Raw genomic sequence first — 138,813 nt, 5'->3', positions numbered from 1 at the left:
CTTTGCATATTCACATTCAATAAGTAGTATAAACAGATTTGTCAATCATGGGAGCACAGCCGTGAAAAGACATGGAGGAAACTTAGCATATTATTAAGTGAAATGAAGCCAATCTGAAACGGCTACATACTGTATGACTTCAACCATAAGACATTGTGGAAAAGATGAAACTGGAGACAGTAAAAAGATGAGTGGTTGGCAGGAGGTAGAGGGGAGGGAGGAATCGTGGAGCACAGGGGATTTTTAGGGCAGTGAAACCATTCTATATGCTACTCTACTGGTGGATACATGTAACATCTGTCAAAACTCATAGAATGTACAACACCAAGAGAAACTTAACATAAACTGTGGACTTGGGTGATAATGATGTGTCACTGCAGGTTCATCAGTTGTAACAAATGTACCACACTGGTGCAGGATGTTATCGTCTGGAGACTGCATATGTGGGGACAGGGGTGTTTATGGGAACTCTCTGTATCTTCTGCTGAATTTTGCTCTGAACCTAAAACTGCTCTAAAAAATAAAGTTTACTAAAAAAAAAAAGAAGGGGGGGAGGGTGTAAAAATTGACCTTCTCTAGGTGTCAAACATGCTGCATACACCACTGTATCTAACTTGGAACAGTGACTGGCACAGAGCAAACACTGTATAAATGGTTACTATTATACTTTTTTCTACATTTACAATATTTCATAATTAATATCACATCTAATAATAGCCAAAAAGTGAAAACAATTCAAATATTCACTAACTGATGACTATATAAACTAAATGTGGTATATCCATACAGTGTAATCCTACTCAGCAAAACGTTTAAAAAAAAAAAAAGAACAAACTACTGATAACAACATGGATGAATTTCAAAATTATTATGCTAAAAATAACACTAGGTAAAAAAAAAAACAAAAAAAATCACATCATCTCTGACTCCATTTATATGAAACATCCAGGAAAAACAAACTGATAGCAACAGAAAGATAAGTGGTTGCTTGATGGTGAGGGTGGGAATGTGGAGTGACTACAAATGAACAAGAGGGATCTTTTTAGGGTTAATGGAAGTGCTCTAAAACTGGATTGTGGTGATTGCTGCATAACTGTAATTTACTAAGAAATCATTGAATTGTACACTTAAAATGGGTGAATTTTATTTTATGTAAATTATACCTCAATGAAACTATTAAAAAACACATCCATAAGCCACATGACAGTGAGTCACCAATTTACCTTCTCCACACTACACTATAAATGCAAAATATAGTTAGGTTTATATCTGGATTGACATCTTATTGTAAAGTCACATATTCACTGATCCTGGAATAAACCAACATGCATAGACTCAAGAAACATTTTTAGGGGTCGGCATGCTGGCACAGTGGTTAAGTGCACACATTCCACTTTGGTGGCCCAGGGTTCGCTGGTTCGGATCCCGGGTGCGGACATGGCACTGCTTGGCATGCCATGCTGTGGTAGGCGTCCCACATAGAAAGTAGAGGAAGATGAGCACGGATGTTAGCTCAGGGCCAGGCTTCCTCAAAAAAAGAGGAGGATTGGCAGCAGATGTTAGCTCAGGGCTGATCTTCCTCAAAAAAAAAAAAAAAAAATAGAGAAATATTGAGTCCACATGAACCCATCAACCAGCTTCAACAATTGTCTACTCATGACCAATCCTATTTCATCAGACTCCCCACCTTCCCCCGACCCTCCAAAATATTTTGAAGCAAATTCCAGACATCAGGTAACTTTATTCATGAATATTTCAGTATTCTCTGAGAGGAAGACTCCTACTTAAACAAAATGACAGTACCATGATCACACTTAAAACAACAGTAATTCCTTAGTATGAGCAAGTATCTAGCCATATCTAGTCTTCATTCACATTATTTCATATATGTATGAAATGTATATGTATAATTTTTCTTTTACCGTTGGTTTGTTTGAATCTGGATCCAAAAAATGTCCATTCTTACAACTGGTTGATATGTCTTTTAAAATATATAGGTTCTCCTCTCTTTCCTTTTTTCCCTTGCAATATTTCTTAAAGAATGAGATGGTATTTAAAGCCATGAGACTGGATAAGATTACCAAGAAGGTGAGTATAGGTAGAAGAGAGGTTTCAGGACTGGGCAGTTGATAAACAGGTAAATGTTTAACAACTGGTGAGGGGGAAGGCATGATTTGTAGCATTTGCCAATTTCCATGGTGGTGTAAATACTCTTACCATGGCAAACTGCCAGTGGGGTAACAGACTAGCAAAATTCCTTACAATGTATCAACTGGCTCTCTAGGTGTTGAGGGCCTCTGCACCCCCTTAGCTCTAGGGCATCCCACCATTAAGAGGTCAGAGAAAAGAAGAGAAACCAAAGGAGACTGAGAAGGAACTGCCAATGAGGTGGGAATAAAGGAAGAGAGTGGTGTTCTGAAAGCCAAATGAAGAATACAGTTCCAAGACGGTGGGAGTAATCAACTGTATATATAGAAACTGCTGGCGAGCGGTCAAGATGCGAAAGGGCCACCAGATTAACAACATGGAGGTCACTGGTGATCTTGACAAGAGCATTTTCAGTGGGGTGGTGATCAAGAGAAGATGGGAGGAGACAAATGTGACAGATAGATCATTCTTTTGAGGAGTTTTGCTGCAGAGCAATGACTCTCAACTGGGGGTGATTTTGACCTTCGGGGGTATTTGGCAATGTCTGGAGACTGAGGGTAGAGGTTGCTACTGGCATCTAGGGGGAGAAACCAGAGATGCTGCTAAACATCCTGTAATGCACAGGACAGACCCCCCGCAACAAAGTGGAGCAGAAATTTAAATGTATAAATTTTGATGTCAAGTCCAAAACATCAAAATGTCAAGATTGAGAAGTCCTGTTGTAAAGGAAAGGAGGAAACGGGTAGTAGCAAGTGAGGGAAGTAGATAAAGAGAGGACTTGTTTTCTAAGATGAGAGAAATAACATTATGTGCTGATAGGAATGAAGGAGAGCATCACTGGCTAAATGGCAGGAAAGAAGTTATAATTTCTATCAAGAAATAGTGCTAAAACACACCTGTGGGGTTGATAAGCCCACACAAAGAATGTATGAAGCAAAATATTAATAAAGAAAAAATAAAGAGGCAAAGGAGAATCCACCTCCTCTGGATTTTTTTTTTTTTTTTTTTACAATTCTCTTTAAAATCAATTAACTCAAATTGGGGTAAATTGCTTGGTTAGGATCCATTAACCTAACGTAAGTCAGATCATACTGATTTTAATATTATTCAAAGGACATGTATAGCATTAAACTAACATGGGGCACACAAATATATCCAGGGGGACAATGGCTTCTCTTTCTCGTGGAATCATCTTTTAAAATGATAATTTTGGAACTGGAGGGGACTTTAGAGTTTACCTCACTTTCATTTGTCATTTTATGCGTGAGGAAACTGAGGCCTAAGGATGGTAACTGACATGAACAGACGCACAGCTGTCTGCGAACCTTAGGGTGAGCCATAAATGCAGAGTGCTATGGCTATCATGGAGTGTTGAATTGGATACATCAGAGGAACAATTCATAAATGTAAATATTCTGCTCCACTTAAGTTAATTTCTAAACGTCCGGCAGTCTCCTAAGAATGAAAATCTTTCCCAGCTACGTTAGACATATTTTCTTAGATCTGTCTTTTGTACAAGGGGAAGAACACAACACTTGTAAATTGCTCTAACGGAAACTTTACTTAACATCCCTTAAGTGTCTCCTGGCAGTGATAGCCTTCTTTTCAGTGGGAAAGTAACTTCAGGACAAAGAATTTGCTTGGACAACTGGAGGGAATAAATAGATACAACCATCTTTCCAAATGATTTTCTCTCTTCTTGGTAAAAGTGGCTAGCAAGGTAACATATTCTAAGGTTCTAAGATGTCCAGATTGGCATTTTGTTTATGAGATGGTCAGACAAGCAAGGCTAGAGCGATTAGCTCATTCACACAAATGCAAAAACCAAGAGGGCTTGCCCAGTCAGAGTTCAACTGCCATAAAATAAAGTTTTCTGGAGATCTTAATACTGTGAACAACTCCCCCCAAGAAATTCCTCTCCTGGCTCTCATGCTTCATTGCTCAACGTCTTCCTCTGCTTCACCTCTTAGACGATTCTTTGCTGGTTCCTAACTATGGGTTTGTCTCAGGGATCAGAGGCTATCTCCTAACTCCACTAGAACCTGCTGTCTCCCAGGTCTTTATTAGTATTCCTGATCTTTCATGTGTATTTCCATTTGCTCCGGGCTGTCACCCAGGCCCTCACACTCACTGTGCTCAGAATTAAACTCATTTCCCACTCCCCTTCCAAAGGACTCCAAGCCCAATTACCTATTTCTAGAAGTTTGCTGGGGACAATCCCAGCTTATGCCTACTGTCCCAGAAGAATTAATCATAGCATGCTCTTCCAAGCTCAAGAGTTTGGATGACAAGTATATTGTCACCAAACCTATTTCCATCAAAGGCACCGCTTCCTGTTTTCCAAGTCAACTGGACTCAAACCCTCAACCTAACCTTCAGCTGCTGAATCCAATGCAGTGAATTCTTCTTTTAGAATGTCTCTCAGATCTCACCTTATTTTTACATTCCTGTTGACACCCGCTAAGCTCTTACATCAGGACCACTAATCAAGCTCCTTCCTCTCTCGTATTCTCTCCCTCCCATCCATCTGGTGCTCTGTAACTAACTCAGTCTTACAAAAATCCTGACTTTATCCTGGCCCTCTACTTGAAAATTTAAGCATAATAACTCAACAAACATTTACTAGGTATTTACTATGTGAGAAGCACTCTGTCTTGGCCCTCAAAAATCTTCACTCATTCAATATATATTTGAGTGCCTACTGTGTGCACTTCACCATCCCAGGCACTGGGGGCTACAATGATGATAGGCATGGCCTATGGCCATGTAAAAAAACTTAAATAGCCATATAAGACAGCCAGATAATGGTTCCAGGAGAAGTCTTCAGGAGACACACGATGAAATGGCAAATAAGTGAATTTTTTTTAAAGCACTGTGAGAAGCAAGAACTCAAACACGAACTTGTACACTGATGTTCATTATAGCATTATTCACAATGGCCAAAAGGTAGAAACAACCTATCAAAAGACAAATAAACAAAATGTGGTCTATCCACACAATAGAATATTATTCAGCCATGAAAAGGAACCAAGTTCTGATACATGCTGCAACATGGATGAACCCCAAAAACGTGATGCTAAATGAAAGGAGCCAGTTGCAAAAGGACAAGTATCAAATGATTCCCCTTATCTGAATTATCTAGAATAGGCAAATCCAGAGACAGAAAGTAGATTAGAGCTCACCAGGAGCTGGGGGAAGGAGAATGGAGACAGAGTTTCTGTACTCATTTGGGATGATGAAAAGTTTTGGAAACAGGTAGTAGTGATGGTTGCACAATATTATGAATGTAATTAATGCCACTGAATTATGCACTTAAAATGGTTAAAATGAAAAATTTTGTTATATAGAAAAATTAATCATGTAATATGCTAAAAACCATTGAATTGTATACTTTAAATGGGTGAATTATGTCTCATTAAAACTGTTTAAAAAAAACTGTTGAGTCAAGCACAGAAACTGTGGAATGACTTGGAAAGAAAAAAGGGACAGGAAAAGTGATGTTGCTCGGGCAAATGGTTCTCATAGTGGTGGGTAAAAGCAGAATGGTGCCCTAGTGTGGAGAGTCTGTCATGTCCTCTGTCCTGCTGATAGAATACAGTTTAAAGTTCTAAGCCTGATCCTGGCTCTCAAAAACGTGGAGCATTACCTCCTGCTAGGGCAACTTTGTCCCCATCATATTCTTTGCCCTAAGGTTTCCTTCATGCCAGGCTTGATCATATCATGTAGCTGGCTCAGTATATCCTTTTCTCATCAAGCCTGCCCAATTTGGCTCACTTGTTCTCAGCTCAGTTGTTCTGAGTGCCATCTTTACTAAATCTTCTCCAACCGACCTCACCAATAACAGCCTGCCCTTTCTCTGGGCTTCTACAGCACTGGGCAGTGATGTCCATCTTCCAGTGTTTCTTGGTTTCTGTCTTGATATCCACATTTCTCATCAGATAGTTAAAGTCCCAGAGAACAGAGTTCACATTTACATTTCCTGTACATCGTTTCAATAGCTGGTATAGCGCAATGGACAAAGCAATCTCCTGATCTTGTTGCCCTAACGTGTTACTAAAAATTGCAATGGAGCAAAGTGACCATCTCATAATGGCTGAGAGGGCCAGCCCTGGATTCAGAAAGACTTAGGTTTAATTGCCATTTCTGGCAACTTCCAAGTGTGTGAGTTTCAGCAATTCATTTAATTTCTGTAGACCTCAGCTTCTTCATCTGGAAAAGGGGATAGTACTTGTATCTGCCACAAAGGTTCTTGCAAAGGTTAAATAAGATTTAAAAATGTAAAGTGTTTAGCACACTGCCAGGTCACCTGTAAACTGGAGCTGCAGTGTTAAAGCAAAGTGGAAAATCACGATTGATGGTTTATCTCAAAATCAACACAGAACAGATGTGGCCCTAAAATTACGCTCTCCTAACGGAATGGTCTTCCAAACGTCTATAAACAAAATGAAGGGGGAGACAAACCAAATGGCCTTTGGTGTAATAGGATTACATTTCTTTCTGGAAACAGCTCCAAACTTTTTATTAAGGTCTTCAGAATGAATAATTTTGGAGAGAAGGAAAATGCAGAATACAACAACTCTCATACATCTTGTTCAAGTATTTCCACGTACTGTAATCGTCCTACACATATGAGAGTAATTAGTGGCATTATTAAAATGATAAATGTAAACAGGATGCTTAAGAAAAAGAACAAGGTGACTGTTGTCCTCAGCCTGTTTTTGACTAACGTAACATTTTCTAATATTTGATTTTCTATCTATCTTTTTTAAAAAGTTCTTTTTTCACTGGGTTATTAAGGTAACACATCTTACTGAATTATAGTACGTATGACTTAGAACATACAAGTCTTTGCAATTGCTCCTGCCTGAAGATAGTCACTGTTAACAGTTGGTGTATGTGCTGCCATCGTTTCTTCTGGAGTACATACAATTAAATAAATAAGGATGGAATCATACTATAATACTGCCCCCAACTTTGTTTTACCCAATGATGCATCCTAAGGCATCTTTCCATAACAGAACAGATAGAGCCCTTTTTTTTTTTAAAGATTTTATTTTTCCTTTTTCTCCCAACGCCCCTTGGTACATGGTTGTGTATTTTAGTTGTGGGCCCTTCTAGTTGTGGCATGTGGGATGCTGCCTCAGCATGGCCTGACAAGCAGTGCCATGTCCACGCCCAGGATTCAAACTGGCGACACCCTGGGCCACTGAAGAGGAACACATGAACTTAACCACTCGGCCATGGGACTGGTCCCCCTTTATTATTTTTAACAGCTGCATGTTTCATTTTATGGATGTACCATAACTTATTTATCCAATTCTCTATTAAAAGATGACTGGAGGGGCCAGCCCAGTGGCACAGTGGTTAAGTTCACATGTTCTGCTTCAGTGGCCTGGGGTTCCCCAGTTCGGATCCCGGGTGTGGACATGGCACCGTTTGGAATGCCATGCTGTGGCAGGCGAACCGCATATAAAGTGGAGGAGGATGGGCACAGATGTTAGCTCAGGGCCAGTCTTCCTCAGCAAAAAGAGAAGGATTGGCAGCAGCTGTTAGCTCAGGGCTAATCTTCCTCCAAAAAAAAAAAAAAAATCTAATACAATTAAAAAAAGACCAAAAAAATCTGATAATTATTACTAAATTACCTTCCCTAAAAAGTCCTACCTTGTAACATTCTTCTTTTAATGTCGACATTACATTTTGATTAAAGCTGTATTTTTAAATCCATTATGCTATACTTCATGTATAATTTATTCTAAATCCTTCGGAAACTGTTCTCTCAGGTACATTAAAAAACAAAACGAACACCCACCATTGTACGGCACCAAAGGGGAAATCATTTAGAAGCCAAGTTTTTAGCTCTTATTGTCTGTGCTCCCCCTGCTGGCACTAAGGGAACAGGCACCAGAGTGAGTTGGTTTCTATCACAAAGGTTCCACAATTAAAAAAGATACATTTGTTAGAAATAAACCTTTACTCTTTTAAAAAAATGTTTTGTGTTTATCTATGTATGAATTAATTGACAGGCCTAATGTAGAGCAGTTTTAGGTCCACAGCCAACTTGTGCAGCAAGTGCAGAGAGCTCCCTGCCAGCCCTTGGCTGCCCCGCACACCCACACCTCCCCTGCTATCAACATCCCACCCCAGATTGGGACGTTTGTTACAACTGATGAGAAACCTTTAATCGTGATAAGGATCACTGTGGCTTTCTTTCTTCCTTTCTGACATGTCTCTGAGTCTGTAACTGAAGTTTCAACCCAAACACCCAGAATCTGATTTTAGATGAGAATTTTAATTATAAAACAAAAACACAACCCAACAACAACACTCTTTAAAGACTGCCCTTTCGTGTATCTGTGGAGCGTGTTTTTACATACTCATAGCCTTGGGTTTGTGAAATGTTGTACTCAATCCATAATTCAGACCTTGAGTGAACACATGCTCAAGAGCATCTAACTCATGCATTAAAATTACATATTAACCCATAAAACCAAAATGGAATGCTCTAGTTGATCAAGTATCACCATAAAGCTCCAGTTTGAATACGATTTTAAACTTAGGTCTGCTTCTGTATAGCCTTCCCCTTGTCCTCAGTAGCACAATACAAATAATCAGGGTAGCAACAGGCTCGGTTAAAATTTTCCTCTTTCCAGACTCCCTTGTAGCTAAAGGCCAAGGAGACACAAGTGCAAGTCTCTGGGACGGGTTTCTGAGAAGGGTACTTACAGTGATACTCACTGGCATGCCCCTTCATCCCTCTTGCTCTCCCCTCTTCTTCCTGCCAAGCCCAGAGCTGCAGGAGCATGTAGAGACTATGGGGATGAGTGCCACGTGCAAAGGAGAGTGGAGCAAGAAAATAGGAGGAGGCTGGGTCCCCAGTGACACCCTAAATGGCTGCCCCATTCAGGTGCTACTTCCGGACTCCAAGAAACACAGAACCCCCAAGGCCTTCTAAATTGGGTTTTCTGAGCTAAATACAATCCCAGCACAGATATTGAAAAAACTGCCTCTTAAAAGCCAAATGCATAAAGGTGCAATAGAGAAGGCAGTGCAGTAACTTTATGTCCAAAGGACTCAAGGCACTTCCTGAAAGATCTAATTTATAACCTTAACATACCAGGAAATGTGTGGTCTCATATGTTTCTGGAAGAACTCACATAATAGCTACTTCTGTCAGCCAAATAATGAAAACTTCTTACATGCTAAAAACTGGCCAAATGTAAAGTGAATGTCACATAAAGATAGACAATATAGAGTCCAGAAATAAACCCGTACATTTATGGTCAACTGACTTTTGACAAAGGGGCCAAGACAATTTAAAAGGGAAAGAATGGGGGCCGGCCCGGTGGCCGAGAGGTTGGGTTCATGTGTTCCAGTTCTGTGGCCCAGGGCTTCGCCGGTTCGGATCCTGGACGCGGACACGGCACCGTTCATCAAGCCATGCTGAGGCGGCGTCCCACATGCCACAACTAGAAGGACCCACAACTAAAAATATACAACTATGTACCAGGGGGCTTTGGGGAGAAAAAGGAATAATAAAATCTTTAAAAGGGAAAGAATAATCTTTTCAATAATTGGTACCACAACAAATGGATAGCCACATGCAAAAGAATAAAGCTGGACTCCTACCTCACTTCATATATAAAAATTAACTCAAAATGGATCAAAGACCTAAATGTAAGAACTACAAGTATAAAATGCTTAGAAACAGGAATAAATCAACACTTTGGATTAAGCAATGGTTTCTTGGATATGACACCAAAAGCACAAGTTACCAAAGAAAAAATAGACAAATGAAACTTCACCAAAATTAAAAACCTCTGTGCTTCAAAGGACACAATCAAGAAAATGAAAAAACTACCAACAGAATGGGAGAAAATTTTTGCAAATCACATTATCTGCTAAGTCTAGTATTATGAATATATATAAAGAACTCCAACTCAACATCAAAAAGACAAATAATTCAAGTAAAAAATGGGGGGCTGGCCCAGTGGTGCAGCCGTTAAGTTCGCACGTTCTGCTTTGGTGGCCTGGTGTTTGCCAGTTCAGATCCCAGGCGCAGACATGGCACCGCTTGCCAAGCCATGCTGTGACAGGCGTCCCACATATAAAGTAGAGGAAGATGGGCACGGATGTTAGCTCAGGGCCAATCTTCCTCAGCAAAAACAGGAGGTTTGGTGGCAGATGTTAGCTCAGGGCTAATCTTCCTCACCAAAAAAACCCAAAAAACGAGAAAAGGGCAAAGGATTTGAATAAATGTTTCCTCAAAGAAGATATACAGTCAATACTGCATGACAAGATGCTCAGCATCATTCTTCATTAGGGAAAAACAAATAAAAACTACAATGAGATGCTGCCTCACACCCACTAGGATGGCTCTAAACAACTAAGTGTTGGTGAGGATGTGGAGAAACTAGAACCCTCACAGGTTGTTGGTGGGAATGTAAAATAGTACAGCCACTGTGGAAAAACCTGGCTGGCAGTTCTCCAGAAAGTTAAACATAGTTACCATACAGCTCAGCAATTGCACTTGCTGGTATTTAACCAAGAGAAATGGAAACATACGTCCACACAAAAATTTGTATACTAATGTTCTTGGCAACATTGTTCCTAACAGCCAAAACATGGAACAACCCAGACGTCCATAAACTGATGAACGGATAAACAAAATGGGGTCTATCCATACAATGGAATATGACTCAGACATAAAACAGAATGAAGTTCTGACATGCCACAACACGGACAGACCTTGAGGACGTTATGCTAAGTAAAAGGAGCCAGACACAAAAGAACAAATATTGTCTGATTCCATTTCTATGAGGTGCCAGGGACAGGCAAATTCAGAGACTGAAAGTAGATTACTGTTAAAAGGAGTTGGAAGTTACAATTACGAGGGCTTTAATGGTTAGTGTTTCCATTTGGGTAATGAAAAACTTTGTAAATAGCTAATGGTGACGGTTGCACAAGATTGTGAATGTAATTAATGCCAGTGAATTGTACACTTAAAAATGGTTAAAATGGGAAATTTGTGTGTATTTTATAATAAAAAAAGAAAAATGAATGAAGTACGGATACATGCTATAACATGGATGAACCTTGAAAAGATGACACTAGGTGAAAGAAACCAGACACAGGAGCTGGCCTGGTGGCGCAGTGGTTAAATTCGCACTTTACGCTATGGTGGCCTGGGGTTTGCCGGTTCAGATCCCAGGTGCAGACATGGCACCACTTGGCAAGCCATGCTGTGGTAGGCGTCCCACATATAAAGTAGAGGAAGATGGGCACGGATGTTAGCTCAGGGCCAGTCTTCCTCAGCAAAAAGAGGAGGACTGGCAGCAGATGTGAGCTCAAGGCTAATCTTCCTCAAAAAAAAAAAAAAAGAAAAAAGAAACCAGACACAAATGGCCACGATATATGATCCTATTTATGTGAAATGTCCAGAATAGGCAAATCCATAGAGACAGAAAGCAGATCAGTGGTTGCCAGGGACTAGGAGGAGGGGGTTGGAGAGGAATACGGGGGTGACTGCTAAAGAGAACAGGTACATCTTTTGGAGATGGTGAAAATGTTCTGGAATTAGTGACAATGGTTGCAAAACTTTGTATATATACGAAAAATCACTGAATTGTACATTTTAAAAGGGTGAATATTATTTCACAAAAAATTTTGAGTGTCAAATACAAGCAATAAAATTTTTCTGACATGGAATGTTAGAAATTTCTTTATTATTATTACTTATTAAGCACCAACTTAATAGTGGAGAAAATTTCAAATCACCCATCAACAGCCCATTTTTCCCTCCCCCACCCAAATTCTTGATAAAGAGCTCTTCAAGTAAAGACATGCTCTCTTCCTTCTTCTGTATAAAACTTTATGAAATAAAGGCAAAGAACCGTGTACATCTTGCTGTGAAATGCTGCCCACGGCTGTGGACGGTGTCTGCCCAGGCTCCCTTTACTGTCCAGGTCCTGAAAGACTCTTGTTCATGAACTGTCTCTTCACAAAGCAAGTCCACCACTAACAAGAGGGGACAAAACAGAACGAACGATGGTGGTCAAATCACAATGCAAATTCAAGGTTAAGGTCCGAATATGAATTTACTGACTAACAAGATTTAATATTAGTCTGGCAGCCCTTACATTATAAACTCCTCGAAAGCACATGTAAAATTTTCTTTCTTTTTTTTGAGCAACTCCCAGGTCACTCAAAATTATGACAAAATAGACATAACCCATTCAAGATAGCTCACGCAAAAAACGTGTTGTGTAGATTTACAAAACCCCGACATAAGAACATACAACCAAAATCTTTTACCATATGCAATTCATTATTCAGGGTGATTCAGTGAACACCTTCTATGCACAAGGCACATATTCAAAGTTAAGTAACACTGCAATGTGGAAACTGAAAGTATTCTTGCAATGGGAGACCTGAGTGTGTTTAATGGTGGCTACAGGATAAAAGCATCAACTAAACAGGCAAAGAGGGTCTTACCTTGCTGGGTTTATCATTCTGAGGATCAAACACTTTCTCACAAAGTCTCAGTCCAGTCTCCTGCCTCAGTTGCTGTAAGTAGGCCCTCATGACTTCTAAAATAAGGAGCAGGGAGAACAACAAAAAAAACCGTATTTGAGAATGCATCCCAAATGTGCTAGTTGCTGATCTAGACATTGACCTTGGCAATACATTCCTATATAGTCGAAAACGATAAGAAATAGAAATGGCAGGCCAAACGGTTTTATAACTATATTCATTTTGGTCCAAAACATTTTCTACATGTTATACGTGTTGCCAAGAGTCTTTTTTGAGAGTGACTAGTAAGATGATGTACATGCTAGTGATTCCACTCTCAATCTGTATACCAATCAGGGCAAGAAAAGGAGGGGGGAAAAGGTCAAATGGAGAAAATCTTGTGCCATAGAGAGAGGTGGAGACCCTGCTCTTACCATCTTCCTGTTTGTTTGCAGGTTTGGCATAAATTGCGTTAAGTGGAAAACCAGGCTCTCCAGGAATGGGAAAATTAGTGATTCCCAGTGTATACATTTCTTTCTCGCCTTGGCTTTTGGAATTGCACTGAAAAAAAAAAAATATGTGCACACACACAAGTATTTTACAGGGAAAAGATTACTAATAACTAATTTGCAGTTCTTTAGTCTAAGTAGCTACGGCTTACGTTATTAATGTTTTTGGTGCCCTTTTGCAATCTGGTGAAGCCTGTAAGCCCCTTCTCAGAATAATGTTTTAAATGAATAAGATAGAATACATAGAATCACAAAAGAAACCAATTATAGTGAAATACAATAATTATAATAAAAAACAAATTTATGACATAGTCATAAATATGCTGCTTTATTCATGAATTAAATAACAAGATCCAGCAAGGGGTTAATAACTAAATTTTGAAGTAGTAATGAGTGTAAACAAAATTTCAAAATATCTTCAACTCTAAATGTAAGAGAAAAATGCTGTGATTTCTAGTGGAGAAAAAGGCAGAGGTGTTGCTAACACTACTGTGGGCTACTGCCTACATTAATAATGAAGTGAATGCTAAATTTCAGTTAGAGGTTAATGAAAAGAAAGATGTAATCTCTTCCTACTCAAGTTCATGGACCCTTGAATTCTATCCTTGGACCCCAGGTTAAGAACCCCTGAGCCAAGGGCTTAAAAGGAGTTTTTTGGTCAAGATTTCTGTCTTGGAGGGCTGGCCTGGTGGCATAGTGGTTAAGTTTGCACACTCTACTTCAGTGGCCTGGGGTTTGCGGGTTCGGATCACGGGTGTGGACTTACAAATCACTCATCAAGCCATGCTGTGGCAGCATCCTACATACAAAATAGAGGAAGACTGGCATGGATGTTAGCTCAGGGCAAATCTTCCTCAAGAAAAAGGAAGACAAGCAATGGATGTTAGCACAGGGCCAATCTTCCTCACCAAAAAAAAAAGAAAAAGAAAAAAGACTTTTGTCTTGGGAAAACACATGCAAAAGCCTTAAACCACCACTACCCTTATCTTCTGATTTGTCAACTATTACTGTTACGTCCATGCTCTAGGTTAGAGGAAATATTTTCTACTTGTCTCAACAAGTCCAAATACCTATTATAATTTGGTTTCCTGATAGATGATCATCCAAGTTATATTACCTTTTGGAGTTTCTTCAGACACTCAGAAATGTAGAGAGTTATATATATCAAGGTCCTATCAGCTTCATTCTACAGGGGGGAAAACAAAGTTTAAAAATAGTGCTGATTAAAACATAACAATTATGTGCAATAAACGAATTCAATCTTTGCCTTTTGATTATCAACTGAACACTGTGAAAATATAGTTACTACAGCATCACAAATTCCCATGCTCCAAATGCAGTCTTTTCAAGGCCCTTTTCTGTCCGCTCCTGGGGAGGGAGCCACCAGCTTCCACCATGAGCTGTGTGGCTGATCCTGTTTGCCTCAGCTCCCCCAGCCCTGGGTTCCCGGGGAGCTGTGCAACCAGGCCCTCACTCTGTATAGGAAGGAGAGTTAACAAGGCTGCCTGGAAAACCGGAGGTGTACCAGATGGTTGGCTAATTTTTAAAAACACTTTCACTTCAGGATCTCTGCTGAGAACAGAAACATTCATGACTCTTAAAGAGGAAGCAATTAATTCACATGTGACTTGTTCTTGAAGAGCTCCATAAGCCCAATTCTTGACCCACCCAAAAGGAAAATGTGCAGAAGACAAATGGATGTTGATCAAATGTGGTATGTACTTCAGGTCAAATGTTACACAGATTTATAGTTTAAAAAAAAACAAACTACACATTTTCCTATTTTTAAGATCAGATGATATTTGAGAGAATGAAATGTGGTAGAATTATAATATTTATTTATACCTATTACAACCACAACACTTAGACCATGCATTAGACACAGAAATCACTCCGTTAATACCACAGAATGTTTACACTACAATTTGTAGACCAAGAGTCTGCAAATAAAGATTTCACACCGTTTGATTCCAAAAGGTCAAAGTTCGGCAGCAGAGGCTAAAGTTCCAAATTGTTGAATATTATCAAGAAAATGTGTGACATTCCTGGTAACTTGCTCACAGCAGGAGCTCAGAAAACCTTTTTTTCCATTTCCCCCTCTCCTTTCCTGCCATCCTCCTCCTACCTTCTCCTTGACCTCATTCCTCACAGGAACTAGGAGCAGAAGAGAAGGGGGCTGAGGCAAGGGACAGGGTCAGTGAAGTTTATTTCTCCATCTCAGATCCAAGACCCAGGAAGCATAGAAAAAATAACATAGCACATAGGATTTTCAGTCTTGGACTGGCACCTAGTAGGTGCTTAATTAATGTTGAATAAACGAAGACGTGTCCAGACCATGAGATGGCGACTTTTCGGTAAAGGACCAGACAGTAACTATTTTAGGCTTTGCGGGCTGTACAGTCCTTACCACAATTAACTCAGCTGTTGTGGCATGAAAGCAGCCACTGACAATATACAAACTAAAGCGGGTGGCTGTGTTCCCACAGAACTTTATTTACAAAAAAGAGGCAGTGGGCTAGACTGGCCCTCAGGCTGTAGTTTGCCAACCCCTGGTGTAGACTTTGGAGGAAAAATGAGAAACTAATATTGATATGGAGTCTAACATAAGGCACTGTTCTGGATTTTTAAAATCACACAACCTCATTTTCTTTTATTTACTCCTCAGAGCACCCCTGACTGCCAGGTAGATATTATCCCTATCAGAAAACTAAATTAAATATTAAAAGCTCTGTATTTTACCTTAATTTCATAGTTTTTGAAGAAGACATTGGCCTTGAAGTAATAGATGGCTTCATCCACAATATCTGTATCTTTTGCTAAGCAGGATACGAGGGCAAGAAGAGAGAGAACATTAGCCAAATACAAAACATAAAACCGAACAAAGCTACAAAAACTATATATAGCTAAGCTCAACAGTCAAGGGTTTTAGAGCTGAACAAAATAAAATGAGGCTGCTGAAATATAAAGTCTTTACAAACGATTTCTAGAAAACTAAGTACATGGTTTATTCTTATGGATATATTGTCTTTATAAAAATTATACATGCTCATTAGAAAAATAAATTAATCAATACAGGAAAAAAATTTTTAATTGTCACCCAAACCTCACTACCCAGAAATAACTACTATTAACATCTGGTGAACATCATTCCAGACATCTCTCAATGCATTTATAAAAGAGACTGAGACAGCACAGACTAACTTTAACAGAATACATTTTAAAAATGAAAAGTATTCAGGGGCTGGATGGGTGGCATAGTGGTTAGGTTCACACGCTCCACTTCAGCGGCCCAGGGTTTGCCAGTTGGGATCCTGGGCACCGACCTACACACTGCTCATCAAGCCATGCTGTGGCAGCATCCCACAGAGAAGAACTAGAAGGACATACAACTAGGATATATGACTATGTACTGGGGCTTTGGGGACATAAAAAAAAGAGGATGATTGGCAACAGATGTGAGCTCAGAGCCAATCTCCCTCATTAAAAAAAAAAAAATAAGGAAAAAAAAGAAGCCAGGCAGTTTAACATGAGAGAGGACTATGTGTCTACCATGGAGACTCCTCCATTAAAAAAAAAAAAGTATTCAATATAATTTTATTTGGATTTACATACAATAGTTTCAGGGGAAAAAACTCTCAATTGTCATGTGGGAACACACTGGGGTTACATATCCATCTTTCTTTTTATAAAAACTATGCCTTAAAATATATTTGTACAAGCTGTTCTACATGGTCAGAGACTGACGAAAGCCAGAAATACTGTTGTGACAAAGACAGATCTCATGACACAATTTCTTTGGTAATTTTTGTTTTCCTTTTTTCATTTTAAAAAGGTCAAAATCCCAGGGTCTTGATACCCGGCAGCTGGTTTCAGCAACGCAGACGGTTATTTATACTTCTCGTCTGTGACTGCCATCCCTCTCACACAGCAGAAATGCAAAGGGACCCTGCAGTTTCACTACTCTATAATTCAGCTGTCTTTATTCCTGCTCATTCTCCTGCTACGGAATTTCCACAGAATTCTATTTTCTCGTAATCTATTTTCTCATCTACAAAAAGGAAACTTCCTCAGAAGATTCAATAGTGTCTACAGAACCAGCTAATTCTTCTAAATGTAATGACGTGGGGGGTGAGGGGGAGGCCACAGGATTCAGAAGAGTGTTTGTCACATAAAAGATGTTCAAAAGGTTATCTGTTGGATATAAATAAATTAATTTGATTAATGCTAACAGTTTTTTAGCTCACAGCACAGGCTTATACGCTTCCATAATTCCAAATTAGTTCTATTCCAGTCCCCCGGGTAAGAGTAACAGGTCATTCCTCGACTACAGCAATCAGGAAAATCTGGTTTCTTGGGGTCCCATTCTCCCTCAAGGGCCCAAGAATTGCAAAGGTGGTAATTAGATTTCCTCCACCCCTAGTTAATGGAATCTTCTGACATACTATATAGTACTTTGCAATGATCTTAAAAGTGTTCTTCTCAAGGAATCTGGGCCAACATTGATTCTTATTTTTCCTTTGCTGTAATTCCTTTATATTATTTTACTTCTTTTTGGTCTGTTTTTTTTCCATCTCTTCCTTTTTCTTCATCTCAGAATCAAGTAAAGACTGCGGTGACTCACCAAGTTTATGACATTTACCGAGCTTTCGATTGGTGTTGAAAACAAAATTAAATTAAAAGAGATCAAGTCAAACACTCTGGCAGAGGAATGGAGATAGGGTCAGTACAAAATTGGTAATTAAAACCATGGTCTTAGGGGCTGGCCCCGTGGCCGAGGGTTAAGTTCACATGCTCCACTTTGGTGGCCCAGGGTTTCGCTGGTTCAGATCCTGGGCACAGACATGGCACCACTCATTAGGCCATGCTGAGGCAGCGTCCTACATGCCACAACTGGAAGGACCCACAACTAAAATATACAACTATGTACTGGGGGGATTTGGGGAGGAAAAAAAAACGCAGGGGAGAAAAAAAAAACATGGTCTTGGAGACCATGAATGGAACTCACTGCAGACCCTTTCTGGGGCAGGGCAACCATGTCTAATGTCAGACAAATTACACGGTTGGCAGAACATCTCAGGATGTGTCAGAAGAGTCTCACATAGTGTATGAAAAGGATGGAGCTTTCTCAACAGTAAAAAATGGTTAAAGAAAAGAAAGTGAATGCCAAGAAAGAAAGCAAAGATATAAAATTCAGAAAGCAAAAGAAGAAATGAGTAATATTAGATAGGACACTTAAGATTTAAGATCAAGGTATTGCTAAAAATGAAGATCCTGAAGAATGGAGAAAGGAAGCAGATTTAGATGGGGAAGAGGTTAAAATATGTTTTTTTTTCCATCGTGATGACAGAGAAAGGATGAGGACATGGCATTTTACAGAAGTAGCAGCATTAGCTCAGTTTCAAAGAACTGACTGATAGGGATGATAGGAACAGTGTCAAGAATTAAGAACATTTTTTCTTTCCCTTCAACAAAATATCCTGGAGAAATGAGCAGCAATAATAATACAGTTCCCCATTAGATGCAACATATACCCATGATCTTGAAAGGTCTAGAAAACAGTATCTGCCAAGCAAATAGAAAATACAAAAGCAATCTGAAGCAGAAGACTGAGCTCAGAATTTCCCCAATTTGATGTCAGAGGGTCGCGGGATGTTTCATACCCAAATCTGAAAATAATGGAAAGGGGTTTCAACTTACTCTCTCTAGGGGCAGGTCCTTTGAATTGACTTCTGATGGGCAACAGTGCCATGTTTCCAATGAGTTTAGTGTCAGGGTCCATGAGAGAAGAGTGGTAAGCCTGTAGTGGCAAGCCAGGTAAGAATATAGAAGCAAAAAGAGAGCAACGTCAGCAGGGGAGACAAGAACATTTCCTCAAAGGGAAAAAGACAGCAACCACTCCAAGATTAACTAGGGGATGAGGCAGAGGGATGGTGGCAGCCACGTGCTGTGGCTGGCTCTCACTGGCTCATGAAAACTGTTAAATTTTGAGCCAAGTTGGTTGTTGAACACAGCCATTATTACAAATTAAAATTATACAAATTTACAGTTAAATAAACAGTATTAAAAACAAAGGTAGGGCCAGCCCAGTGGTGTAGTGGTTAAGTTCGCATGCTCCGCTTCAGTGGCCTGGGGTTCGTGGGTTTGGATGCCGGGAGCAGACCTACACACCACTCATCAAGCCACACTGTGGCAGCATCCCACAGACAAAATAGAGGAAGATTGGCACAGATGTTAGCTCAGGGACAATCAGCAAAAAAATTTAAAAACCACATCCACCAAAGGTAATAAATAGTCAAAATTCACAACTTCCTATTTTTAAAAGTTGTTTTACTACTGTTTACCATCTTAAGGTTATTTATGTCTTGGTATCTTTATGGTGGAAATACTATACAATGGGGTGCTACTGTGCATCTCTTCCAGTTCCATGTTCACATTGCTAAGTGGTAGGAGTATCCACACTACAGAAATAGGCAAACACGATATTAATTAGGGGTACCCCTCCCCCAGCTGTTGTTAAGCCAGAACCTAAGCACTGCTTTTCAGCTCTGCCACTTCCTGGCTTGGTGTTTGACCACGACATCACTTTTCTTCTCTTAGCCAGTCTCCAAGTTTGTAAAATGAAGAGATATATACTGCCTTCAGTGAGTAGGTGTGAGTTAAAGGAGGGGAAAAAAATCAAATTAATGAGAGCAATTTGTATGCTGATTCCCAGTTCTGCTTTTTACAAGATGTCTGGCTTTTTGTAAGACAACACGGGCACCATTCACGAATTCATTCATTCACAAAACGATTACTAAGCACCATCTATGGGCAAGGCACAGTGACATAACAGGATGCAAGCCCAGTATGGTTTCCACCCTTGAAGAACGTTCAGGCTCACGGAGAAGACAAATATTAAATAAGGGATCACAGGGGAAGTCCAAGGTACTCTGCGCAACTGGAATGAGCACAGGGCTTTAGGGTCCTGGCTTAAAATCTGGTTTGTGCGCAACCTTGGGCAAGTTACTTATCTTCTCTGAGCCTCATTTCCTCCTCTGCAAAAGGAGAGAACAATAACATATCTACTTCACAGGGTCACCGTGAGGATTAAATGGGATAATTTATATAAAGCAGGCAGCTCAGGCCTGCTGGCACACGTCAGGAGTCAAATGGTAGCTATGCGACTCATAAGATATACATCTCTAAGTATGGCTTGCTCCTTTTTGTCACAGGTATGCTTCATTTAAAGCAACCTCCACCCTCCCCTTCATGTTTTGTTACCCATCTAGCATTTCCTTGATGGCATTTTTCACTGTCTGAAACGATCTCCTTTATTTTATTTACATTTACGTGTTAATTGTTTGTCTCCCCATTAGAGGTAAACTCCTTCAGAGGAGGGATTTGCTGGGCTCATTCAGTGCCGTAACAGTGCTCGGCATGCAGCAGGTGCTCAGTAATGTTTGTCGTCTGAATAAGCCCATGTTACTGAACCTCCTTTTTCCTAATCTGTAAAATGTAGACCATGATGGCAATAAATCTACCCCCCAGACTGGCTGTCAGAAATTAAGAGCAACCAGACCACCGTCAATTTCGCTCCTACTCCGAAGCACAAGAAGACAGAAACATCTGGGAACCAGGCGCGGACCTGAGTCTGCTCTGGGGCCCTAAGCCCAGCGGCTCAGGGGTGGCCGTCACCGCCGGGGGACGGGGGCGGAGTCCGGGAAGCGGGGTTCGACAGGCACGAGCTGCGGGAGGGACCCGCCCCCTGGGGCGAAGGAGGAAGTGGGCCCCCAGGAAAAAAGGAGAAGCCGGACCCCGGACTTGAAAAATGAAAAACAAAACGCGCAGCCCTTGGCTCCTGGCTCTGGGGAAGCTCGGGGGACCCTGCCGGAGCCGGGGGTGCAGAACGGGCGAGAGAAGGCGTCGGGACTGGAGAGAAGGGGGCGGGAAGGGCCGGGCAGCCTCCTCCGCACGGCCCTGGTCTCCGGGCGCTCGGCCGCGCCCCCGCCCCCACGGCCGACACCCCGGGCCGCCCCAATCCTGCAGGCACCGGCCCCCTCCCCTCGGCCTCCCCTTCTCGGCCCCTGCTTCCTCTCTGCCCTCCTCGGCCCGCTTCTCTCGGCGCATGCACGACTTCTTGCTGCTCTCCCCAATGCTCGCCGTCTCCCCGCATCCCCAACTCGGCCGCCTTACCGGCATCTTGACGGCGCCGCGGTTCCAACCCAGATGAGGAAGACGGGGTTAGAGCGCGGCGCTTCCGGTCTGGCGGCCCAGGCGGGGCAGGCGGAAGTGAGCCGGAAGGGGAGGCCTCCACGCTTCCGGCCTTGCGGTCCCGCCTCTGGGTGCTGCGGCTGCGTGGAGCCGAAGGCGCGCCAGGGGGCGCCCGAGCAGCAGGCAGGGGCTGAGTGTCGCGCATGCGTGAGGCCTGTGCGACAGGGAGCTGGGTCTTGGTGTTAGAGAATCTCAGTGATTAGTCGCCTCCTTTGTTTTTCTTCAGAGATCACCTTCTCAGTGAAGCATTCCCTGCGTCACACTATTTTAGATTCAGCCCCACTCCAACTCCCTTGCCTCACGCTTCTTTCCCTTAGTTCTTATGATTCTTTTATGGTTTACTTTTGGTGTTTGTCTCCCTGTCTCCCCATTCATGTGAACGTCAAAAACGCAGGGATTTTGTCCGTTTTGTTCACTGCTGTATCTCCCGTGCCTATTAACAGGCATGGTACTTAGTAAGCACCAATAAATACTTACTGAATAAGCGAACCCAACCCACTGGTTTTAACAATGGGGAAAGGAGAGCACAGGGAAGAAGGGGTTCGCAGTTCTTTGTAATGCTGCAATACTGCAATGGTTGAGCAAGTGGACTCTGGGTTTGAAGCCCAGCTCTGACACTTACTAGCTGTGTAATTTTGTGCAAGTTATTTAACCTCTCCGCACCTCAAGTTTCCTCACCTGAAAATGGAGATAACTACTTCAGTTTTGTGGGGTTGAAATGAATTGCATATCAAGTACTTAGAACTTAGATGCCTGGAACATACTAAAAGCTCAGGAGTTTTTACTGTTACTAGAAATCACGGGCTGTTTCATTGCTGTTCGTTGCTGCTTTGGGCCCTTTCTTCTGCCAGACCCTCAGACTGGAATACTTTGCCCCATGTTCCCACAACTGATTTCTCGTTTAGGTCTCTGGCCAAATAGCACCTATTAGGAGGCTTCTTTGCCAACGAGCCCAAAGTAGCCCCTTAGCCTCTCTCCATTTTTTTTTTTTTTTTTTTTTTTGGTGAGGAAGATTAGCCCTGAGCTAACACCTGTGCCAATCCTCCTCTATTTTGTATGTGGGATGCCTCCACAGCATGGCCAACAGGTGGAGTAGATCTGCACCTGGGATCTGAATGTGTGAACCTGGGCCACCAAAGTGGAGCATGCAGAACTTTAACCACTCGGCCATGGGGCTGGCCCCTCATTACTGTTTTATTTTCCCATTTCTTATCAGAGAAATATCTTAAAATTTCTTATCAGAGTTTATGGTTAGTTTCAAGGGCCCCGCACATCAGCTCCATGAGAGGCCTTGCTGCCTTAGGGCTCCCTTTTCATCCCCAGTGCCTGGCTCCCACCAGGAAATTTGTCCAAAGAATCACACTGGGTTCTCCTACAAGACAGTGAAATCCTTGATGACTGGAACTGTCATATTCATCCGAAACCCCAGTGTTCAGAGGGGAAGGAAGTGGAATCTGGCCCTTCACTTCTTGCCCAAAGGGACAAACCAGACTCTCCAGATACAGCTCAAGGAGCAATAAGGAAGGCTAGTGAAAAGCTACCTTTTCTTTCTTCCCTCCCATGTGACAAAAAAATTTCTAAAAATTAGCAACACAGGGAGCTCAGGGTATTTTCACACTTCCTGTACTCTAAGGGCCACCAAAAAAGTCCCCAGGCAGGGCAGCACATGCCCATGTTGCCTACTCATCAAGTTCTCCGACTGCCCCTGGGAGACAAGCTCACACCAACCGGCCACGGAGCAATGCCTGACTCCTGCCCCTAGCCTGGGCACCCAGGCACAAGTTACCTCTGATAGATGTGGCTCCTCACGTTTTTCATCTTAAATAAAATGGACCATATCTGACCCTGCAGGTGTACTTCTGCTACTTAGGTCCAAGAATGATTAAAAATTTAACCTGAGTTGCAGGTTTTCTATAAGGGATTACATTGTATCAGTTGGAAAATTCAATGCCAAGTGACCGATGGAGCCTGGGCCTGCGTATGAGCATTAAATGAACCAGATTATTGAAAATGCTTCTTAGCACAATGCCTGGCAGAACTTGATAATTGAGATTCCATTTTGCTTTAGCAGGGTCTGGCCTATAGTGGGTGCTAGAGAAACATCTGTTGACTGACCAGCCATTCCCCATGCTTTCCACTCAACCTAAATGCACTTAGAAATACTGAAAATAATTCAATCAATGTGACAAGAAGAAACAATGACATCCTTTGCATTTCTGTGTACATCTGCCATTATTCAAGGAAAGCATACATTTTTAAACTCTCAGAGACCATACACTGCATTTTTAAAGAAATCGCTGCCTACATTTTGACACTTTGGGAAATTTACTCATTCAAAAATTTGGTGAGTACTTCAAATTCTGACTAGAAAATACCAGTGTAATGAAAAGTTGGTGCTATCTTTCTGTTTCTTTTATTTATATACACATATCTTAAAACATACTTTTCATCTTTTAATTATACAAATAATACATTTTCAATGTAGGAAAACTGGAAGATTCAGATAAGCAACGATCATATCTATATTCTTCCAGATTTTTCCCTTTGGACAGACATATGTATATTTGTTACAATTAATTACTGCCCCTCCAAAAAAACCTTCAAAAATAACAAAAATCAAACAGTAAAAATAAAGGTAGACTGGTCTTAATTATACCACAGGTGCTAATTTATATTATATACAAATCTATGTGCATTCTTTTCAATTTTGCCTTTTAAAATCTAAATTGATGCAGTCAAAATAATACTAAAAGATTCCACTTTCAACAGCAGTAGGTTCAGAATAACTTAGAACGTGATTCAGGCATGCTGCTGATAAAAAGCCCATTAAAATAAGTAGCTTTCTGGTATTGCATCCTCTGAAGAGAAGAATATTCTGTTGGTTCAGCCACAAGCTCTTCACATATATAGTTACTTTTTAATAAATTCCTCATTCATTCTGGCATTCTTGAAAATATTCATCAAACATAGAAGTAGACTCATCTTCATGTTCCTGACAAAAGGAAATACAAAATAGAAAATACATTCATTTCCTCTCAGTTAGACCCAGTATGTGCTACCTATTTTCCAGGCAATGCTCTAGAAAGAGCCGATGCTCAGCAGCAGCTCCACGTGTTGTTTATAGTGACAAAAGGCACGACTGATAGAATTTTCCCAGCTATGCGGTAAACTAAAGTGCTATATTTCATGAGAAGCATTTCTTACTTGAGTTTACGCTCACACCAATTCTCAGCTAATCTGCTGTGACAGTGCCCTATTGACAACTATCATCGGTCCTTCCACTGACATACAAGAGGGCAGCCCAGGTTCAACTGGATTTCACCTCCTCTTTGCACATATCCCCAAGCTCTGAGGACAGAGAAACTTAGCTCAATAATATTGCCTCAGTAACGGGTAGAGTACAACTGACACTGCCTGTTGACCACAGGTATCAATTTCAGAGATCACCCAGAAAGCCCAGGTTACTGCTGCCACTGAGACAAAAATTAATTTAAGGAGCTGCTGAGGTTATGCAGGATGGCCAGTGAGCACTGGCAAATATTTTTACCGAAAGCCAATAATCAAAAATTACCTTTGGTTCTTTGAATTCTAAGTCTTCTCCATACTGAATGGCAAAATCAATATGCTGTAATACAATGTTCATGCTTTCTTCATCTGATTGATCGTAAGGCAAAAATCGAACCATGCTGTAGTCGTCAATCTACAAGGGTAGGATTTCAGAAAGGGTCATTCTCAAGTTGTACAAAATACTTAATTTTCAACTCCTGGTTGACCTTATAACCATTTATACTTCTGATTAAAAACATTTGTGCGGCAGGGAGTGGGGTGGAGGGATAGAGGCAGAACAGCAGCAAATCATCGATTTTCCTAACCTACTAGAATACTCAACTTACTGCCTAAGTAGACACTTACTGTTTCATAACTATTTATCTATGAAAATGTAATATATATATAATACCTATGAAATAATTTCTAGGTATTCAACAACCACTGGAAATTTTAAAGATTTTATTTTTCCTTTTTTCTCCCCAAAGCCCCCCAGTACATAGTTGTGCATTTTCAGTTGCGGGTCCTTCTAGTTGTGCTATGTGGGATGCCACCTCAGCGTGGCCTGATAGGCGGTGCCATGTCCGTGCCCAGGATCTGAAGCGGTGAAACCCCGGGCCGCTGAAGCGCAGTGTGTGAACTTAACCACTCGGCCACGGGGCCGGCCCCACCACTGGAAATTTTAAACAAGCAAAGATAGTTTGGAACTCTCAAAATTGCTTGGAATAATAGACATGTCAGTTAATTTATTAGCTACCACCGACTACTTCTAAATTAAATTACTGACCAGCCAGCCCACAGGCTCCCACAACCCTCCTCTCCTTTGCAAGAAAACAGGGTGGGACTGTGCTTTTCCAACCTGACGAAGTCATTTAAAAAAAGAAAAACTTAAAAAGCTTACCAGTCCACAGATAGCTTTAGTCAATTTTTTAAATTTTTTGCTCCTTAAGTCACTTGTAGAATCATCCAATAAAGAATACATGTCTGGATCTAGAAACCTTTAAAAGTGAGATGAATAAAAGGAAGGATAATCAGCAAACTAGATTTATAGACTGACGGAACCTCACATCTCTACCTGAGATCTGATGATAACAAAAGACGTGAACTCACTTCTCAATTTCCTTTTTTGCTTTCTTACTCAGCAGATCCATTTTTGTCATGATGTTAACTTGTGGAACTTCTAGAGAGATCATAGCACTCAGGGCTGCCAAGATGCCAGAAATAAACTGAAGGAGGAAACAGAAAAGAGAAGATGTTGCCATTGAAGTTCCTTGGTCCCCACATAAAAGACAGGCTTCTGCTCCTCACTGGCAGAGAACTGGCTCATGTGAAAAAAATGCTAATCTTAAAGACAGTGCACTGCTCATCTTCCAAAGATGAGGACCAGGGGGGAAGAGGTAGATTTCATCTACAGAGCTCACAAATCTCAATTTAGATGGTATCTTTAAGCCCACTTCCCATCGAATATTCCTTAAGAGCTATTCATGAGAAATAAAGTTTTAGATAGTTCATAAACTAGACAAGAGGTCCTCAGAAAATTAAAAATAGACATAAAATATGCATCTGTCTCATTTTTCTCGGTAAATACTTTCCCCAAATCTATAAGATATCATAATGTACCATTTTGGAGTTAAAAATAATTTAATAATAAGGGATACTAAATAACTCTGGAGTATAATTTCTGAAATGTCCAGAATCACACAATTAAAGGAGATTGTCATCTGTTTGTACTCATGACTGAAAAATCAACAAGAGATTTATCCTCAAACCTTGAATGACTCCACCATGAACTGAGAATCAACAAGAAAAACTCCACAGACTCGGAACTCCCACTGTTCTAGCTGCTGGACCAGCTGTTTCATCACGGGCAGGTGGGTGTACAACTCAATCTGACCTACATAAAGAACATTACAAGACTATTACAGTCAGGAAATACGTTAAATCATCAAATTACAGGAAGAAATTTTTCTCATAATATGGTTAAAAAAGGAAGTTAAGGGACTGGCCCTGTGGCTGAGAGGTCAAGTTCACGCACTCCACTTCCAGAGTTTCACTGGTTCGGATCCTGGATGCGGACATGGCACCGCTCATCAAACCATGCTGAGGTGGTATCCCACATAGCACAACCAGAAGGACCTATGACTAGAATATACAACTATGTACTGGGGGTCTTTGGGGAGAAGAAGAAGAAGAAAAAAGACTGGCAAGAGACATCAGCTCAGGTGCCAATCTTAACAAAAAAAAAGGAAGTTAAGGGGCCAGCATGGTGGCATAGTGGTTAAGGTCACACACTTTGCTTCAGCAGCCTCGGGTTTGTGGGTTCGGATCCTGGGCACAGACCTACACACCACTCATTAAGCCATGCTGTGGTGGCACCCCACATAAAAAACTGGCACAGACATTAGCTCTGGGACAATCTTCCTCAAGCCAAAAAGAGGAAGGGGCCAGCCCCATGGCCAAGTGTTTGGGTTCCCGCGCTCTGCTTTGGCGGCCCGGGGTTTTACCAGTTCAGATCCTGTGCATGGCACCCCTTGTCAGGCCATGCTGAGGTGGTGTCCCACAGAGCACAGCCAGAGGCATTCACAGCTAGAATATACAAGTATGTACTGGGGGGCTTTGGGGAGAAGAAAAAAAAAAGAAGATTGGCAACACTTGTTAGCTCAGGTGCCAATCTTTAAAAAAAGAAGTTAACCCCTGGTAGTAGTATATTCATTTTTAAGGGATCTAACAGTGTCTTGAAGCAATCATAAAATCTAAGGTACTGCCACCAGGGGAATCCCAAAGAAACTCTTCAGTTTTCTGTAGAAAATGAGGCTTTTGCTGATCAAAAGTGAGTGCTACAAAGGTGTATGCAGTTTGGGAATACTCATCAAGCGTACACTTAGGACATCTGCACTTTTCTGTGGGTGTTATGTATGTCCAACTAAAAGGAAGGGGGAAAAAAGTGAGAGCCACAAATGATCACAGCTAGGTTAGGCTCAAGTCTAAAATTCACAACCTGGCTTAAGAAGTCATGTGTCTGTGCCCTACCAGCCTCACCTCACGACACTTCCCTTCGTTTACTGTGCTCCAGCCACACCAGCCCTTTTGGTGCTTCAAACTCGCCTCGCTCCTTCCTGCCCCAAGGCCTACAGCATGCTGTGCCCTCTGCCTGGAGCACAGTGTCCCTCACCTTCAGCCTGTGGCCCAGCTTTCAGGCCGCCGGATCAGAATCCTCCTGAACCTCCCTGTTACGGTATGGTCTGTGCTACGCCTGTGGGGCAGCTATCACAAATGAATATGAAATAATCATTCGGGTGGTTTTTGTTTATGCTGTCTAGCACTCCCACCTGACTCTGAGCTCCACGAGGGCAGAGACCAAGGCTACTTGGCTCTCTATGGTATTCCCAGTGTCCAAAGTGAAGCACCCAGTAAACTCAATGAATGATTTAGAGCCAACGAATAAGAGCTTCTGTACCTTACCAGAGTATAGTTTAGAGATACGAGTGCTCACTCTGCTTTCTCCCACTGAGGACAGAACTGGCGTGACCTCAAGGAACATAACACATTGAAACTGATGACTTACCTGGACAGTCAAAAAGGATGTAGTCGTCCTCCACATGGCCAAGACAGTTCTCTAGCCAGTCAAAATTATTGGCAAAGTACTCCATGCAAAATACCAATCCTCCATTAGGACCGAACCGCAGAGAACCGTCCTCCATCACATCGTCCACCTCGATCAGTTCCCGGATGTCTGCAAAGGAGAGACAGGGCCCAGAATATAAGACTGTCTGTTTGAAAATTGTTATCCTTGCTAGTGATAATTAGCAATTATATAAAAACTCACATGTATGAGAATTTCTGTACATAGTTATTCACTGCAGCAGTGTCCGCTGGAACTAATTAAATAAATTATTGTTTAGCCTGACAATGGAATCTATGCAGCCATAAAAAGGAAAAGCTCTTTAAGCATGGATATGATATGATCTCCCAGGTATACTGTTAAGTGAAAAGTGCAAGATGCAGAACTCTGTAAGAAAGCCATCATTTGTGTGAAAAAGAAAAAGAGACAAAGATTCACCATACATATACACTAATATACATATTTGATTTTATATGCATAGCCTCTCTAAAGACACATCAGAAACTGGCAAAACTGGCTGTCTCCAGGGAGGGGAGCCGATGACCTGGACACGGAGCTGGGAGGGAGACATTTTCCTGCATACTTATTCTTTTGTAACTTTTGCATTTTGAACCATGTGAACACACACTACCTACTCTAAAACAAGTAAAACAAAACCAAACCAAGAAAACCAATTACCATCTCTTTAACACAACTCCAGGGAAGCTACTTAACCTCCCTGTGCCTCACTTTCCTTATTTATAAGATGGAGGGCAAATCATATATCCTGGGGTAGAAGGGTGAGGACTATAGGAGATAACATGGCTAAATCACCTACAGCAGGGACTTAAAAAATTCTGGTATATGTATGGGTCTCTTTTATTACTAATTTTTGGAAATCAGTATTTATAACTTTCTGTCGTAGGTGTTTATTTTTGTGCTTAAATCTACAATCTCCACTTAGAACTGTGCCTCACTCATAGCCATGTTTATATGGATCACATCTACCCATGTACTTTCCCAGGGATAAACATCTAACCCAAGCTGGGACAATAAGAGTGGTCACCTAGGGGCTGGCCCCGTGGCCGAGACCTTAAGTTTGTGTGCCCCACTTTGGAGGCCCAGGGTTTTGCTGGTTCAGATCCTGGCCGCGGACACAGCACCACTCGTTAGGCCACACTGAGGAGGCGTCCCACATGCCACAACTAGAAGGATCCACGACTAAAATATACAACTATGTACTAGGAGGATTTGGGGAGAAAAAGCAGGAAAAAACCAAAAAGAAGATTGGCAACAGTAGTTAGCTCAGGTGCCAATCTTTAAAAAAAAAAAAATTGGTCTCCTAAAAGGATGACTCAAGGACACTAGTCAGTCAGTAAGACACCTGGATCAGAAAGCAATGTGAACCTGGGGTTCGAGGGACTTTGTCGGGCCACGTGAATCCTAAAGCTGAGAAGGGTGGTCCGTAAGGGAGAGAAAAAGACAGAGACAGACAGAAAGCTGGCCTTGGTTCCTGTTATTTTTCGTGTTTTGGGTTATAGTCTCTCATAAAGCTTTGATCTTGGGTTTTGTAAGAGGTCCCCGATTCCTTCTAATAAATCTTCCTTTTATGTGAGCTAGCTTTAGTACTTTCTGTTGGGGGCAACCAAACGATCCCTCAGCAGTGCCATGCCTCGTTCCTCAAGGAAGATGACTATCTCACCCCTCCTCTCTCTTCAACTTGCCTCCCCCACCCCACCCCACCGCACCCACTTCCAGCCACTCTCAGCTGATGACCACACATGGCACTAACAGAAATCAGAAACCAACAAAAGAGAATTCCCCACATTCCCACCACCAATATTACACGATGCCTTCTGCCCTGTCTTCCCTCCTGTTACAGCAGAAGAAGTACCCCTTCCCTAGCGAAGGTCCCGTGTTGGGGACGCCCTTCCTTTCTCATTCTTGCAGTCACCCCTACAGTTACTGCCACTCTCTGGCATCTTCAGTTTCTTGCTATGGGATCCTTCTCTTTGGCACTCGAGTCCATTCCAGGTGCCATATCCAGTCTTAAAACAAAACCTCCCTTGACTGTCACACCCCCCACTCCAGCTATCATTCTATTTTTCTACTCTTTTTCACAGCAAAACTTCCTCAGTGAGTTGTCTCCTCTCAGCACCTACTCTGTGTCACGTCCAGTGTACTCTTCAGACCACTCCAATCTGGCTTTCATCCCTACCACTCCACTGAAATCTCTCATCAAAGTCACCAACATCTCCACGTCCCCACATCTAACAGCCACTCTGTCCTCATCTTACACAACTTCCCAGCTGTATCTGACATAACCAACCATCAGCTCTTTCCTGAAACAGCCTCTCCTCCTGGCTTCTGTGACGATTCATTTTCCTGACTTTTCTCCTACCTTACTGACTCCACCTCCTCTACCAGACCTCTGAAGGTTAGATGACTACAAGGCTCAGTCTTGGGTCCTTCTCTCTAACCATACTTCCTCCCAACACGTTCTCATCCAGTCCTGTAGCTTTACATTTTATCTCTATGCTGCTGACGTTCAAATTTATATCTCCAGGGCAAACCTCGTCCCTGAATCCCAGACTATTACATCCACTTGCCTCCTTGATTCATTATCTATCAGACATCTCAAACTTAGTAAGTTTGTAAGTAGGCTTGAGAACCGCCCCAAACCTAAACTGACTTGTCTTCCTCCTCAGTAAATGCTGTCATGCACTTAGCAGCTCAAGACAGAAACCTCAGAGTCACCCTTGATTCCTCCTTTTCCTACACACTTCCGGTTCAATCTCCCACAAGATGCTGCTAATTCTACTTGCAAAATATATAACGAATCTGCGTGCTCCTTCACATCTCCCCCATGACCATCCTTGTCCAAGCTGTCTAGACAACTACAATAGCCACACTGCTGGGCCCTGCTTCTACTCTTGACCTTTCAGAGTCCATTTTTCATCTGAGAGTTAGAGTTATTTTTAAAAACATAAATGTCAGGAGCTGGCCCCATGGCTGAGTGGTTAATTTTGCGCACTCCACTTCGGTGGCCCAGGGTTTCACTGGTTCGGGTCCCGGGTGCAGACATGGCACCGCTCATCAAGCCATGCTCAGGCGGCATCCCACATAGCAGAGCCAGAAGGACCTACAACTAGAATATACAACGATGTACTGGGGGGGTTTTGGGGGAGAAGAAGAAGAAGAAGGAAAAAAAAAAAAAGACTGGCAGCAGATGTTAGCTCAGATGTCAATCTTTAAAAAAAAAAGGAAAAACATAAATGTCAATCCTCTGCCCTGCTTAAAACCCTCTAATGGCTTTCCACTGTTGACAGGTGCTACAGATGGAATGTTTGTGTCCCCTCAAAATTCCTATGTTGAAAAACTAATGCCCACAGTGATGGTATTAGGTCGGGGCCTTTGAGAAGTAATTAGGTCATGAGGGTGGAGCCCTCATGAATGGGATTTCTGCTCTCACAAAAGAGACCCCAAAGACATCCCACCCTCCCTTCCATCATGTGAGGACACAGCAAGAAGCTGGCGGTCTGAAACCCAGAAGAGGGCCTTCACCAGAACTTGACCACGCTGGCACCCTGATCTTAGAATTCCAGCCTCTAGAACTAAGGGAAATACATGTCTGTTGTTTCTAAGGCGCCCAGGCTGTGGTTTTCTGTTATAGCAGCCTGAAGGGATGAAGAAAACAGGATAAAATCCAAACTTCTCATGTCCTACCAGCTCCTATACACTTCTTTTCTTCATTCATTAGGTTCCAGCTCAACAAAACCTTTTCTTTTTCTGGAACATACCAAACCCTTTCCCATCTCTAGGCTATTTACTGACTTTAACCTTGGAAAGCATTTCCCCAGCTTGGTGAGTACATTACCATCCTCAGGCCTAAGCCCAAATATCCCCTCCTCAGAGATGTCGTCCCTGACTACCCTACCTAAATCAACCTCCCCCAGTTACTCCTCCTCATCAGACCATTTGCAGTCCTTATCACAATCTCTAACAGGTTTACCGTTTTGCTTATTGCTTCTCTCCCCTGCTAACAGGTCCATGACAGCAGGGGTAGTATCCGTCTTGTTCTCTGCTATAACCCGGGTGCCTGGCATAAAGTAAGTGTTCAACAGACATCTGAATGAATATATTAAAAGAATTTAAAAAAGCAAAACACTTAGGCTGCTCACTCATAGTATGATCAGCAGTATACCACATTCGCCACAGCAGGACTATGCACGAAAGGGAGAGAAGGAAAAGGTGATGAGGGAGGAATCTACTCACTCGTAATTCTTACATCAAAGACCAAGAAAGGATACTGTCACGTACATCACCGTGAGTGGACGTCACCAAATGACATCCAGCCTCATGCTGTTCCCCATGAAACCAGGGGACCAGACTGTAATAATTAATTGTTGGCTTCTGTGCTGAGCAGCCAGTACTCACTGCCTCCCGACCCCCTTATTTTTGCTGAAGGAGGAGGAAGGCTCTCCTCAGGACTCACCAGCCATCACGGGGTAGTTGAAGTGTTCTGCTGCAGGATCTAGGTTCACAACTTGGACAGACCGATTGAGGGCTTCACAGTGCTGGACCATGGTGGCACAGTAGGTGCTCTGCAACGTCACAAGGCATGAGGGGTCAGAGCAACAGGCAGTGTACTGCTACTGCCTGCACCCCTAGAAGGACTCTCTACACCCCTTGGCAAGTGTCTACTACGGCTAAAATTATGCCTTCATTGAGTAAGAAGCTGACTCAAAATGGAAAAGGCGCTGGGCTGGGAGTCAGGACACCAGAGTGCGCTGCAGATGCCTGGCCCGGACTCAAGGATAATTTGGGGGAAGCTGCTTCTCCACACTGCCCCTCAATTTTCTCATCTCTAACTAGAACGACCTCCATGATCACTAAGGCTCCTTACTGCTCTAAGGTGCAACAAATGGAATTTAAAGGAAGTATTTCTGGTTACACAGTCCAGCTGCTAACACACAGTGTCTCCACTAGGACTTGAATGGTCCAAACAAAGCTTTAGGTAGGGTGGTCAGAGACCATTTCTCCGAGGAGGGGATATTTGAGCCGAGGGATGGGGATGTGCTTGCCAAGCCAGGGGACGAGCACACCAAGATGAGAGAACTTTGAGGTCAGTACGTAGCATGGAGCTGGCCTACCAATTTGCAGCTTTTGGTTTACAGAATTCTTTATTCCTCATGTAGTCATTACTACACTATGTTAAAAATCTCTAGGCTACTTGTCTGTCTCTCCCATCCTCTATTTAAAAGCAGGGATGTGTCTTATTCAGTTTTATAAGCCCAGGGACTAACTAGCACAATACCTGATACATACTAAATGCCTGATAATGATTTCTAATTGAGTGCCTTAATATGTTTGAACATAAACTCCACAAGGGCAGATATTTTCTTACATGCGTTTTATTCAGTAACAAAATCCTCAAGGGCCCAGAACAGTGCTTAGCATAAAGAACATGCTCAACAAGTATTTCCTTTCTTTTTTTTTTTGAGGAAGATTAGCCCTGAGCTAACTGCTGTCAATCCTCCTCTTTTTGCTGAGGAAGACTGGCCCTGAGCTAACATCTATGCCCATCTTCCTCTACTTTATATGTGGGACGCCTGCAACATCATGGCTTTTGCCAAGCGGTGCCATGTCCGCACCCGGGATCCGAACTGGCGAACCCCGGGCCGCTGAAGCAGAACGTGCGAACTTAACCGCTGCGCCACCAGGCCGGCCCCTCAACAAGTATTTCTGATAGTAGGCATCAAAAATTTATAGAAAGATACTTATCTAACACAATCAGTACAAAAGTCAGTCTAGAACATAGAAATAACTTCTGGCACGCTTTCCCCTCAATGATTTTACACATACTATTCTCTCTGCCTAGGAAACCCTCTCCATGCATCACACTGTATTTTAATTGACAAGTCACGTATCTGTATTTCCAAACAGATTATAGGCTCTGCGTAGGCAAGGGCCACATCATAGTCACATGTATATCTCCTGCACCCAGAATAGGGCAAACCTCAGAACAATATGTTAAAGGTTTAAGCCACACAAGACCTCCATAGACTCGAGTGTTTCCCACACTCCTGTGAATTGACCAATATCTTCACCATTTCTACCAATCTGAATGACCCTAATTTACTCCCTTAATATTTGTTTACAAGAAAAAGTTGTATCTCTACTGTAAACAGGAAACCAGTTATACTTATCATAACGTGAAGGTAACCATAAAATTAAATACAACTTTAAAGCTCGTTTCACTGTAGCTAAATAAAATTGCCTGTCAAAAGCTCTAAGATCTGCTCTCTGAAAAGACTTTAAAGAAGTGTTGAAGATACACTAGCATCAAACTCACAATTCCACCTCAATGCAAACTGAAAGAAAACTGAAAAGGGAGCACTTTTCTCAATATATGATTCAATGCTCATTAATGTCAGGCCCGTGTACCTTCTAAGATCGCCACAAATACCAAAAATCCGTGTCTCAAGCTCTGAGAAACAGTGATTAACGAGACCCCACTTTATCCTCCTGGGAGGGATACAGGGCTAGATTCCGGAGGCAGAAAAAAACAGATTCAAATTCCAGCTGCCACTTACGAGCTGTGTGATCCTGGGCAAAGAACTTAACTTTTCTGTGTCTCATTTTTCTTATCTGTAAAATAGGAATAATAGGACATCCCACAGAGGGATTGTGGAAAATAAATGAGACGTTTAGCGCAGTATATGAGGCAGAAGCACACAATAAATATTAGCAAGTATCATTACTTTCCTTTCAACACAACAACAAAAAGGATACTGAAGCCCAGACTGTAGAAGCGACCTGCCCAGGGTCTCGGGGTCAGTCCCCTATACACACACCCGCCGGTCCCTCCCTCAGAACCTGAACCTCTCTGCCTCCCACGAACCCCGACTTCTCTCCCCTTCTCCCGCCAAATCCTCACCTTCCCGCTGCCGGCGGGACCCATGACCAGCTGCGCATAGCGAGGCATGCCGGCTCCCCGGTTCCGGCGCCCCCCGCACCACAGGACGAGCAGCCGGACCCCCAAGCTCCCTTCAGCCTTCGCGCGACGCCCTCTGAGTTCCGGGAACACGGCGTGCGAGCTAATCGCAATCCAAATTCCTTTTGTGCCTTCTGTTCTGCCACACCTCTGACTACGGAGCGTCCCGAAGGCCAAATTCCGTGTGAAACGCGCCCTCCGACAACTCCGAGGAGGGAGGGGGGCGTTTGCGCGTGCGCAGCAGTAGTTGGTGGAAATCAGCCGTTGCGATACTGGCGGAGACTGGTTGCCTTGGTGATAACCGATAACCGATAACACTTAGCATCCCTGCACCGGGCGCTCTGGACCTTGGTTTGCGTACTGATGTTTGACCTATATGGTGACACTCAAGACTTGCAAATTTGCTGAGGGTCTGGAATGCTGAGGTGGAAGTCACCTCTCGTTTTGGAGAGCATGTATATTTCCTTCCCGTGACACCTCCCTTCCACAAAAAGATGCAAACGTGCAAACGCACAATCAACTAAAGAACTCCCGCCCCCTCCCCCAATTTAACTCCAAGATCGTGGATCTGTCCTCCCCGCTCTCCCGAAGCTGTTCGGGCAGTGTCCGGACCGCTTCGGAGGGGGCTGGCGTCCGGCGTCCACCTCTTCACCCCCAGTATCGCCTGGCCTGACGCACGCGTGCTGACAGGGGAGGGGAAAGGGGAAAGCTGCTCCCGCACACACCTCGCGGTCCTGGCCCCCGGGAGGAGATGCCCGGCCAGGGTCTGGTGTCCGTCTGGACGGAGTGCAGCTCTTCCGCAGAGCCGCCCGCAGTGGCCAGGACAGTGGGCGGCGGCGGCGGGTGAGACTGCGGGGCCTTGAGGGGTTAGGGAGGAGGCGACCAGCCCAGGGTCGAGATCCCCCTGTAGAGGAGAGGGTGGGAGCTGGCTCCCCAGTGCACTGAGGTGAGAGGAGGAGAGAAGCTTTTTGGTGGCCGGGATGGGAAATATGGAAGCCGACACACTGTTTAGGGGAAGGGCTTCTGAAGGAAGCTTACGAGGAGGGTTTGGTGCAATGACTTAAATGCAGTGACTGCGACAGTCGCTTGCGTGGGTCTTTCTGCCCCGAGGGGGCGCTGCGAAACCTACTGGAAAAATTGCCGGCCGGCCGCAAGATCTCTATATAAAGGCAGGAAGGGGAACAGATTCCTCCGGCTCCACCGAGGGCTTCCGAGTCGATAAATCAGTTCCTTGTACGTGACACTAGGCACCTTCATGTCAAGGGGATTCATAATCGCCAATGAGACAAACGATTATGAATATTAGAGGCACTTGATCTTGACATTTTCTTCCCACAGAATTTCCTTCCATAGTAAATCCATTTCATTTTGAGCAGGTTTTTACTACTTTTTCCTTGATGCTGAAGTCACTGCTGGAGGCAGTAACTCCTCATCCCTATCATCAGTTATTCCCCAAATCTAGAGCTGCCCAGCGTTCCCTCTCTGAATTCAGGCCACAGTCATGGCTCCTTCTGATATACATCTGGTGGACTGAAGACTTTTAAAGATGGGATGGAGTCTTGTGTTTCTTTTCTGTTCATCACAGTGCTTGGTGAAGTGCTGGATCCTAGTATGCTGGGAGATCAATGAACTTTTGCTCACTGAATAAATAGAAAGAAGAGGGATGCAACGGTGTTTTGTCTTAATTTGAGAAAAGAAAAAAAGAACTTGTACAAAATTAGAAACATTCCAGACCAACTTATCAGTTCCAGTATACCTTAAATATATGCAATAAAGAACAAGATAATCTTTTCCATACCCAAATTACTTTATTAAAAATAAAGAGAGCAAGAAAATATCATGGATAGCACCGAAGCCCAATACTTTATTGAGCTTAATGCAGGAATTAGATTACGAGGCTGTAAGAGTAAGACCAAATCTGACTTAAAGTAAATCCTTTCTAGTATGGTAAAAATCTCAGATAACTCATTTTGAAAAAGCCTGGAACCATTGGGATACAACCAGAATTATAGGAGAAAATTTGCAAGACTTGCTGTCTGATGGAAACATGAAAAGTAAAAAGCATATGAAATACTGTCTTTTTTTCATTTAAAATACTTTCTTTACTGCTTATAAATCTGTCAACTATTACATATTATTTAATCTTTTTTTTTAACAGATCAGCTGGACACTGTTATTACCAGAATTCCAAAGGTACCGGTGAGTAGAGCATACAAAGCAGATAATACCTATAAATAACATGGTACAGAGAAGCCAATTTTGCTATAACTACTCACACAATGGAGTTTTAAAAATAGACTTTATCAGCATCCTTGGTGAACTCAGCCTTTAAGATTTACAAAGCATAATCCAGCAGGTTCTTTCTCTCCTGCTAAGATATCTCACATCAAGCATTTTAAAAAGAGTGCTTCAAAATAGCAATGAATCTGAAAAGAACTGTGTTTATAACCGATGTTGATTGAAAAGCACAGAGCACAGCCTGGGGTTTCTATGCAGAGTGAAGGGAAAAAATCCAAATTGAACAACTTTGAGGAACATGAAATATTTCTCGGTGCTGCTATTTTCCTCTCACTTGAAATAAAGGATAGAGCTGCTGGAGTTGAGAGAGTCAGACAGGCCCGCCAAAGGCCTCTCACTAATTTTTCCCAGGTAGAGCAATTTCAGTTCAATACTATATAAAGCTGAATTCACTTTGCTTTTCCTTGGAAAATTTATAGTCCTCACAGTTGCCTGACTGTATGTACATATATATAAAAATACACACATGTACATATATAAATAAATGATATGGTCGTTTAAAAACGGAATTGCTGGATCATATGGCAATTCTGTTTAACTTTTTGAGGAGCTGCCATACTTTTTCCACAGCAGCTGCACCATTTTACATTCCCATCAGCAATGCACAGGGTTCCAATTTCTTCATCTCGTAGCTAACACTGTTTTCTGCTTGTCTAATGGTAGCCATCCTTATAGGTATGAAGTGGTATCTCACTGTGACTTTGATTTGCATTTTTCTGATGACTAGCCATGGTGAGCATCTTTTCATGCACGTATCGGCCATTTGTATATACTCTTTGGAGACATCCCAAGTCTGTTCTGTTCAAGTCCTTTGCCCATTTTTCAACTGGGTTGTTTGTTGTTGAATTTAACCATTATTTTTAAATGTTTCATTTTTCTGTAAAGAAATGCTATCTTTTGAGAAATTAAATTTTAGTCTAGGCTATAATACACATCTCAGAAATACTGATTAGTAGGGACACAAAAACTATATTCTTAATTAACTCACATTTATGATTTGAAAAAGGATTTAAAAAACTTAAAATTTTGAAATGGTATTCATTTTATTATTACAGATTCCAAATTATGTTTTAAGGGTCATAATAACATAATTTCCAGATGATTTTCTATTTGTTGGCAAACTAGTTTGTCCTTCAAGTATGCAAATATAACTCTTACTTATCTGCACTAACCATTCAACTTGCTGAAATCTTGAAGAAATAAGTAAATTTAAAGTTTAATATGTAAAATTATGGCCTTCATTATCAATAGTATTGAAACAAAACTGTGCTTTTGAGTTTACAAATTACAAAATTTTAACTTAAAATCTGTTCTGCCAGTTTTATTTGTAATAGCCTAAAACTGGAAACAACTCAAATGTCCATCCAGAGGTGGATGGATAATCAAATTGTGGTATATACATACATGCAATGGAATACAACCCAACAATAAAAAGGGATGAAATATTGCTACATGTCATATGAATGATTTCAGAATAATTATGTTGAATGAAAGAAGCCAGACAAAAGCAGAATATATACTGTATGTTTCCATTTATATCAAACTCAAGAAAATGTAATCTGGGGCCAGCCCAGTGGCACAGTGGTTGGGTTCCTGCACTCTGCTTTGGTGGCCTGGGGTTCACAGGTTTGGATCCGTGGCATGGACCTACACACTGCTCATCAGGCCATGCTGTGGCAGCGTCCCACATACAAAATGGAGGAAGACTGGCACGGATGTTAGCACAGGGACAATCTTCCTCAAGCAAAAAGAGGAAGATTGCCAGCAGATGTTAGCTCAGGGCCAATCCTCCTCTTACACACACAAAAAGAAAATGCAAACTAATCTCTAGTGATAGAAAGCACATCAGTAGTTGCCTGCAAAGAGTAGGTGTGTGGAGAGGAAGAGAGTGTATAAAGAGTTATTTCCTGATTAAATTTTTCCAGATATTGTTTTTCCCCAAACTGCTAGTGAATTTTATAGCCTATATTAAGGTACTGGTCTCAATACATCTGAAATTGAAAACTAGTTTCCATTCTTCTGGGAATATGTCTCAAGTTTTATTTTTATTAAAAGACTATTCTTTTAATCTACCCACATCAGTATCTAAAATAGTGTACTAACTGAAATTATGTAAAAACTTTAATAAATTTCTGCAAAGTCCTTCATTTTAACACTGCTTCATTAAAGTGGTAAAATTTATGTTATTCCCTCTTGAGTCTAATGCAGAAAAGAATTTTAAAACTATATACTAAAGTCAAATGAATGATAAAATATTGTAAATCTTTAAAGTGCAAATCCTACATGTATATTCCTGTTTAGTATGGTCTGATATACAATAAACTAAAAAAGTAAGTTATTGTCAACAGTTTGCATCTCAGCTGACTTCAAAATAATGTAGTCCATATATAATGATAAATATATATATAGTTAAATATTTGTAAATGTCTTCGCTTTTTGCGTGCTCTAAAACCAAATGGCCTATAGTACAGTCTTCAGATTTAACAGCCTGACTCATACTACTACTCCAGGACAATCACGGACACATGTAAGTACGTAGATCTTAATAATTTGTTGAACTGATCTTTGCTCATGAAATTGACAAAATAATGTCCTTGCCTACAGATAGATTCAAAGGTGGACATAAAGTGAACATAGCCAAGCTGCAAGAGTTATGGAAAACTCCTCAAATTCAAAGAATTCACATCCCTAAATCAATGACAGATGTGCCCTTTCTAAAGGTATGCTAACTAAATACCACTACTTTATTTAAATACCAATACTCTTTGTATTCACAACCGCACTTTTTATTGAAGGTAAGCTGCTTCGACGGTAAGGCACTGTGGAAGACAAAATACACCCAGCATATTGTCTAGGAGTCTGTAAAGATCTGCTGGGTAAAGTTGTGAATGAGTGCAAGGATTTTATCATTATAGATTCCCTGTCAAGAGTTCTTTCAGGGCTTTACGATACTTTAGATCTAATGCACCTTCACTCAGGAAGCTCACTGCCCCAAACACAAAGATGCTTGAGGAAAGTTCCATTCTAGAGATGGAAACCCAACCTTATAAAGTTTTGCTCAAGGACTACAAAATTAGAAGCGAGTAAAGAAAATGGCAATAAGCATTTGCAACTGTTGACCTGTGTTACCCCATTAAAGATCATAGCTGCCAGGAGCATCCTCTCTAGAGCACTGCGAATTAGGGTTACTACAGATTGGTGCAAACTGGTAAATTTTTCTGACCAACATCTTGAATTTCCTCTGGATTTATTACCTATTCAGTTCAGTAAATCCTGTGTGTGTGTGCATACATATGCTTACACAGCAGGGCCTTGCATTTTAGGTGAGCGTCAACTTCTCAAATCAGCAAGCACAGTGAAAATCTTAGTTGAAATTACTTATATCAGAGACCAACAGATCCCTGAGTCTGTCCAACACAACAGTTATTTCTCTGGGGCAAGAAAAGGCTGTTTCTTTAGTTAAAACTAAGTACAGTAATTGGGTTGCTTTTAGGTGTCACATTATACCTCAAAAGTCATAGAGGGCAAGATGCCTATACCCACTGAGAGGCACATGGGAACTAAGACTCACTGACAGCACAGCAGATTCATACTTTCCTATTCTTCTAGGGCAGTGGTTCTCAAACCTCTTTGGGCATCTGAATTGAGTGGAAATGGCAAGCAGTCACTTGTTTAAATGGCCATTTATTTCTCTCTCTTTTTGGCCAAATTAACATAGCTGATTTGCGTAAGTAAAATGTACAGATGGTACAACTGTCCTGAACATGCATCCTTTCGGATCAGGAATATTGCCAACCTCTGTTCTACAATGCAGCCTATAAATCTTGTTCTGTCTTTTAGCATCGAGACCTCACCATAGGCCAGAAGCGTTATCTGTGCAGCATTGCTAAGATCTATAATGCAAACTATCTGAGGACGTTAATGAAGAGGCAGTACATGCATGTGATCCAGCGCAGCTCACACAAGCCAGGCAGGTGCACCCCCAGTTAGTCCCTCACTAGTTCTCACAAGAAATGAGGAAGTCTTCTAATAGAGGTGATTTGTATGTATGACAGGTGCCCTCACTCATCCCAGGAGCCGCCTCAGCTCTCGTTACGCACAGAAGCATTACCCCTGCACTACATGGCGACATCAACTGGAGAGAGAGGACTCAGGGCCTTCTCACATCGCAGCCATATGTGCATCTGAAATGATCATACAGCATTCCCTTTGGCGACCAGTGAGAAACAAAGAAGGGTCTGTTTTTTATTGTTTCCAAGGAGGAAAATGTACTCCAATTTTATGTGAAGGGTAGCTAAATGATATTAAAGCTTGTGTTCCCTAATATGTTCACTTTGATAAATTCAGAAGAGGTTGGACAAAAAGCACAAAAGGATGTTATCTCACAGTCTCTTTTACTGAGCTGACTGGGATATGCCACTTCTTCTGGAACATATTTTGTGGAATTGTAAAAATTTCTTCATCAGATAGAGATATAGAAGACTGCCCCTTTCAATGATTCCCACTCAAACTCAAAATAATACAAACACTTCCAAAAGAAGCATATGGTTGCTTCTGCATGGGGGAATACTATAAACAAAAAAGGAAAGAGGAAAAGAGATTAAGAAGCCTGATTATCCAACCTGAACTACAATAGTTAGCTTTGCATTTCAAGGTTAATAAGCCACAGGAGAATTCAGGGGCTGAAAGGATCTTTTTGGTGATGCTGGCAGCCTAATAAAAAGTATTTGTATGCTCTTGCACATGCATTAGGCAGCTGTTCACTTTGCTGGTTCCAACTGAGATGCTTCTCTTTCTTATAGTTTAAAAACTGGATATGCATCTAAAACAAGATGTAAGTTGCTGAAGATTTTTAGAAAACCAGGGAGACTGTTCATGCAATCAGGTAAATGTGGAATTTTTAAAATATGCATTTTAAAAGATCTTATGCTTAACAAATATTTAAACCCAAGTTTCATTTCTATTACAGAGGACATTAAAAAATTTAGAGTAAAATATAGTTTCTGCTTTCATTTTAAAGAACACACTGCTCAGGGGAGTAAGGTTCAAGGTATTTCTAATTCTAAATAAAGATATTTATAACATCAACATCAAAGATTTAACAGAGAATGAATTTGTCACAACCCAGAGCCACAAACATGACTTTTCCAAGCCACAGCACTCCTTTTATGAGATAGTGACATTTTTGGATGGACAACATATTTTGTACAGCATTGAACAGTTTACAAAGGGCTGCATCACCTATACCATTTTGTTTAATTTTCAACAAAGCAGTGCAAGCAAGCCAACCAGGTGATATTATCAAAATTTTCTGGAGCAACTCACAAATCCAGACTTGGGAAGGATCAGCAGAAAGGATCCTTCTACACAAGTGCAGAATACTGCAAAATGAAAAAGGCAAAAGAGAAAGACTGAACGTTCAGAAATATTCCTCAGAATTGATAAAGTGAAAGTTAAATAATTTCCCCTTACTACTACAGTGGGTAGGGAAGTTAGGCCTTCTGAACCCATATCCCATTTCCGTGTGACAGTGCCACTCAGCTCTGCTGTAAATATCACGCTATGCCTATCCAAGAAATGAGTGAAATGGCAGGGGAGAAGGTAAGTCTGGTTCCAAAAAGATCAGCTAGAGGAAACTCCAGATAGGGGAAAAGTCCCTGTGGTCCCCAAAAGAGAGATGAGAAGGCACTTAAGGAACATGGAGAATATTGAGGCTAGAACTCCCCCTTAAACAAAAGATTTTGAAAAGCAAAGGGAAAACAGGACTTAGTAACAGAGAATTTGCTACATAGTAACTTGGCTAGAATACAGTACTGGGTATCTTATTTTAAAAAGTAAGAGATGTGGGGGAAGGAGGGGAGGTGGTTAAGTTTTGAAACTTGCAGGCAATTTGTTTTTGCTAAAGGCTCATTAGTGACGTAGGTCATTTTGAAGGCGGTTCTTATATACAAGTCTAAATTTTCAGGATGAAATACAACTTATTTCCAAACCAGACATTATAAACTCTTTTTTTTCCCCTTAGTTTCTACAAATGATTCTGAATCATACACGAATGAAGAAAAAAAGGAAGAAGATTTACTAAAGTGTATGCAATCAATGTCAATTGAAGAACAGGGAGAACATCTGATGCTAACTTGACAATCTTGTCTTGTGTATTGATAACGTGCCAAAAGTAGGGGTAAGAGGTTGTGATTTGTGTCCTCTCTCTACATTTAGGATAGTATTGTTATTTACCATTAAGTAATTAAGTAATTTTGGTTTGTTCAGAAACTTTTACAACAATCTAATTGGTTTGATGTAGGTCCATGTACCAAGGATTGTGTAATAAAATTTGCGTATAATATATGCTTATATTTCTAGCTAGATACAATTAAAATTTTTCTTGTCACTTAAAATTGAGTAATTTTTCTTTAAATCTAACAAGTACATTGTGTAATTCTTTCTCTGCTTTACAATAAGTCCTAAAACAGCAACATTAGAATAGACAAGTATTTTCTTGACTGAGCTGAGGAAAACTCTGAAATCTTCCGATTCAGAACAGCATTTGATAGAGATAGCATCCTGGCTTGCAAAGAAGGTATTTAATAAATATTTGCTGCTTGAATACAACTTAAAAATGGAAATATAAATTTGCCCTATTTTATGAAAACTGCCACACAAACACTTGGACTCTCAAACTAGATTAAGTTGGGAATAGTGCTAAGGAGGCGATTCCTTACGTTATATATGCACTCTAGTGTGCTTTCCTTCTAAATATTGTTTTTAAAAAATTTTGTTAAAACTTGAAAAATAGGAACAGGGCAATTTAAAGCAACAGTTTGAAGAATCCCTGCTGATTTCACATGCCAATATGGTATATTATTTAGAAACTAAAATCTGAGTGCACCATTATGACCCAGAACATTGTAAGAAATGAGAGAGCTCTGAAAGGTCATCTCAGCTACCTTATCACTTTAATACTTGTCCACAGTTTGATTCAATCTCTTATTTCTATGATTTGTAAAAATTAAAACGCAAGTTTATCAAGAAAGCATAAATGAAAGGTAACTGTTTATTCCTGGAGAAGAAAAAAATGTATACAAGAAAGACTAGATTCTTTCTTCTCATGCACTTTTGTACTAAAGTTCCAAATACCAACTTTGAAAATATTTACAAGGATAAACTTTCCCTAACACGTGACCATTTACTGTGTGGAGAACACTTTTTCATAGAAATCATATACTTAAACTAAATATATTCTTATAGTTTACAAGAAGCTTAGAACATTGTATTAACAGAAGACGCTATTATATTTTACTGCAAAATATTATAAAAGTGATACAGTTTTGTGGCTCTTAAATGTTTAATTACTTGATTTGAACAGGAAAATGAAAAAAAAAAAAAACCCAACAGAAAAATCAAGACAGGCCTAGCTTTAAGATTTTTTGTATTCGATTCGTTCTACTTTCACGTCATCTCCAATTAGCTGATACACGTAAGTGACAACTGTAGAAGCCTGGATATCCATCAACACAAATGAAGGAATAATGTTTCTGGAAGAAAACATAAATAATGTCAGTGTTTTGTACTAAAAGCAGCAGCACTACAAAGTCATTTTAGGATGACAACTGGTTTCAAGGAGAAATCTTGTTGTTACACATAAAAAAGAATCATCACCAAAAGAAGATTGCCAAGAAGGCTATAAATATTTAAATGGTCACATTTCTCTTTTATGAAATGTCATGTGCAATTATTAACTTTAAAAAAACCCCAATTCCCAAATTGCATACTACTCACGTTTCCAAGGCGTTATATGCTCCAGTGGCAGAACCTGGGTTAATGTAGAATTTATTTTCATGCTCAAATGCTTCAAATTTGTGTGTATGTCCCGAGATAAGAATGTCCACATCAAACTGCCTCTGCAGCAGGGCTAAGCTGGCCATGTCTCCCCATGGAATAACTTGATGTCCATGGATCAAACCAATTTTGAACTGCCCAACAGTCACAACTTTCTGTTCTGGATAATTCAGATTCTAAAATGAGAAACAGACGTAAGAAAAAATATATTTTAGAGATACTGATGTTTAAAAAACAATCTGCTTAAATATTCAATCTCATATGTATGTTTTGATGCAGTGCCTCACAACCAACACATTTATTAAATATTTGATTTCTTCTCAGTCACTAAGGCTGCAACTATGCAAAAAACATAACTTACATCAGGTAAACTGGAATTTATCATGCAACCCCTTTATTGTGTTTATTTTTATAGAATATGGGTTCTTTGGGGCATGCTGTAGAGAATAATTATTGCCCCAAATTTGTGAGTTTTCTCTACCTAAGAATCCTAGGCATATAAGCTGTAAGCTAGGGTGTGTTGAAATCATATTCCAGGCTTTAACAGTTTTATAGATGGCTCAAAATCATAATGATAGTTAACACTTATATAGCACTTAGTATGAACCAGGCACTATTCTAAGGGCTTTATAAATAGTAACCTATTTAATCCTTACGAACAATCCTAAGAGGTAGGTTCTAGTAGGACCTCCATTTTATGGGTGAGGAAACTGAGGCACAGAGAGGTTAAAATAACTTGCCCACGGTCACGTTAGTAAGGGATTGAGCCAACATCCAAACCCTGGTAGAATGGCTCCAGGGTCTATGAATTTAGCAAATTAGAAGCAAGAAATTTTAATTCTTGCTACTGAAACTGTCTTTAGCATCACACAAATGGAACCCCTAACATGTTTTTAACAAACCAGAACTACATTCTAATTACCGACAAGAAATTGGCCCCTTTGCTTCTCATCTCCCTATCTTTTAGCTCCATGCCACCACTAGCTTATCCAAACTATTTCTTTTTGTTTGTTTGTTTGTTTGTTTTTTTTTTTGGAGGAAGATTAGCCCTCAGCTAACTACTGCCAGTCCTCCTCTTTTTGCTGAGGAAGCCTGGCTCTGAGCTAACATCCGTGCCCATCTTCCTCTAGTTTATACATGGGACGCCTACCACAGCATGGCTGCCAAGCAGTGCCATGTCGGCACCCGGGATCCGAACCAGCGAACCCCGGGCCGCCGAGAAGCGGAACGTGCGAACTTAACCGCTGCGCCACCGGGCTGGCCCCCTTATCCAAACTATTTTTTAAATCCACTCAAAAAAAAAAAAAAAAGACACTACGCTCATTGGGTTTGGTATACAGGAACCCCAGTAAAGAGCACCAATGAAGTTAAATAATTAATGAAAAAGCTTATATTCCCAGAAACACAAAATAGATTTTTCACACTAGAATCAGACTTATTATGCTAAATCATACAATGTTAGCACTGGCAGGAGTCTTAAAAATCATCTATTCCAATCACATTTATGTAGGAGGAAATTAAGACCAGAAAGAGGATGTAATTTGCCTAAAATCTCATTACTAACTTTTTTTTTGGCCCATTGTTAATGGGCAAAGTTGGAACTCCAGAATTCCTAACTTATTTTCTTTCTTTAAAGTCAGGTTTATTGAGGTATAATTTACATACTGTAAAACTGACCTTTTTAGTGTACACTTCAAGGGGTTTTGACAAATGCACACGTCTATTCAAGTACAACCACAATCAAGATACAGAACAGGTCAACCACCTCCTCAGAACTCCCTCATGCCCCCTTACAGTTCACCCCTGAGACAGGGAGCCACGGCAGGGTTTTCAGAGACCAGTGATGTGATCTTACTTCACCGAAAAAGGACCACTCTGGTTGCTACTTGGAGAACAAACTATGGAAAGAGGAGGGTAGAATCAGGGAGGGGACCCCAAGAAAGGGGTCCAGTGGCTTGGAACAGGGTAGCAGAGGTGGGGGCGGTGATAAGTTTGCAACAAAAACTTTAGAAACTAAATGACAGTAGTACAAAAAATAATGACAAAACCACTTCTATTTCGTATCAATTTAGTTAGAACGAATACTTAATATGTTTATTGATTAATCTAAAATCAGTGATTTTCAAACAGTAAGAGAGGAGTATGTGTAGTAATTTTATATTTGGAAAATTAAAAGAAAAAAGACCTTAACAGTTGAAAAATTCTGGTCTAAAAGATAAAGCTTATATATGTAACTATCCAGAAAAGGAACTATTTGGGAAGGGAAAGGGAAATACATCACCTCATCGAAGTCTCCTCTCACAATATGAACATCGCCGGCCAGAGTCTTGAGATAGTCATAACTCTCTTTGGTGCAAAGGTTTCCAGTGCAGAGAATGTGCTGAATCTTTCCTGGCACCAGTAGTTTTTTGAATTTAGCTGGCAAACTATTGCACCGGTGCGGGATGTGCAGGTCTCCTAATACCAACACCAACTTTAAAGTGTCAAGGTGAGACAAGGTGTAACGTTAAACATGATGTCCAAACAAGGATTCTCCTCCCAAAACTCCCCTTTTAAATTAAACTAATCAGAGATTCCAGAACCCAAAAGAGCAAAAGTTATTCACACAGTTCCTATCATGATCATTTAAATAAACACACATATGGTAACATACTCTGTTCTAAATCAATCTTATTTTATTTTGGTCATAAACAGGTATGCGTACACAATACAGGTAATCACTCTATTTACTAAGAATAAAATCAAGCTTTCTAGTGTGGTTCACTTAGAGACCTATGAATTACACTGAAAAAAATACTACTGGGCTCTGTGGAATTTGGCATTTTGAAGACTGATATGGTAATTAATATTTCTTTTTTTTTTGAGGAAGATCAGCCCTGAGCTAACATCTGCTGCCAATCCTCCTCTTTTTGCTGAGGAAGACTGGCCCTGAGCTAAGATCCATGTCCAACTTCCTCTACTTTATATGTGGGACGCCTACCACAGCATGGCTTGACAAGTGGTGTGTAGGTCCGTACCCGGGATCCGAACCAGCGAACCCCAGGCTGCCAAAGTGGAATGTGTGCAATTAACTGCTGCGCCACCCGGGCCGGCCCCCATATTTCTGCAGTTGTAAAACCTTATATATTGATTCATAGAATGTTAATGAAGAGAATTACTAAAAATGTAATAACAGAGAACAAAGTTAATTCTATAATTTATGTTTACCAGACTAACAACTATTTGGAGGAACAGTAGCCAAAATTTACAATATTTGCTACTTAAAACTATTAGCTATACATTACAGAAGAATAAAAACAGCCTATGTTTCAAAGAGTTTCAATAGGGCAAATGTGTGCTTCTGAATTATAATCTGTTATCTTCTTTTTTCTTCATTATTAGAAATCCTCACTGTCACGTTATTATCTAGATTAAACTGCTTATGTACCCCCAGTTTAGTTCTCAAACTTAAAATAACATTTTCAATCATGTGCATAAAAGCATTAAAAAAAAAAAGCTTGATGAATTTAGCAGGAGGTAGAGTTGCAACATAGTCTCAGATGACAAAAATAAATTTTGCACTTAAACATAAAAGAATAGAAAACCTCAATCCTGTAAAATTTTAATTTAAAAATTTTAACAGTTGACATATAAACACTATTTAATTCAGTCATTTAATAGAATATTGTCAAAAAGTTCATTTAAAAATAATATCTGCCCTCTAAAGAACAAGAGAATCAATTTCTTCATGTCGATTAGAATAAGCTCCTTTATTCTATGTCAGGATGTCTTCCCACACAGACATCTCATCCATAAATGTACATGCCCTTTAACTGCTTTTAAAGAAGGCATGACTATTCCTTAATATTATCAAAGAAGACATTAAATATCTGAAATAGAGTAAAACAGAAAATAGTGTTTGTTTTGTTTTGAGGAAGATTAGCCCTGAGCTAACATCTGCTGCCAATCCTCCTCTTTTTGCTGAGGAAGATTGGCCCTGAGCTAACATCTTCCTCTACTTTATACGTGGGACGCCTACCACAGCATGGCTTGCCAAGTGGTGCCATGTCCACACCCGGGATCCGAACTGGCAAACCCCGGGCTGCCGAAGCAGAACGTGCGCACTTAACCACTGTGACACCAGGCCGGCCCCCAGAAAATAGTTTTGCCACCACAGACTGTCACCAAATTAAAATCTGTCAATTTTTAATTGAAATTAAAAACAAAATGTGTGAAATTAAAATTATTACTAGAACAAGCTTCCTTCATCTTGCAACAAATACCAAAATGATTACAAGGGAAAGGATGTAGAGCAACTAAAGTAACACAAGGTTACAAAATTAGCACACTTTAAAAGAAATTGTTAAATAAGTTTCTTCTTTATAAAAAGCAGTTTCAGCTGGTATTTGCTCAATGACATATTAATTGTTTCAATCCAGATCTTAGTGGACAAAACATCTGTAAAACTAAAAACCACCGAGAAGTTTCCACCCTCATCAGGAATCCATACAAAAGTACCTGGATATAGAACAATCTTCATCTTTAGAGGGGGATCCCTTCAGATATGGATTGAAGTACATAGTTAATATGGGAAGCTGGCATTTGAGAAAAAGGTAAAAAATAGATTTCTATATTAAAAAAAAGAACTTCAACCTTTTAAAAGGGTACATGTCTATACCAGGCTGAAAATGTTTAGGACTAATAATGAATGCACTTTTCCATTTGAATGTGCTAGAAAGAACATTAGTTAAGACATGATACTTTATAATAACTGATGGCCTATTCTACAATGTACTCTGGACTATGCCCACGTGTACCCAGACTGTTAGCCGTCTAAGGATATAACTGTATGAATGACTACACAGAAATTATTTCAAAGTAGTAAGGATCCTTACTAGGAATCTGGTTTCCTGCACATGACAAAGCTATAGGGAAAATAGTGTCACCTAACAAATGTCATTCTTGAAGGCGTCTCCTTGCCCAAATTCCACACTTGACAATTCAGGTTAGACATAGATTACAGCGTCTTTTAAGACAGCAAAAGATCCTGGCAATGGCAGTCTTGTTAAATTCAAATAAAGAACCAACCCAATCAAAGCATAGGAATTTGGTTACTTCCTATTTGACAGACCATAAAAGGGTGAAAATCCCAGTAATCAGCCACCCGATCACCATTGTTAGTAGGAGCTAAGAGAAGAAACTTACTCTGTGCCCAGCCTTAGTGGAATGAAGAAGTTGATTGCAGACAGGGGAATGAAAAAAAAGGGTGAAACATGACCAATGTTAAAAGAAAGCAACAAAAAGAAACAAACCAAAAAAAGGAACAAAAAACTCGTATCAAATGAATATGCAAACAATTGTTAATGATTTCTGAGTGTTATGAAAGAAAATGTTAAAAATCAGCTTTGCTCAAAACAATACCAAAAGAACCATTTGCTGTATTTTTAAACATTTTACACACATACACACACAGGCTCTCTCTTTAAAAAAATTTGCCTTGTCAATTTTTCCTATTAGTCCTAATCTTGTTCTCCACATCGACTCCCATCTCTTTTGTTTCCGGTTCTGTTAAGAATTTTACAAGACAATTTGGAAAATTCATTAGTAATAGCTTAAATGAAAGCTAACATTTTCTGGATTCTTAAGATCTAATTATTCCTCAAGTACACTGATTTTAATTTTCTTATGTTCAAAATTCTACTAGTTGGGAAAGTATGCTCAGGTAGGTCATTATTTTGTATAGAAGATCTAACACAATGCTATGAATACATTATCAAGTGATGAAGTCACCAACTAAAGATGATAACAGCAAACACATTTCTCCACTAAAAGTGGACCCTCCCCACACTTGAATTTGCTGCCCATAGACTCTGGATACTACTAAGTGTTGAACATTTTTAGTTTAGTCTCCTTTCCCAAATAAAACGCTTTTAATCATAAAAGAATCAGCTAATGCTAAATTTTGCCCAGTTCTTCCTATTTCATGTGAAAAGTCACGTTCCAGTACAACTACTCTAAAAAAGTGTTCACCTCTCAAAAAAACTGCAGAAACATGAATATGGAATCATATGTCAGATAATTTCGTCTTCTCCCAGCGATAAATGTCTCAAAATTACTGTAAGCTGGATTACTCTAAAGTGGAGTCCGTTTAGAAGCAAAAATCAAAAGTAGGATTAAAGCCTTTTACATATATAAAGAAACTAAAGAAGCATACACCATAAATCTTTAGCTGTCACGTCTATAAGCCACCTGAAAGGCTGTTTGTCACATAATCATGACAACCTTCAAAATGCAATGGATGCTCATCTGAGAGAGAAGTCCCTTTACAGTTAACCTCATCAACACAAATACCAAGATAATCAGAGCTCCTCTTGAAACCGTTCTTAACTTTTTAGGGGATCAAGGGCACCTTTGCACATCTGATTACAGCTATGCACCCTCTCCAGCAGATGCTCCCGAGTTTCTATGTAGGAAGGTCTTAGGGGTAGCAACCTTCTGGGGCCGAGGGGGTGACGGGCCGCCTTGAAGCTGGCTGCGGCAGTGTGATCAACGACCGAGGTAAATCACTGACCTTTTACCCAGAAAAACGTACGTATTCACAAAATTTTCCAAACAATTTCAAAGAGTTCATAAACCGCTAAGCAATCCTACTCTACAGGGTCCCAAGAATTCTAAGAGCCACCTCCAGTCCTGGTGGGCATCCTACCACGTTTCAATGGCAGCTGGACGTTATCTCCGGGGAAAGCGGAGGGTTTTTACCCCCTTTCCCTAGACGGCAAACTAAAATGCTTAGGGGATTCTGCTTGCGACTTCCCGTTCTGCAGCTGAGAAGCCAGCTTTTGCCACACTGGGGTGGTAACCGGTGCATCCCAACCAGCGGGAGACGCTTTTTGTGGGAAAGGAGTAGGGAAGCGTCTGGAAACGGAAGGGGCCCGTGCTCCTTTCTCGGGGACGCTCCAGGCGCAGGCCCAAAGGCCTTTCCCGTGCGGGTCTCGTGACCAGCCGAGCAGCTGAGAGGGGCCCTTTCCCCCTCGGCAGTCCTCCGGCCCCCAGGGCGGGGGTGCGAGGCCGCGCCGGCCGCACCCAGAGGTGGCCGCTCCCGCCCCTGCCTGCTCTCCCCCTCGGCCGCCCCCAGGCCCGGGCCCGCCCGCCAAAGCCTCCGGGATCGCCCACGCCCTCGCCCCGAGACTCCAGCGGCTCCCAACGACACAGCACGCCGGCCGAGGGCCAGGCCCCGGGCTCCGCGGCTGCCGTCCTCACCATCCTGTCACTGGGCTCCGCTCAGTCACCACCACCACCGCCGCCACCCTCTTCCTCAGGCTCCTCGGCGACCCGCCCACCCCGCTCGCAGCCAATGAAAAACGAGGTCCGCAGGAGGCTGCTGTACGGCGGCCCGCAAAGGCCCTTTTACGCCGTAAAGCGAAACTCATCTCTGGGAAAGAGGAGGAGGAGGGGAGGGGTGAAATCTCGAAGCTTCGAAAAGCGCGGGCAACATCCGGGCACTCGGGGCCGTCAAGCTGAGGCGCGTCTTGCGACCCGACTGGTTAGGGCCCCAGCCATGCTGAAGTGCGGAATGGGCGGCAGTCAGGTGAAAGGTGGACGGCCTTGCTTGCCTTCTTGTGTAGAAAACGAAAGCCTGAGGTTCATGGGGCCGACTCTGCCGTGGCAGTCTGGATTCCCTTTTGCCTTCGTGCACGGGGGCTGGGGACAGGAGGCCTGGCCACAGCCCGCCTTCGCCCACCGAGGCCCGTTAGCGTCTGAGGCGGGGGGAGGCCCAGCCGCTTTTCTTGGTGTCCTGTTGTCGTTCTGGGGTGTCCGTGCTTTGACGCTGCGCCGTGGGCCGGAGCCCCGAGTGCGGCCTCGCACCGGGCTGAGGAGGAGCGTGCGGGGAAGAGATGGGGGGCAAGAAGGCTCGCACGACCACAGTGTCTTAGTGTCGCGAGAAAAGCGCAAACCCGGCTTCTATTCCGGATTCTGCCATTTTTTTAATGTATGACCCGGGGCAAGCCACCGAATCTCTTCGAGGCTCAGTTTCCTCATGTGTTAAGTGAGAATAGTAACAGCCCCTTTGTTATCGGGTTTGCTGTAGGAATGAAACGGAAATGCATGTGAGGAGCTCAATAATAGGTGGGAATGCACGGAACGATTATCCTAAACCGTACTTTAAACGTGAGAGTCACTCCAGGAAATCCCTCCTTAGAAGAGCAATGGTTTCCTACAGATCGGACCCTGAGGATGAGCGCGGAAGGGCGTCCTGTGCTGTAGCGGGCTCGCCCCGTGGGGGACATGTGGGGGACGGTGTTCGTGGACAGGAGAGGGGCACAGCCCCCTTCGCGTCCTCGGGCGCTAGGCGGTGCTCTGGCAGTGGGCACCTCGCTTCTTAATAAGCACTGGGCGATGGTTCAGTGTCGTCCTCCTGGGTTGTGGGCCCTGCGAGGCAGCGGCTGTGCCCGGCTTGTTCGTTGCTGTTCCCCCATTGCCTTGGGTTGTGCTTGGAACACAGCAGCTGCTCGATACACACCATTGGATGGATGAAAGGTCTGCATTAAGCAGCTCCAGGAAAAAGTGGTGACTGTGAAGGGGTAAAAAGGACAGGTGCCCCCCCCCCCTTTTTTCGCGTGGTCATGCTGTCTTTCTCAGTTTGAAGGCTGCGCGCGTAACTCACACCCTTCTGATTCTTAAGTATTATAATCTGATTTTATGTTCTGGGATTATCTTTCCATTTTTCTACTGGGTTGATAGGGCATCCCTTTTTAACGCAGCATAGTATTCCGCCTCTGTTTGCCACATTTTGTCGTTATTTGTAATCGTGAGAACGTTGGCAGTGTCATAGCAGATGAGACCATCGTTGGTCCCGCCTAAGCCTCTTTCCCAGAGGCCGTATGAGTGTGTTTGGTGGAAAGATTGGCATCTTGCACGCTGCCCTCAAACGTCGGAGATGCATCTTGAATGTCTCTACAGTCTCATGACTTGTTTTGACGTTGCCACCTGTGAAGATGTTAAAACACTTCAAACCATCCTCTCCATGCTGTTTTCACACTTTGGGGGGTGGGGGTGGGTGGAGGGGAATACATTTATTTAAACCAAGTTTAAAAATGCATTAGTGTGGAATTGCCTGGTTGCAGTAGCTCTGTGCAATGCTGCAAACATATAGAAGAATTGTGTTGCATTTGGTCACTTCACACACTCATTCTTTGAATTTATGGAGCTCTGCGTGGCATTTTGCCAAGGGTATTACACTGTATTTCTTAAGCAAAGTAGCCTTAGTCTATAGAACACTGTTCCCTATGGGTTTATCTTGAGTCCTGCTTGAGTGAATGCTGAAGTGGCCCTCTGGTTTGTCTTTGTTGTTTGAAAGAATGTCAGCAGCACCTTTCCTTTTTCTCCACAGTGTTTGGGAAAGCAATCCAAGCTCTATCACGAGTTAGTGACGAGCTGTGGCTGGACCCATCTGAAAAAGGTGTAAGTAAGGACGTTAACTAACAGACCTCCTATTAAGGCAGAAGCAGATGTTTAAAGGTCCCAGTCCAGATTGAATGTTAACCAGGAAATTCAGAAATTGTAATTATCCCTTTGACTGTTCATCCTTCTTTTACATATCTGAATACATTTAGAGCATAGTAAACTTAAACATCATGCAGATAGGGGCCGGCTCCGTGGCCGAGTGGTTAAGTTCGTGAGCTCCACTGCGGTGGCCCAGGGTTCAGATCCTGGGCGAGGACATGGCACCACTCGTCAAGCCACGTTGAGGCGGCGTCCCACATCCCACAACTAGAAGGACGTGCAACTAAGATATACAGCTGTGTACCGGGGAGGGGGCGTTTGGGGAGATAAAGCAGAAAAAAAAAAACCAGATTGGCAATAGTTGTTAGCCCAGGTGTCAATCTTTAAAAAAAAGAAAAAAAAAATCATGCAGATAAGCCCAACTTATTTAAACCAGAAGTCACAGACTGGTGGTCAACAGGCTGGATATGGCTTGCAGCAGTGTTTTGTGGGGGCTGTGCTGTGTTTTTTAAAAAATTGAAATAATTTTCTAATACTTAAATAATTGGGAGAGTCCACGTAAAAATCTGAATCTCTTGAAAACTCAGATCTGACAACTTTGGGCCTCCATTCCCAAGTGGAGGTAGTTGGCTGTTTCTCCTGTAAGATAAGCCAAGAGATCGTCATTTTGCTGCAGTCTTTTTACTCCCTTTTATATTACTGTCTGCCACTTCGTGCATTAAAGTTAAGGCCCCTGTAGGCATTTACAGTTTTACTATTTCAACATGGAAGATTTTAGATTTAAGACATAGGTATTCCATATAGATATGTACACATATATATACGCAAATTCAATACACATTGTATAATGCAGCCTATATCATATATATATAATAATTCATATGTATAATGTAGTCCATATAATGCAGGTAATATCTCATAGCCTTATTTGAACACATTTAATTGCGATGGGAAAGGTAATAGAACTTTTTGAATTAATCGTTTAAGGAAAGTTGATTTTTTTCCTAAATAGCTATTATTTTATTTTTCCAGCTTGCTTTAAGATCTGTGAATTCTTGTCGGTCAGCATATGGATGTGTTCTCTTCTCTCCTGTCTTTTTTCAACAATATCAATGGTCAACTTCAGTGAAAATGAATGATAATGACACAATATCGAATTTAAATTGCAAATTGGGTATGAAGGTAAATATAAGTGGCCCTGGTTTTCTCTTGTATTGTAGAAATATTCATTATATAGGACATAATAGTTATTCTGTACTTCATACTTGGTTTAAATGGCATTCAGGACAAGTCTATTCATTTATGACTATACATGCTCTGCTTTTGTTTGTTTTTTTAACTAATCAAACAACCCTATTTGTGTTGTTCTATAATGTGTTTGTGTTACAGTCAATTCTCCCCATCTTTAAATGTCTGAATTCCCTCGAAAGAAATGTAGAGAGCTGCAAAATATTCACCAGATCAGATAAGTGCAAAGTAGTCATTCAATTCTTCTGCAGACATGGTAGGTATAATTAAAACTAGTTTAAAGTATTGTGTGTTTTTGCTAATATTTTTCATGTTTAGGATATTCAGACTGCACGTCAAGACTTCACATTGCGTTATTGCTTAGAATTTGTGTTGTTTTGTGGTAGGACAGTTGGAAGTACTTGAAAAGTCTCTCTATTGTGAGATGAATGGTATTATCTCCTTTTTTGACTTGTCAGTGGCACAAGTTTTGCCTGCATACAAACCAATTTCTTTTTAATGTCAGTTTGAATTCAACCAAATTCAGTTGGTGGTTCTAAAATTAACTGGCTGCTTGATGATATTCTGTAAGAGAGCTTTGGTAGCAGCATTCCTTGGTGAGAACAGGAAAGAATAATGCCTACCTGTGTTGAAAGTCCGCTAGGAGGCAGATAGTAGTATATCTGGTGCTGAAAAAAGTGTGGTAACTGGCCCAGGGTCACAGAACTAGTAAGTCGCGGAGCCTGGATTTTTATCCAGCCCCACAACAGTAGGAGCCAAACCCTTCATTCACTCTCTGCGCCACCAAGCTGTAAAACCGATTTCCTGCCTCCCAGCCTTGCATGGTAGATATTTAAATGCTGTACTCAGGACCGTTACATGCTTAAATACCTGTAGCATGGTGACTAGGAGCGTGGACTCTGGAGGCCACAAGGTCTGGGGTGGAATTCTGCTCTGCCATTTCCTTGCTAAGACTTTGGGCAAACTATTTTACATCTCTGTGGCTCAGTTTCCCAATATGTAGAATGGGGATAATGTTAGTACCAGCCTCCTAGGGTTTTGTGAGGATTCAGTGAATTATAGGCAGTTACAGTTCTAAAGTGTTTAAAAGAACGCCTGGCACATTGTCTGATTGTTAGCTCTAGTTATATTTATTATGATTGCAGCTATTTTATTTGAAGTTAGCAGGTAGAATTGTATGCTTTAAAAAATCTTGTACTTGTGATAATGGTCTAAATGTTTTTTTCCTAGCAGAATGGTCTTCTGGAAGGTTATCTTAGTGTTACAATTTATATTTCTTAATTTTGTCTTACATTTGTCTTAGTATTTTTATTTCAGCTTATATTTATATTCCTTATTTTTTCACTGCAAAATATCAACGATTTAACGTTATTTTTTGCCTTCTTTGACTTTTAGTTCGTATAATAGCAGAATCCTGTAAAGAGCGTGATTAAAAGCACAGCAAGCCTTGACATCGCACAGATTTGGGCGTGGATTCTTCTATACTTCCTATACTTCTTACTAGCTTTGTGAGAGTACATAAGCTTTCTGAACTTTCACTTTCTTTTCTGTAAAATGGGGGTAATCTTATCTACCCTCGTGTTCCAGGGTTGTTAACATGAGGATGAAGCGAAATCACATGTGAAGCACGTAGCATGGTGCCTGACACAGATGGAGCACTAAGTAGTCAGGGCCTGCTATCATTACAGTTTTCCTCATCCCTTATTTCCAGCTAGATTTTGAAGAACCAGCTTTTTGATTTCTTAAGTGTCTCTCAAGTGGCTTGATTAGTGTCCAGTACATATTTGTGATTGGTTGATACTTAATATCTTTTGTAGGGAAGTTGTATGAGTTAGGTTGCTTTAATTGCAAGTAACAAAAGACAATAACTAGAAAATCGAACGCAAAGTGGCTTAAACAATAAGGAGGAATACTGGCTCACGTAAACGAAAAGTTCACAATTAAGTCATGGGTGTGGTTCTATCCAGCCTGCAGCAACTGCTGCCTCTTTTCCTTCTTTTTAAAATTCTCTCAGCTCTGCTTTCTTCCATGTGATTTATCCCAAGGCCAGCTTCTCTTATAAACTTTTAACCATAAGGTGACTTCTAGCAGCAGCTGGGGCTACATGCCTGCTGTTTTACATCCAGGGGAAGTGAGAGCCTTACCTCATACATCCATTAAACAAAAGTGTTTGACTTTCCTCTGATTGGACCAACCTAAACTAATCCTGGTGGCCAGGGGAATGCCATTCTCTGTCTTGGCTTATTGCCATATCTGGACCAAATTCAACTGCAGGAGGATAAGATTACATCAGCTGGTTTATACCAGTGAGGGCCCACCGGTGATGCTGGAAGTGCAGTCAGTCCCACCCAAACGTCATGGCTGCCACACAATAGGGAAGGGATGGCTCAGGAAGGAAGGGAGAAGCAGGGAATAAATGCTGCTATAGTAATTGGGATAAATAGTTATACTTTCCAAAACTGTATGTCCTCAGCAAATTATGCTTGCGATTTTACATTTATAATCTGTTGGAGAAACATTGTTCAAATTTAGTTAAGAAAAATCACCTGGGCAGAGGTATCCAGTAAGCTGCTAGAAATATGTATTTGGAATTTGGGAAGAAATTAAGGATAGTGGAGTAAATTTGGCTCTCTTCTTGATAGAAAACAATTGCAAAAACACGAGCTACTATGAAGGACTAACTTCTCTGAATCTAACCATAAACAATTTCTAAAACGATGATTTCTTAGCATCTACTAAGATGCTAAGATGATTATTTAGCATCTGCTAATAGGAAAAAAAGGATGATTTATATCATCAAGAACCAAGATTCATCTGAAATATTTATCTGCCTATTGATAATTTCACCAATTCGCCATATTTTTTTTGCGCTGGCCCCAGAGTTGTGAAAAATGAGTCAGTGAGTTGTCCCTGAAGAGCACACTCTGATATAAACCACCTGCTGATAAGTTCAGGGCTCAAGGAGACAGGTCTCCGACAGAGAGGGGCTTCCACTTGAGAAGTGCGTTGGGCTATTGAGTGAAAATAAAACTCTGATTCATACACGTATATTAATGAAATGATATCAGGAGGCAGGATTCCCTCTTCAAGCTTTTAAGTTTTTGCAAAAGGACATTCTACAGATGTGCAAATGACTTTAAACTCACTTAACAGTGAACTTGAAGGTTCTGGGGGAATATTTGGATAACTCATAAGATTTTTGAAGTATCATTGGTCTCTGAAATTCCAAACTCCACAAATGTAACATCTCCAAAATAATGGTTATTCCTTAGCTGTACCTTTTCGAGTTTGAAAGAGTTCTCTGGACCCGCTGAGGGAGGTTGCAAATTGAGCTTATGAAGTGGCAAGCAGAATTCTGCTATAGCATCCATGGCCGGGAGCAGATGGTATAATGCACTGCCATGCAAAGTGTTCCATGGGCTGGCTGCTGGGCCCCAAACTGTTTGTTACTGGTCTGTGAGAAGATAAGGAGCTTACGCCAGAATTTAAGTCAAGCACATTACTAACTGTTCTCTTTACTTCTGCTGTTTTGTTTTTGTTTTCTTTTTTTAATAATAAGACTTTCTCGGTGAAAGAAGTAAATTCTGATGAAAACTCCTTATCTCATTACAGCCCAGTACTTTGTGCAGCACTAGGTAAAGTTAATAAATGACACAGAAAGAAAACAGGACTTCTAAATTATTATCCCATTTGCATCCTATCAAGGAAAATTATTATTAAATGGGAAGACTAGAAAAACCACAGTGAAGAGATACATCAAGCTGAATTGCTTTAAAAAGGGTACAATGGATGTCTTTGGGCAAGAGATTTCAAGGAAAGAAAGGGGAAGAGGAAAGGCTTTTTCTGGGGAGTGGCATCACATCGGGGGAAGTGTCCAGTAGCAGAAATGGGAAGGCATCCAATGATGAGGGAGCAGTGTGATCAAAGGTGTAGGCCGTGTTTAGTGTGTGTTGATAAGGAAGAAGGGGAAGGAAGCCAGTAGCAAGAAAAGGAGCATGGGATGACAAAGAAATCAGATATGTCTCAGCTTGGATGTCCTCGGCAATGCCACTATTCACCTGAGTCAGATACTTGTTATAGAGGTATGATTCTGCTTGTATGTGCGTGGGCTGTTTCTGAAGAATACCTAAGAAACTGGTAACAGTAGTTGCTTCTGTGGAGAGTTCTGGGGTGTCAGGAGTCAGGGGTTTGGGTGGCTTACTTTACATTGTCTATCCTTTGGTATCTTTTGAATTTTATACCATGGGCACCTATTATATGTCACTCCAAAAGTAACTTGAAAATATTTTCTTTCAAATAGGTAAAATATGTCAGTTTTTGAGTTTCGTGTCTTCCCAAAATAGCAGCCACAGTAATCCCTTTAAAATAGGTCATATTATGTCATTCTAGTGCTCAAAACTCTCAAAAAGCTCCCCATTTTATCCAGGGTAAAAGCCAAAGATCTTACAATGGCTCTGTGATTAGGAAGCCCGGCGTGCTTCCTACTTGGGCACTGTGGCCTGCTGCTTCTGCCAGACAGCCTCCTGCTCCAGAGGGCACACGGCTTGCTCTTTCACCTCCTGCAGGCCTTTGCTCATGTGACATCTTCTCCATGAGGTCTTCCTTGACCTTGCTGTTTAAAATTGCTGCCCACCACCACTAGCAGTCCCCCGTCCCCTTGTGGCTTTCCTTTTTTCCTGTGGCACTTATCACTATGTGCCATACCAGTTGTTTTACTTATTTGTTTTCTTATTGTCTGTCTCCTCTCACTAGAATGTAAGCTCTGTGAAGATAGAGAGTTTTGTTTTTTGCTGGTTCACATTTCCTGAAATAGTCCCTGTGTGGTAGATTACAAAAACAAATGCTCATAAATTATTTGCAGCCCCTTCCTTCAGAAGCTGGAGTCTGTTTCCCCACTTTGAATCTGGGCCGGCCTTGCACTTCTGTGATAACAGTAGAGTGCAGTGGAAGTGATACTGTGTGAGTTCCAGGCCGAGGCTCAAGAGGCTTGTCAGCTTCCACTGTTGAACTAAGAAGCTCCCCATCAGCTTGAGCACAAGCGCAGCACAGTGTAGACTCCTGGAAGGTTAGGGAGCATGTGGCAAGAGGTCTCTGCCAGCCCAGCTGGCCCAGTTTGCCCCGCTGAGACCTCAGACTTGAAAGTCAGACCAAGATGATCCAGCCACAGCTAAACCAGCCTAAACCAGCACAACTCAGCTGAATTATGAAAAATAACAAGTGTTTGTTATTTTGAAACACTAAATTTTGGAGTGGTTTGTTATCCAGCAAAAGCTAACTGATACAACCTTGTACATAGTAGGTGCACAGTAAGTATTCATGAAATTAATAAACGTTGCTGTTGTTATTGACTCAGTGAAAAAAAAAATTAGTTGAGAAATGTTGTTTCTAGTGAGCCCTTTTGATTCCTACTACAACATTATTATGCTGTAGAAACTTATTGCCCAGCTGGATTTTATTTCATGAGCTCTATATTCAAACTTAGATTCAAATTCTAGCTATACTTGTTAAAACAGCATAGCCTTGAAAAGTCATTTAGCTTCACCGAGCTATAGTTTCCTTTTCTGAGGTTAAGTACCTGCTCCACAGGACTATTGTGAGGCTCAGAGGCAATGTATGTAAAATGTACACTGCAGTTGCTGGCAAACGGGGCCATAGCCGTTATTGCTACACACTCCTCTCCTCCTCTCAGAGGAAAAGAATTCACAGACCAGATGTCCAGTACTGAGAGAGAATCAGAGATGTATGATCTGTCATGGGTAATCACTATTTTATACACAATTTAAGAAATTACCTGTATTTCAAAACAGTGTGGGAATTCTACTGCCTGATTGGTCAGAGGGTATGACATGTTGCATGGTGTCCACCAGGGAGCGATAAACACATTCATTAAGGAATAGTGCTGCTCTAAGCTGTGTGTACCTGCCAGATATTAAATGTTGCTTTAATTTTATTGTTTTAACTTGGCTGTGAAACTTACAGACTTTCTAATGTGTTAATTTTGTACATAAAATTATTAACAAGTTGCTTTATTCTTTTTAAGGTATTAAAAGGACTCACAATGTGTGTTTTCAAGAAAGTCAGCCTTTGCAAGTTATTTTTGAAAAGAGTACGTGTTCTAATACACTAATGATTCAACCAAGGTAATGAGTTCTCTGTTGTTTATTTTCCTTTTCTGAATATATTATGGTCACAGAGTAAAGAATTAATGCCCTAGAGCTTTTAAATCAGTTACTTTTTTTTAAAAAGCTCCCACTGGACTTGGAGAAATCACCTTACAGGATCTTGAGAAAGATAATAGTAGATAATGACTGTCTAATGGTAGCAATAATAATTTAGTGGCTAGTAAAGTTCTAAAAATGTCCCATCAGTGGCTTTCTATATCAAGTGATATCGAGAGAAAAATATTATCTAATAATACTTTGCATTTATATGGTGCCTTCTGTCTGAGTCTTAAAACACACAGGATGAGGAAATTTTAACATTTTTGATATGAACTGATTTTATCTCTAAGTGTTTGCATTTTTTTCTCTAGAGAATGAGTGAGGCATATTTGTCAGTGTAGGGCACCCAATTTTTCAGTTAAGGTGTAGCGTTAAACATAATTACTTTCTGAGCCTAAAGATATTTTATACTTATTGTTTTTTAAATTACAAAAGTAATACATGCTCCTTACAGTATATTTAAAATTTATAGAAGAGCACAAAGATAAAAAATGAAAGCCTTTCTCCTCTACCTGCCCCTGTATCCCACATGGCGGGGTAACATCTATTAACAACTTGGTGTATATCCTTCTAGATCTTCTACTTATAACCAGTCTCTTTGTAACTCTCCCTCTCCCTATAGCTATGGATATCTCTTCCTTTCCCCCTCTTTCACCCTCTCTCTCAAATTTATATCACATACTGCATACATACTTATACATAGTTTTTTCAAAGAAAATGTCCTAGTATTCTTATTGTTTGGCAAATTGCTTTTTTTAGTTTCTATGTCAGTTCAGTTAAATCAATATTATTATTTTTAATGATTGCATATTTTTTCATTGTATAACTGAGCCATAATTTCCAACTTTTTGCTATCACAAACAATGCTGCTAGTAGTACATAGGATGGTGTATCAGTTACTTATTTCTGTGGAGCAAATTTCTCCAAAACTGAGAGCTTTAAAAATCCAGACATTGTTACTTCATAGTAATAAGTACAGTTTAGCTGGGTACTTCAGGCTCCAGGTCTCTCCTGAGGTTAAAGTCAAGCTGGCGGCCAGGGCTGTAGGCTCATCTGAAGGCTGGACTTGGGAGGGTTCACTCCCAAGCTTGCTGACGCTGTTACAAGGCCTCAGAAGACCAACTTCCAAGCTCACTCCTGTGGCTGCTGGTAGGCCTCAGTTCCTCACCATGCAGCCCTCTCTCTAGGCTGCCTGGATCTCCTCACAACCTGGCAGCTGGTAATCAGAGAGAGAAAGAGACAGAGAGAACTCCCAAGAAGGAAGCCATAGTCTTTTTGTAACGTAATCTCAGAATGACATTTCCTGGTGTCTGCCATTTCTCTTTGTCCAGCCTACACTTGAGGGGAGGGAATTATATAAGGGGGTGAATACTAGGAGGTGGGGATCATTGGGGGCCATCTTATTGTTTGCCTAACACAGATTGAGCCCTAGAAATGAAATTGCTGGGTCAAAGGCTTAGACAAATTTTAAATTTGCATACATACTGGCTACCAAATTGCTATCTGAAAAGTTTGTACCAATTTACATTTCCGCCAAAAGTGTAAGGAGACCCCTTCCAAGTAAAGGATATGATCAATCTTTAAAAATTTTGCCAGTCTGGTGCCGGCTCCGTGGCTGAGTGGTTAAGTTCGCAAGCTCTGCTACGGCGGCCCAGGGTTCGGATCCTGGGCGTGGACAAGGCACCGCTCGTCAGGCCACGTTGAGGCGGCGTCCCACATCCCACAACTAGAAGGACCTGCAACTAAGATATACAACTATGTACAGGGGGAGTTTGGGGAGATAAAGCAGGGAAAAAAAAAAAAAGATTGGCAACAGTTGTTAGCCCAGGTGCCAATCTTAAAAAAAAAAAAAAAAATTTTGCCAATCTGATAGGTAGAAAATGGTATTATTAGATGCTCTTTATTGTCATGTTTATTCAAAGGAGTTTAAGCATCACCATATATTTATTAGCAATTTATATTTTTATTCCTTTTTGAATTGCACATTCATGTTGTCATTTTTTGTATCAGGTTATTTGATATCTTGTACAACACCTCCCCGTTAACACTGGAAATGTTCCCAAATGAATTTGGTAGGTGTTCCTGACATTTTGGCATCAAGAAACAGTGCTGAGCTAATGTCTAGCATCAGGTTAACACCAACATTACATAAATTCTAAGGATCTCACTGTTATCTAACAGCACCTCAATTTTAAAAGTAGCCCATGGGGCCAGCCCGGTGGCCAAGTGGTTCAGTTCATGTGCTCCGCTTTGGCGGCCCAGGGTTTTGCCAGTTCAGATCCTGGGCATGGACATGGCGCCGCTCATCAAGCCCTGCTGAGGTGGCATCCCACATGCCACAACTAGAAGGACCCACAAATAAAAATAGACAACTATGTACCAGGGGGCTTTGGGGAGAAAAAGGAAAAATAAAATCTTTGAAAGTAGCCCAAAACCTACAATGCAATAATAAAAAGATAAATAACCTAGCTAAAAAATGGGCAAAGGATTTGGATAGACATTTTTCCAAAGAAGATATACAAATGGGCAGCAAGCACATGAAAAGGTGTTCAGGGGCTGGCCCTGTGGCTGAGTGGTTAAGTTCTTGCGCTCTGCTTTGGCAGCCCAGGGTTTCACCGGTTTGGATCTTGAGTGCAGACATGGCACTGCTCGTCAAGCCATGCTGAGGCAGCGTCCCACATGCCACAACTGGAATATACAACTGTGTACTGGGGGGCTTTGGGGATAAAAAAAGGAAAAATTAAAAAAAAATCTTAAAAAAAAAGAAAAGATGTTCAACATTATTAAGTCATTAGGGAAATGCAAATCAAACAACTTTAAATCTGATTTGTGCAGTATGTGAATATATTTCAAGAAAGCTCTTTCTAACAAGGGAGCCCAGATGAAAGGGCATTTGAGATATCAAGACAATCTTGAAAGTAATAGGTAATATCTAGGGCAAGTAACAAAGGGAAAGAGAATTTAGGCAGCAGGCTGCTTGTAAAGCTCTGCCCCTCAACTGGGTCTCCAGCATAGTTCACCCCAGTTCTATTTGAACAGCTCTGTTTTCTACTATCTCCCATAGGAGTATGATCTCGGGCTGTTTTTCTTTTGTTTTTTGGCTTTTTTTGAGGAAGATTAGCCCTTAGCTAACATCTGCCACCAATCCTCCTCCTTTTGCTGAGGAAGACTGGCCCTGAGCTAACATCTGTGCCCATCTTCCTCTACTTGATACGTGGGATGCCTGCCACAGCATGGCGTGCCAAGCGGTGCCATGTCTGCGCCTGGGATCTGAACCAATGAACCCCAGGCCACTGAAACAGAGCTTACGAACTTAACCACTATGCCATTGGGTTGGCTGCTCAAATTTTTTAAAAAATATATTGGGTATATAAAAACATAGAATTAGAGACATTTTGTTCTAGTGTTTGGTTTATCCTGCAGTTTTCACATGTTTTACTAAGAATATATTTTACTATTCTCTTGGCTTTCAAATGAAGTGACAATTTTAAAATATACTAAAAATAAAGCAGTTCATATAGAAGAAAGAAGGTAGGTCTTTTGGGTAAATTTTTCTAAATCCAGGCGAACTAACCTATTTATTTCCATATTAGAGATTTGAGTCCTATTTAATAAGATTATTTCTATTCGTTTGCAAATAATGTAATTTTTTTCATTATTTATAGAGTGCTTGCTGAAGCAATTGTTCTTTTTACATCAAGTCAAGAGGAAGTTACTCTTGCCGTTACTCCATTCAATGTTTGCATTAAGAGTTCTAATGAGGAATCAATGGGTAAGGATTCTATCTGTCATGGTGTTTGATGGAATATTACTTCCTGGCTTTCTTGAAGTATACAGTAAATATTAGTGGCATAATATTTATTCTTGTTAAAAAAGCTCTAAGATGTAGAAAGATCATTAAAATTTTCAAGAGATCCAGGAAGGTTAACACAATCAGTAATTAAAAATGCTTGGCTTTGGTGCAGTAGTTAAGTGCTCACGTTCCGCTTTGGCAGCCCGGGATTCACGGTTCAGATCCTGGGTGCGGACATGGCACCGCTTGGCACGCCATGATGCAGTAGGCGTCCCACATATAAAGTAGAGGAAGATGGGCACAGATGTTAGCTCAGGGCCAGTCTTCCTCAGCAAAAAGAGGAGGATTGGCGGCAGATGTTAGCTCAGGGCTAATCTTCCTCAAAAAAAAAAAAAAAAAACAACAAAGAAAAACTTGGCTTTGAGATTCAGGTTGTTTTAAAATTGGGAGAATGGTTACTGAGAAAAATATATTTTCAGTTAAGATTTTAAGGTCTCTTTCTCATCCTGTCATCCTTTGTGTTTAGCGTAAAGAAAAATTAAGAGGGCAGCAATGCAATTGAGATGATCTTTGACCACATAAGGATAAAAAGTTATAAAAAGTAACTTTGAATTAGAAATGTAAGGTATTCCAGGCTTAAGTTGAGTCAGATGACTTTTTTAGTGTTTAGTTTGTGCCAGGTTCTATTCTAAATGGTTTACATTTCTGGATTCATTTGATCTTCATAACAACTCTGTGATGCAAGTACTATTATTATCCCCGTTTTCCATATGAAGAAATTGGAGCACAGAGAAACTGAGTGACTTGTCTGGTGTCACACAGTAAGTGGTGGATTATGATCTGAATACACAGCTGGGCCCCAGGCCTCAGACTCGTTCCCGCTGTGCTATTATTGCTTCTCTCAGGTCTTGTGCAGCATTCTCTTTTGGCACTCAGGAGTGCATGATCTGGAAAATATATGCTTGGCTAGTGAAGGGTCTGTTTTATATTCCATAATGCCATCTCAATAAAGATGCCATTTGGTAACCAGGAGACACTGTCCCTCATGGGCAGTTTTCCAATGAGTACTTATAGTTATGGTTGACTGGGGACCCAATTGTTTAATTTTATTATCGAACTTACTCTATGCTACTACACTGGGAGTGACATGAGCCTTCTTGTTTGAGGTGAATATATGTGTAAGATATTGTTTGGTCCTTTTAAAAAATATATACCATTTATCCTGTGTCCTTACACTTATATAATTCATATTCATTGAAGAAAATTAAAAACAAAAAAAATCACCTGAAATCCCACTATCCAGAGACAAGCACTTTTCATAGTTTGGCAACAGATGTTGGCTCAGGGTGAATCTTCCTCAGCAATAATAATAATAATAATAATAATAATAATGGCTTGGTACATCTTCTTCTATCCTTTAGACCTAACAACAGGAGATTGGTTGAGTGAAGGTAATGAAATACTATGAAGCTCTTAAAAGTAATGTTATATGTGTGTATGTACATTCCTTTCTCCCTGAGTGTGTATATCAGAGATGTTTGTTGAAGCTAATTTTGTAGGGAAAAACATAAAACACTGATACACACAAATAATTAGAAAAATGTACTTGTTGACATTTTATTCGATATATTATTGAATAGATTATAAAGTGGTATGCACAGTATAATCACATTTTCATTTTTAAAAATACACATAAAAATTGAATAAAATATTAGGAAACAAAATTCAGCACTTCATTAAGGAGATCCTATACCATGACCATGTGGGATTTATTCCAGAAATGCAAGGTTGGTTCAATATTAGCAAATCCAAGAAAATAAAACACTATATCAATAGATTTAAGGGGGCTGGCCCCGTGGCCAAGTGGTTAAGTTTGTGCACTCCACTTCAGTGACCCAGGGTTTCACCGGTTCAGATCCTGGGCATGGACATGGCGCCGCTCATCGGGTCACGTTGGGGCGGTGTCCCACATGCCACAACTAAAAGGACCCACAACTAAAATATACAACTATATACTGGGGGGATTTGTGGAGAAAAAGCAATAATAATAATAATAATAATAATAATAATAAAAAGATATGAATGAAAAAGAAAAAAGTATAGGTGAGTCAAAATTATATCTTTATATCATTCCCATTTGAAATTTTATTCTTATGTCAATTTAGATAAGAACTCTGGTATTTAACATAAACAGTTTGATTTACGTGAGGTGAATTTGTAGCAGATCCTAAATTGTTGAGGAGTTCAAGAGGAATGTATACTTTATTATAAATATCACATTGAATTTATTTTTTAAACATAGCTATTTGAAAATAGTATAGAGATATGGGGGGATCATGTGGGGTAGGAGTAAATTTTGATGGGGCATGGGAGACAAAAAATATCTTTTTTTCCTTCAAAATCATTATTCATTTTTAAAAACAGCTTTATTGAAATATAACTCAGATACCATACAATTGATTCACTTAGAGTGTACAAGTCAGTGATTTTTAGTATATTCAGAGTTGTGCAGTCATTATCACAATCAATCTTAGAGCATTTAAGCATACCCATTAGCAGTCATTTCTCATTTCCTCCCAACCTCCAACCCACCCCGAGGCAACCACTAATCTACTTTCTGTCTCTATGAATTGTCTATTCTGGGGCATTTCATATATATGGAATCACGTAACATGTAGCCTTTTGTGTCTGGCTTCTTTCACTGAGGGTCGTATTTTCAAGGTTATTCCATGTAGTAGTATGTATCAGTATTACATTTCTTTTTACTGATGAATAATAATCCATTGTATGAATATGCCACATTTTATTTATCTGTTCATCATTTGATGGGCATTTTGGTTTCACTTTTTAGCTCTTATGAATAATGCTGCTATGAACATTCATGTACAAGTTTTTGTGTGAACATATGTTTTCATTCATCTTGGGTATATACTTAGGAGTGGAATTGCTGAGTCACACAATAACTCTATGTTTAATATTTTGAAAAACTGCCAGACTGTTTTCCAAGGCGGGTATACCATTTTACATTCCCACCAGCAGTATGAGGGTTCTGATTTCTCCACACCCTCACCAATACTCTGTTATTGTTTGTCTTTTGGATTATAGCCATCCTAGTGGGTGTGAAGTGTTGTCTTCTTGTGGTTTTGATTTTCCTTTCCCTAATAACTAATGATATTGAACATCTTTTTATGTGCTTATTGGTTATTTGTATATCTTCTTTGGAGAAATGTCTGATCAAATCCCTTGCTTGTTTTTCACTTGGGTTATTTGTCTTTTTATTGTTCTGAATACTAGCCCCCTATCATAAATATGATTTCAAATCTTTTCTCCCATTCTGTAGGTTGTCTTTTTGCTTTCTTGATGGTGTCCTTTGAAGCACAAAAGTTTTTTATTTTGATGGAGTCCAATTTATTTGTCTTTCTTTTGTCCCTTGTGCTTGTAGTGCATCAATCGTTTTTTAAATCATAAAAGAATATGTAATAAAGGAATAAAGCCCGTAATGTCTGTATCTTTGATTATCTTGGAATGTACATGTAGTGTTCTAAATGTAAGGCTTCATTATGACAATAGTTGTTGAGAAAAATCCAATAATCTCTTCTTGAATAGAAGACATAGAAGATAGGATTTACCTCTGTTTAAGGAAACATGATATGCAAAAGTCTACATTAAAAAATTGGAGAGCGTATTACTTAGGATTATCTCCAACTAGGAGTGACAGAAAACAAAATAAAATAATCGTGGTAGATGTGGTTACTCCACAATCATCAAGGCACCAGGTGTTTGTTTCTTGTTTCTCTGGTATCTTTAATAAGTGGCTTCTATTTCATAGTCCACACAGTCATAGCAGCATTATTCATAATAGCCACAGAGTGTCATCAACTTGTAAATGGATATGTAAAATGTGGCATATCCCTACAGTTTAATATTATTCAGCAATAAAAAGGAATGGAGTACTGATAGATGCCGCAACATGGATGAGCCTTGAAAACATCATACTAGGAAGCCAGGCACAAAAGGCTACATATTGGATGATTCCATTTATACAAAATATCCAGAATAGTTAAATCCATGGAGACAGAAGCTAGATTAGTGGTTTCCAGAGGCTGGGAGGAGGGAGGAATGGGGAGTGATTGGTAATGGATGTGGGTTTTCTTTTTGAGGTGATCAGAATGTTCTGAAATTAGATAGTGTTAATGGTTGTACCACCTTATGAATGTACTAAAACCACTAAATTGTACACTTTAAAATGGTGAAAGTTATGGTATGTGATTATATCTCAATTTAAAATTTTTAAAATTCACTTTTTAAGCCATGTTTTATAATTTAGTGTGATACATCTATGTTGTCTGTTAATCTCTTTTTTAAAAAAATTTAAAAGTTTTTTTTGCTGTGGAAGATTTGCCCTGAGCTAACATCCACTGCCGATCTTCCTCTTTTGTTTTTTGTATGTGACCCACCACCACAGCGTGGCCACTGACAGACGATGGGTGTAAGTCTGTGTTTGGGAACCGAACCTAGGCCGCTGAAGTGGAGCGTGCTAAACTTAACCACTAGGCAACTGGGTTCGTTAATATTTTTGAAACAAGATGGGGTATAATGAAATAAGTAAAGCATAACTTTGTTATTATATGTAAACTATATTTATAAATAGTAGTTCCCTTTAATAGTACTAACAAAAATAAATTAGTTTTTATGGTATCCTGATTATTTAATTGCTTATAATAAGCCACTATGTTTTGGCATGGCTTAAAATAGTTTATTCTTCTCTCTCATGATTCTGTGGGTTGATGTGGCTCAGCTGGGAAGTTCTCACTTGGGGTCTCTCATGCAGTTGCAGGTAGTGGCAATCACTTGCAGGTCTGGAATCACCTGCAGACATCCAAGGTGGCACACTGACATGCCTGGTAGTTGATGCTGGGCTGTTACCCAGAGTGCCTGCACATATGTGGCCTCTCCTTTAACTTGGACTTCATATAGCAGGAACTCAGCTTGGTGTCTGAGTTCCAAGAGTGAGTGTTGCAGGATAGAGGAAGTGGACAGAGGATAGAGGAAATGGAGGCTGCCAGTCTCTTAAGGCCTGGGCCCAGAAACCAGCACGAGGTCACTTCACCATATCCTAATGGGCAGAGCAGTCAGAGAGCCCACCCACTGAGATTCAAGGGGAGAGGATGTAGGCGTAGACCCCATCTCTCAATGAAGGAATATCAAAGAATTTGTGGCTATTTTTAACCTCACACTTAAGGTTATATTTTCATGTTAAAATTTAACAGATACCCCTGGAACTAATTTTGTTGTTTTCCTATAATATTGAACAGATTTGACCAGTTCTGTACACAGTGAGATGTTCGTTGGCCCAGATGAGTTTGACTTCTTTCAAATTGGAGTTGATACTGAAATAACATTTTGCTTCAAAGAATTGAAGGTAAACAAAAATTTGTGTCAAATTAAAATTTTCACTGGTAGTTTTTAATAAAGATTTCATGTTTTTTTCTTCTTTTCCTTTCAGGGAATGCTGATATTTTCAGAAGCTACACATGCTCCTATATCCATTCATTTTGATTTTCCTGGGAAGTAGGTCCTTGGGAACTTTTCTGAGTTTGTTTTTATTTTCCTTTTGTCATATATTAATAATAAAATCCTTTGGATCACTTCAAAATTAATTCACACCTCAGGAATTCCTTAACTTTACTAGCAACACGCATCAAACGGAAATTTTGAAAGATGCCATAACATAGCAATTTTTAATTGGTAATTTGATGGAGAACGATATATTCTACAGAGTGAAAACATTTGTAAATTTGACATGGTGCTGAATAAATTGCCTAATTAGAAAATTATACATGGCTTAAACAAGTTAAATCTCTATGAAACTATGATACTTTATATGATATTTCAGAACTGAAATTTCAAATGAGATTGAGTTAGGATAGACGTGTTTTGTTTTGTTTTGTTTTGTTGAGGAAGATTAGCCCTGAGCTAAATCTGCCGCCAATCCTCCTCTTTTTGCTGAGGAAGGTTGGCCCTGAGCTAACATCCATGCCCATCTTCCTCTACTTTATATGTGGGATGCCTACCACAGCATGGCTTGCCAAGCTGTGCCATGTCTGCACCTGGGATCTGAACCGGCGGACCCCGGGCCACCGAAGTGGAACGTGTGCACTTAACCACTGTGCCACTGGGCCAGCCCCAGGATAGATGTGTTTTATGAAATTGGATCTGATGATTTCTAAGGGCCCTCTGGCTCTTAGAACTGTGTTAATTTGTGAAAAAACATAAAGGACTTCTAGTTTTACTGTTTCTTTTTACTCCTGAATTAATTGTCATTTTCTAATGTTTTCTCAATGCCCATCAGAAAACAAGTGTAATGTTTGCTCTGACTTTGCCTTTTTTAGACCTATGGCTCTAAGTATTGATGATATGTTACTGGAAGCTAACTTTATTTTGGCCACATTAGCTGATGAGCCGAGTAGAGCATCTTCTCCACAATCACTGTGTCTGTCACAGAAACGAAAAAGGTAAGGCCGTGTTTTAATGTCTTTATTGGTTGGGAAAAAGCCATTGCAATCTTATTCTGAAATAATTCAGTGGCATTCATTTAGGAAACAATTGAAGAGAAAAATATTAGAAGATGAGAAATTTTGATTGGATCAGGAAGAGCTATAGTAAGATCTAACTGTAACATAGAAATATCACCAATCTGGCACTAGATATTTGCTTTTTTTCCTTCTGATCAGAATTTAACCAGACTCTCTGGTTTATCTTTGTTGTTACCCAAAGCTCCGTTTTTAGTAGTTGCTTTTTAGGAGTGCTACAGTGTGGAAGTTCACAGGAGAGTCTGTGTTCACTACCTAGAACTCTCTTCTCAAACATGGGGACAGCTATTGTTTGTCTTTTGTCTCTTAAGTAACTTTTTTTTTTCTGGGTGGTGCTTCACTGTAAAAGTAAGATAAAGTTACTCTGGGAAATTTGGAAAATACAGAAAAGTACAAAGACTATAAAAGTAGCATAAAGTTACTATGGGAAATTTGGAAAATACAGAAAAGTACGAAGAAGAGAATCAGAATCACCCACACTTGAACCACGTAGTGATAGCTACTGTTAATGTTTGGCTCACTGTATTTTCTTTCAGACTTTTTATTGTGCATACACTTATATTTTAAAACAAAGTTGGGATCATATAGCATATGTAGTTTTGGATCCTGTTTTTTCCCCACAAAATATGATGTTGTGAACGTGTTTCAGTATCACTGATTATGACTTGGAAACATGATATTTGTGGCTGTATAAAATTTTATCATATAGATGTATAGTAATGTATTTGATTTTTTTTTGATTTGGCCCTGTTATCATAAGATTGTCTCATGCACACTGGGTTGCTTTACTGAAAAATTCAAATCTGTCTAGAGAATTTCTAAATAATTGTATATGTAAATCTTAACTTTCAACAATTAGTCCCATGTTATTGCAATATATTTCCTAAACTAGTGTTATCATTGTCATCCCCTGTTGTTCCATTGGTTATATAAAAATATGTATTTCAAAGTAAACGGTTCATTCATTTAATCCCTATTAATAACTCAGGTCAGATCTGATACGTTCAAATTCAAAGGCTGGTAAAAATGTAACCAGCAAGGCCCTGGAGCATATCTCGAGAAAAGCGGCACCCAAAAGGCTTTGTCCTAATGAGACGCTAACAGACATCTCTGCCTTGGAAAACTGTGGCAGCCCTCCACTGAAAAGAGTGAGCGGAGATGTTGGTGAAGTACCAGCAAGCAGTGTCAGGCGCGCGGAGGAAGTGCTGGCGTCTCCGTGTCTCAGGAAGGTAACAGAAAACATTGAGACGTGACCAGGTCTCGCTCAGGAATTCTCATCCTCTGTTTCCTTTTGCCCCAGCCCACCCTCAATATCTTGAAAATTAATTCTCTTACGTTTTGATAGAGGAGAGGTGAAGCCAGTCTGAGGTAGAGAAAAGACTGATTTATAGAATGTCAACACAAAATAGTTAAACTGCTCATTGAGTAATTTCTAACAAAATATATTCAAGTGAGGTTTGGGTCACTTGTTTTAAAGAATAAATTATGATTGCTTATAGCATACTTTGTTTGAATGTAAATATCATGCTTAAGTCATGTAACTCGTTTTTTAAAGATTGGCACCTGAGCTGACATCTATTGCCAATCTTGTTTTTTTTCTTCTCCTCCCCAAAGCCCCCAGTACATAGTTGTACATTCTAGTTGTAGGTCCTTCCAGTTGTTCTGTGTGGGACGCTGCCTCAGCATGGCTTGATGAGCAGTGCTAGATCCACACCCAGGATCTGAACCTGCGAAACCCCAGGCTGCCGAAGTGGAGTGCGTGAACTTAACCATGGGGCTGGCCCCTAACTCGTTTTTCAAAATAAGTGTCCTTCTAATTCTATTTTTCAAATTTTGTTGGAAATCCTTTATTCATAGTAGTACAAATGTAAATTCCATCCCAACAAACATGACAAATTCCTTCATAGTGGAGTCCCAGTTAATAACATATTATTATTTTACCAGTATTTTACTAGAAGGATGATAAGCTTACAGAATGCTATAGTGTCAAACCTTATGAAATCTATTGAATTGAAGATAAAGATAATTTATTAGAAACTGAGGTATCTCAAATAATGATAATCTCGATTTTGCATCTTTACATTAATATTTTATTCAAGCTTGTTTTGCTGTTGCTACTATTATTGGTTTGGAAATATGAGTTTCTTAGAATTAGAAATTTGAAAGGAGAAATAATATTTCAAAAAGTCACTATCTTTGGCTGTACAAAAGACCTTTAGGACAAATTGGATAGTAAAGTCCACTTATTATTCAGTTTGATGCCATCACTGTTTATTGAATACCTAGTACATGCCTGGCACTTATGGCAGTTTTCTCTTGTGTATTACTAGCTTGGCCATAAAGTGAGAACCAAAGTCTGTCTTTTCATTATGCAGAAGCATTTTCCCTCGCCTGTCTTTTTGGTCACACATATTGTGCTTACTTACTTCTTCATAGGCAGCAAAAGAAAACACTTTCCTGCTGCTTCACCTCTCTGCAGTCCACTTAGATTGCAGATTTCCTTTCTAGGGAGAGTGACCTTTAGAATTGAAAGCTCCATGAGCCCCATTGCAGCACTCTTTTCTTCAAGTGTCCTATCCTGTCGCTTAAATTCTAAAATGGAAGTTCCATTTTTTTTAAAGGAATTATTTGCTTGAATGTGTCAATCTCCTGCAAAACTGAATTTACATTATGGGTAAATTATTTAAGGCCTTATCATCTTCCACCTGAACTACTGTCAGGCTTCTGATTGGCCTCCAGGCCTCCATTCTCCTCCACTCTGGTTCGCCTCCACAGTGTGCAGAAGACTGTCCAAGCCTTCATCCACAACGAGGAATAGGGCTGCAGAGCACGGGCTCTGGAGTTCTGGTTCCTGGATTCAAATCCTGGTCTTGCCGCTTATTAGCTGTGTGACTTGGACAAGTTATTTATCTTTGCCTCGGTTTTCTTATCAGTAAAATCAAGATAATAATAATACTACCCATTACATAGAATTGTTGTGAAAATTAATTGAGCTTATACATGGAGCTGGCACATGGTCAGTGCTCATTAAATGTTAGTTATCTCCTGCCTTTAAAGCTCTTGGGTCATTCCGTTTCTCCCATGGGATCGCACCAAACTCCTTGGATTCAGGGACTTTCATTGAGGGACTTTCCCTCGGGTATTTGAGGTGATCTTCACAAGGCCACCTTCTTTCTTCCCTCCTGCCCGCAAACAAAACACACTCGGTGCCAGGAAGGGCACGTGGGTTTCCTCTCTGGTAACACCACCGAGCATTTGTCTGGGCAAGCAGTGTTGAGAATGACGCATAGCTGTATCTTCACTTGATCAGCAGCATCTGCCAGGCGCACTGGAGGGCTGTCACCTGTGGACCAGACTAAAGCTGTAGCCATTAAGGTGCTGGTGACGTTCTTATAACAATATAGCCCACACTATTTGTTTGCTTGTTTTTAGCTTTTTGCTTTAAAATAATTTTACTTTTAAAAAGTTGCAGAAATAGTACAAAAAATTCCCACATACCCTTCTCCCAGACTCGCCAAGTGTTAACATTTTCTATAATAGTACAATTATCATTTCATTGGAGAAAAATCAGAAAATACAAATCAAAGGTAATCAAAGATAATCACTACACATCCTTTTATTATTACTCTACCTTTGAAGACTTTTTCTATGCACATATATATACACATACTTGCACACATGCATATCAAATTTTAATTTTTAAAATTTTGAAGCAAATTCAGACTCACTTGCAGAAATAGTGTAAAGGATTCCCATATGCCTTCATCCAGATTCCCTAAATATTGACATCATAGGTTAATAGAGTCTCCTTTAGAATATTTTCTAGGTCTTGCTTTATCTTTCTTTACTTGATGCTTTAGTAGAATGTCCTCAAATTTGAATCCTCTCATGATTAAATTTCAGTGGTGCATTTTGGGTAAGAATATAACAGTGATGCTGAGTTCTTTTAGTCTATCATACGTGGAGGCACACGATGGAGTTTTTTTTTTTTTTAAAGATTGGCACCTGAGCTAACAACTGTTGCCAATCTTCTCTCTTTTTTTCTTATTGCTTTTTCTCCCCAAATCCCCCGAGTAGATAGCCGCATATTCTAGTTGTGGGTCCTTCTAGTTGTGGCATGTGGGATGCTGCCTCAACAGGTGATCAGTACTGTGTCTGCGCCCAGGATCTGAACCAGCAAAACCCTGGGCTGCCACAGCGGAGCGCGTGAAGTTAACCACTCGGCTACCGGCCCGGCCCCACGATGGAGATTTGTCTCCTTGATGGTCTTTATCTGATTAAGGTGCTATCTGCCAGATTTCTCCAGTGTAAAGCGACTGCTTTTCTGTTAGTAATTGAAAGAGTCTTGTGGGGAGCTACTCTGAGACTATAAAAGATCCTGTTCCTCATCATACTTTTTGCCTACTAATTTTAGCATTCATTGATTTCTTTTTCTGTTTAAAATAGTTATCACTGTGATGTTTGCCAAATGGTGATTTTTCTTTTTGTCGGATGAAACTTCACTTTAAGTTCTTTCCCTTCTGCCCTATTTATTTGTTATTCAATTATTTATTTATATCATGATATACTCTTGGATATTAGTCTATGAATTTTAATCCATTACTAGCATTATTTATTTTCTTGCTTAAATTGCTCCATATTTGGCCACTGGTAGCCTATGTCCCTTTGACATGTCTCCAACATTTTTTTTCTAAAGATTGGCACCTGACCTAACATCTGTTGCCAGTCTTTTTTTCCTTCTTCTTCTTCTCCCCAAAGCCCCCCAGTACATAGTTGTATATTCTAGTTGTGGGTCCTTCTAGTTGTGCTATGTGGGACGCTGCCTCAGCATGGCCTGATGAGCGATGCTAGGTCTGTGCCCAGGATCCAAACCGGAAAAACCCTGGGCCACTGAAGCAGAGTGCATGAACTCACCCACTCGGCCATGGGGCTAGCCCTTGTCTCCAACATTTTTTGAGCACTTCCTTACTTTTTGGAAGCTTAAAATGTCCTAGGCTTAACTTGTATTTCTCCTGCTCCAGCCCCAGAATCAGCCATTTCTCCCAAGAGCCCTGGTTCTTTTGATTGGAGATGGTATATAGAAACCAAGTTCCGAGTGCTAGGTGTGCCCTTTTGTACTAGGATTTCATTGCTTCTGGGCCCTCTCAGCAGACAGAGCTAGGAAGTATATGCATTTATTGACACATACACATGTATTGATTAATTTTATATCTATTTGTATACGTATATATATTAAAATCCATAAACTCATAGTAATACCTCCAATTCCAGTTCAACACCACTGAGTCCATGCTAGCCTCCTGCTTGCTTTATTTATAACTCCTTTTTCTGACAGAAACTAGGCTTATTATTCACAGTATGTTTACTTATTGTTCAATCCTAGAACACACAGTTTCAGAACTGCTAATCCATACCCAACGAAAAACAAATCTGCTAACTAGAGGTACAGTATCTGTCATCATTATTTTGTCTTTAGTCGTAAAGTATATATTCAAAATACTGTTTTTCAAAGTTCCTTAGGTTAGTTCTTCCCTCTCTCATATTTCGGTGTGGTTGTTCATCCTCTGTAATACAGGTAGCCTTATTTGTTTGCTTGTCTTCCGTTTTGGTTCTCCTCAAATCCTTGTTGATTTTATTTGTTTATTTCGAGTGCTGAGCCATCAGCAGCACTGAAAGTGGGAACTATACAAAGGTATATGCAGGGCGCGTCACTCCCTCCCTCCTCTGCCCGGGCCTGGGCCCCTTGTAGGGAGTAAATCTCGTTAAGTTTCTCACTTATCATTTCTATGTTTCTTTGTGCACAAATGAGCAGATACTTATGTATTTTGTCTCTTCTTTCTTATACTATAAATGCTGTTTTCCACTTTGGTTTTTGCACTTAACAGTATATACTGAAAATCACTCCATATCAGTTTCTCTTTTTTCCCCTCAGCTGCTTAGTATTCCATGTGTGAATGTACCATAGTTAATTCAACGACTCTCCTATCTGCTGACATTTAGATATCCCCTAGTATTTTGCAGTTACAGAGCTGCAGTGAGTTACCTTTTATACATATGTTTTCATATTATCAGAAGTGTAACTTCAAGGCAAATTCCTGACAGTGTGATTGCTCCTTCAAAAGGTAGTGCATATGTAGTCTTGTGAGGTGCTGCCAGCTTCCTCTCCAGAAGGGTTGGACCAGTTTGTGTCCCCTCCTGTGACGGAGGAGAGGGCCAGGGGGAAACCCAGCCTGGCAAACAGCTTATGTTGTCAAACTGATAGTTGAGAAATGATATCTCAGTTGGTATTTCAGTGTAGTCTTTTTTTTTTTAAAGGATTGGCACCTGGGCTAACGACTGTTGCCAATCTTTTTTTTTTTCTGCTTTATCTCCCCAAACCCCCCCTGTACACAGTTGTATATCTTAGTTGCCGGTCCTTCTAGTTGTGAGATGTGGGACGCTGCCTCAATGTGGCCTGATGAGCGGTGCCATGTCCGCGCCCAGGATCCGAACCCTGGGCCGCCGCAGCGGAGCGCGCGAACTTAACCACTCGACCACGCAGCCGGCCCCTCAGTGTAGTTTTGATTTGCATTTCTCTAATTGTGAGGTTAACATCTTTTCATGTGGTTAAACATCTTTTCATGTGGCCATTTTATAATTTTAGGGAATTGTTTATTTTGTCTTCATATTTTTCTATTTTTTTATCCTTTTCCTTTAATTTTTAAGAGTTCTTCATATATATAGGTATATATATATATATAAATGGATATTGGCCATTTATCTGTGATATATAGTGCAAACATTTTCTCCCAGTCAGTTTCATTTTCTAACAGTCAGTTGTCTTTAAATTTTTTTTGTCATAAAAATTTTCATTTTATGTAGTCAGCTTTATCAACCTTTAAAAAAATTACCCCTTGATTTTGAGTCATTAATTACAAAGCCTTGCCCCACTTGGAGGTTAAAGAGGAATTCTCTCCTGTTTCCTTCTAGAACTTGTTTTTCATCTTTTTATAGTTACATCCTGAACCATTTGGAGTTTCTTGTCTTGTGTATGGTGTGAGGTATGGATCTAATTTTATCTTTTTGCTATTCAGCTATCCCAGAACCACTTCTTATAGGGTCTACCTTTGCTCTAGTGAGGTGCTCCCTTTATCATATGCTACATTTCTGTATTTGGGTCTATTTCTAGACTTTCTTTTCAACTCGGCTGAGCTGTTTGTCTCTTCATGTGTCGGTACACATTTTTCATTATGGAGGCTTCGGAGTATATTTAATGTCTGGTAGTGTTAGTATCCTTTTGTAGATTTTATCATTTTTTTCCTGGCTATTTCACTTGGACTTTAATATCAACTTATCTAGCTCCATTAAAAAGTCTTTGGTATTTTTTTATTGGGATTTCCTTAAATTTCTGTTAACTTGGGGAAAACTGATATCTTTATGATGTTGAGTCCTTCTGTCCTAAAACAAGCAGTGTATTTTCCTCTTGTTCAGGTGTACTTTTGTGTCTTTCAGAAGTGTTTTAAAACTATCCTTATATAGGTTTTACTATTCACTATTCACTATTAAGTAACCTTTTATGTTACTATTGTAAATGGAGTTTTCTCTAGCATTATGTTCTCTGACTGCCTATTGTTTGTGTATATGAAGGGTATTGTTTTTTGCATGTTGATTTGATTCCCTGCTGTCTTGCTGAATTATTTGATTCTCTCTCAGGTTTCCAGACGCGCTGTGGGCCTCAGGGAGAGCTGGTGTTCTTTAACGGCTCCGTGGGCCTCCTCCGCTCAGCTGCAGCAGCTCATCGCCTTCAGCAGTGCTGCATGGCAGTGAGGGCAGTAGCCATCCTTGCTTAGCTCCTTAGTGGAAACGTTTGGCATGCACTTTCGTGTTCTACTTTTGCTCATGGTATTATTCCTGCAGCTGAGGTGATATTATTCCTTTCTTCTCCACCTTTTAAACTCCTACCTACCCTTCAAGGCCCAGCTCAAATGCTACTTCTCTTTTTGAAGACGTCTCATTCTACTCAAAGCATTTGTTGATCCTATTCATTATTACCGTCACATGATAATTTAATATAGATGCTTGTCGCTCCACTAGGTATATTGTGAGTTCATCAGGGCAGGCCTGAGTCTTACCCATCTCTGTATTCCTAGTGCATAGCCAGCGGTTGACAAACTTTCAGCCCTGGTTTGGAATAGCTTAAGAAGGTTAAAATCCCTCCAGTCGTATCACAAAATTCCCAAATGAAAGCAATTTAAATTCACCTTATTAAAAAAATAAATCTATGGTAGTATACTACTTTGGGAAAGGGGATTTTCAAACTTAAACTGTGATAGAGGAGTATTAGAATATTCTGAACAGTGACCAGTGATTTCTTCCATTGTGGATTTTCAATAAAATAAGTTTAAACAAGAAGTTATACGCAGCTCTCCAGAGCACCAAAATGGGAAAAATATGTATTTTTAAAAAAGATTTTATAATAATTTATCTTCTTGTTTAAAAAGTAATTTTGTTGGGATTATAATGGTTTATAATAATTTATCATCTTACCCAATTCATATTGGACTTGAGGCTAATTCCCAGCTGCATGGCTGTTCACAAGCTTTCTCCATTAGAAGACTGTCAGATACCAGGGAAGGACTCAATCATCCAGCCACACAGACTTAAAGGCCAAAGAGTAGGTGGGGACAAGAGAGGGTAGCAAGTAACATTTACCCTAAGTCAGTAGCAAATTCAGGGCAGTTTTCAAAGACCAAAGTAAACCTAAGCTTTCTAGTTTAATTAGCACCATAAACATTAATGAAGAGCTATCTGCACATAGTATTGTACATTCAAGAGACACAGATACTGTCTTAAGGTCACTTTTAGCTTTAGGATCTTGACCTTGGCCAAGATTAGACTCTTCAGAGGCAATTCAGACTATGCCTCCAGGTACAATCAAAGGCAGTATATTAGTTTCCTATTGCTGCTATAACAGATTACCACAAATTTAGTGGCTAAAACGACACAAACTTATTATCTTACAGTTCTGGAGATCAGAAGTTCGAAATGGGTCTCCCTGGGCTAAAATCAAGGTGTCAGCAGGGCTGGTTCCTTTCTGGAGACTTTAGGGGACAGTCTGTTTTCTTGCCTTTCCTAGCTTCCTGAGGTCACCTGCATTCTTTGGTTTGTGGTCCCCTTCCATCTTCAAAATTAGCAATGGCCAATCAAGTCATTTTCACATCGCTTCACTCTGACGCTGACTCCTCTTCTTCCTCTTCCATGTTTAAGGATCCTTGAGATTCCGTTGGGGCCACCTGGCTAGTCTAGGTCAGCTGATTAGCCACCTAATTCCATCTGCTACCTTAATTCCCCTTTGCCATGTGACATAACATATTCACAGGTTCCTGGGATTAAGACGTGGGCATCTTTGGGGGGGCCATCATTCCGCCTACCACAGCCAATATCACAGCTAACTGGGGGTGTTCCATCTGGAGTGTGAGTTCAACAGCTGGTATCACACTTGCCACCGTGCAGAGGACATCTTCACCCTCTGGTTCGTGAGGATGAGCCAAGAACAGGGTCATTCATTTATTCATTCATGTTGTCTACTGTGCGACTTCCACAAGTATTTGTTGAGGGCCACATGTCATAGATGTAGGGTTTACAATGGTGAGCAAAATAAACAAGTTCCTAAACTTTATAAGAGACTAGGGGGGAGATAGACATTAAACAGTCATGACTAAATATATGATAATTTTTAAAGACTGTGATAAGTTCAATAACGGAAAAGTTCAGGGTGCTTTGAGAGGATTTAAGTTGTGAACTGACCTAATCCAGGAGGTCAGAAAGTCTTCTCTTTGAAACTGGTGTTTGGGCTAAGCTGGAAGGGATAAGGTAGTAGGTGGGGAGTTGGGTGGATGTGTGGCATGTGCAAAGGCCCTGTGATGGAGGGAGTGTGGTGGTTTTAAGGAACTGAATGATGAAGGCTGGCCAGTGTGGTTAGAGAGCAGATAGGCAGGGAGAAACAATGGCACAGGGTGAAGCTAGAGAAATTGGTGAGTGCCAAATCATGCCAGAAGAGTCTCGTAAGCCATTTAAAGAACGAGATAAAGTACCTTGGCATTTAAAGTATTTGAAGGGTTTTGATAGGGTGGACTGACTGAGCTGAATTTTTAAAAGATAACTTTAGCTGCAGCTATTGTGTGAAGAGTGGGGTGCAGTGAGGCAAGAATGGAAGAAGTTGTAGCACGTGAGAGATGGTGATTCCTTACAGTCCAGATGGAGCGAGGTGGCCACAGGAGACAGCTAATAGAGGAGACAAAAGTAGCAAGACTTGGTGATGGATTGGTTCTGGGGGTTAAGGGCAAAGGAGGTATCAAGGATGACTTAGGTTTGGAGAAACGAGATCAATGCTCACTAAGATCATGAATTCAATTTTGGATATGTGAAGTTGCAGAAACCAAGTAGGTAGTAGAATATACGGATTGAAGTTCAAATTCTAACTTTGAGACTCCCTGGCATATGGATGCTAATTTCAGCCAGGGGTCTGAATGAAATCTCCTAGGCAGAGGGTACAGAGGAGAGGACTGCCATTATTTAAAGCAGTGGTTCTCAAGCAGGGGCAATTATGCCCCCCAGGTGACATTGGGCTATGTCTGGAGACACTTCTAGATTCCACACTTCAGGAAGGGGGTACCGTCACCTAGTGGGTAGAGGCCAGGGATGCTGCTCAGTATCCTCGAATGCATAGGACAGCCCCCACAACAAGGAACCATCAGGCCCCAAGTGTCACTAATGCTGAGGTTGAGAAACTCTGATTCAAAGGCTGGGTAGAAGGTAAGCCAGCTGAAAAGTCACAGAGCAGCCAGGAGAGTGTGGTATGAGGAAGGTACAAGAACAAAGTGTCAGAGTGAATATCAAGTGGGATGAAGAAGGAAAATGGTCATTGGCTTAAGGATGTGGCAATTTGCGGTGACCATAATACGAACAGTGTCTGTGAAGTGGTGGGGTCAGGAATTTCAGCTAGGACTGAAGAACAGGAGAATGAGCAAATGGAGACAGCAAGTGCAGACCACTCTACAGCAGAGGTAAGGCGACAGCTGCAGGGAAGAATGGGATGAGGCTGTTTATGTACAGATGAGAGACGTGATTATTTAAAAATGCTGATATTCCTATCCAGTAGAGAAGCACGGGAAGGGCTGTGAGGCAGTTAGGGGGGCAAGGACTGGCTTTAGCCTGGAGGGGTAGCTCCTGTCGCAGAGGAGAAAAAGGGACGCTGGATCGGAGTCAAGCAGGATTGGCTGCAGAGTGGCCCCACAGCCCCAAGTACGGAGCGGCTTAGGCAGGAGAGTCAGAAGCAGAGCACTGATCCCAAGCTGCATGCCTCTGAAGTCAGGAAGGGTTGCGTTTTAGGATGTGTTGGCCAGTTCTGGGTGTTGCATGAACCATCACCATCAAAGTCAGGGAGACCACACTGGCCAGGTTTCTGAAAAGGGGCTGTCACCTGGAGCATTCACGGAACACTGACTTTAGCTTTGAATAAAGTGCAGTTACCTTTTTCCCTCCAGTTTTCTTGCATGTTCTTTGGAGCAGTTTCTTCTGACCAGCACTTCAGCCACCCTTTCGACAGTCTGGCAACAGCAAGTGACAGTGAAGAGGACGTGAATTATGGCAGTTTTTCCACATTCTAACACTTAATGATGACTGAGTTGGCCCCCAGGCCATTCACTAGCTCACTTGCATCTCAAACATGTTTTCACACTTAGTCTAAAGATATTGTCTTGGGCTTCCTTGAAATGGAGGATGGGCTTCTGCCTTTCTGAACATCATCTTGCACAACAACCATCTCTAGAAATAGCTGCTTGTCAAGTGTATGTAATTTGCTTTAAATCCATTATGCTACTTGGGACGCAGAAGGGTTTTCTGTGCAGGGAAAAAGCTCGTTAGAATTCTTCAATGCACGTTCACACTAGGACTTTAGCATTTTCTTTGCTTCTTTGCCAGTATTATCAAGGTAGTGAAACTTTCTTCGGCAGCCGTGTGGAGTGCGTCAGCATGGCTTGTGGTTTTGTGATGAGTAGTCAGGTCTTTTGTATTTGATTACAAACATTTCATTTTGGTACTTCCAGACATAGTAAAAAGTTATGCAATCTTTACTCATGTAATGCCATGACTTATTTTGTCCATTGCTTTTTCTATTTTAAGATTTTAAGTAAAATAACCCTTGAAAAAAGGTCAAGAATAAAAATACATAGCTACCCCCCTTCACTTTGGAGTTTTTTTATATATTGTAAAATTTTATTTTATAGCTTTAAATGGTTCTGATTTTCAGATGTGATTTTTAAATTTTGCAGTGTGAATCAGAAAAGAATTTAATGTTAAGTGATGCCAAAAGTTTATTTCTGTGTTATCTGATACAGAGCGGCAACCTCCACTGCCAAGAGCGCCTGGGTTTGGAGTGGGGTGAGGTGGAAGATGACTCTCTGTTCTTTCCCCTTTAAGAATTAGCTTCTTACCTGCACAAACAGACTAAAAAATTTGGCACAAAAACATGGTTATGTAATATCTTATGATGCATGCCTCTCCCTCCCTCCCCCAAACCTGTTTATAGTCAATTATAACCTGACAGACTAGACTTCTGTAACATTGTCTCTGTGAAACCATCAAGTCACAAGGAAGTGTTAACTGGCAAGTAGCTGTACTTTAGATTTGTGAGGAATTCATAAACAAAGGTGGCTGAGTGGATTACTAAACTTTAGAACTGTGAACGAGTTCTAACTAAAACCAGAACGAATTTGGCTCTTGTACCTTAGTAATGAGTCAGAACTACCCACAATAACCTAATAAAAACTCAAGTTCATCCCAAAATGTTTCTCAGTGAATGAAAATGGGCCTTCACCAAGCTTTTTGTGGAAATTGGCAATGCCCACATAATTTCAAGAAGTCCATTCACACTGTAGGCTAAAAAGTGATGTATCTTATGCTTACACTGATGGTTAACAATGACTTTCACACATTCCTAACAAACGCAGATGACGACACAGAGAACATCTAGACACAAGCGTAACTGTAGGTCTCCTTGCTGAGGACGAAGTTTCTGGTTCACTCACTGAAACAGGCAGGGGGAGTTAGGTTGTGAAGGCATCATCAGTAATCCTTGGATGCAGCACCGGTCTGTAAAAGATAGTTACATTGTTAAATGGTGTAGAATTTGGATTTTAGAATTTGGATACAGAATACTAAATTTAAATGACATCAGATTTTTTTGTGGCTTCCCTTCATACCATTTGGAAGATGCAAAAAGCCACCTTAGCTGGGAAAACATATATTTTACATTCAATAATCAGTCCATTATGATGAACTTTTGAGGAAGCTGCACTGATGTAGTAAACCAGCTGGTGAAAAAGAGCTAAGGTGGATAAACCAGTGAAAGACAGAAAATGACGGCAAAGAGATACGGGGTCACCGCTCCACTACGAGGCTGAGAAATGAGGACTTGACAGAGACCAACAAACTCAGTGTCAAGGGCTGGTATCTTATTTAGTTATATTCGAATTAAAAGGAGGACACAGATTAGTATAAATACTATATTTATTAAATATCTTTACAGTTTATTTAAATGTATTTACAGAACTATTCCTGCATAAGTTATATTTCAGACATCCAATTCAGGTCATTGCCTCTTGGGTAAGACAAATAATGATAGTCTCAACAGAAAAAAAGCAGCTCATTAGTATACACAATTCAAATTTACTTCAATATTTAGCCATCTTTGCCACAAACGACCTGCTAACAGTTAAAATTTTGACATGGACACTGTCGCTTTTTAGTTGAGAAGTTCAATTTTGCAATGAATTTAATTTTTTTTTAAAACAGAATCCAAATGTTTTCTGCTTCATATTCTCAGCTTTATAAGCAGATTTTGATTTTTTAATATTGTAAAATGTATTAATTGCAAAAATGTGATAGTTTCCAGGGAAACTGGATGTTGTAGCTTCTGCCAAAGGTGACAAGGAACATGAACTTATTCCAAAGTACGAACATTTACAGTTCTAGCCCATCCTGCTTACAATCTCCACAACGCTCCAAACTGACTCCGGAATTCCCCCAATTCCTGCCTTGTTACTTGCTGTGGTAGGTTGGTGGTACTGCAGGTGGTACTGAAGGCTACTGTTCTACCCAGAACAAAGGCAGCCGAGAGGAGAGCATGCCCTCCCATCACGCAGAGCTTGAAATCTAGTCTCTAATCTAGACACAGCCCAACCCCCAGACATGCACACCTGGAATGGATGCTTTTGTGATTTAGTACCCATCAACCATGTCAAGCCAGTACAGTAATTCGGGACAAATTTCCCCCCTCATTTCTTCTTTCAGTTTTTAAGAGCCTATGGCCTCTACTGAATATCTGTTCGATAAATTTTTTTTGTGCGCAGGCAGCTTAAGTTCACAGGAAGAAATAAGGTTCTGATATGTTTAGAGTGCACATTTTAAAACAGAACAAAATAAAAATTTCAAGCATGTGATAAAAATATTGATTTTTATAATACAGTATTGCTTTATAAATATAGATGGAAAAGCTATAAACTTTACTGGTCTTTGGTGCATCCAGAGAGGGATAAATAATTTGCCATTTGTAAATCAGAAACCCAAATTCTCTTTTGTTATAAAAGTCCGTTACATGAGGCAAATGTGTGTGGTTTTTTATACTGCTTGATTTAAAATACAGTTAACACACACATCAAGTTTAAGAATCAGACCCACCAAGTGGTATATCTCAGTCACACCCCACAGAGACTTGGGTCCTGTGATCTAGAAAATTCCAGTATGGGTCCAAACACAGCCTCTGACCACTGAGAGTGGAAGGAGTTACTTGTCAAGTAGCACTCCACATGACCCCCAGCGGTTATAAAATTAAGTGCATAACACAAAAAGGACAAGGAAAAAAGAAAACAGAGAAAATATTTTGTGTCACTTATCTACAGGCCAGGTCCAAAGTCAGTTCCATTGTGAAACTCAATTCTTGTCCCACTATTTTCAATGTCACTGGAACAAACACATTGCTGATTTCTAACAATCATTTCTCAAAAAAGATTAAGTTGATTAAATGAGTTGTGTAAACCACTACCAATCTAGCTTTACAAAGATTGTGTTTGATGGGTTAGATGAGAGCAGAGAAAAGCCAGTGACTTGACCAGCACTGCTCTTACCAGGAATTAAATGTAGGCATTGGAAAATTAATGCAAAATATATCCAGGTCATAAGGATACATATACCTCTGACCAGAAATAATTCAAAACCCAAGCAAAAGAACTAAAGTCGTCAGCCCAAGTATAAATGTATTCCTTCCCACAAAACCCTTCTGGATGCAACTTTCTTTACTTTTTAAATACACAGAGACTGCAAATAGTTTGTGCAAAATAAATACCCCGCCACTTGCCACTCACGCTTCCGTGTTTTCTCGTAGCACAATGGGCTCGCATTATTTAAAGTCTCCCTCCACCTCCCGCCCCGCCCCCGTCTGCTCTACCAAAGAATTCTGTTGTGTCAAGTTAGGGTAATTAAGGCATTCTGACATGTAATTAAAGGTGATTTAAAATAGATATCTAACATTATGCCAATTTAGGAATAGTAGATAAATTACTGAACAGCTTACAAATGAATAACTCATTCTTATTATAAATGAAATGCCTGTTACAAGCATGATGCATTGAAATATAGTAATGACATGTACATGGTACATGTTAAACAATTTTAAATAAAACAAAAGCTTGACAGTTACTCAAATATACAGTACAAATTCACAAAACAAAATCTTTTGAAACAAGTTGAGGTAACCTCAAACATAAGTCTTTATGCAATAAACCAGGAAGTAAGTATCTCCTTTAGAGAAAGAGACTTTCTAGACTCTTCTCAGGTTTAATTGCATTCTCATCTATACAACCAACGTTACCTGACTTAGATATAAAACATGGCTTTAATTTAAAGATTTCTAAGTATATATATTTTTCTACCAACAAGTTAATGAAGGAAAAAAACTGACCCAAAAATATATATCTTTACAGCAGTCGACTTGTACACAAACCTTAAAAATAAGTTTGAGCTTGCAGATAATGGGAAAATTGAATGCGGGGTAGTTTTATAAGGAACTACACACTGCAAGATGGCTATTTGGAAACTGTAAACATTAAGCTTGATTCAGAAACCGCTAAATTTCTGTGGAGGGCAAATGCAAATGTCAGATCATCACCAGGAGTCTTCCTCGTGGACTCTCATGCCACTGCCACTGCCCACGGTGCTCTTTCAATGTGGACGCCCTGAATTTGGTGCATGCTCTACAGCAAGCAAAGCTACTAATAGAAGGTCTGGGAGTAAGACCAGGGGTAGCATGACCATCAAAAGCCGACAAAATTCAAAGTTACAGCTGTCCATTGTCAACCCATTTTAGGCCCAAGGGCCTAGAGCGCCCACGCAGGGGCATCATTGCAGACAGCTGGGAGGAATTTCAGCCACAACATGAAATGTCTAGGCTTTGAGGAGTTTTACAATCTTGAGTAGTATTTCAATTAAAACATTTTGGTGAGGAATCTCCCCTACCCCTCCTGCAGACCAGGCCACCAGCCTGTGATATGGACTAATCAAACCGCTGAAATCACACACAATTGAGCATCCTTTAAAAACCATGAAATGTTTGCCTCCGTAGAAATAAACTGAATTTTTCTTCAAGTGTCTAACAAAAAAGCTCCTGGGATCAAGATTTCATAATCCAGAGCAATGTTTTAGAGCAGAATTATAAGCCCCTGAAAAATAGGAGTTTATAATGAAAACATAAAGCCACACCCAATCATAAAGACTTGTATAATACACGTGTAACATTTCTTTTGATGAATAATGTTTCTAGTAGTTGTACAATAACATACAATTTGTGTTAGACTTTTAAAATCACTTTTACACATTGTGATTTTGATTTCACTTTACCAACATCACTCATTTTCAATACCTCAACCATTTTTGAAAAGTAATTGCCAGTTTTGGCTTTGAAAACCTCCATCCCATCATGAAAAGGACAATGAGAAGCAAAGGCCAATCTCCAAATCTTGATTCTCTTCAAATGTTGCTGGCAGATATGAGCTAGCGAGTGACAGTAGTGGTTCTCAACATAGATCTCAACAGGGTCTCAAAAAGACAGGCAAAGGCTTACATCACTGGCCATTGAGATCAGTGGCAAAGAAACGTGGTCCCGCCAGCAGGATCAGCACACATGGCAGGGGAGAATTTGGGGTGATGAAAGGAAAGGCAGGAGTTGACACCTAGGCGACTCAGTCTGTATACTCAGCCACTATTGAAAGAAGGACGGTGATGTCATCTGGCTTTCCACCTAAAATGAAAATGAAAATGTATTCATGTATCTCAAAAGGAAGAGTCAATCAAAAACACAAGCCTAAGTAAGTGCTAGGAGACAAATGCTTGCAATTCAGACAGGTTAGGTTTGTCAGTATAGTCTAGAAGAAAAAAGAAAAAAAGATTCGATAAGGAGAAATAGTTTAAAAAACACCAAGGAATTACATGTAATTTTAATTGAAGCTTTAAAAAGAAAACTCTTCCCTGCTCCTTTACAACGGACGCTCCATTTAAATGGCCACCATATCCTCTGTTTACAGCAATCACAGTAAAGACGAAATCTGGTTAGGGCAAATTCTGCTGGACGAGAAAGTTACATGCTTCTATCCATAATCCTAATTTGGACAAACATATCCAGTGTTTTGAAACTAGGAATAGCCTTGTATTCTAAATCTGTCAAACAGCTATGGCATGTGCTTTTTTCTATTTTAATATTTCCTGGAGGGCTAAGAAATGCTTTACATGTCATAATATTGTATCAGCAAGAAACTGACCCACTCTCCTAGTTCCGATATGCTAGCACCAACATGTCATCCCGGCCCTAAGACTGAGCTACTGGCCCGCTCCCAAAGTTACACATCGCTCAGGAAACAGAAGGCCTCTTTAGGCAAGGACAATTTAACACTGCTTCCCTCTTCAAGACCTGCTGAGGCAATCTGGCTGGCAAATACTGTCAACAAGTCCCCTGGAGCCAGAGGAAGGGAGAAGTGAAATGTCAGACCCATGAAGGGCAGAATGTTAAACGGTTAGGAATGTCCAGGCCCTCCAGGCAGAACTCGGAGGCCTTTTGGGCTCAGGTCCAAGCAGTGCAGCGGTGGCAATAAAAGGTTCAGGTTCTGCCTGCCTCTGCAGCCAGTGAAGTTCAGTTCTGAAGGTCATCCTCTGTGGGGAAGACATGATGACATGCACTTGCTCTTGTCCTCCAGTGCTGAGGCCTGCTGACCTTGCCGTGGGCTCACAGCTGGGAGAGGACACCCCGGCAGTCTCACCCCAGTGCTCTAGTTCACCTCAGCCCAAGCCCGGAAGGCTCCCATCCTACCATGTGCCCAATTAGTCCCTATGATTTCCCTAAAGAGTGCTTACCTCTCACATTCAGTCCATTATCACATGCAAACTGTGCGAAAGGTGACATATAATTTGGGTCATAGGCCAGCTCATGAGCTTGCTCAGCAATGCTTCTTGCTGTCTGTTGTATGCTCTCATAATTTGAATTCTAAGGGAAAGGACGAGGGAGTTATTCTTACTGCATTGCTTCACAGGACTTCTGCATGCAAGGACATTTGCAAACATCACTTTTTAAGACAGTAACATTGATCTAACCACAGTTTCTTACTTAAGTTTTACTCCAGATAGAGAAGACATTAAAACATTACACTGTGACTAAAATGAACGAGACCACCAGTGCTGCCTGCACAAGATGTCAATCAGAAAGTCCTTTGCCAGAGTGGCCCTGGGCCCTGAAGTCTCGATTTTCAATTTTGCTTTTTTTCCCATTTGAAATTCTTACGGTATTCTTGCTAAAATGGGATGAGACTGAAAAGGCGGATTTTGCTAGCACGTCAGGGATGACCGCAAAAGTTTCCTTCCTTAGGAGCGCACCCCTGGCCAACCCCAGTCTGCTCTCCAAGTAAGAGCTGCCAGTTGCCCTACTGAAAATACCTTTAGAATTTTATATCATGATGAAAGATTCTTGTCTAGCTGTGTATTCTTGAGCCATACCCTTATCCCTGCTGCTTCAACTTCCTCATCTGTAAAACGGGGATGGGAAACAAGGTCCATTTTAGCTCTAACACTCTAAGACATGGAATAGTTTCAGTATAAATAATAACAGGCCTCTGCTTCAATGTCGCCTTAAAGAGGCCTTCTCTGACCAATCGTTCTAAAATAGCAGCCCTCTCCATTCTCTGTTCCCTCACCCTGCTTTTCCTCTTATTTACCACCAAGATTATAGCATCCATTCCTTTCTCTGTATTATCTGTCTTCCTCCACGAGAATGTAAGCTCCATAAGGGCAGGGATACAGCGCGTAGTGCCAGTTCATGTAAGCACCTGACCTTTACTGACCCCACAGACGAGGCACGGTGCTCAAGATTTCACACGCACCATCTTAGTTAATTCTCACCAACAGCTCCATAAAAGAGGGTCTTTTGTACCACCCCCAGCCCCATTTTACAGGTAAGGAAAATATTGCTTAAAAAGTTTAGAACTTATGGGGCTGGCCCTGTGGCCGAGTGGTTAAGTTTGCGCGCTCCACTGCAGGCGGCCCAGTGTTTCGTTGGTTTGAATCCTGGGCGCGGACATGGCACTGCTCATCAAACCACGCTGAGGCAGCGTGCCACATGCCACAACTAGAAGGACCCACAACGGAGAATATACAACTATGTACTAGGGGGCTTTGGGGAGAAAAAGGAAAAAATAAAAAAAATCTTTAAAAAAAAAAGTTTAGAACTTAAAGTCATACTGCTTAGTGGTAAAAACATGAGAAAAGACTAATTTTTCCCAGAGTTAGTACTTTTATAAAGCCAGCAGACTACAGACAGGCTGGTTTTCAGTTCTTGCCACTCTCTGTATGGGCTGAGTGTGAACTGTGTCATTACTGGTGACAGCTCAGATCATGTCAAGGCCCCTAGTGGCCTGCTGCCCTTGGCTGGCTCTGGTATGACGATTTCCCATCTTTCCCAGCCTCAACCCCTGCTGGGCTTGTTACGAGAATAAAAGGAGAAAAAGACAACCAGGAGCCAACATCATGAAAATACAACTAAAAATACAAACAAGAAATTTCCTCATCTGGACTTTTCCTACCTTTACCACCCTACTAAAGGCTTGAGTGAGAAGCCTCTTTTACTCTCGAGTTCACCCACTGTGAATATTTCCATTTATAGTTGCTTGAAAGATTAGAACTATTATTATTTTCCTAAATTCACAAGACAGTCCTTTCCAAAACTACAGAAAGAGGTAATGCAATCAAATCCATAAAGCTGAGCTGCCCGGAGAGGGCCACTGTTTCCAAGGGCCAACCTCTGAGTTCATTACCTTCAACTTTTTTAGCTCCTGAAGGATCATATAATCAGGCATGTTGTCAAAGAGTCCATCTGTCGCCGTCAGGATAATGTCGCCTAACTGGACATCAAAAGACGTGCTATCAGCAGCATCTGGGCTGTGACAAGGACAGGGTAGGGGCAAAGTTAAGAGAGCCCTTTAGAGATACTGTTCAAAGTTTCCAACGGGCACTCTGTTACAACGTAATGAGACTTTAAAGAAAAACTGCTTTATAGAAACAGAGTCAATAATAAAAAAGTCATTCTGAAATTCCTAACCTTGAAAAAAATTAATTGAAAACTCTGATATAAATTTTAGAAAGCTCGACTGAAACTACCAAGTAAAACTGAGTTTGCTGATTAATCACGTGCTTTAAAGGAGGGTGGGTTCTTCTATGAGTCAGATACTAACGTGCCTCTAAAAATCCTAGTGGAAATGAGTCTTTATTTCCTAATTCTTTAGAGCCAAATTCCTTCCTCTCTTAGTCATTCTCCACTCATCAGTTTCCCTGCAGGCTTGAATCTGGCTTTTAGGAGGCTGCGTTATAGTGGAACAACTAGCACCATGCAGGAGAGCATGCAAATCCTGTAAAAATTAATTCATATGAAATACCTAAACAGTGGTATTTCCTACTGTAATACTAGTAATTACAAGTAATACCATATTAGTATTACTAAGTAATACTTACTCTGGCAGAGTAAAGACAGTGTGTCTCCCAGGGCTTACAAAGTGCTCATCATGCACAGGTATTTATTTATTAATGTGCCTGGGACATGGTGGGTCTTCAAGAAATATCTGTTGAATTACTAAAGGAATGAAGAAACAAAGTAACTGACCCTCCAAATTGGGGGAAAAACTTCTTTAACATATTGTTAATGAAAAGAGCAAGGTGCAGACAGCATGCAGGGAAGATCCAGATAGATGCTTCTGTAGGCAGAGAGTAAACTGGAAGGATTCAAAGAAACAGGTCACGGTGGCTGCCCCTGAGGAGAAACGTGCGGCTGGGGGCAGGGGCAAGAGGTAGATTTTTCACTACATGTTTTTGCGTAAAACTTTTAAAAAGATAGGAGATTTTTTTCTCTGACAACACCTGATGAAAACAGACAAGAAGGGAGAATAACTCCAGGTGGGGAGAAGAGGAAAGACCACGTATTCAAAGAGTTATGGCCCCTCAGAGGCTGGCTCCCAGCCACTCCAAGGCCAGCTCCACTGCGTGCAGGCCTCCAAGGAAAGGGGGGAAAGTGAGGGAAAGGTGAGGGGGCTCCTCGTCGCTGCCTTCACCTGTCATCAGGGAATGAGAGCCGGGAGAAAGTTCACACACTGACCCCGGAGGGAGGGACCAGAACCAAACCACCCTAAACTTGACAGAGAAACCTCAAAACCTGCGTAAGCAACATGTTATAAAATTTATGAAGAGAAAATATAAAAACAAACAACGCGGCCGTGCCTGCTGGGGATTCACACCAGGGGCACTGAGAAAATGTCTCATTCATCTTCTCCTGGCTGAAGAAAGCAGCAGCACAGCTAAGCGTTCTGTGATGGGCTCTGGCAAGGCACAAGCGAGCTCTCACACATTATACAATCAATACTTTGTAAAAACAGCTACTAAAGGAAAACCTGTAAGTTATGGGTAAAATAATATTTTATAGATAATAAAGACAACTAACTAAAGAGATAACAAGCAGCAGGGGAAAAGAACACTAAAAAACTGATGGAAACCAGGTCGATTTCTTCTGTGGAGTAAAAGGAAATACAAGACACTTCACATTTGCTCTGTCTTTAGAAAAATCAGATTCTAGAAGTTGGGATCAGTGAGCAGGTTGGCACTGCAGCTCCATTTTATGCTGAGGTTTTCTTCCCCGGGAGCGTCCTCTGCTGTTCCGCCTGTGAGAGCCTCGCTGCCATTGGACAGTCCGTCCTCCTCTCCCCACACGCCCACCCCTGAGCTTGGTGCTCCGCCAGCTGCAGCTCTGCCCATTCTGACTGAACACACTGTGCTGCTGGAAACTTCTGACTGCGCTGAAACACGAGCTGAAATCACATGCTAGCAAGCTGTCCCTGGGCTCCCGGGGAAGCCACCTCCACCTTGCTGGCAGGCCAGGCCAAGTGCTGCCCTAACCAGACCACCCCAAAGACAGCAGGCCGGATCCGGCAGGGCCACTCTAGCGCTCAGAAGCCAAGACTACAAGAGTCAAACACAGGAAAAGTAAAATACTCTTCTCCAAAGGTGTTAGCTGAGCTTGATAGCAACCAAGGCCCCAGGGATTTGAGTCCTCCCCACTCCAATATGGCTGATCTTAACGTGCATCACAGACAACTGAGGAAGCCTACAATCAATCAGTCCCCCAGTTATAGCAGTCTGCCTTAATCTGAAACTGGAAAATGCTTCCCTCTCGCTGGGAGTCCGCAGTAGAGTCAGATAGGCCATACCGAATACCGCCTTATATTTTATGCTCATTCTAGCTGAAAAGATGGCAGTAATAATCATTTTATCTTAGTTTTAAGATCTGGCTTAATAAGAACTATTAAGTAGAGACAACAGGCACTTGCTGGAATGCTTCTCTTTTTTACAAAAGGTTCATTATCTGTTTAACAACATTTATGAATCGCCAACAATGCTCACGCCAGGTCCTGTAAGGCTGCTAAAGGCAGTGAAATCTGAGACTGTCTTAGCCTTACTCTGGACTTGGATCTTAGAAAAGAGAAACTGTAAAAGTTGATTCAAAAAAGTACTGATTATCTTGGAAGGTTCTCGACAATTTAAAAATGAACTGAATGAAGGTGTCAGAAGAAAAAGAGAATACCTCAACAGCATCACCAAAGACCATATCGCAGACCATTTCTGGTTCCTTTTCATGCGAGTTAACTTTGCCCGGACAGCTTCTGCAGGGGCTGCTCTATGGGAGGCATGCAATAGGAGGCCCGGGGAACCAGGAAGTTACTCTGGTAAATCTAGCAGCCGGCTGTTCACGCACTTCCCTGGTAACACATGCAAAGTCTCGTATAGCGATAGCACACGTGAGCAATGACGCATTTCTCCTGCACAAGTTAACAAATACAAGTGTATGTGCCATGTAGCCTTGGATGAAAAACTGATGATCTGTAAGCTTGAAACAGTATTTTCATAGTCTGCTCTTACTGAGAGTTTATCAGAATTCAACTAGGCTGCAATATCAAGTTTAAGCAAAATATCTTTTGAAGTCAAACTAGAAGGTCTTCCTGGAGAGAACGTTCTCAATGTGCCTTCTTTTCCCACATGAGAATGAAAAACGCCCATGCCCACTGTAGTTAAGGGGCACGGGGGGGAAGCTGTGGGTGAGCCATGTGCTGCTCACACCGAGTGGCCGAGAGGGGAGATTACCTGTCACTCAAGATGACTCCCTCGGCTTCGGGGGGTGCGATTGAGAGCTGGAATGGGGTGTTGAAGTAGTGCTGCTGCTCATCCGATCGGTGCACAACTTCGCCGCCCCTCACAACCAGGAAGCCCGAATCGCCCAGGTTTGCTGTGTGTAAGCGGTGGCTACTCCTGTCCAGCACCACGATGCAGGCAGTGCTGCTACCTAGAAACAAAAACCATCTCCACTTAGTTCTTCTTCCTAGTCTACTCTGTACACACATTTTTATCACAACACCTCAAAGAGAAACATGCTACAATTTGAATCTCTTTTGTCTAAACAGGACCTTTCTTAGTTAGGCTCCACATTGCCAATGAACGTCAACAGTAACCTGACACTCAGTGAGCCACTAATGATCTGAATTCTTTCATCTGCAGATGCAAAAAACAATAAAAATGTGTGCTATATAACCACACTATTTCATTTCAACAGTGCTATAATCTATGCCAAAAGCTCAGAAGCGTGTTGTTGAGATATTAAGTTTTAACACTTAAATGCCAGAGTGAGAATGTTACATTTCCCTGGTCCTTCTCCTTAGTCAGTGGCAGGAAGCCTTCTCCACGAAATTCCCTAGCATTTAAGACGGGGCACACAACTACAATTTTTAACCAGATTTCCATCTGTTAAGGTCATGAAGAACTTTACTGGAGACTGACTCACTATGAAGTAACAAGACCTACTTTCCCAGGTAGCTTGTGAAATCAACCTGTTCACTTTACAGAGACTACTGAAGTCCAGAGGAAAAAACCACATTCCAAGCAGACAGCAAAAAGCTCCCACGTACCTTTGCAGCACAGTTGCACGACCCGCCCCAGACTGAAAGGCTGATCGTACAACTAGGAAGGCTGCTTTCAAGTACTAAAATTTAAACCTATATCCACAGAAGAATGGCAAAAGAGAAGAATAAGCAGCTCACCAAGAAATACATGTAAATGGCCTGTACGCATATGAAACGATGATGATCACACTAGTAACCATTTTGCCTGTTCGTTTAACAAAGAGTCAGAAGAAGATAATGCACGGCGTGGGCAAGAGTGTAGGGAGCACAGGTACTCTCATTCCGTGCTGGTGAGAGAGTAAAACTAAACAATCTCCCTAAAGGGCACTAGAACCCTGAAAAATGTACATATCCCTCCATCTAGCAATTCCACTTGTGAGAATTTATTCTAAGAAAATAATTAGAGATGCAAACAAGACTTAAGGACAAAAACTAAAGTTGTTTAAGATCAGAAAGAACTGGAAACAACCTCAACATGTGAAATTAAGGGATTGGTTAAATAAATTACAGTACATTCATACAAGCAAGGCTATGCACTATCTATCATATAATATTCAGGAGTATAGACTCTGGAGTCAGCCTGCCTGCGTCTGAATGCTGGCTCTGCCACTTACTAGCTGTGTGACCTTGGGCAAATTACTCACCCTCTCTGTGCCTCAGTTTCCTTATCTCTAAAAATAGGGATAACAGTAACTATTTCATTGAGTTGTTTGTGAGGATAAAATTAGTTAAATCATGTCAAACATTTATAACACGTAATACGGGTTAGCTATCTGATAGCCACTAAAATCGTGTTATAGAAATATATTTGAAAAGGAAAGGGCACTTAAGTTATCACATAAGCGAAACAAGCAGATGACAAACTAGTATTAAAGTTTCCTTAAAACAAAAAAGAATGTCGCACTTAAAGAGCCGCACATCAAAGAGGGCGACATTTACTGTGCCAAAAAGCAACAGTAGGAAAATCTGAACTGCTGACAGTTAAAAAGGAAAAGGAGCAAAATAAACAGGCTGTAGAAGCAGCTGTGTTAAACCCAGCACGCTGTCCTTTTCTAGCTGGCTGGTTGCTGGCAAGTCGCTGCTTCTCTCTAGGACTCTGTGTCTTCCTAACAAAACGGGGAGTAACAGTAGCTACAGACCTACCTCGTGGGGCTGTCGTGAGCACACAGTACAGTGAATTCCTGTTACCATTGCTCTGTGCACAAACAGCCACAGAAAAATCAGGGTGCACGATCACTAAAACATTCAGAGTTTTCTTAGTGGAATTATTGGTAATTTAACTTTTGTTATTATTTTTTCCTTAATGAAAATGTGTAACTTAATTTAAAAACACCTAAATATAAGCATTTGTCTCACCGTAATGTTCAAAATTCTGTTTCCTTGCTGTCTACAGTACATGCATGGGTACTAACCTGACCTTAGAATGCTAAGCTGTCTACTCCCCACCCATTACACGTCACAGAGAAGAAAAACAGTGATGTAACCGGCAATGCCGTCAGATGACCTGCTCCAAAGGTTACCTTAGAGCTAAGGTCACCAATCACTCTGGCTAACTCAGTGCACAAAAACTCCAATCATTGTCATCAATAGAATCACCACACAGAAGATCTTCTGAAAGCTGCTGGCATTAATCTGAGAATGAAAAATGACAGATGAGTAGCACAGCCTTGAAAATTGTGCAGCAGGAAGGACTCATGTTGACTCATCGTTACTCACTGACAAACCCAAGCTATCATTTTGCTACCCTTATGGCAGTAACTGGCTGAGTTGGAAGCAGAATGGTCCTCGAGAATGACAGAGCTTTACCATGCAAAGCAGCACCACTGCAGGCCAGCGCGGCCTTCCAGGATCCTCTGGGCTTGGAGTGCGCACGCTCCTCCTCCGCCCTTCAGTTACTGACGTGTGCACGTGGCGCAGGCCCCGACAGCCTGACGCGGAGGGAAGCTCATCATTCTTATGTGTTTGGAGAGGAACAAGCAGGCAAAGAAGAGAAGAGAGTGCTGAGAAGGACCCTGCTGGATGTTCAGACGACTGACCAATCCGGACAGGCACAAGCAAATCCCTCACGCGAAAATGGAGATATTTTTATCACCCTGCCCCTCATTTTGTAAACTACGACTAAGCCTTTTGTGCAGCAAAGAGAGAAAGGGATAACCTTATTAGGACTGACCCCTCAAATTCTTAAGATATGTTGGCTCCTTAAGACCTAAATCCACTTAAGGGTTTCTGAGGAAATATATGTCCACAATTAGCTGGTGATGCCAACCCAGATCTAAACGCAGATAGAACTTCTCAAGAAGTAAGTGGTTCCAGCTATGAGCTTGCCCTTTACTATATCTCACAATTGTCTTATAGGCTTTTTAGCAATCGCTGGATTTTAAAAAAAAAGGATTACCTAATCTTGTAAAGTTATCACTATTTGCAATTATATCTGCGTTTCAGTAAAATTCAGCAGCCTGTCTTGGCCAAAATATGCTTGAGTTTAGTTACAAACAACTTAGCGATGTGTGATAGGTGAGAGAGAAGTGTTTAGGTGTCAAACATGGTAAAGAAGGATTATTTCAATGTGTCTTTTAGGAGAAAAAAAGTAATTATAATACTCAGTGTAAGAAACCTCTATGTCCTTACATTTATTTTACTAAGATCTTCCAGTTAGATGAGGGTGAATACAAGGGAAGCAGGGATAAAGAAGAAACACAGCAAAAAATAAAGCTTTCAAAGTGCAAAATCAGGATAGTTGTTTTGTAACTGGTTATTCCAAGTCACAGGAAATGCATGGGGGAGAGTCGGTAGGAGGCTCATGGGAACATGCAAGAGACAGGCCCATGGAATCTGTGCTGACAGGCTCTCTGCTAGGTGTCAGGCTATTCGATAGTATTCTGCAATGTCTACTTTTCCTCTTTCCAACAACATGTTTCTGAGTTAATACATGAAGCTTTAAGTTGTTCCTTTTCACAAAAAAGATCTCTCCAGGGGCCGCCCCGTGGCCGAGTGGTTAAGTTTGTGCACGCCACTTCAGTGGCCCGGGGTTTTGCTGATTTGGATCCTGGGCGCAGACATGGCACCGCTCATTAGGCCATGCTGAGGTGGCATCCCACATAGCAGAACCAGAAGGATCTATGACTAGAATATACAACTATGTTCTGGGGGGCTTTGGGGAGAAGAATAAATAAATAAATAAATAAAAGAAGGGGGGAAAAGATCTCTCAGTTTAAAATATGAAGCAAGGGGGTCAGAGGTTAAGTGGTTTCTCATATGGCAAATTGACGAGAGGTGCTAGAAATAGAAACTAGGATGTTTCACTGTGCCAGGCAAGCTCCAGATTACATGTCCAAAATAGTGGATTAAGACAAAGCGGTATAGTGAAACCTCAAGACAAATTTTCTCTTCACTTAGACGGAAAACAAGATGATTAATCACCGCAGGGAGAAGACAGAAGACAGTGAAGACAGAAGACGGCAGCGTGATGAAAAGAACCCCCCTTCTTACAAAGGATTTAAATTGCAGGCAAGATTCTACAATGCGGGATCTCCATCAACACTAAGCAGAGGCTGATTTTAAATGCGGATGGCAACTGCAAGGAAGGCCTTCTAGTAAGCAGAAAGATGCTGGCAATTAGCAGAAACTTAATAACACCCTTTCCGTGAGTCTGCTTAGAAGGCTGGGTAAGTTGTTGGGCAAGTTCCCAGGAAACCATTTAACAAACAAATGTAGAAGCTTGGCCAAAAGATGCTCCATTAGCATACCAGATAAACCAACACTGGGTATTTGTAAGTTTTCTAAAGCAAGATTAACAGGGATCTGTTTGGTGCCATGCTATTTCATGGACTAATCAGCTAACCACCAGCACCCTGGGGTGCCTGTCTGCATCGTGAACTCCCCACAGGTAATCCAATGAATTTTACCTGCTGGACCCACCCCTATTCTTCCTCCCGCAGAAAGAACTGCTATCCTGAATTATACAACCACTTGCTTTTCTTTCTTTTTTTATCATTTATTTTAGAATCCCAACAATTGGTTTTACTTTCTTATGTTTCTGAACTTGAAATATATGGCATCAGACTGTTAGGTGGTAGCCTGCAATGTCCTCTCTTCCTTCAGCATGTTCCTGAGCACTGCACGCAGCTTTAGGTTGTTCCTTTTCAAAATGTGGTTTTCTGCTATAAATGGACTTTTAGGTTGTTCCCAGTTTTCTGCTATTATAAACAATGCTACTATGCACATTCTTGTACCTATCTCTTGATACAAAGATGTGCAAGAGTTTCTCTAGTCTAGGGTATAGACTCACAAGTGGAACTGCTGGGACATACGATCTGCTCACGTTTAACTCTACTCTGTAATTCCAAACTGTTTCCCAAAGTGGTTGTACCTATTTACATTCTCTCCAGGAAGTATTAAGTATTCTGGTTACTCCATAGCTTCTCTATCAAACTCTGCTTAATAGGAAGAGCCTTGAAGAAAAAAATCTGAGCCAGTAAGTGATTTTCTTGTTAACCATCTCCTGGGCTTTAAAGAGGAAAACACACAGGATATCTACTTACCGAGCAAAGGTACTTTATTTTGCAGCAACTCACAGTAGCTCGTGGTGAGGATTCCAATGGGATTACTCGGGACAAACCGTCCTTCTTTTACTAACCGTTCACACGTCCGCATTAAAGTCCCTGAGAACTGAGACGGATCAACTCCATAGTCTCTCCATCCTCCTACACCATCTGCGACCCCTAAAAAAATAATCACATTTAAAGGATGTTCTTACCAGCTTCTCAGGAACTCACCCCTGGCCCCTCCCAACAGTTAATTTTACTACAAATTAGTACATATATTTACCCTGCAATTCCGAACAAAAAATGCTCAAGTTTACTGTATTTTACACTAACACTCCACTTTCTCTACTTAGAATTTGATCTTTCATATACTGATGAATAAACATGTGAGCTGCCACAGGGTGGCATTGCCTACCAGCCAAGAATTCAACTTCAGCAGAATTATCATCTTTGTATAGAAGTATCTGAGTTATTAATCTTTGTTGTACTTTATAAGAAGGAAAAGTGATTTTCTTAAAAAGTGCTGATGCTTGTGATGATAAAACTGAGCCAGAGCTGGCAATGATTAAGAATACCAAAAGCAGCAAGCATCACATATTGTCCAGTCACTGAAGTGCTTATCCCCTCCCCTTTCCTCCTCCTCAGAGACAAGCACTGTCCCGTACAGGGCTGTGCTGCCCAAGGCGACAGCCCTACCACACGCGCCGCTGAACACCTGAACTGGGGCTGATCCACACTGAGAGGTGCTCTAAGTAAAAACACACACTGGATTTTGAAAACTTAGTATGAAAAAAAGGGTACAATACCTCATTAATTTTTATATTGAATACATATCGAAACAATATTTTGGATATAATGTGCTAAAGAGAATAATACACTATTGAAATTAATTTCACCTGTTTCTTTTTATTTTTAATTAATGTGAATACGAGGAAATGTAAACGCCATGTGTGGCTCACACTGTATTTCTATTGGACAGCGCTGGTACAGAGATTTTTCACGGGTCCAAAGAGCTCTTGGTGAGTTCACAGTCTGCCTGAGACTCCTTTCTCAAGAGGAAACTAGTGTTCAAGAAAGTGAGTAAGACATCAAAGTCAACACCACAGCATCTCCTATTCAACTCCCTGCAAAACACCAAGCTAGTTATTCAACATTAAAATCAACTTCTGTCCAGTAAATTCAAACAAACAGAGGATGAAAATGTCAAATACATATACTAAGGCCTTAAATGACAATATATGAACCTTTCTGGAAGACTCTATAAGAAATGTTAATAGCAACTGTTTTGGAAATAAAGGACTGAAAGTGATCTGTGAGCAAATGGGAGATTTTAGCTTTTTACATTTCACACTGTTCTATATCATTTGAATTTTATTTTCACAATGAGCATGTATTTTATAATAAAAATATTAAATTAGGGATTTTATTTATTCACTTAGTTTTTGGTGAGGAAGATTGGCCCTGAGCTAACATCTGTGCCCATCTTCCTCTATTTTGTATGTGGGACGCCCCCACAGCATGGCCTGATGAGCCATGTGTAGGTCTGTGCCCAGGACCTGATCCTGCAAACTCCAGGCCGCCAAAGCAGAACATGCAAACCCAACCACCATGCCACTGGGGCAGCCCCAGGGATCTTATAATTTTTAAGGTTTTCTGAGCATGAAACATCCTCCCCACATACACATTTACATCTTTTGTACACTCAACTTTCACACACATTTTAAAGAACATATTTGGTACAAAAGTAGGAGAGTGCCTATATATGCGTCCCTGAAAACCTGGCTGAACGTGAAGTGGATGCATGAAACTCTATTTTTCTGGTGATGGCATTTATCAAACAGAAATGGAACACATCCTGAAAAAATAAGAGGAATAGAATTGGAAGACTGTAAAGAGGGTGACAAATGACTTATCACTATTGGGGCAGCAACTTTCCTCACTTTTTGTGATCAACCAATAAGCAAAATTTCACTTTGGGGCAATTCCAAATTAGTTGATTAGAAGATATGACATCTAGGATTTGTTTCAAAATAATAGGGGGCAAGAGTGATGGAGGAGTAGATGAAACAAGATTGGCCAAGAATGGATAACAAGTTGAATGAGAGGTACGCTCATCTCTCTACTTTGATATATATTTGAAATTTTCCAGTATACAAAGTTTAAATAGTAATAATGATAATAAGAAAGGAAAAGGATCCTTCTGCCTGCTGTGTGGAGAGCATGAGTGGAAAAAAGGGATGAGTCAGGAGTCTGTGTCAGTAGCTGAGCTGTGAAATGGTGGCAGTGCAGTCAGAGCACAGGGGTTTCAGATCCAGCGAGACAAAAGGACTCACAGGTGGACTGGACGGGGGACAGCAGCAGCGGGGCGGAGGGGGCGGGGGTGGGGGGGAGGTAGCATCAGGGATCACTGAGCTCCCCCCTGCCAGGAAGAAGGATCACTTCTCTCTGTGCTGTTAAGCAGCTGTGAGGCTATCTGGAAATTAAGAGAATTTAAGATAGTTTGATAGGAACTTCTTTTGAGGAATTCTTATTTCACTAAGGGTAAGATTTTACCACGATTTTAAATGCAGCAATTTGTGTTAAAACCCAGAATGCAATTATAATCCTTGCAACTCCGATGAATCATTCTTTCTTTCCAAACTACTGCCTGCTTGAGAAGAGTTTCTTCTTAACCAGTCTCTGACCTAAGAGCCACAATTAACTTTAAATACCAACTGGTTTCATCTACAAATACCCTTCACAAGAAAACCATTAAAACCTGAGATACGGTGAGAGTCAATCCTGGCACTCACTAAGTTATCTGTCAGCAGGTTATAGAGTCTGACCTGACACCGCCCTTCAACATTTAATCAGATTTCTCCCAGAATGGAGTGCAAGCCTTAAAGCACCTGTTTGCTTTTATCTGGGAAAAGAACCCAGGCAAAATTCCATTGGCCAAATCTCTTTAGGGGAAAAAACAGAGTCAAAAAGCATATAAACTTTTCAATAAGGCTGTAGGAAAAAAAGCCTAAGTATACATATATAATTTACTTACAAAGAACAAGTTATATAATAGGAAGAGTCGTATTTGGGATTAGAATCAGGCTAAAACCAGAATAACCTACCACACGTACATTTAAAACCTAATCTAATTCATATTAGGCAATTATTTCTAGAAGGAAATGAATATTTCCTCTCTTGCATAAGCAAAAGTTTGAATCCACAGAGAGAGAAAGCACCTTTCAAGCAGTGGAATTAACCCGGATATAAAGGGAAATTTCATTCAGGGGTAAAGAAAACAACTGGTAAAGGAGAGACTGCTTAAGATCTCAAAGAGATCAAATAGCAAAGGGTAAGATGATTCCTAAGAGCAAACCGAGGCTACAGTGAACACTAGGAAACTGAGGGCCGAGGAGACCCATCCTGCCTCTGAGCAGCTCACCTTCTGGTGGGTGGCCAGGCTACTCACTCACACAGAACTGGACTAAGAGCTCCCAGAAATGCTACGACAGAGCAAGCAGTTAATGCTTATGGGGCTCTGCGAGAATGGAGCAAGCCTTCCTTCAGGAAGTGGCATTCAAATTAGGCCCTGGAAGGTAAGTCAGATTTCCACAGGCAGAGAAGAGTAATGAAAGGACAAGATGGCAGATGGCTAGGTGCGGCTGGGGCTTGCCTGAGTGGGGAGGAGCTGAAATATGCAGGGCAGCAGCTGAAGTTGTGGAGGGCCCAGAACTGCGGTCCAAAAACTTTAAGCTTTCTGCTACAGACCTGCACTGTCTCATATGGGAGCCACTAGCCACATGTGGCTATGAGTTTGAAATGTGGCTAGTTTGGATTGAGATGTGCTGTTAAACGTAAAGTACACTCTGGATTCCAAAAACCTAGTACCAAAAAAAAAGGTAAACTATCTCAGTAATAGTTTTATATTGAACATGCTGAAATATTTTAGATATACTGGGTTAAATAACTATATTAATTGAAAGTAACTGCATCTGTTTCATTTTACTTTAATGTAGCTACTAAAAAATTTAAGATTACATATGTAGTTTACAGTATATTTCTCCTGAACAGCACTGCTATAGATAATAAAAAGTCAACAAGGTTTCTGGGTACAAGTGATATAATCCAATCTATATTTTAGAAAAATAATCCTGATAGCCGTGGAGAGAATGGTTTGGGAGAGGTTAGAGGTCAGGCATTAACTCCAAGATTTGAGGTTAGAGGTAATGAGAAAAGTAGAATAGACAATCACTAGAAATACAAAGGGATGAATACGGACACCTGGGCTCTCTATCAATAGGTTCCTGGATTTCAGGAATGAGTATTGATTAGATGATTCTCCAGTTGGCAATGCCTTTAGAAGATACGGAATTCTGTCTTGGGTTTGCTGAGTTTCAGGTGCTAGCAGGGCATTTTTGTGGAAATGTTCTGCATGAAATCAGGAACTCTGAGTCTGCAGCTGGGAAGGCAACTGGGGAGAGACCTTTGACAAAGACCCAGAATTGACACCACAGGGGTGGATGAGATGCTGAGGGAGAGTATAGAAAGTAATAAGTTCAAGGAGTTTAGGGGGATCTTATCTTAGGAACGAGAATTCCTGGCCAAATAACTCATTTGTTAATCGCATCTTACTCTAGGCATCAAATTACAATCATAGATATGATAACTGATTAAGTTTAAGGAACAGCCAAGTAATCTAGTTTGTCAGAATGACATAATTTCTTTAGAGGTGAAGCTGAAAAGGTGGGCTCAGTTAATAACGGGAAAGGCTTTGAACGCCAAGATAAAGAGTTTGCACTGAATATAGAAGCTATTTCCTTTAATTCACTGTAATCATCTTATGTCTCCATTAATAACATTCTGTCAGCACAGGTCTAGCTTAAGTGTTTCCTTCGACCCCAAATCCAATTAAAACCATTAACAGATTAAGATAATGGTTGGTTACATATCTGAAATAGCTAAGCAAAAGGCTGAGAGGAGTCTACAGGGCACAGAAAATTCCTTTAGTTGTACCATTTATGTGGAAACGTCAGTTTTATGAAGTGGGAAATCAACTAGAAAATATTTATGATATTTATAATTTTATACAATATTTTGTTATATAAATTTTGTTTGCTATAATATTTTAAGTTTTCAATAGACTTTTTCTAAAGTGAAGGGTTAAGAGAGGAGAAAGAATAATCCTGGTGTGTATCCCATCATTTAAATGTATCTTTTTATAAGAAGAAAATTCTTAAAGTAACACCCAATTTCACATTTCTAATTAACACATTTTAGTCTTTGCCTTAGTTATAACCATATGAAAACAAAATTTTGCTGTACTTTAAGAAATCACTTAGCTTTTTATTAACAGAATTTTACTTAATAGCTTTGTTCTAGGCCAAAAGTTCAAGGAAAAAAGGCTTGGTAAGCTGAAATTGTGGAAGCTTAAAAATCTTATGTTTCCAATTGCATATGGCCACTTAACCGTGGAGTTGCAAAAGGCTCACCTTGAAAGACACTGAACTAAGCTAACACTAGCCTGAGTCTCCCCAGCACTGTCCTCTGTTTATCAGCCATCGGCATGAGGCTGCCATTCCTCCTAAACCCTTCCTGCCACACTCACTTTCAGACTGACATGCAATTAGTGGCAAGGCAAACATTCTCCAGGAGAAAGTAATGCCCAAAAAGCAAATACTAAATTTCAATTTTAATATAAGCATCAGTGAAGAAAAATCTGGCAGATCTCATCCAAACATAGGCTCTGGCAGAATTTCAAACATTAAGCAGCAACCAAAGGTAACAGCTTTATCCCTTGCATCTTTGATGGTCCTGAAGCACTCCACATCGGGCTTCACACTAATGAAGCAAGATGGTTCTACAGGGATTTTTCTCCATCAATGAAACACATCTCCTATCTACTAGCATGGGTACTTGAGAGTGAATTGCAACTCCGGAGGAGAAACTAAGTAAGAATCCAGCTGGACCACAAGGGCTGAGCAAGAAGAGCAGCAGGAGACCCGGTGCACGAGGAGCGATCTGGTTTCACACGCTCCGCAGCGAGCGCCCCCCTAAGGAAGAAGCGATCAGGCGGTATTCAGCTCGGTGCTGCGGCCCACTTCTGTTTAGATGCAGAGGCTCTTCTTCAAAGACTATCATCTAGCGTTTGCACAGCCAGCCTTGCCTGTCTACAACATCACAACATGAAGCATGATAACCAGAGAAAAAGGAGACCGAAGTATAAACTCAATTTCTATCAAATGCAACAGATCACATTTGTATCAACATTTCTGAAACCTCAACTATTTGGGCAATAAGAACACTCCCCTGTGATTCAGGACTGTGAAATGTTGTATCTGCAAATAATTATCCCAAAGGGAACAAAAGGCAGGATTACTGAAAAAATATATTCAATAGTTGAGTTATTCAGAAAAGTACAATTTGCTTTGACTAACAGTCCTTTCAGTTCTCTAGAGGTGAAATTATACAGATTATGATGTTCTTCCTGCCTTAACAAGCAAGTGATAGATTCCCTTTGCAACCACTCTGCATTAATCACAACGAAACTCGCGTCTTCCGATTCTCCAGAGACTTCGTCTACGCCAAGAGCTCAAGGTCTCTAAGCAGAACTGCTAACTCAAAAGCTGAGGCAACGGAGCTCAAAGGATGGAAAGGAAGAAAGATTCAACCCTGTGATAAAATGTGTGAAAATGGACCCAAATGCTAAAGAAATGGAACTGTCCAAGACAGTTAACAAAACTCAAATATGGCCTCAAAGCAGGAATAAATGGTCAATTTTATGTTTTAGAATTCCAAACAAAAGAGTTATTCCCTTTCTAGCTTAATACACATGAAATCTTTTTTTTTTTTTTTAAAGATTGGCACCTGAGCTAACAACTGCTGCCAATCTTTTTTTTCCCTGCTTTTTCTCCCCAAATCCCCCCAGTACATAGTTGTATATATTTTAGTTGTGGGTCCTTCTCTAGTAGTGGCATGTGGGATGCCGCCTCAGCATGGCCTGATGAGCAGTGCCATGTCTGCGCCCAGGATCCGAACCAGCGAAACCCCGGGCTGCTGAAGCGGAGGGCGCAAACTTTACCACTCGGCTACAGGGCCGGCCCCATGAAATCATTTAATAACTAATCAAATTAAAATGCACATGCATACATACACACACCTATTTTCCAGAACACTCCACTAACTAGAGATGGTAATTTCCAGCAGTTGCTTTGTCCCAAAAAGCAGTGAAAAATGCTAAGAGGATTAGGAAATGATAGTGTGAGGGCAAAGAAACTCAAAGTTCACCTTTTTAAAATAAAAATGTTCTTCTTCTAACTTTAGCTCTTCTGTTTAAATACCAAATACCTAATGTGGAATGATGTGTTTTGGCTCAATTGTGGCTTGGGGACCATGGGTATCTTATAGACTTGGGTATGAATCATTGCCTTCCTGCCACACAAACTGTAGAGTTGAAGGTGAAGTCACAGAAAAGTCACTTCACTCCTTTCTGGGCTGCAACAGTATCTTCCTCAAATGCTAAATGCTGGTAGCAAAGCTTTTTGGACAGGAGGAAGCAACAGACAAATCGTCTCGGGGGGGGGGGGGTCACACACTGTAAATTACCAATCGTAGAGGCAGGGCCCATAGTGTGTTACAGAATTAAGGGCTTCTATTAAAGCTAAGGCTTCTATTAGTTTCTAGATATTAGGAAATGTTATATGTAGAACACCTAATAATTTAATGTTTAAATAAGAAAGAACAGCAATTAAAATCCAACTATCTGATGTGTGCCTACTTGTACTGCCTTTGAGGCTAAGAGAAAATTTTTCCTTCTGTTTATAACTTTATAAGATTAGATCTAGAATTCTGGTCTTAAAGGTTAACCTAATATTTGTGACAATTAAACCGTATATCCTTGACCTAACCCCAAAGAGGATACTATTTACCCTCTGCTTTCTTCACCCCTCCATAAAAATGAGAGCTGGCCTTTACTAAAATACCACCCTCTGGGAGAGGTCAGGAGTCACATGTAGCCCTGGCACAAAAGCGCCTTTTTTAAAATGAGAACATAATTCCTTTGAATAAGCCTGCCGGGGGAGAACTGTCCCTTAGTTTCTGAACACTGGTTATATTTTTCCTACATGTTGTTCAATGAAGTAATGATCTCTGAGTAATAGGACAATTTTTTCTTTTTCTTTTCCATGCTTTCCCATGTTACCAAGTACATGTTACCCTTATGGGAGGCACGACAAAAACTATACAAATCCAGTCAGAACTACATTTTACACTTACATTAAATATTAAAGTTATTCAACACATTTTATTAAACATTTTCTATATGCAAGACATGATGACAAAAGGGAGCTAAAGGGATTTACAAATAGCAAAAGATTTCCTGCCCACAGCAACTTCAAATCAAATGGTAGTGACTGTGGTAAGGGAGGAGGCTTGAAGAGGTTTAAGATAAAGGGCTATAATAAAACAAAACAAACACGCACCAGTACGAACAAAAGCAAGGAAGATCAGATTCCATCTAGCTGAAGGAATGAGAAAAGCGTCCATGGAGAGAAGACATGTCTGAGAGCTCTGAAGGATGAAAACACGAGCTGTAGGGGAGAAGGCTGAGGACGGAGGCACTTCGGGCAGGTCCCTATGACTCTGGCTAATAAAGATGAAGCGCAAGTCATAAAGGTGCAGCAGAGAGAGCTCTAAGAGCAGGGAAGCCCGACCTGCAGCTAATGCTGTTACACCTCTGCCAGGCACCGCTAAGCAGCACCAGCCCAACAACCACCGTGGGAGGGAAGGCATTCAGGAGGTCCCGAGAAGAAAAGGGCTGGCCCCAGGCCACCAAACTCCTTGAAGCCCACTGACTAGTGCAACGAGGCTCGCTGAGGCCATTATTTGCTTTAATTAAGGGGCTTTGCTCAACTATTAGCCTAGGAATAGCTAGTAACTAAGTAGTATTCAGACTCAGCAAAGATCACTTCAAGGTTTTCAATGATCATTTCTGACTTAAAAGGCAGTGTACACATGCGGGGCAAGGGCACAGGCTTTGGGGTCAGATCCTGGTTTGAATCCCACCTCCAAGACTAGGATGAGGAGCACTAAGGGTGCCCTCGGGCAGCTCTCTGAGCTTCAGTATCTTCAGCCGTGAATGGGAATAACATCATGGACATCACAGGGCCGGTGTGAGGAACAGAGATAACGTGTTAAAGAGCGCCTGCCATAGTCAGCTCACAGCCGACATGCAGTAAATAAAAGTTATGCCTCTCTTAAGGAAGACCAAATAACAGCACATAGACCAGTCTAGCCTGTAGCAATCAGAAAACAGTCTTTGATCAGTGTTTGCAGGCTACAAAGCTCTACAAACACTGGTGTGTGGTCACAACCAAAAGACAATTGCCACTCACAGATGATGTATGAAAGATGAGTGGTCCATTCAGCTTTTTGAGCCACACATCCACCACCATTCAATATTCCATTAAACATTTAACAGTAACATTTTCAAACACTAAAGAACAAACATACATTTGTTTCCAAAAAATACACAAGGAAAAAAAGATTCACCTATACTTTGAAAATGAATAAGCTTTCTTTTTCCAGACGTAACTCTGAAGTACCCTTATTTGATAAATATTTCTTAGGTGCCTGCTGTCTACTATGTGCCACAGCTCATTAGAAATTTCTCACTTTAAGTGGGAAATCTTATGACACTTAGTAATACATAAATGGGCCTAAGCATGTCCTGAGGTCACTAACCGCAGCACCTCTATCATGACGTTCCTGTCTCTGTTCTCCCTCTTCACATTGGGACCCTTCAGGGATGAGGCCCTTTCACAGTACTAACCATCGTTTCATCCACAGGGGCTGGCCTCGTACCTGGCACAACAGTTCTCAATTCTTACTGCGCATTGAGATTACTCGTGGAACCCAAGCCCCACCTCCTGAGTCAGTATGTCAGGGTGGGCGTGGGCCTTCCAGCAAAGTAGAAAAGCCAAACTGCACAGGTGCTTCTAATGAGACTCATTGCTGGAGCACTCAGAACTCGATAAAGGCCGCTGGATGCAAGCATCCTGCCAGCCAGATGATTCTGCCTCTGAAGTCCCTCTTGCACCACGCAATCCCCGTTTTCTGTTTCTAAACTTGATCTTTCTCTCGCATTTCCTAACCCAACCCACCCACACTGTTAGGCTGGAAACCTTAAGGAAGCTTCCAGATGCAAAACCTCAAAATCAATTTTTCTTTCTTGCTCACCTTCTTGGTCCAATTGTCACTAAGTCCTGTTGATTCTATGTCTGCAATGTGTCTGAAGTCCAACTACTTTCCAGGGCCCTAGTTAAAGTCCTTTCTAGCTCAGACTATTTCAGTAGCTTCCTAACTGGTCTTTTGCCTCTTGCTCTCCCATTATACCCTCTGTATCATTTTTTTTCCCTACAAGATCGCTATGTCCATATTACTCTTCTTGTCAAATACCTTCCACATACATACTTACTTCCTTGTATATGTAAAAACATTCTTTAGAAGGATACACAAGAAACTGGTAACATTGCTTCCTCTTGAGAGACACCTCCCAGGGAGACAAGGGTGAGAGGGAGACTTCACCGTGTGCTCTTTTCAATTTTCTACCATCTGAATGTGCCGCCTCTTCAAAAACAACCAGACCAAACTCAAACAACAAAAGCAAAAACATCTTCTATAGCTTTCCACCAAAAAACAAAACAAACAACACCCAACCCCTTACCATGGCAATTGTGACCTCCAACAATTTGGTCTCAATCTGTTTTCTAACATCGGCTTCTCAACCGCCCTTGCCATCCCCACCCTGCCAGCCCAAACTACTCTCTAGCCACAAAGCAGCTGTGCTTGGGGTGTCTTCTTCCGTGCCTTTGCTGAGCCCTCCCTCTGCGGCCTTACCATTCTTCTCCTCACTTGCCTCGGTTTACCGAGAAACCCATCTCTCACGGCCTGACTCCAGGCTTCCACAACACCTAACGTGTGTGATCCTTTCATATGTGTGCCTTCCCCACCACATGGAAACTTCAGGGCTCAAGTCTGTCTGGTTCATGGTCTTCTCCACAGCACCTGTCAGGGACTAACAGGAGACAACCAGTGAACACTGAGTTCAGTTGACTGTACGGAAAAGTTAAAATACCAACACTCTGGTATACAAACTTTCATCCAAGAACACCAAAAAGAGAAGGAACCCATTATCTCATCGTCGAGTTGCACAAGGTGTCGGGCCCTGGGTCAGAGCTGGCTACAAGACGCTCCTCTCACAGAACATCTTCAGAAGAAGGCTTGAGGGAAGGAGGCTTGAAAAGGAGTCTGGAGAGGGTGCCACTCCCAGCTTTCTTTGCCACTAACTGGCTGTAGGACACTGGCTAATCACTTCTCGAAGCTTTAGTTTTCTCATCCGTGAAATAAGGGGCAGGAGGACAAATTCTCTCGAGAGTTCCTTTTTCTAAGATCTAAGGTTCTGAGATTCTAAGTCACACCGCAAGAAAAGGGAGCCTGTCTTAGGAACTCTTTATGAAATAATGGTTAACGGATGCGGCTGTACTTTACTTTTCACATACAATATTACAGTACTGCATGAACTAGCTTTGAAGCATAGGCCCCATTTCAGGCTTTCCAGTTTATCCTTTCCCCTTAGCACACCACCACATGCATGTTTTCAGAGGAGTTTCAATAACAATTCCGAGAATAAAAACACTAATCCATGTCCTTTTACTTTAGTTTTAACCACCTAAAATGTCAGAGAACTTTTTCTCCTTTGAGCCACTAACAAAAAAGTCAAGCCAACCGTTTTTCAACTTAAATTCTGATAAAAGAATAAAACATGTTACAGATTAGTATTAACAGACTTCACTGAATTCAAATGATCTGTAAATAAATATGCATGTGTACAATGTATTCATAAAACACACTAACCTTGTTATCCAACGACCCTTGACTGTTCAGTGAATTCAGCGTACGTGAACAAGAAAAACAACGAGAAGATCAAAGCTGCCACTCAAGAACCAAGAGAAGCGGATTTTTAAAAACAGTGCATGTACAGGACATTCCTGTTTAGACCTATCTCATTTCATGGAAACACTGATGACTGTATTACCAATTAGTGGTCAACCTGGAGGCCATGGGCAGTTTTCTAGCTCTTATGCAAATAGCTCAAATCCATTTTCTTACCCAGAACTGCTCTCCAAACACTGAAGTGAAAACAGAAGCACTTTTTTGTTTGCTCCACTCAGCACAGCTAACCTTTCGCATCTACCACAAATGACAGCACAGACTAATTCTGGGAAGTCAGAAAACTTGCTGGGTGATGGCATCCTCAAAAGACCAAAATGTACAGTTGCAGTAGTACAAAAAGAAAGAAATTCCCTTTCTTTTCAAAATAGTCTGTTAACGAAAGAAAAATCAGTGCAAAAATGTGTTGGAACTGCCCTGAGTCAAAATAGTCCTGGGCCTTCAACAGAAAGTACTCTTTGTAGGAAGTCACTTTTGTCGTCTGTGGCAAAGGTTCTGCAGTCATTTTGTAGTCTCTGGGATTCGTACCACCAACTCAATCATTCTAGAACTATTCACCAGCTACAAACTTACCTCAAAAACAATGTTTAAGAACCTGGTAAATTTATAAATTGTTAAATGTGACAGAGTCAAGATCAACAATGAGCTTAATGATGAGAGCGATTTCACAGCAACTGCAAAAGTGTAAATTAGTATAACCTTTCTGGAGGGACCTGTGCTAATACTTATATCAGAGGCCTTGTAGATGTTCACAGCCTTGGACTCAGGAGCTCTTCTTCAAGGAATTTATGCTAAGGAAATATTCAGATGTACAGATATTCACTCTAGTGCTACTTGTAACAGAAAATTGGAAATAATTGAAATAACTAAAAATAGAGGACTGGTTAAATAAATTACAGACTGTGCAGGCAGTAAAATATGATGTAGTTATGCTTATCAGTATAGAAATGCTCAATTTACATTACACAAAAATCTCATCACACAGAACACACCTTAATCTAACTTTCTTTAATAATGTATATACATACAATCTATACACAAAGGCTGGAGGAAACCAGGCTGAGTACAGCTGAGTCACGAATTACACGTGTTTTATACTATGCTTTTCTGAACATGCGTTACTTTTATAAGCACACAACAATACCATTTACTTAAAAGCACCAGACATGCAAGCATGAAACTTAGGTCCAAGTCACAGCTCTGATACCAGCTGTATCGACCTTACTGGTGAGTCAACTTTATAGATGGGGAATCAGATGCAGACTAAGTGGAGATAAGAGCAGCTCGTTTATAGCTGAAAGATTAAATCAGGTAAAACAAAAACGCGCTGTAAAATCTAAAGCACTATATAAAGCCCCGGTAAGATGAATCATATTTTGTGTCAGATATTGAATAAATGCTTACGAGGAACAGAGAAGAGTACTTTTAGTCTGTAAAGAAAACTCCTGCCCCAGTCCCCAATCCACTCAAGTTTCTTTTGGGATCTATTTAAAAGCATTGAGCATCTTTTCCTTAACATTTTAAATTAAATTGAAAGAGCTGTGCCACCCGCCAACTCAAGTTTAAACGTGTAAGTGTGTGCTATCAGCCCAGGCCCTCTGCCGTGGGTCAGCTTTTGCAAAAACTCTTGGCTTATGATGCAATTTATGGTGAACTGTTTAACAATAGGAAACAGTGATTTTAGATCTCAGGGAGATGGAAAACTATCAGATATTAAAAATATCTGACAACTCCCAAACAAGACAGGTCACTGAATTTTATTACTAACGATAAAGATTAGGACCTAGGGCACCACTTCTTAAAATGAGACCATTTTGAAAGGCAAACTCACAAGGCACATCGTGGTCAACTAACCAGAATGCCTGGTTTGAAAAGAGAATTTCTTTAGAAAGAAAACTGTTAACTTTACTGTTAACTTACTTTTCCAAAGCATTTTTCTGAAAATTCTGAACCTAAAGCTTCAGGTAAGGCCTCTCTAAAAGGCATGGGGATGTACAAAAACATGAATTTGGCATTTAGCTTGAACTTGACATAAGCGTTTATTGAAAGAACGTGGTTGTAGGTCAAATACTCTGACCCGGTGTAGTGCCTCGAGTCACAGAGCAGTACAAACTCCACTGGATGGTGTTGCAAGCATTCAGGTTATGTACTGCCCAGTTTCACAGAGCAGTGCTAAAGTTCAGGGACCAGCCTCCCCCAGCCCAGGTACCCCTCCTACCCCCCAACCCAACCAGCTAAAACCTGCGGCCTACCTTCCGCTACAACTTAAAACTCCTTTACCAAAACGTATTTTCTAAAAAGTAGAAACAGTCATGCTTTTAAAATTTAATCACTTGCTCTACAAAAAAAGATTCATCCAGAATCCTTTAAGGAGATTATTAACAAATTGAGAGAGAAGCTGGAAGTTAGAAAAATTTAAAACTATGCTTGAGAATCTCTAGATTAAAGACTGTGAACAAAGGAAACGTAGCTCTGACAGTATAACAAATGAGGAAATGACTTTAAAAATAATGTGCCTTTTAAGAATCTTATGAAAAGTACAGTATTTCTATACAGTTAAGTGAGAAAAATATCAGAGAGCAGACTTTAAAAAACAAACAGCATGGGGCTGGCCCCGTGGCCGAGTGGTTAAGTTCGCGCGCTCCGCTGCAGGTGGCCCAGTGTTTCGTTGGTTCGAATCCTGGGCGCGGACATGGCACTGCTCATCAAACCACACTGAGGCAGCGTCCCACATGCCACAACTAGAAGGACCCACAACGAAGAATATGCAACTATGTACCGGGGGGCTTTGGGGAGAAAAAGGAAAAATAAAATCTTTAAAAAACAAACAAACAGCAAAATGCCTCTACCCATCAACCCTGTAATCTTATTTATTTCAGAATGATGGAACAGTCAGAAAAGTCAAACAGCAACTAGTCAGTGGCTTTTTTTGGGGGGCTGGAGGGGAGGGGGTCAGTGGCTTCTTAAACCCTGGTGTTCTATGAGTCCTTGAAGGCTATTTTACTAAATCCACAATTCACACTTCCTTTACATTCTACCAATTTCTCTTGAAAGCAGGCATATGGTATCAGGTATATTCAAACTACTGACCGATCTTAGAACCCTTAGAACGCTTTCCCTTGTATAAAATAATTATATTAGAATTATAGTAAAATAAATATATAAAAAACAACCATATTCCTCATAAAGTTATAGAGTTACACTATGATTCAATAATTCCATTCCTACGTATATACCCAAGAAAATGGAAAATATATGTTCACACAAAGGCCTGTACATGAATGTGTCACAGCAGCACTATTCACAACAGCCAAAAAGTGGAAACAACCCAATGTCCATCGACACATGAATGGATAAACAAAATGTAGTATCCATACAATGGAATATTATTCTGCCCTAAAAAGGGATGAAGTACTGACACTACAATGTGGGTGAATCTTGAAAATACAATACTAAGTGAAAAAAAGCCAGACACAAAAGACCACATATTGTATGATTCCATTTATAGGAAATGTGTAGAACAGGCAAATATATAGAGTCAAAATCTATTTTTCGTTGCCAAGCAGTGAGGGAGGGGAGACTGGGGAGTGACTGCTAAAAGGTAGGGGGTTTCTTTTGGGGTGATGAACATGCTCTGGAACTAGTTAGTTGTGGTGGTTGCACAACCTTGTGAATGTATTAAGTGCCACTGAATTTTTCACTTTAAAAGGTGAATGTTATGACAGGTGAATTACATATTTTGATTTTCAAATATTCAACCAGGGTCATGTCTGTTGTCAATAGATAGATCAGGCTGGATTTTGACTTTCAGAAAATTATAACTATGTAAGACTGGTTTTTTTGACAAGGCTTGAAATCTAGCTGAGGGAAATTCTAAACAGGACATCCTGAAGGGCTGCAATTAGCACACAAACACCCTCTCCCAAGGTGACTGCTTTGTTAAAAGGACAACACGCTTTCAGATATCGAGGTTTTACCAAATATACTGAAACTATCATGACTGTTGGAAAACATCAAATCCTACTCAGTCTATTCACTTCCTAAATAAAATTCAGATCTTTATATTGTTCATATAATCCTTATACCTCAAGACAACACATTTTAAGACTCACATTACTCACAAAACCATTTCAAAATCCTGGCCACAAGCAAAATCAGATCCAAATGAAATTGTTTTCATTTCTTTTTGAGGTTTCAAGTTAAATCAAACTTAAACAAACATCTCTCAGTTTTATAAGAATTACTTTAAAACAATACTCAGAGGTCAGAATTTACATGGCATAGACGATGCTGCCATTTTTTAAAGAAGTGGTTTCAGTAAATTGTGGTTTAGGATGCAGAGGTTTTGGTGCATTTTAATTATGAGTCATAGAGTGAATAAAGAAGTTGTAAAAACACACACACTCTTCAGCAGGAAAAGCATTAGAAAGACAAACAGTATGAGAGGACAGACTGGTTTTGAATTCATCTATCTTGTCAACAAAACTTAACCAGAGGTGTAACGGAAAGAGGACTGGAATGGGGAGCCTTGGTGCTAGCCCTGGTTCTGCCATTAACTAGGAGAGTAACCTCAGCAAAGTCATTTGACCCTCTGGAGGCCTCCATTTCTCATCAGTAAAATGAAAGAACTGGACTCCAAGATTTCTAAGTCTTACAACTCTCAACAGTCTTGGATTCTATTGTTAAGCAGCTTAGGGCTGTGGGAGGTCCAGCGATTACACACTAGGCAGCTCTCATATTTTTGTGTACTTAGGTATCCATGCCATAGAAAGTAACAAGAGAACCCAAGATTAGCCACAGAGAAAAAAGAAAAAGTGCACACATTTCCTGCTGGTACTGGTTTACTCCTGCTGGACCTAATAAAGAGAAAGCACCTTTGCCAATTTTCCAGGAGATAGGAGTGGTTCCTGTGTCTCACCACACCCACCATAGTTGGTTTTTCCTAAGAGAAATCCAGTCGGGACTCTACAAAATGTTGTAAAGCACCAAGTACTCTTAGTCACTGCATGACTAATAAGACAGATCTATTCGAAATTAAAGAAATGAAACAGCTTTCTCTTTCTATCACAAAAAGAAATAAGCAGCTTTCATTCCAAACAGTCAAGGAGTCCTAGATGACCACAGTGACTTGCAGAGATACTCAGCAATAAACAGTGTCAACCAAAGAAAATGGATTACCCATAGAACTAGAATGTTCAGAGCACTGAGGTTCAACATAACATCATTATTCAAAGTAGCCTTTTAATGCAATTCAGTTTACAACTCCAACTTCCAGAGTAAAAAGCAATATTAAAGGCTCGCCAAGATGCATCACCTCTTTCACAGCAAGAGACAATCAGATCTGCCTGTGATAAAACAGAAGTCGCTATCATACGGACTGGTCTGTGGAAGCCAGAGATCAAATGAGGCCAACTCAGTCGTTTCAGGTGGCTCCTGAAAGTTAAGATGACATCCGGAAGAGCTCCTCCAAAACAGGACAGTCCTGGAGAACCTGTCTCCTCCGATTTGGGCACAACACACACACACACACACACATTCTTAAAATGGTTCTTTGTCAAAGGGAGGGCCAAAGACCACCCCCAGGGCACATAAGTGACAATCTGTCGGATTATGCCTGGTGACATTCCTTTCGGGAGGGGTAGAGAGATTAACTTGGTACCCACACATGGCCCTCTAGGTGGTACATGGATGGACATCATGGGGTCAGTGAAGTCCCCAGACACCTACGCAAAATTTTGTCTATGCACATTTTTCTGGGGAGAGAGACCTTGGGCAGTCAAAAATTCTCAGAGCCTGTGAACCAAGGGAAGTTAAGAACCACTGACTTAGTGCCAGATATAAAACGGAAGAAATCCACTGAAAGTGCCCACATGAATAAGATAGAAAGTAATGCCCGTTATTTGAGGGGCAAAATAACAGAGTGCTGTCTTTTCCAAACAAAAGGAAAATATGATCTGATGGTCTGAAGTCCTTGAGGGTCAGGTAGTCCACTCCCTTCATCCTCTGGGCTAGATGAGGACAAGGAGCTGAGAGGCTCTCGCCCAAAACCACAGATCCAGAGCTGGTAAGTGGGGAAGCTGAGCACCAAATCAGGCTAGGTTCCTGCCAGAATGGTATGCTGATACTTTTTTCAGAATACATTTGACCAAAATGTCCCATACCCTTATAAATATTCCACTCCAATAAGAAGATGGCCTTCAAAAATTTTTACATCAAGCTTCAGCATAGGGACTTGACACATTCCAATATCCCCCAATTCATCAACCAAATCACAAAAGATAGCAGACAGCAGGTGTATAAGGGGGAACCAGAGGGGCTCACTGTCCCCTATCCTGTAGCACTATGACTGCAACTTGAAAAAGCAGCACAGGCCACAAGCTCACTGAGGGAAGCGCTCCTAAATGTATTGGAAAAAAGACAGCCACTGAGAGCCCTTTAACAAAGATACTGAGTCAGGGTCAAGCTGACTTCAGAGTAGAGTCGTGGGATTTTAATCTGCAAGCTCCTCGACCTTCTGAGGAGTCTCTCTCTCTCTTAAAGTTAACATTAAGAGTGTTGCCTACACACTAAAGGATTTTCTCAACGCAGGTAACGGGGTCATCTAAAGTTAAACTGAGAAGAACCTTTCCAGTTCCGTGTTCACAAACACTACATGGAGGAGAAGCAAAGATAACACCCAGTTATGCTGAGATCAAATTTAAAAATAATTATAGTCATAAAAAGTTACAGGACCAATTGTTCCGATGCCAAACTCTGCCTCAGCATATGAAATTTAAAAGTGACCAAAAACTTAATCTCACCAGAGAAGTGAAACCGAAGTGACATTTGCCTCCCAGTTCAATGACAGCATGTCCTTCAATTTCAAAGGAAGTGCTTTATTTATTAAAGGAGATTTAATGGCATACTACTGCACGGTGCATACATACATCGCCTCCAAAGACGTCCGTTAGGTAAAGTTTCTGATCGCCTGGGAACTACATTTAGCCCCGTCTCCCAGCCCCCGACTGCAAGAGGCCTTCGGAAGCACCTGTGGCCTGAAAAACCTTTAACCAATTTTCAAGGCTTCCCTGGCTGCAGTCTGGAAGAGTGTTCGACCGTTCTATTTTGGGTCAAGGAGATTCTCCTCCACCCCAAGTGACCTCGAGTGGGCAAGATCAGCGCGGGAGAATGCGCTGCGAGTGCTTTTTCAGCAGGCCAGCGGCCCCCGCCGCGAGACTCCGGAAAGGATGGAGACCCGGCCACGCTCGAGGCGGCGAAGGGATGCGGCCGGGTGTCCGGGGCTCGCGCCGCACGGTCGCTCGGGATCCCGCAGCCCGGGGCCGGGCGGAGCCGTCCGGAGCCTGCGGAGCAGCGGGGATCCCCGGGGCACGCGGAGGGAGGAGGGGGGAGGAAACGCAGCGGGCTCCGGAGCTGCAGGTGCCGCCGGGGGAGGGGACGAGGTCGTCCGGGGCTGCCGCGGCCAGGGGACTCAGAGTGCGGTTCTGGACTCGGACAAACTGGTCACATCCTCGGGCTGGGTGACCTTGAGCACGTGTCTCGACAGCCCTGCGCCTCGGTTTCCTCACCTCTCCAATGGGGGTTGTTCGAGCGGAAAAGGCACCCCGGAGCGCTTGGCGCGGCGCCTGGCACATCGTAAGCGCTCGCTGCGAGCGGGCCGCCGCTGGCTCCGCTCCCCGCCCGCGGGCACGGGGAAGCCCCGCGCGGGGAGTCCCCGGGAGGCGGATCCGGGGCCGGGGCCGGGCCGGGGGGCCGGGCCGGGGGGCCGGGCCGGGGACTCACCGAGCACGTCGGCCGAGCGGTGCCGGGCCACGAAGCACGCGTCGTCCCCGTAGCACGCGCCCTTCTTGAGGAGGCCCTTCCGAAAGTCCTTGCCGAAGCCGCAGCCGGCCGTCACCAGCCCGTAGTCGCCGCCGCCGCCGCCGCCGCCGCCGCCGGCCCTGGGGTCGGTCTGCGAGAGGCCGCCCAGCACGGCGCGGGCCACCAGCCGCCCGTACGAGAGGACCGAGAACATCGCCGCCGCCGCCCCCCCGAGGAGGCGGGGGGCCCGGGGAGCAGGAGAACGCAGAGGCCCGGAGCCGGCTCTCTCCTCCGCCGCCGCCGCGCCGCCGCCGCGCTCCTCAGGGCGGCGCGCAGTCGCCGCCGCCGCCCCTGCCCGCCGCGCGGGGCCTCGCACACGCTCCGCCGCGCGCACCGGAGCCAGAGCGAGGTCAGAGCCAGCGGCTCCTCCGCTTCAGCCCGACTGGGGTCTCGGCTGCAGCCACCGCTGCCGCCGCCATCTTCCGCTCCACTAGCGTGTTCCGGGCCGCGCCGGGAGCGCCGCCCCCTCCGCGGCCACGCCCCTAGCCCCGCCCACGATTCGCGGCTCAGGCCCAAGCCCCGCCCCCTCGGGCTCGCAGCCGTGTGCAATCACCGAGGTCGAGCGTGCGCAGAGGGTGTGGACGCAATGTCTCCTGGGAGTTGTAGTCCGGGAGTTGTGGTCGCTTTTTACTTGACTGCCTAACGTCCAGGACCTAGGAGGATTCCCCAGACGCTGGATCTCAGTTAAGTTACTGAGAATTACAAGTGGGCTGTTTGAGAGTTTCCTCCCCTGTTTTAACTGTCTCTCTTAAAGGCTGTTCTTTTAAGTAACGCCACCACCTCTTTAAAGAACAACCTGAAGGAAACTAGGTCGCATAATAGGTCACGTAATATTATTCTGTAGTATACACATTAAGAAACTGAAGTACACAAATCTAGTGACGCCTCCAAAATTTATATACTAGAAGGGTTTAGGGGCAGCAATCTGTTTGGAAAGAAGAGCCATTTTGCATAGTATTTAGGAACATTCAAGAATATGCTGTAAGTCCCTATTAGATTGGGGGTGGGGGTTGAGTGGGGGAGACAGTGATGGAGATACAGGCACGGCCACTGCAGATATGTCACACAGAAGTGTTTCAGACTTTGCAGATGGTCCTGCCAAATTGGGAGTAAAAAAGTCCAGGCCCCAAATTTCTTTGTCCCAAACCTTAATTTTCTTGAGGGTCCAGCTGGCTAAGCAGGTCTTTTCCCGACCAATGCCTTGGGTGCCCAGAGAGGTCATGCAATGCTAAAAACTTGCAAAGATGAGGCCCCTTCCTCTCTCCTTCCACAGCTGCCACCTCTTCTCCTCAAAAGGACAGCCCTTGGCAAGAAAGGCAGCTTCCCTCCTTTTTTTTAAAGCTCTCAGCTCACCCCTAACAAAGACATCAGTAGCCTTCTCCAGATTTTGACTATTATTATAAGAAACCTTCTCCTGAAATTATTTAGGTTGAATAATAACTAAATTTAATAGGGAGTTTGTAATCTAACGGGAAGATTAGCTCACCAAATATGTGTAATATATTTGTATCTGTGTGTGAATGTACATTCAGATTACATATCATGCTCAGTGGCGCTATACATAATCTAACCCTTGCGTACCTCTCCACCCCATTTGGTGCCATGTCCCCTGAGCTGACTGGGCTCTAACCATACTCACAGCTGCCTCATGGCCTTTGCTTTTGCTCTTCCTTCTACTCACTAGAATGTTATTCCGTTATCCGAGGGTCCTGTGCTCTTTCTGGCTGTATCCCCAGAACATATGGGCAAATTGTAAATACTTTAGTAAATGAATGAAAGAATGAATGAATATTTCGCTAGATCCTAAGTTCCCCAAAGGCAAGGATCATATGGCATTTTATTATTAGGATCTGATGCAATGCCTGGCACACAGTAGGGGAGTTTGTAAATATTTATTGAATTAAAACAAGGAATAATTGAATACAAACTATAAATAATATAAAAAATAATGTCTGTTGAGTAAAGTAATGATTGAATGAATGAGGTTCACAAATAAAAGAAAATTGAGATTTGAGGCAAGTGATCTAATTTGGAGTAATTTTTAGTTTTATCGAAACATACATATGTATCACCCAGAAGCGTTGGTCCTTTCCCATTCACTGTTGACAGGTCTGTACTTATTCTGGGGACTCTTATCTCACTCTTGAAAAGATTTTTATACCTTTCTTAATACATCTGCCAACTATCCACTCAGAGTGTAGTATTCTGTTATCCTAATTACTGTCATTAAACAGTTCACAGTGTACCGAGTACTCTATATGTTTGTGTCCTTAGGGTTTTCATCAAAATTGGACTGATTAAGTCACTTAATATAGTGAGTGGCACTTTGTCAAATATGTAGATCCCCCAAAAAAGTTCATTTATTGGATAAAGGATATAGTGATCCCAAGAACACAGTCACACCTTGCTATTTTTTCTGGCCCACGAGAATTGGAGAGCACCCACAAGAGAGGGTGCAGCCCCAAAGATCCTCTGCTTGGCATTTATGTCCACGCCAGCTGTGCTAAAGGTTGTTCTTTCAAGCACACACCACTACCAGATCCCAGCCGGGCTGTCAGGTAATTCTACCCCAAGGACAAACTTTTTAAAATAGCATGTCAACCCCTATTCCTTGCCTTGTCAGACTCCTTCAGACTGCCCCTACCTTTCATTTCAGGGCCTGTATTACCTAATTTCTGTGTCACTCAGAAGAACCGGTTGGATGAGATGAGCAGGAACGTAAGATGTGACTCTGAAGCTGTTAACGTCTGCTCTCATGGGGCTGCCGCTTGCAGCGTTAAATGATACAGGTGTCTTGAGTTTCCTGCAAATGAGTTGCTCGCCAGAGCACCATGTGCACCAAATCCTTTCTCAGAGCTCCTTTGCGCTTTTTGGAAAGGAGAGGAGACAAGGCCTCAGGTTCCCTTGAATCATTTATTCCAGAGCCAGCTCTGAAAAGTTTCGCCATCCTGGGGCGTTTCATCATCGCCAGGAGAGAGTATTTTGAAAAAACACCTTCCCCTGCCCTCCCCCAGGAGCACAATTCACTTTTGACATTTTGACATTTTACTACACTTAAAAGGCCCTAAGAGTTTTCTTCCTTAACAGAGTTACATTCCTAGCACTTCAAGGATTCCTGGGAGGTCACTTGTCACTCTCAGAGGCGAACAAGTGGTGAAAATACCATCTGTGTTCCCAGGGCACCTCCATGGCATTAGGAAAGAGCTTTGCACTGGAGTCACCCCAGCTCCTAAAAAAAGCAAAAAAAAAAAAAAAAAGCATGAATTCCCTAATGAGAGTTTCTGTCGGACTGGTAAACTGATCTCTTTTGATTTCTTTTTGCTAACTTATTCAAAAGAAGCACTAATTAGTTTATGGCAAGGTTTCTCAACCTTGGCACTATTGACATTTGGGGCCAGAAAATTCTTTGTTGTGGGGAGCTATCCTGTGCATTGGAGTGGGCTTAGCTGCATCCCCGCCTCTATCCACTGGATACCAGTAGCACACCTCACTCCCTAGCTGGGACAACCAAGACCGTCTCCAGAGATTGCCATGTGTCCCCTGGGGGCAAAATCACCCCCAGTTTAGAACCACTGGGTTATACCAATGCCGTGCAAGTGAACAAATATTCGGTGAGCACTTGTTCTGTTCAAGGCTCCGGGCTAAGGATAAAAAAAATGTTGGTGCCTTCATGGAAGTCACAGAGTAGTAGGAGGGTTAAAAGGGAAGTAAATATATAGAGAAAATAAACACCGTCAATGGAAATAAAGGAGGGATGTGGGGGGGAGAACGCCCAGGGCACTTCATGAAGAGGTGACGTTTGTGAGAGGCCTGAATGGACAGACAGAGGTCTGAGGAGGGGGGACAGCCGTTCCAAGAGGAGGAAACGGAAACTGAATGAAGGCTCAGAGTGAGCGGAGAACAGGCAGTCTGGTGTAGCTCCACCTGAGGGTTTCAATCGAGGAATAACAGAAGTGGGGCTAGGGAAATAGTTTAGGAGCTATTTGGCCATAAAAAGGAATGACGTGCTAATCCACGCTTCAACATAGATGAACCACGAAAATGCTATGCTAAATTAAAGCAACCCGTCTCAAAGACCACATATTGTGTGAGGCTGTTTATGTGAAATGTCCAGAATAGGCAAGCCCATAGAGAAAGAAAGCAGATTAGTGGTTCCCAGAGGCAGGGGGGAGGGGGAATGGGAAGTGACTGCTAACGGGTGCGGGTGTGGGGTTTTCTGGGGGGGAGGGGGGGTAATGAGAATGTTCTGGAATTAGATAATGGTGATAGTTGCACAACCTTATAAATATGCTGGAAAACATTGTACCCTTTAAGAGGGTGAATGTTGTGGTATGTGAATTCCATCTCAATTAAAAAAGGAGTTTAGGACCTGCTACAGAGGGCCCTATATGCTATGCTGAGGGCACTTCATGCTGGAGACACCAAGCGGTCACCAAGTGCTTTTAATACGCCAGTAATAATGAAAAAATAATAAAAAATAATTAAAATAAAAAATAAAATAATAATAGCAGTAATAAGAACAGTAATGAGAGTGAGAACAATAGCTCCCTTAGACAGCACTTAATGTGCATTACCTGCACCATCTGCCCTGAGCACCTGTTTAAACACATGACCACCTGACAGTCTCGTCTGCATTGTTGTTGATAGTCCCTAGGACTGGTTATTTTGTTTATTGTTTGTCTTCCCCATGACTAAAATGTAAGTTCCATAAGAGCACGGGATTTTTTTTTTTTTTTGAGGAGGATTAGCCCTGAGCTAACTGCTGCCAATCCTCCTCTTTTTGCTGAGGAAGACTGGCCCTGAGCTCACATCTGTGCCCATCTTCCTCTACTTTATATGTGGGACACCTGCCACAGCATGGCTTGCCAAGCGGTGCCATGTCTGCACTCGGAATCTGAACCCCTGGCCGCCGAAGCGGAACATGTGAACTTAACCGCTGCACCACTGGGCCGGCCCCAGGAACAGGGGATTTTGTGTATTCTATTCACTACTTTATCTCAAGTGTCCAGAACAGTGCTGGGCCTATAATGGGTGCTAAATAAATACCTAACAAGTGAATGTTTTTGTTTAAGAGAACCTGAGATCACATAGAACAAGCAACTTATTTTACAGCTGAGGAAAGGGAGGTGAGTGACATGTTCATTCCATAGCAAGTCAGTGGGTGGAGCTGGGCTGAACTGGACAGGTGTCCTGGAGACTCCTGGTGCCTGCCCTGGAGGCCCTTTTGAAGGAAGTAGCCGTAGGCTGTTTGTTCCATGAACTCATCATGCTTTGCATTGTGTGTGATGGTTGTGTTTTCCCATCTAGCATCCACTCCCCCCATTCTCTGAGAGTAGTATTTTGATTTTCCATGGAGGAATAACTCATCGTCCTCTTGGTTGACGCAGTTTCCGTGGAACTGGCTCGATGGAGGTGGACACATGGCTCAGGTCTGACCAATCAGAGCATTGCTTTCTCTTGGTCACAGTTGGGTCCAGAGAGAAGGTACATGACTCAAGCAAAGCCAATGAAACTCCCTTCTGGGATTTTGCTGAAAGTATTAAGGAGAAATTCTCAGCAGGGTTTCTAAGCTGGTGGAATGCAGGCTTGGAACTGCCGATGGCCATCTTTGCCACTACTTGGGAAGAGCCAGCCTGAGAATGAAGACGAGACAGAGAGAAGCAGAGCCTAGAGATGGTAAGCAGGCCTCATGGCATCCACCAAACCCCTGAATCCAGCTTTGCCTGAAGGAAGATCAGTCCCTGAACTCATATTAATTCCCTATTTTGCTTAAGCCACTTTGAGTTTGGCTTGCAAAACAGGGATTCCCGACTAACACATCCTGTGAACATGGCTACAGTTATTGAATCCAGAAAAAGGTCCCCAAACCAAAGACAGCTGTTCGAAGGGAACTTCTCCTCCGCTTATTTACATGGAGAAGAGGGAACTGCCACTGTCAGTAGAACTAGTGAAGGAAACTTCCAACCTCCTCCTTTCATACCTCCTCGAGGGGAGTGGGTCTCATTGGTGGGTTCGGGAGAAGGTGCTAAGCACGCTACCCAGTCTCTTTCCCTCTTTTCTTTCTTTCAGTGGCCTGACCTTTAGACGCTCATGTTTCTGCCTCCGCCATGGGGAGTCGGGCCCTCTGGGGGAGGTCTGCAGTAGCCCAGCCTGTGACGGGTAAATCAGTGTCCTCCAGACGGCATCCCGTGCACAACGAAACCACGTTCTCCACTCAGCCTTCCCAATAAAACTGACCCTTTTGAGCTCCAGCAGCCTGATTCACACCTCTCCTTCTCCGTGGGTTTAGAATTTGGAAAGGCCAAGAGGGGGGGTCATTAATTATCACCTTGTAAACCCCAACATGTTAATTTTCTCTTCAGAAAATTTGGAGAGCCACGAGGACTGACATCTGGGGGCTGAAATAACACTTGGAGATCAGGTTTCCAGTGTGATCAGGGCTCCAGGCTTAAAGGTAATTATGAGTCAGGTGGGTTCTTGACCTGGGTAGTTTGTGACAGCTACAGTTGTTCAGCAAGATTTCACCTGGCAGGGGCCTGAATACAAGGACCTCTGGGGCGGGCCTTGACCTTACCCATGTGAGCACGGCTTTGACCTCAGCAGGTGGCTGGGACAGGGATTAGGTTATGGGGGGGGAGTTGGGGGGGGGAGCCTTTCTCCCCTCGGGATTGCTTACTTTAAAGACGACAGAGCTTTAGCTTACAAACGTTTAGGCTCTGGTGGGTAGATTTTTGCTTCTTGTATTACATCTTTCAGCAAAGCTCCAGGCTTGATTTTAAACAGCAAAGGCAGCTAAATTCTACGGGGTTGACAGAGCTCTTGTTTGTGGAGTTGTAACCTTTTTACAGCATGAACACAGGGTGTAGGTGGGTGCTGCCAAGTCAGCAGCCCCCAATCTTCTTCTGCAGATTGTTCTGATCTTCATTCGTGGTCATAAGCAGGACCCGGGGAGGGGCTGATCTCTTGACTGCAGTTGGCTTGTCACACGCTGGTAAGGCTCACCCCACCACTGGGATCTCAAGTTGGCTCTCATTTGTTAATTGCATAAGCCTTGATCATTGATTGCTATGGATTTGGGGAGCCCAGACTCTGACTTTACTCACAGAATAGGGGTATATTTTATTAATGAAAATGAATGAAAAGAACAAGGTCTTTATTATATAAGAAATATGCTTCTTTGTGGGTTGAGGTAGAGAAAGCTGATGAAAACCTAAAAACTAAGAAGGCAGTTAATGAAGCTTATGCCTAAAAGGCTTTGTCTTTGGGAAACAAGTTTGCTCAGGAAATTAAGGAGGAACTAGATTTTTTTTTTTAAAGATTTTATTTCCTTTTTCAAAATTTTTTTATTAAGATTTTACTTTTCCTTTTTCTCCCCAAAGCCCCCTGATACATAGTTGTGTATGTTTAGTTGTGGGTCCCTCTAGTTGTGGCATGTGGGATGCCGCCTCAGCATGGCTTGATGAGTAGTGCCATGTCGGCGCCCAGGATCCGAACCAGCGAAACCCTGGGCCGTGGCAGCAGAGCCCGCGAAGTTAACCACTCGGCCACAGAGCTGGCCTGAAAAAATTTTTTTGTGGTAATTATGTATGGAGACAGATGTTAACTAGACTTATTGTGGTGATCATTTCACAATATATACAAACATCCAATCATTTTGTTATACACCTGAAACGAATATAATGTTATATGTCAAATATACCTCAATTAAAAAAACATGCTTCTGTCATGCTACCAGAACAGAACCAGTGGAGGAGTGAAAGACAAATACAGGGAGGCCGGCTGAGTAAACTGGAGGAAGGCAGAGATCTTTTAAAGCTAAAACTGTGATCTTAGTAGACACTCAGACAGATATGAAAGGGAAAGGAGTTTTTGAAGGCTCAGCCAGGTAAACATTAAGAGGGAGGAGAGACTCATGCCTATCTGGAAACTTGAGAGCAAGCTGAGGTAATATTACAGAGGAGTGGGAAAAAATTAATTATTTAAGAAATGCTGTGAGGACATTGGTTATCCCTCTGGGGAAAAAAATTAAGTTGGATCCCTAACTCACACCCTATACAAGAATACATTCCGGGGCTTAAAAGGAAATCTTTAAAACTCTTAGAAGATAATATAGAGTACTGGGAGAAGAAATGATGGCTTCAGGGGCTGGCCCCCTGGCCAAGTGGTTAAGTTCGTGCACTCCGCTGCGGCGGCCCAGGGTTTCGCTGGTTTGGATCCTGGGCGTGGACATGGCACCGCTCATCAAGCCATGCTGAGGTGACATCCCACATGCCACAACTAGAAGGACCCACAACTAAAATATACAACTATGTACTGGGGGAGATTTGGGAAGAAAAAGCAGAAAGAAAAAAAAAAGAAGATTGGCAACAGTTGTTAGCTCAGGTGCCAATCTTTAAAAAAAAAAAAGAAATGGTGGCTTCAATCATATATAACAACGTACAAGCTGTTAAGGAAAATTTTAATCGGTTTGACTACATTAAAAGTTAAAAGTTCTTCAAAATGGATCAAAGACATATATATGAGAACTAAAACTATAAAACTCTTAGAAGAAAACGTAGGAGAAAAACTTTATTTCATTGCATTTGGCAATGATTTCATGGATATGACACCAAAAGCATAGGCAAAAAAGAAAGAAAGATAAATTGGACTACATTAAAATTTAAAACTTCCATTCATCAAAGAACACTATCAACAGAGTGAAAAGACAATCCATTGGAGTGGGAGAAAATGTATGCAAATGATATATCTGATAAGGGGTTTATATCTAGAATATATAAGGAACTCCTACAACTTAACAAAAGCAAAAAAAATTTAAAAATGGGCAAAGGACTTGAATAGACATGTCTCCAAAGAAGATACACAAATGGCCAATAAGCATAAGAAAAGATCTCACCATGAGATACCTCCTCACACCCATCAGGTTACTGTTTTAAAAAAAAACAACAGAAAATAACAAATGTTAACCCAAGATGTGGAAAAATTGGAACTCTTGTGCACTATTGGTGGGAATGTAAAATGGTGCAGACATTGTGGAGGTAAGTATAGTCCTTCCTCAAAAACGAAACAGAATTACTGTATGATCCACTTCTGAGTGTATATGCAAGAGAATTGAAAAGTGGGACTCAATTATTTGTTCCCCCACGTTCATAATAGCATTATCCACAATAGCCGAAAGGTGGAAGCAACCCAGGCGGCCACTGATGGATGAGTTGATAAACAAAATGTGACATGTACATATGATGGAATATTGTTCAGCCTTAAAAAGGAAGGAGATTCTGACACATACTACAACATGTGTGAATTGAGGACATTATGTTAAGTGAGATAAACCTGACACAAAAAGACAAATACTGTATGATTCTGTTTATAGGTTACCTGGGGAAACCAAATTCATAGAGAAGAAAGTAGAATGGTGGTTGCCAGAGGCTGAGGGGCAGAGGGAGCAGGGAATTGGTGTTTAACGGGTATAGAGTTTCAGTTTTGCAAGATGGAAAGGGTTCTGGAGGTGGACGGTGGGGATGGTTGCACAACAATGTGAATGTACTGAAAGCCACTGAACTGTGCATTTTAAAACGATGTCTTCAATTTTATGTTATGCATATTTTACCAGAATAAACAAATTTTTAAAAAAGGCTAGAGTTTCTGCACAACTAAAGACACTATTAAAAAAATATTTAAATGAAATGATAAGCCACAGCCTGAGAGAAGAGATTTGTAACGCATACAGCTGAGAAAGGATTAGTAGCCAGAGCACATAAAGAACTTATTCACATTAATAAAGAAAAAGAAACAACTCAGTAGAAAAATATAAAAAATGTTCAAAAGGGTGTTAAATTAATTAAACAAGGAGGCCATTAGACTGAAGTGGCTTTAATGCCCTAGCAGCCTACATAAGCGAACCAAAAGCTGAGCCTATAGATGTCTTGAGGTTAAGAACTCGAAACCTAGGGTCAACCAATCACAGGCTTTCCCACATAAGGCAACTACTTAAGCTACAGCCAATGAAATAATTTCCTTGCTTTGCTTTCACGTCTTCTCTATAAAAATCTTAGCCCCAGCTCCTGATGGTGGAGCGCTGCTGACCACTTCCAGTTTGGCACTGCTGGATTTGAATCGATTTTTGCTGAAATAAACTCTTAAAATTTTGAATATGCCTAAGTTTCTTTGTTTTTTGGTAGGGAAGATTGGCCCTGAGCTAACACCTGTTGCCAATCTTCCTCTTTTTGCTTGAGGAAGATTGTCTCTGACCTAACATCTATGCCAGTCTTCCTCTATTTTGTATGTGGGATGCCACCACAGCATGTCTTGATGAGCTGTGTGTAGGTCCGTGCCCGGGATCCAAACCTGTGAACCCTGGGCCACCACAGTGGAGCACGCGAACTTAACTGCTACACCACTGGGCCGGCCCCTTCCATTTATTTTTTGACGAGGGCATTTCAGAAGAGGAAACCCAAATGCCCAATAGACATATGAAGAGATACCCAGTCTCACTAGTAATCAGGGAAATGAGTGGGGAGCCTATATTAGGGTGGGCAGAGAAGGCCTCTCTTGAAAAGGTGTCATTTGATCTAAGACCTAAATCAAAGTTTGAGAAAAACAACCAGCCATTCAAAATTCTGGAGGAAGGGCATTCCAGGCAGAGGGAACTGCAAGTGTAAATGTCCCGGGCTGAGAATATGTTTGGTGATGTCTTAGCTCAGGCTGCCATAACAAAATGCTGTAAACTAGGGGCTTAAACGACAGAAACTTACTTTCTCACAGTTCTGGAGGCTGGAAGTCTGAGATCAGGGTGCAGCAGGGTTGGGTTCTGGCGAGGGCTCTCTTCCTGGTTTTCGGAGGGCTGCCTTCTCACTGTGTCCTACATGGCTTCCTCTTCATATAAGGCCACGGTCCTTTTGGATTAGGGCTCCATCCTTATGACCTCTTTTAACTTTACCTCCTGGAAGCTGGTCTCCAGTTCCAGTCATATGGGCGTTAGGGCTTGAACCTATGAATTTTGAGGGACACAAACATTCAGTCCATAACGGCTTGGTGAGGGCTTGCTTTAAAAAGTGGATTTGAAGGGCTGGCCTGGTGGTGCAGCAGTTAAGTTCACACCTTCCGATTCTTGGCGGTGCGGGGTTCGCCGGTTTGAATCCCAGGTGACATGGCACTGCTTGGCAAAAGCCATGCTGTGGTAGGCATCCCATGCATAAAGCAGAGGAAGATGGGCACGGATGTTAGCTCAAGGCCAGTCTTCCTCAGCGAAAAGAGGAGGATTGGCGGCAGGTTTTAGCTCAGGGCTAATCTTCCTCAAAAAAAAAAAAAAAAAAAAAATGGATTTGAGGAGGCCAGAGTTCAGGACTGAAATGTGGGAGTGAAATCCTAGAGATCAACTGTGAGACTGGATAAGATGGAATGATTTCTCCCAAAGGCTATCTTTGGAAATGTAAAGAATTATGCCTTATTTGGGCTGAGGGGAGGGGAATATGGGGGGAATTATATGGGCTTTTCTTTTTATTTCTTGCCAATGGCACAAAAACTCTGTCCCCACCCCAGGGGGTTTCTCTCCTCTGAGTCTGACAAGAGAATGGGGTACAGATCCTGCTGTCTTCGCTACCCTCCATGGTCACACAGGGCCCTTAGAAATGGGTTTTACTGCTAATTACTAGGGAACAACGAAAGCATAACAAACAACGTCAAAAGGTTAAGACGTGACTCATTCAAACAAAGAATGAGCACGCTTCGAAAATGTATTCAGCTTGTTAAAGAGGAAACAGTAAGACGGTAAAGCTGGTTCAAAGAGCATTTTAAGGAAGTAGACATTTGAGGAAGTAGGAAACTTAGAGACGAAACTGGTTAATCTCCACAGCGTAATAAAAACTATAAGCCGAGGGGTTCTTTTTTCTACTGGAGAGAAATAATTTGAAACTCTACCAGACAAAATTCTGAGTCTTTCATCAATAGCAAATAGCTGGGCCACCCAAGGTACATTCCTTGGCCGACACACGGGCTGGTGGACCAAACGTGGCCCTGCTGCTTGGGTTTCCAATAAAGTTTTATTGGAACACAGCCACACCCATTTGTTCCCATCCCGTCTAAGGCTGCTTTTGCTCTACAGCGACAGAGTGCCATGACAACAGGGTTGAATAGTTGACACACAGCGTAGAGACTGAAAGCCTGAAATATTTACTATCTTGTTCCTTGACCGAAAAAGTTTGCCGACCCCTGCTAGAGAATTAATCCTTGGGTGGGCTTGTTAAACCATCTCCTAGATGACGTGGGAAGAACTATGTTGCCCTCTCTTGATCTTATTTCGAAATTTTGGATAATTTTTCTTAAAAAGGAGATATTTGGCTTAAAAATTGGGGGACATTTTGAGTTGTTATCTCAGGCCTTTAATTCCTAATCCTCCCGTCCACCCACTCCAACACCCCAACACGCCCTTTCTGCGTTGGCGACTATCTCAATGTCCTTTAGCCTCCCAACCCTTTTCTCTGTGGGTGGAGCTGATGGAAATCTCCTTTGAAGGACAAGTAGGCCTGAAAAATCACTGGTGTTAAGTAGCGCCCTTTAGAGCGTCATTTTCGCTCAGGAGGGCATTCTGTCTCTGAGTCAGGACTCCGGTTAGGGCTTGTGCTTCCTAGGCGTACATTCACACGGAAGGTTTTCTTGGGAGTCCTCTTAGCTTCTTTGAATTAAGTTCTACAGCTGGTGCAAACTCTAAGTTCTGAGAAGGCTCATGCTGTGTGCCTAACCACGGCTGTTCCCCTGGTCCTTGGCACATAGTAGGTGCTCAGTAAATGTTTGTTGAGTGAATGATAGAACCGATGAAAGAATAGTTTGTTTTCCCCTCAGGGTCAGCCCTGTGTGAGGAACAAAGTTTTGGTGACAAAGGCTGCCACCTGCAGGGAGAAAGTGAAACTGCATGTTTCAGAAATGCTAAGCCCTGAGGAAAATACAGCCAACTTCAGAGCAAGAAAGCTGGTGAAGCAATTTTTCTCCTTTAGCTTTAGGTGGAGTTAATCAATGTCACTTTATCCTTTCCAACTACAGAAGCCTGCATTCTTCCTTTAATAACATTTTGGAGCTCTTGGAGTGCTTAATGAGTGCCCAGTGCCGTGCCACACATACAACTTTGCGATGGGTACTACTGTTACCCCCATTTTGTAAATGAGGAATCCGAGCACAGAATGCATGCCCGAGGTTACGCTGCTAGCCAGTGGCAAAACTAGGGATCTGAACCCAAACACCGTGGCTCCAGATTGTGCTTTTTAATCATTGCGCGATACCACTCTCTATGCCTGATACGGAAAATGTTTACATGAAACTTATAGAAACACGGCGAATGGAACCCACGCAGTTCTCTCTGCTGTCTCCTGAAACACTGCTAAAATGATAGAAAAGGAATCAGAAAGGTCTAAACTCACAGAGGATGAGAGATAAGCTGGCTGCTCATGAGAGATGTCAAATCCTTTCTAGATCATAGAAAGAGGATGGATGATTTGGCTGAGTGGAGAAACTCCTGTGTCTTGCAGAAGGAGATGCGATGAGGAGCAAGGAAGTCGCAGTGGCTGAACCCCAGAGAGGCTCAGGGATTGAAGGTCAGGCCCCTGGGGTGAGAGGAGGGACCGAAGACAGATCGTTAATTGTACATATCTACTAGGCACGTTACTGCCAGATTTCCCTCCTGTGACCCCTTGCCCCGATCCCTGCAGAAGATTAAGTGTTTCTTCTTTGGAGAACTTGAAACAGAGCAGCTCTAGCTTGAGAGAGAGCAGTCAGAGAAAAACGTGGAGCTGAGGCAGCATGCTAAACACAGATTAAATGCACGCGTGCAGCTAAAAAAAGAAACTTAACCTGTTTTTTAATAATCATGTGCTTAGTGATAGTATTGACATTGTTATTCTGAAACTTACTACTATGCTAAATGTGTATTTTGAGATAAGCAAAAATAAAATATGTTGGAATTGTTGAGAACCAAGCTTTAGGTGTAAGAGAAAAGAAGTATATATGTAAGATTAATATGGTTAAGTAAAACCCCTCTAGTTTTGATTTTAACTGGAAACATCAGTATGATGGATTTTTTTTTTTTTTTTTTTGAGGAATGTCAGCCCTGAGCTAACGTCTGCCGCCAATCCTCCTCTTTTTGCTGAGGAAGACTGGCCCTGAGCTAACATCCATGCCCATCTTCCTCTACTTTATATGTGGGACGCCTACCACAGCATGGCGTGCCAAGCGGTGCCATGTCCGCACCTGGGATCCGAACCAGCAAACCCCAGGCCACCAAAGTGGAACGTGCGCATTTAACTGCTGCACCACTGGGCCAGCCCCAGTATGATGGTTTTTATCAGGGAGGTTTAAGCTCAATATCTCAATAGCTCAATATCACCCAGCTAATAAGAGATGGAACAGGATTAACCCAGACTGGTCTTGTTCCAAAATTTGTGAGGGTCCGACTCCTTGGTGGATCAGGGCAGGAGGGCTTCCTGGAGGAGGTGAAATCTGAAGGATAAGTAGGACATCTCTTAATCTCTGGAAGGTCTGCTTACCACAACCCCATAATCCTGGGCTGATCTGGAAAGATTTTGTCTCTGAAATGTGAAAACTGAGGGCCACCACCAAATCACGGTGACCAACGACCAACAGAAGTTACCCCACAGCCAGCTGATCTCCCTCTGTGCCATCCCTTTAAACAATTTTAAGAGCCCTGAGATGCATTTTCGCTAATTCCTCAAAGTAAGCACTTCTTATAGTACAAGCAGAGGAGACTACAGTATTTGTTTGAGTCTAATCTTATTATTTTTTAGACTTGAAAAATGTTTACAAGTTTTTAAATTTACTTTCAAGTCTAGTTTAAGCAGATGGTGGCAGGAGGAAAGGATTTTTGCCTTATTTTCTGAATGCTCCCCCTCATGGAACAGAGGAATGCTATGATGAAGCGAGGGAACAAATGTTTTTTAAATGTTTTATTGTTGTGGTTATTTAATTTAAAAATCAATTAGCTTTTAATTGAAACTTAATACATGCACAATATATTGAAGAGTGACCCTCCTGCCTCCCTTCTCCCCAGAAACTGTTACAATTACCAGCTTCTTATGTCTTGCAGAAAACATTTGAAGAAAAAACTTTTAGGTCGATTCCCTTTGGGAGGGGACAAAAGTTAAAATACGACTGATATTTTATGATCCAACTATGGGAAGCAGCTGCCCTCTGAGGGCAGAACTTGTGGCTGAATTCAGATTGGAGGGACTCTCATTATTTGTTTTAAGGAATTCACAAATGATTCTCCATAAAAAAGAGGCATCAAGTTGAGTCTTTATCCAAACGGATCTAGCCGTCATTTCTCCCCCCTAATAAACTGACAACGATGTAGAGACGGGGAATCTGGGGGTTTGGAATTAGGGTTGGTTCCATCCAGACTTTTCATAACTATGGCCATGGTGAGTCTGAAGTTCCCAGGACATTCCAGTTTTTTCATTGTCTTTGTAACTGTATGCATACTTCTCACACCGTGGGTCCTGATTTGGCGTATGAAAAACATGCTCCAACCACGTGAGGTCAATGCTTTTGACATAAACTTACCCAGTCTTGTATTTGCTTTTCTTTGGTCTCCACATTCTTTCCAACAAATTTGGTCAACAAAAGGTACATGCCTTGAAACAAGCTGTAGCAGAAATGCCTGACCCTGTGACAGGGCGAAATGAAGCAGGTTCAGGCCTCCAAAGAATTCACTAACAGGCTGCCAGTAAGGGGAGAATGAAAGCAGAACTACCTGCAGGTCCTGAGGACGACGATGAAAACATGTTTACGAGACAGAAACAGAAACAGAAGTGGGGGAGGAGAGAGCAGTGCCCTAGGTGGAACCAAGAGGCCCGCCCACTTCCATTTTTTGAGGCTATTTGTCTACAGAAAAACGAAGACTTCATTTCTTCATTTAATATTTAACAAATTCTTTTGGCATCCCAAGGTTAAAATGTAATTAAAATGTACCATTACAAGATGATTGGATTTATTAAAAGCCAACTAATAAATCCACAATAAGACACCACCACACACTTACTAGCGTAGCTAAAAACAAAAATGAAAACAAAACTGACCATACCGAGTTTTCATCAGCATTTGGATCAACTGGAATTCACAAACATTGTTGGTGGAAATGCAAAACGTACAGTCACTTTGGAAAAAAATTGGGCAGTTTCTTGTAAAATTAAGCATGCATCCACCATACAACCTGGAAATCTCACTGCTGGGTATGTACCCGGGAGAAATGAAAATGTATATTCACACAAAATATGTATATGAATGTTTATAGTGGTTTTATTTGTAATTACCAAAAACTGGCAAAACCCAAATTACTTCAACTGGTGAGTAGATGAAGAAATTGTGGTATCTCCATTATGGACTATTTGTCAGCAATAAAAAGGAATGGCTTGAAATCAACTCTTGAATATATGGCCAAATGATTTTTTGACAAGCGTGCCAAGACGACACTATGGGGAAAGGACAGTCTATTCAGCGAATGGTGTTGGGAAAACTGGGTATCCACATGCACAAGATTGAAGTTGGACCCTTACCTGACATCACATACAAAAGTTAACTCAAGATGGATTAAAGACCTAAATGTAAGACCTAAAACTATTAAGCTCCTAGAAGAAAACAGAGGGGGAAAACTTCCAGACATTGGATTTAGTGACGTTGTCTTGGATATGACACCAAAAGCACAGGCAAGAAAAGAAAAAATAGACAAATGGGGCTACGTGAAACTTAAAAACTTCTGTGCGTCAAAGGAAACAATCAACAGAGTGAAAAGGCAGCCTGTGGAATGGGAGAAAATAATTGCAAATCGT

The 138,813-nt window shown here is 41.4% G+C and overlaps 6 protein-coding genes and 1 long non-coding RNA gene across 19 annotated transcripts; 3 read left to right on the top strand and 4 right to left on the bottom strand.

The window, feature by feature from the left end:
* Positions 1–11,848: 11,848 nt before the first annotated feature.
* On the bottom strand, positions 11,849–21,358 carry ARPC3 (actin related protein 2/3 complex subunit 3). Its single transcript, NM_001309270.1, has 7 exons — positions 21,339–21,358; positions 18,864–18,963; positions 15,906–15,982; positions 14,284–14,352; positions 13,092–13,218; positions 12,640–12,734; positions 11,849–12,162 (listed from the first exon to the last, which is right to left on the bottom strand). The coding sequence occupies exons 1-7, from the start codon at positions 21,342–21,344 to the stop codon at positions 12,100–12,102; spliced, it is 537 nt and encodes a 178-aa protein (NP_001296199.1). The 5' UTR covers positions 21,345–21,358; the 3' UTR covers positions 11,849–12,099.
* Positions 21,359–23,810: 2,452 nt separating this feature from the next.
* On the bottom strand, positions 23,811–36,161 carry GPN3 (GPN-loop GTPase 3). 2 transcript variants are annotated; one of them, XM_023647169.2, is made up of 9 exons: positions 35,504–35,717; positions 35,160–35,214; positions 33,059–33,167; positions 28,528–28,695; positions 26,732–26,856; positions 26,073–26,188; positions 25,864–25,960; positions 24,988–25,116; positions 23,811–24,408 (listed from the first exon to the last, which is right to left on the bottom strand). In XM_023647169.2, exons 3-9 carry the CDS (start codon positions 33,147–33,149, stop codon positions 24,346–24,348), a joined length of 789 nt encoding a protein of 262 aa, XP_023502937.1. In that variant the 5' UTR covers positions 33,150–33,167; positions 35,160–35,214; positions 35,504–35,717; the 3' UTR covers positions 23,811–24,345. The 2 variants fall into 2 exon arrangements, with proteins under 2 accessions (XP_023502937.1, XP_001495296.1); XM_001495246.7 differs by lacking the exon at positions 35,160–35,214 and having other exon boundaries at positions 35,504–36,161.
* FAM216A (family with sequence similarity 216 member A) lies at positions 36,162–45,255 on the top strand. 2 transcript variants are annotated; one of them, XM_005612603.4, is made up of 7 exons: positions 36,162–36,403; positions 37,719–37,759; positions 40,463–40,578; positions 41,699–41,828; positions 41,914–42,094; positions 42,661–42,743; positions 43,881–45,255. In XM_005612603.4, the coding sequence occupies exons 1-7, from the start codon at positions 36,312–36,314 to the stop codon at positions 43,994–43,996; spliced, it is 759 nt and encodes a 252-aa protein (XP_005612660.1). In that variant the 5' UTR covers positions 36,162–36,311; the 3' UTR covers positions 43,997–45,255. The 2 variants fall into 2 exon arrangements, with proteins under 2 accessions (XP_005612660.1, XP_005612661.1); XM_005612604.4 differs by having other exon boundaries at positions 36,269–36,403; positions 37,719–37,753.
* On the bottom strand, positions 44,892–53,101 carry VPS29 (VPS29 retromer complex component). 2 transcript variants are annotated; one of them, XM_001495080.7, is made up of 4 exons: positions 52,934–53,101; positions 47,976–48,167; positions 45,635–45,870; positions 44,892–45,390 (listed from the first exon to the last, which is right to left on the bottom strand). In XM_001495080.7, exons 1-4 carry the CDS (start codon positions 52,934–52,936, stop codon positions 45,273–45,275), a joined length of 549 nt encoding a protein of 182 aa, XP_001495130.1. In that variant the 5' UTR covers positions 52,937–53,101; the 3' UTR covers positions 44,892–45,272. The 2 variants fall into 2 exon arrangements, with proteins under 2 accessions (XP_001495130.1, XP_070076288.1); XM_070220187.1 differs by having other exon boundaries at positions 52,922–53,060.
* RAD9B (RAD9 checkpoint clamp component B) lies at positions 53,028–109,435 on the top strand. Of its 9 annotated transcripts, XM_070220184.1 has the most exons (14): positions 53,028–53,268; positions 55,065–55,135; positions 56,210–56,359; positions 56,567–56,681; positions 62,466–62,565; positions 66,312–66,418; positions 71,755–71,861; positions 71,946–72,010; positions 72,832–72,954; positions 74,021–74,261; positions 100,995–101,105; positions 103,122–103,218; positions 104,180–104,247; positions 107,490–109,435. In XM_070220184.1, exons 1-13 carry the CDS (start codon positions 53,028–53,030, stop codon positions 104,230–104,232), a joined length of 1,581 nt encoding a protein of 526 aa, XP_070076285.1. In that variant the 3' UTR covers positions 104,233–104,247; positions 107,490–109,435. The 9 variants fall into 9 exon arrangements, 7 of the variants coding, with proteins under 7 accessions (XP_070076285.1, XP_070076283.1, XP_070076281.1 ...); XR_002809740.2 differs by lacking the exons at positions 100,995–101,105; positions 104,180–104,247; positions 107,490–109,435 and adding an exon at positions 101,106–101,263 and having other exon boundaries at positions 103,122–103,451; XR_002809737.2 differs by lacking the exons at positions 104,180–104,247; positions 107,490–109,435 and having other exon boundaries at positions 100,995–101,263; positions 103,122–103,451.
* On the bottom strand, positions 86,563–122,442 carry PPTC7 (protein phosphatase targeting COQ7). Of its 2 annotated transcripts, XR_011420829.1 has the most exons (7): positions 121,907–122,416; positions 102,140–102,319; positions 96,787–96,985; positions 96,230–96,464; positions 93,420–93,543; positions 91,471–91,600; positions 86,563–90,364 (listed from the first exon to the last, which is right to left on the bottom strand). XR_011420829.1 is itself a non-coding variant. In XM_023647170.2 (6 exons), exons 1-6 carry the CDS (start codon positions 122,136–122,138, stop codon positions 90,306–90,308), a joined length of 924 nt encoding a protein of 307 aa, XP_023502938.1. In that variant the 5' UTR covers positions 122,139–122,442; the 3' UTR covers positions 86,563–90,305. The 2 variants fall into 2 exon arrangements, 1 of the variants encoding a protein (XP_023502938.1); XM_023647170.2 differs by lacking the exon at positions 96,230–96,464 and having other exon boundaries at positions 121,907–122,442.
* Positions 122,443–127,529: 5,087 nt separating this feature from the next.
* LOC111774655 (uncharacterized) lies at positions 127,530–129,030 on the top strand. Its single transcript, XR_002809743.2, has 3 exons — positions 127,530–127,660; positions 128,347–128,438; positions 128,893–129,030. It is a non-coding gene; the product is annotated as an uncharacterized lncRNA (long non-coding RNA).
* Positions 129,031–138,813: the final 9,783 nt, after the last annotated feature.

Source organism: Equus caballus, chromosome 8 (genome assembly GCF_041296265.1).
Source record: "Equus caballus isolate H_3958 breed thoroughbred chromosome 8, TB-T2T, whole genome shotgun sequence".
In the NCBI taxonomy this organism is placed as follows: domain Eukaryota; kingdom Metazoa; phylum Chordata; class Mammalia; order Perissodactyla; family Equidae; genus Equus; species Equus caballus.
The sequence above is the reverse complement of the archived record's forward strand: the minus strand, read 5'-3'. Positions and strand labels throughout refer to the sequence as shown.

Excerpts from the sequence above, each read along its gene's own strand:
- ARPC3 (NM_001309270.1), bottom strand. Across the intron at positions 14,353-15,905 it reads TCAAAAACTATGAAATTAAG|AATGAAGCTGATAGGACCTT; the intron begins GTAAAATACAGA and ends TCCCCCCTGTAG. Across the intron at positions 13,219-14,283 it reads GTCTGAAGAAACTCCAAAAG|TGCAATTCCAAAAGCCAAGG; the intron begins GTAATATAACTT and ends TTTTTTTTTCAG.
- GPN3 (XM_001495246.7), bottom strand. The coding sequence starts at position 35,551 with ATGCCTCGCTATGCGCAGCTGGTCATGGGTCCCGCCGGCAGCGGGAAG. Across the intron at positions 26,857-28,527 it reads CATCCTTTTTGACTGTCCAG|GTCAGATTGAGTTGTACACC; the intron begins GTAAGTCATCAG and ends TTCTTTATGTAG. Across the intron at positions 25,961-26,072 it reads GCAAAAAAGGAAATTGAGAA|GTTTCTAGATCCAGACATGT; the intron begins GTGAGTTCACGT and ends TCACTTTTAAAG.
- FAM216A (XM_005612603.4), top strand. The coding sequence starts at position 36,312 with ATGCCCGGCCAGGGTCTGGTGTCCGTCTGGACGGAGTGCAGCTCTTCC. Across the intron at positions 40,579-41,698 it reads CAGATGTGCCCTTTCTAAAG|CATCGAGACCTCACCATAGG; the intron begins GTATGCTAACTA and ends TCTGTCTTTTAG. Across the intron at positions 41,829-41,913 it reads GCGCAGCTCACACAAGCCAG|GTGCCCTCACTCATCCCAGG; the intron begins GCAGGTGCACCC and ends TATGTATGACAG.
- VPS29 (XM_070220187.1), bottom strand. Across the intron at positions 45,871-47,975 it reads TGAGAGGAGACTTCGATGAG|AATCTGAATTATCCAGAACA; the intron begins GTGATGTATTTC and ends TTCTCATTTTAG. Across the intron at positions 45,391-45,634 it reads GCATATAACGCCTTGGAAAC|AAACATTATTCCTTCATTTG; the intron begins GTGAGTAGTATG and ends GTTTTCTTCCAG.
- RAD9B (XM_070220184.1), top strand. The coding sequence starts at position 53,028 with ATGAAAAACGAGGTCCGCAGGAGGCTGCTGTACGGCGGCCCGCAAAGG. Across the intron at positions 55,136-56,209 it reads TGGACCCATCTGAAAAAGGT|CTTGCTTTAAGATCTGTGAA; the intron begins GTAAGTAAGGAC and ends TTATTTTTCCAG. Across the intron at positions 56,360-56,566 it reads ATTGCAAATTGGGTATGAAG|TCAATTCTCCCCATCTTTAA; the intron begins GTAAATATAAGT and ends TTTGTGTTACAG.
- PPTC7 (XM_023647170.2), bottom strand. The coding sequence starts at position 122,138 with ATGTTCTCGGTCCTCTCGTACGGGCGGCTGGTGGCCCGCGCCGTGCTG. Across the intron at positions 102,320-121,906 it reads CCGCTCGGCCGACGTGCTCG|GGGTCGCAGATGGTGTAGGA; the intron begins GTGAGTCCCCGG and ends TTATTTTTTTAG. Across the intron at positions 93,544-96,786 it reads GGAGTCATCTTGAGTGACAG|CCCAGATGCTGCTGATAGCA; the intron begins GTAATCTCCCCT and ends TCCTTGTCACAG.